This window comes from Neodiprion virginianus, chromosome 5, assembly GCF_021901495.1.
Source record: "Neodiprion virginianus isolate iyNeoVirg1 chromosome 5, iyNeoVirg1.1, whole genome shotgun sequence".
In the NCBI taxonomy this organism is placed as follows: Eukaryota; Metazoa; Arthropoda; class Insecta; order Hymenoptera; family Diprionidae; genus Neodiprion; species Neodiprion virginianus.
Genome location: NC_060881.1, coordinates 20,058,910 through 20,180,805, shown reverse-complemented (window position 1 = coordinate 20,180,805; position 121,896 = coordinate 20,058,910). Strand labels below are relative to the sequence as shown.

Below are 121,896 nucleotides of genomic sequence, written 5' to 3'. Positions count from 1 at the left end.
GCTTCAAGAAAGCGCAGGGGTGCTAAAAACGAATCACCCGGTGAGTTTTTATGCATTTTCAGTGCTAATTGATCGTTCTCGTTTTTTTTCTCTATTCGAACCTTGTGTTAAAGAATTCAAAATTTTAATTCGTTTGCCGGAACCGAAGATATCGATTCCGAATTTTTTTCTTTCGCACACTTTTTTCAGTGATGCCAATACGCAACTTTCCCGCGCGATACAATACGCGAAAATTGATCTTTTTCACTTCGCCCTAATGTGTACGTATGGCAATACATTTGTTTCTATGCCTTTCCTGTTTTTTTCGCAACAATTCGTCATATTCGGTATAACTGCAATTGCTTTACAATCTACGTATTTTTTGATCTAGCGTTATTTTTCGATAGATTTTTAATTTTGGAAATGTTTGAACTTTCATTTATCGATTGTTTGTTTGTTGTCAGGATACGTCATATTATTATAATTTTGATCTTGTATGTATATGTATACATATGTATATATATAATACATAATGTATAATTCACACGTGCTACGTGCTTATTCTTATTGTATATACAAATTGTTACATGTAATATTTATGTACACCAGTGCCACGTGTCTGGAGTGTCACCTGTGGCGGTAGATTTTCGTGTTTTTACTTCTATTTCGTTTTTTAATAGTTTTTTGTTTTCAATCGGTTCCGATCTCACTGAAACAAACGCAACAATCACAATATAACGTTAATTCGAGCCATTCGTATGAACAAAGAGGAAATAAAGAAAAGGTTCAAGAAAGAAAAAAAAAAAAAAAACAACAGCAACAGTAGTAAAAAAGTTCAAAAAAGTACTCAAATTTTTGTCAGCCAGCTGCCACGAATAAGAATAAATATAATAAATAAACAAATACATATTAGTCACATCAACAATAACGATGACAACAACAATAATAATAACAACAATATTATCACTGCATAGGAATAATTTTTTCAGTTCCGGATGCAGAGGAAAAAGCTTGTCGGACAGAGAAAAAAAATCGCATACATTATAAGTATCTTAAGAGACGAATTTGCAAATTAGCGTCTTTTTGGTTGCATTGTGCAAATTTTCCAAAACAGGAAAAAGATGAAAAAAAAAAAAAATAAAATATTGATAATAATAATTCGTAACGGTGGTTGCTAAAATATTTTTCCTGCTGCTCTGTATAAACATATAGAGATTTTGATTCCATGCGTGGGAAAAAGTCCAACCGAAAAAAAGGATAACGAATCGAAAAATATACGACAAAGATAATATTTTAATAATAATATGATAATATTTTTTTTTTCTTGGTTTCTATTCTTGATTGTGTACCGTCGCTATTTTTGTTTACTTTCTATCATCCATATGTATATGGGGCAGTCCATACTATTTCGACTTGGGTCTGAACCTTGACCTCTTTGATTTGACCCTCCATTTTGTATATGAATCTTCTCACTTTGAAAGGGACTCACTATTTTTTAAGATTTCTTCAACACGGTTTGAATTTTCTATAATTTTCCAAAACCATCTTATTGATCGACACAATTTAAAAAATTGTAAAATCGTGTATCAGATATCAACATTTTAACGCTTAGAGCTGGAGTGGGGAGATTTTTCCTTCTTCCTCTTTTCATGCCTTTTCCGAAAAAAAACGTGAAAAAATTTGGAAGCGGGATTCATTTTACTGTGGATGATTGCTGAAACATTTTCATATGTCACACCGGATTTTTGAAAATTTTCACACACGATGTTTTCGAATTTTGTTAAATTTTTAAATTTTGTCGATCAATAACATGGTCTTGAAAAATTGTAGAAAACTCCAACCGTATCAAACAAACCTAAAAGAACAATCGAGTATCTTTCAAAGTGAGATGATCATATCAAAAATCATGGGTCAAATCAGAAAGGTCAAAGTTCAGATCCAGTTCAAAATGGTACCGACTGCCCAATATCCATATATATATATATATATATATACATGACATATGAATATTCGATACGTTTTTGTGTATGTTATGATAAATTCTTTACTCGAAGATTTCGTGACGAAATATCAGTTATTATCATTATTACTATTATTACTATTATTATTATTATTACTATTATTATTATTATTATTATCATCATCATTATCATCATCATCATTATTATTATTATTATTACATATTTTCATTACTCAACGTTTGCTGCTCTATGTATACAGAGACCTTTTTTGTTTGTTCGTCTTTCACCTTCATCGTTCATATGTATTATCTCTATTTAATGGTACATTCACGGTATAATATAACATAATATTACAATATGCCTATAATGCATAAAAAATATTCTTTTGCGCGGCGCCTGGCTGATGACTTTTTTTCAAGTTTTGTTTTCTTTCGAAAGAAAACATTGATTCAACATATATTATACATGTATATATGTTATAATTATATATAGGTATTAGAATGTTTGAGAAATAAAATTCGCAATTTTTCAACGTGGTGCCCCCTAAAATGTTTGTTGAAAAGATGAGCATTTCATGTTGTGTAGATGATCGTCTCAATTTCTTTTTGAATTGATGAAGAAGAGTAACAAACAAAATTTTTCTTATTGCTTACGTCAACCGAAATACTAATTTACGTCTTAAGCAAGACCCGTACTTATAATATTCGGTCTTGTCTTAAATAAACTTTAAAGAGTGCCATGTTGAAAAATTATTATTTTTTCCCCTGAAACACGCTGATAGTTATATATACAGTGTTAAAAGAAATAAATTGACGAGAATAAAGAATAATATCTTGGAAGGAAATTATTTCTACTATTATTACACTTTACTTATATTCACTGCAGACCTACCCATAATACATAATATACATATGTGTACATATATGTATATATATATAAATATATATATACATAAACTTGTGGAATAAGACTCCGAATACGGTATGACGACTTACATTGGAAATTAAATTTTCAACGATAATTTGAAATCGATCCTATTGTAATCGTTATCGAAATCACTGTTATTCAGTTTTTCCACTCACTTTTTTCCGTTCTCTATCTGTTAAATCATACTGATAGCATAAAAAAAAAAAACAGTTCGAAGAAAAATGATTTCATTCTTGTTGAAATTTTTTCAACTTCTCTTTTACTGGTATAATCATTTTTTTTTTTTTTGTTAATTGTACAACAGTAACAAAGTAAATACTGAGTAAGTAAAGGAAATACAGAGGATTTATTAATTATTTTGAAGCATAAGATTATATCGTAGGTGATTTGTGCCTTTCTGCATGACATGGTTCACCGATATTTTCGACGTAGAACAAACAATGAGTTGATTTTAGACAAAAGAAAAGAAGGAACGAAAGACCAAAATATACTATGAAGAATATTCTCTTTCCGATGTACATACTTTCGAATTTTTATCAATGATAATCTTAACAGTAATAACAACTTTTTAATCTATCGTTCCCATTTCACGATTCAGCGCAGTTTTGGGAATATTAATGAATGTAGGTATAAAATGTGTAGAATTTTACGTTATTTGTTTATTTGTTCCATTCCTTTACAAACTTTTGTGTATAATTATAATTCTTGAGTCACATCGGGAGCGGTGCGATTGTTGGTACGTTTTGTCTCGAGCTCTTACATTGCGTAGAAAAAAGTTTTCGGTATTTTGGATATTGCTGATATCAGGTAAAGTAACCGCCTAACTTTTTCAAAGAAAAAAAAAAAAAACAAATATTCAGAATTTCCCCTGAGCGGATCAGGTGGAAAATTAACGCGCAGGAATAATTATCCAGCTAATTTTTTTGTGTATAACTAGAAAATCCGATTGTATTCACCGTATTCAGAGTCTGCATCAATGATCAATTTTTATTTTTCATTTTCGATGTATATATATGCGTATGTATGTACGAATAGGTGAATCTCGGTTATAAATGCATACGGGGATATATATAGTATAATGTGTGCATTTTCATATACAGGGAACCGGGTTTCATTTACAGCATGGGAGGGCAGGAAGAAAGATTGAGGGTATCAGGTTGCAGGGCGAGCATACACGTGGGATCAAACGATTTTTATTGCGCTTTTTGAAAAAATTTCATACTTTCGGCGTCGTTTATTTTTTTCATCATCCTCGGTTTTGCAATCCACTCAATGCATTTAATTTTCTTTGCACCTGGGATTTATTTTCACTCAATTATTCGATTACCTTGTTCACTCAATAGTTTGTTCGCTTCTTCATTTCTTTCATTAACGTTTCATATTCGCGAATTTTTACAACGATGTATTCATTATGAAATTATTCTATTTTTTTCGAATGAAATTACGAGTCTTTACGGTAGTTCGTTGGCCAGCAAGAAAATAAAGGGGAAGCAAGAAATTGAAAAGTAAGGAAAAAAAATTGAGAAAAAAATTATACTGCAACGACCTCACTAAATATTGGCATGAAATTACGTTTATAGATACATATGCATAAGATATTATATCGACGCTCATTTTAATTGTATGTATATATAGTTATGTATATATGTAATATATACCTTAAATCCTGAATACCCGTAACAGACTAATAATCCGCGTGTATTAATTATTTCACGCGTTGGTTTTAATACACTGCACATATAATTTTCCTCCAGTTTTTTTCGTTTTCACTTTTCATTCGATTTTTCTATACTTTATTTCCTATTATTATCAAATATTTCACGATTGTTTAATTCAACGTTCGTATTTTTCATTTTGTTTTTTTTTTTTTTTTTTTCAACGCGGACGATAATAATGATTATTACGATATTATTGTTTTTACCGCTACGTATACATTATATAATATAAGCTTCATAGCTGTTATATTATAAAATTTGAAAAAATGCCAAATCAATCTACGAATCAGCGCGATCGTTATTTTTCTCCTTATATTCTTCTCATCTGTTTTGTTAATGTGACATTGAAAGGGGTTACAGATGGAAAGAAAAATGAAGGAAAAAGCGTGTAAAATATTTGCAACAAAAATTATTCTTTTTCAAGTGTGTTGAACGTTGATCTTTCTTCCGTTCGAAAATTCCATAATCAATATCTATTTTAGTGTTTCTCAATTTTGTTATTCTTTTCATTTATCCGACGATAATAATTAATTTAGAGTTATAATTCAAATCAGTATAATGAACATTGTTGCTTTGTTGTTATGATTATGATCATCATCACCGTTAAGGATATTATATTATCATTACTATTATTATTATTATTATTATTATTATTATCATTATTATTATTATTGTTATTATCATCATCATCATCATCATCGTCATCATCATTATTATTAGTATTAGTATTGTTATTATTTTTGTTTTTATTATTAAGGTTTTGTAATTATTGTTGTTTACGGTGGTGGTGGTGGTGATGGTCGTGGTGTTAGTATCGTTTTTTTTTTTTTTTGTTACTGTGATAATCGTTATTTTTATTACATCGTAAATGGTCTACTTGAGAATGATAGTCGGTTTTATTGTAGCGAGGGACGCGTCGACCCCCAGAATAAGCTTCAGAGTTTTAAGGATTCAAGGGAAGCGGCGGATGAACGACGGGATAAACCGAGTGACGGAGGACCACTGACCAGGGACGTAGTTCCGAATAGTTTGTACCACCCGATCACAATGTTAGAGAGGTCAAGATCGTCCAACATGATCTGCGCCACACCCATGAACACTTTTTTACCCTCTATCCGGCCGTAATCGCCCCAGACGGTCACCTGCGCAAACACGAAAACAATATACAAAAGAAAACGGAATTGTTTTCGCGTTTTTCACGTTAAATATATTTTGATATTGCCTTTTTCGAATCTGCGATATTAAAAAAATTGATGGAAAATGTTCCATTTTTTTTCAACAACCTTTGCAATTTAACATTGACGGTGATGTTCCATCAATTCTTTTTTTCATTAACGTTTTTCTTGTGCGGTTACCTGGAGTATACAGCCTTGAAAATTCTCTCTGAAGGCAAGCTGCTGCTGGTAAAGGGGTTCCAGAGTTTTCCTCGCAGTCGCAGTCTTCATTTTAGCGATGCACTTCTTTCCGCTGACTAGGTACACCTTAACGTAGGGCGCTGAAACGAATTAGAGAAAGGGAATGAAACGGTTTCTCAAATTCCTATTACTCTGAGAATTAGTAAAATCCGAGTTCATTAATTTGAAATTTATTCGAATGGTGGAACCTGGCAAATCTCACCTGGTATGACCTTGTTACCCTGCCGACCTTGGAGGTACCTAGCCCGAATGACCTCGACTTCGAGGTAGCCCTTCGTGTAGCACATAGAGAGCTGGATTTCGCCGAGAGACGGCGCGCCGAGCACTTGTCGTCCGACTAGTTGTCCGGGACCAAGACCCCCGATAAAGTCACTCAGCTGACCTCCTTCACTTGCCATTCTGAGGCCAGGCGACCAGCTAAATTTCACACAGAACGTTAGTCAGACCTGACCCTGGCTGCTTTTGCATCGTTATTGTGGCACAACAGCAAGAGGAAGAACAGAAAAGGAAGAAAACAAACATACTGCGATGGTGGAACAGTCAACCTCAAACGTATTTTTGTTTTCAACAAAGTTATATGGTACCCAAATGCAAAGATGAAAAAAGCAGGGATAAAAATGTTCTCAAAATTTTTCTTCAAGCAAAAATCATATGGTGAATTCGAAAGTAAAACATGTAACATTTTACACACCATTAGTATCATATAATTTACTTTAGCAAAATTTATTATCCAATTGTTAATTAGCTACTTTGTGATGATATTCGCAATTCGCGTTCCTAGCTGCCAGGATTTGGGCCGTGTTATAAAAAACCACTGACTTTTCCAACTTGCGTGGCGCGGCGCAGCGCAGCGCTGAATATGGTAGACAGTAGCGGAGAGGGCCAGAGGTTCTCATCGTAAAATCATCGGCCTAAATCCAAGCATCGTAGATTTTACCACCCGATAAGCAAATCGCAGAATACAATAAATAAATAAATAAATATATACATATACATATGTGTAATAGAGTGTATAAATGCTAATTACATAGGTATTTTAAACACACTCATAAACATACAGAGTGAATTGCTAATGGCTGTATGGTTTGTCGGCTGCTAAAAATCCGAGAGCGATTGTTTCCCCGGGCGATCACCCGCCATAAATTTAGACGACAGTTTGCCGCGACGTATATAATCTCAAAAATTCTGATACTTGTTGGTTTTGAGCATAACTGCCAGCAACAACTGACTAAATTTTTAAGGATACGTTTAAAACGGTTTCGGTGCCGTGGAAAGCAGCCGTACTTAGATTCTTAACAGGTGACGGACCATGCAGTCGTTAGCAATTCGCTCTGTATAACATATAATAAAAATTTGACAGTAGGAGTGAAAGGGATAAATTTGTGATTGTAACTATATGACGCAATAGGTATAAAGTTCATATATATGTATAACTGGAGCCCAAAGAATTTCATAACGTTATGTTTTATACCGAAATGAAATACAGTAGACTTCATATAACAGGCCAATCGAACGACTTTCCCTTCACACGCACGATCATGCACACTAGCATGGCGTTCCCCACCACGACATTTCGTCGGGCCGCTGGCGCGTTTTGCGCACATGCAGTCGCGACTGATGCGCATTCGAAGCGTGCGGAGAGGGGGCGATCAGTTAGAGGCTACTTTAGAGAATTTTCCTCTCCTACAGCCCTGTCAGATGGCCTCTTATCTGAAGTCGACTGTATGAAGTTTGTGAAAATAGTAATATTAGTAGTAGCAGTAGTAGTAGTAGTAGTAGTAGTAGTAGTAGTAGTAGTAGTAGTAGTAGTAGTAGTAGTAGTAGTAGTAGTAGTAGTAGTAGTAGTAGTAGTAGTAGTAGTAGTAGTAGTAGTAGTAGTAGTAGTAGTAGTAGTAGTAGTAGTAGTAGTAGTAGTAGTAGTAGTAGTAGTAGTGGTAGTAGTAGTAGTAGTAGTGGTAGTAGTAGTAGTAGTAGTAGTAGTAGTGGAGGTGGTAGTAGTATGGTATATAGTGTGTACAATAAAACTGTCGGCTGAACTTAAGGCAAGAAGAACTTTCCACTGACTCGGGTCGAGCAAACTGTGTGTAAATGTGTAGACAGACAGATAGCAAGAAAGATAGAAAGATAAATAGATAGATAAATAGATAAATAGATAAATAGATGGATAGATAGTCGATCAATATATATATATATATATATGTGTGTGTGTGTGTGTGTATAATATCTATAAACATTAATTCAAAAGAGGCACACGCAGACGTAATATTTTATATGTAATAACCACATCAGGCGCATACCAAACGTCATGCATTAGGTATTCATAAACACATTCCGCGCATTCAAAACGAGCACCTAACATACATTGCATATTTTTTATAGACGTAGGTCTCTTGACCAGCTAGCTTAACAATAAAGTTCAGCTGCATCGCTATTTGCCAATTTGTATAATAATAATAAAGATACTGTATTGATAGATTTTTTTGCACAGCTGCGTCTTAAATGATCCGCATTCTTTTGATTCGATTTATTGAGAAATAAAATAAAACAAAACTCTTTAACAGCTGAACGAATATTGCCCCTTTTGAATACCTTAAAAGGAGTCGTATTTCAATTTTTGTGTTTTTTGATACTTCAAAGTTTGAAACAGTGATCGGGGTTATGCATCAAAACAGAAAAGAGAAGACAAGAAAGTGGCGAAATTTAGAAACGGATTCGAAGATTCGTCAACCTTCGATTTTCTCTTTTCTTCTTTCAGTTTTCTTCTATACGAATACTTTATTATAATAATACCTAGATGTTTTTCGCCTAACGAACCATTTTGGGTTTCTTCAGAATAATCCCGTTATTGTACGCATCAGGTTCTTACGTCCTGATTCTCAAGAGAGACTGAGCTGTTCGTAACAAGATTAAATACGAATTTTACTGCATACGTTTCAATACATAGTACTCTGACGCTCGCTGCAGAGGGCACTGTCACCCCGAGCTTTATTTTTTTCTATCGCATACGAAGTACATCTCACTTATTCGAATTTGGCATCATCCAGACTTACGGTACATTTGATGATTAAAAGTACGTGATGGTAGCACTGTGGATATACAGAGACAGAGATAAATAGTTACAAGGTTAATTGATGTCGAAAACGAAGATATTCATCAAATGTGCGGTAAATTAATTGCAGGGCGATAATTGGACTAACATACGTATTTCATAGGTCCGTGTATTATGTGTGTATATATATATATATATATATATATACACGCTTACTGGTAGTAAATACAGTGCGAAGAAGGTGCATGTACGATTTGCAATAATAGCCAAGCAGAAACGAAAAGACGAAGAATAAACGAAAAAGGAAAGAAATAAATGTAAGCAACATCAACAACATCGACAATCCGAAATTACACGACTTGGTACGTAAGATTGAGTGGGGCAGGAGGTTGAAGGTTATACACGAATGGAGAACCAGACGGAAAGTAATAACACACAATATACGCATATCTATATGTATAAAATATGTAAACAAAGAGCGAAAGAGATATTGGATAATTAGGAAAAGTATAACGGATCTGGAACACTGCTCTTTTTTTTTTAGGTCGGGGGGGGGGGAGGGGGACAGATAAATATTTTTTTTCATTACCGTGCATCGATGGACAGTATCAACCAATCATGTTGACATTCTTTCGATACTCAACTATCCTTGGAATTGCAGTTGTCGTTTGAAGAGTTAACCATACATAAGAGCTACCTAATTATGTACAGTGAGTGAACTTCGTTCAATGAATTGCCGATTTCTAAACAATCTCTGGATTTGAAAGCAACTTTTAACCTATTTCTCCCATTATTTTATCTAGCGTGAAATAGGTATCGATCAGTTTTAACTGTTGAAAATGATTGTAGATTTGAAATAAAACTACCAGCGAGTGAATCGTGGCCATGTTCATTGTGTCTATCTGGAAAGAGGAAGAAACGACAGACGATAAAGTCTGTCGTTATGCTGTCCTTATAATTTATTTATTTTTCTTTGTTGAAATGCCTGTATGGTTCACTGTTCAAAACGAGAAGAGTAAGACCAACAAAAGTTAAGTCGACATTTATACCGATGAAGCGAGCGTTTTCTTATCCTTTCTTTTTTCAGTTACCCTTCAACTTTGAGCAACCGGAGTGGCAACTGAGAATTCGAACTTTAATACTTGGACGGCTGGCGAGTATGAAATACAGTGGATTTTATAATACGGATAATGATTAAGGGAATTTATGTATAATGGTATGTACACATGATTCCATCGATACACTAACCACCCAGTGCTATAAAATTTGGGGGTAATGGTAGATTACCTCCAGTGTGCAGACATCGATAATTTTCAACATGTTCATATATATAATATAGTAAACAATATGTAATATAGATAAACATCGCATCAATATATACATATCCAGCATCGCGATTCGGGCTCGATATTTGGACTACGATTATTTTTCTTCTGGTTTTCAAGCAATTGTTTTTTTATTTCGCTTTTTTCATCACCCACGACTCGTTAATTTCTTGTTCTCAAGCCCGAGACACGTGCTTTACCTCCAATAAATAATAACTTTAACATAATATACATACATAAACGCACGCGTACTTATAGTATGAATCGTTAAACTTTTTCGTCGGTGAAATGAAACAGTCAAGTGAACGCAAACGGTCCAATCGACTGTCCCGTTTCACAAGAATAATTCGGGTATACTGTACGTATTATACGATTATGCGTGTACGTAGGTGTATATGGGGCATGTACATACATATGTACAATATTTGACCAAACACATCAACACATATTTCATAAGTATGGTAAGAAGAAATATTTCGGAATCCAGAAGAGTTACAAAAAAGCATTTAGGTAACGTTATTTTTCAGGAATTATACTGTAACAGCCATTTTTTTCAAATTGAAGAACCGACTTCTGTGCGTCTTATCTTACAGCCAACTTCGAGACGAAGTAAACAGAGCCCTAGATTGTCAATTTCGGACAATCCATTTGCAAGATATCGCTCTCTGCAGTTGGCAATAAGTGCGAGGCTCGCTTCGGCTGCTCAAATCGCAACTCAGGTCACGCGCGAATCAAAACTTCAAACTGAAATATTTCGCTAATGAATCATCCATAATAAACGAGATTGACTTGTTGTATTTGTCTCGACGACTGCTCTAATGTACAAATCTTAGGTGTCACGTTTCATCCGCAGTCAAAATACCCGCGACAAAATATCCGCCGGTCAAATCAAGTTCGTCCTTTGTTATACCTTTGCCAGAGTTTTGATAAATGATCGTATTCTATCACTATCCAAAACCACACACACACAAGAGATACGAACTGCGCTTTCGGTATTTTTATCGACGGGTATTTTGTCGCGGGTATTTTGACTGTGGCTGAATTGTTACGCAGCCAAAATCTTGATATCTTCATTTTTTGAAAATGGCTACTTTTCAAATATATTCCAAATTGCACTAAACACAATGTAATTAATGAGGTTATTTTTACCTCACTCAAAATCGTAAAGCTCTTACAACTGTGTTCAGTTTCCAAAATATTGACAACTCGTTTTATTTCAAATGGAGACACTTTGTACGTTGTATATTGTGTACTGTATAATGTATATAAATAATATCCTGACACCCTCTTCAAAATAAAAAATAAAGATTTCTGATGATTTGAAACTAGTTTCTTCGAAGTTCTTTTTATTTGTTACCTTCTTCTTCTTTCATATATAGGTACTTTCCCGATAATCCACCCTCGATTTTGGAGACGGATTCATAAATTTTTTACCCGTAATTTTTTTCTACAATTTGAAACACAAATTATGGAGATATATTTGTCACGTACAACGTTTTTAGAAAATGCATCACTGTACCAAGGAGAGAAAGGAGATTTTTATTTTTTAATCTATTTTGAACAATTAGTTTTTGTTTTTGTTCGGAGTAGCAAAAAAATCGAATTGCTTTCAAAATGTGTCATATCTCGTCAAACAATAATGTGGTGATCTATCGATTATCATTCCATAACATCTCGATCAAGATTCTACGTCGATGTTTTAGATTAGCTGTATAATTTTTTGTCTGAAAGTACATGACGAAAAACGCTGTCGCAGATTTTTTCAAAAATTTTCAACCGACCGTACCTGAAGTATAATTTAAAAACTTGAAAAGAAATTCCAATTTTCTAAAAACTGAAAAAATTTTGATACATCTTTTAGAATATAAAAAAAATGTTGACACCTATTAGAAGATGGAGATTTTATAACTCCCAAAGATAAATAAGAAAAATGAAAATAAAAAAAGTTATTACAAAAAAAAAAAATATAAATATAAACATTATATTAATATATTTGATTCCCTTCAACTCTCTAAATAGTCTAAATAGACATGTTTCCGTCCATATTATGATGTGCTTTTATGTTCATTCTTATGTCAAAAATGCAATCGAATAATAATAATTTTTTTTTTATTCATCTTCGAAAGTTATGAAATCTCCATCTTCTCACAAGTGTTAGAAATTTCCTTACGCTTTGTAAGATTTTTCAGAATTTTTTCAGATTTGAGAAACTTGGGATTTTTTTTTCAAGTTTTTGAATTATGGTTCAGATACGCTGGTTCGAAAAATTCTAAAAAAAATTGTGGCCGCGTTTTTCGTCGTGTACTTTCGTACAAAAAATGATAAACCCAATCTGAGACGTTGACGTAGAATCTTGATCGAGATGTCATGGAATACCCGATGTGTATGTTTTTTTGTTTCCGTTGCATGTAGATATAGGAAGAAAAAAGATAAATGACGTTACTAAGGATCCCCCCCCCCCATGCCCCCTTCTCCTGTCGCGAAAATTTGAGAGATAGAGAGAGAGAGAGAGAGAGAGACAAATAGAGTATATATCCGTAAAAGTAGAGAGACAGAGAATGAACTCCCGGGCCGATCGAGACACGTGGAATAAGGGAACACACCGCGAAGAGAACCGCCGATGAGAGATGCACACCTGGCGTGATTGGCCAGTACTTACGAGCTTCCTTCGGAACTAGAGATAGAGTTGAGGCTGCCTGCGATGTCGCTGGTAACAGATGAGGCCCCCTGAGGCCTCGACGAGCCTAATCTCTGGTAGGTGGGGACTACCTCCTGGGAGCGTTGAATGCTGCTCGGCGTACTGTTTCGTTTGCGACTTAATCCCCCGCCATGAGCACCGATGCAGCCGCCGCCGCTCTCTGCGCCGTAAAACGAAAAAGAAAAAATACGTACTAAACTATTTTTGCGTTTGATGGCAGGTGTTTTGTTGTTTTTGTTGTTGTTCTTGTTGCTGTTGTTGTTGTTGTTGTTGTTGTTGTTGTTGTTATTGTTGTTGTTGTTGTTGTTTCCTTCGCTTTAGTGTCCCTTGAAGAGAGAAAGATAGAAGTCTGCCAAAAAAGGTTTCGTTCCTTGAAATCAAATGGAGAAGAGAAAAGGGAATAAAATTCAGGACTTAACATTTGTCCGATATTCACAGCTGTAAGTGTCCCTTGGAGATTGGATACAGCGATACACTGTAAATCGGTCGTTCGTTCGCTTTCGATAACGGGAGCCAAGATATGGGTATGGTTATACAACATGGGGTCGTACATATAGTAATCAGCCTATCGTTTCGGCTTAATTTTACAAATATGAAGGTATAAAAAACCTAGTGGTGTATTGTTACGTTTCTATTTTATAGCACCTACTGAGTTTAATGTAAGAAAGAGGTAAATAAGACACTTGCAAAGTTGAATACAAATAGTTTTGTAATGGCATTTTCTACCACTAGGTGACGTGTTCCGATGTCCAAGACCCGATTTGGCAAGGAAAATTAATCTTCAAGGGACACTCATTATGCGCTGAACAGCTTGCGAAAACTTCACTATCATTACAAGCATTTTTATAATAATATATCAACAGTTGATAAAATGTATATGCACGACGCTGCCACCCGAAAGGATCTGCTATCACGATCTGCTGGATATATACATATATATTGGGCTGGATATTAAAGTATGCACATTCATTTTCATTAGAATCAAGTATTAGTCATAAGGTTCCCCAGGATGAGCAGTACTCGCTCGGGTTTGTACACTACAGTCTTTTCAGGGTTGAACAAGGGGAGAATCCTTTCAGTACGTATTTCAAGGAAACGCTCACCGAAGAACCCATCTGTAATTTTAATAATTATATATTCAGGATCAGGAGCTGGGAATTTTAATTTTGATAGAGGATCACATGTATTCATCTATGTATATTGCAAATGTATACTCGATCTTTTGTGCATGTATTCACCCTTATCATCAACTCTCACTATAATCTACATCGACAGCTAAAAGGACAGACAGTCCCGCCACCTGTGTTACCCAGTCGAAATTGACCACGCTGGTGCGTCTAATATGGCGTCCAAAGTCGTGATCAGCTGATTACTTTAGGTTACTTTTATGGTGAATCAAAACAACGGTCTTACATACAGGTCTTGTAACTCTGCCTAATTTTTATAGTCGAAGGTGACTCGAATGTTGAAGTAAATCGTAGTTTATGGCTTCGCCACTGCGTTTCACTGCAATCTAAACGGGTCAGTGATACACCTATACTATGTATACCTATACCTATAGTGAATATATAATATATGTATATGTATAGCAGTGCGTGCGGTTGATTGACACATCCTCGAAATTTTTGATTTTATTTTATCACATGCGCACGTGCTATTGGGCAAAAGAATTTGATGATCAACCCTCACAAAAAGTTTCCAAATTCTAACCAAAATGGGGAGATCAAGCTCCGGCTAGGGTTAAGTTAGACTGCGCTTGCGCTACAAAAACAAAAATACATTCCTATATCTGTCGCGCTAGATTACACCGACCCTGGTGGCCCGGCAGTAAACTATTAAGCACGGCATCAAGAAGTGAGTCACCCCCCACCACCGGAGTTTCCAAATCTGTATGAAAGACCGTGATCAAGACTCACAAAGGTGTTATATGAATTTTCCTTAAAGAAATTGTAGTTAATCTTATAAGCAGTTTGAAAATTTTCTTTTATTAAAAATCTAATATTTCGTTATTATTTTTTGATTATGTCTTTTAAAAACAACATAACTTGAGATAATAATGAGGTTATGTGTGATGATAAGGGGTACTGTTCACGAAGACTGTGGTAAAGCGAATAAGAAGAAATAGATAAAACAAAATAATTATCGTCAAAGGTTTTGCTCTATTTTTCCGGCATCCCAGTATCAAAAAAGATGACTATGGATTTTGATTTCGGATGTATACGTAGTGTGGGCGGTTTTTCATGGGGGAAGGAGGTGTCACTCAAAACAAATTATTAGTTTGCACATAATATATAAAATAAAAACAAACAGACAGACACACGCACACGTGCTGAAAATTATCGGCTGTCGATATAAGTACGACGTGGACATACAACTTTATATATATATATGGTAAGACAATTATTGGCAGTGTATATCATTGTCATTATTATACATATTAATGTATAATATGTGTAAAGCGAAAAAAAAAGAATGACGATCCGAAACAAGGAAATTATACATATAAAATCATATATATATGTAATAAATTAAAGTAAAACTATATGCCTGAGCGCTATGGTCAACTATATTCTATCTTGACGTCACACTACCCTATATATTGTATATTAGGATGGTCCTTACTTCAATAACTTTTTAAATTAATATCATACGCCCCCTGGATACCTTACAAATATGGAGAAATAAAATTCTGTAAAATTTGTGCCCCTAATTTTAAGATCAACACGTACCGCAAAGCTTCGAAAGTTTTAAACGCAAAATACATGTAATTTTACTAACCATTTAAATTTTTTTCATAACTTTGGTGAAAATTAAAGGGACGACTTGAAACTCGGCAGCGGTGTTGCTTATAATGATAGGAACAATCCCTGAAAATTAAAAGTTTCTGTAACAATTGCTGTAAAAATGTAATCTGCCGATATACATATATTACATTAGGGTGTTTCAGAGTGATTTCCAACTTGTCACCCCTCAAAAGGTCTGTTTAGGTTAAAAAAAAAAGAATTTGGGAAAAGACAAGCATTCTATGTTATCTGGAAGATCATCGTCATTTATTTTTTACTTAACATTTTTTTTTCTTGAATATATGAAGAATAGTGAACGAAAAAAATCTCTATTGCTTAGATCAATTACAATATTAATCCAAGTCGTAAAGACCGACACTGGTAATATTAATTATAAGTATAATTATTATTCGACAACTTTTTAATTCAATCTCATAAAATAATTATAATTTAATATGAAATTTTAAGTCATGGAAATAAATTCTCGTTCGATATATTGTTATATTGCGGATCGTGATTTTTGCGTTGAACATAAATGTTGGGAAAAAAATTATGATTAAAATGCTACAACATGTTTCTTCATAAATACAAAAAAAAAAAAGTGAAAAATCAAATGAGGACGAGTTTCCAAATAACATAGAACGCTTGTCTACTCTCAGAATTTTTCTTTTAACTTGAACAAATTTTTCACTGGGTGCTACTTTGCAAAATCGCTGATTATATTTTTCTGATATACCTTGATATTATATATATATATATATATATGTGAAACATTGATTATATATTACATACAAAGGAATAATTATTACCAAAATTAAGAATTTCCAGTCTGTTCCTAACATTATAAGCAACAACTCTGCCAAACGTCATTGGAATGAGGACCGCCCTGATATATATAATAGTTACTAAATAACTATGGTAACTAAATACTCAACAGCATCAAATATAAATTACGATACGTAACAAATGCTATTGTTTAACACTTTTTTTATGCACAGTGAAAATATTCGTATAAGCGGGTCAAATACAAAAAATAATTTTTTATCTCTACAACTAAGTATTTATATATTTTATCAAATGCGTGTATGTTTATACCGATTAAGAAAGTAATTGAAAGACGAAAACAAAGGAACTTCGACGATGACTGAAAAAGAAGCACAAGACCGTTATAGAGGCGGGAAAACACTTCTGTTTATCAAACCAGAAAAAATTAAAAGCTAACCAATCATCACCATCGACCGTTACTTCGCATGCGCTCGAAATCTGAATTCCAGCTGTAAAGACGCACGAAAACTGTAAAATTAACGGTTTTGCTGTTGCTCTTGTTTATTCATGTTAAACATATTGATCCGTCTATTCGATCAATATTATTATATGTAGATTCTTGTACTCAATAATCCATAATATAGGTCCAGCGAATAACAATAATTCTTAATTATCAATGCACAAATTAGCGAACAATGAGAGACACGTATCGTATCGATGTTATGTGTAAGGACATATATCGACACAGCTGCGGTATACTCAATAACAATACACCAACGAAAGCCCATAACACAATTTCACCTGTAGCATATACAGGGTGTTTATGTTAGCTCTGGACAGACTTCTAGGGTGTGTAGGGGTTGTCTAGGGAAACATTTTGCGGCAAGACAACCATGATCGGAAATTCATCCTAACGGTTGTGCAGGGCTTTGAAGGATTTGGTATTGCGTGCTTGTTCGCAGTGCAACGAATCAGATGTGATCACTTTCGACACAACGTTTGATTCAGCCATAGACAACAGTACAAAGTACTGGTGTGAAGGCTAGCATAGACGAGAAGGCTAATAAACGAATACCAATCAATTAATCATTCTTTCTCTTGCTCGCTGTCGGTTTGATTGTCTCACAGATTGTGTCTGTTTGACTGTCACTGTGATATTGATAAGTTGGCCGCGGTGCTGCATAGTCGCAATTCGCATTAGCGTTGTCATTAACAACGATCTCTTGAGAGAGGAAGAGGAAAAAGGAGAGGGATAGGGATGCTTGAGTTGACCACGCAATCTGTGACAAGATGCATAATTTTAAATCACCCGTTACGATGTCATCGGTAACCAAGTAACGTAAAAAAAAATTTTCCAACAAAAATTCTCTTTCTCATGGAAGCCAAAATGGCAGCGACAGTTTTATCGCAGGTACCGCCACATTCGCTCAATATTAATGATGGCTGCTAGTCCCAGTGAAGAGTGACACTTCCGGGATGAAACTGCTTGTCACTACACGTCAGACATGAAATGGTACAATGCGAACACTGATAACTTTGTCTACTAGCTTACAGCAACAGTCATTTCGTGCCCGTCATAGCTTTTGACTTTTACCTCGACCCTTTTTTCACATCACTTAATTTGGGAGAAACCCTGATGTGTAATTCAAATTGGGATACCCTCGTAGGAGTGGCATTTGATACCGACTCGACGAACCTCTCACCTTGGACATATTGGATGGAATTTGTACTTTTGTATTGTTCTGGTACTAAATACCATAACACTTGACTGTTTTTATTTTGAACCCTGGAGTTCGGAAAGTGTTAAATTCTTCAATTTAGAAAAAAAAAAAAAAATAACCGATCAGTATCAAGCTACTTAGAGCTGTGACAAGGATGCAAAAAATTATTACTCAAATCTGATGTCCTTAGGGGCAAAAGTCATCGAGTTGGGATGGCATTCCTCATACATGTATGTGCATGAATATCAAGCTGTACAACAAAGACATCATCCGTTACGCCACAACGATTAATATCATTTATTCGTACACCATCATTTCTTTCAACGGCACCTCATATTATTCTAGCGTTAGAGGCAACCGGATATCGTGTGAATATATATCCAGATTCGTCTCTGCATTATATTTTCCTTTGTTTATTTATTTTTGTGATATAATATACGCACTGCGGATTCACTGGTGCAGTTGTATAGTATACTCTACCTAAGAGAGCGACTAGGGGGATGAGAGACAAGATCAGCTGAATTGCTACATCAGAAAGAGCAAACCGTACTGTTGCTTCCGTAGACAGAGTATACCGTAGCACTCGAAGAACTTGAGTTCCCTCTTGATCATTCTCAATCACTTGTGTCAAGCGTTAGTATCGACTCGAATTTTTCTTTCTTCGTTTCAACAAGTGTACGAGTATATTCATAGGCATGACAGGACATGCAGACTACAGACGTTTATACGAGTAAATTTAGCAACGTGAATTCTCGATTCTTACAATTAGACAACTCGACGAGGATGTCACGATGACTGAACGATGCTTGCTGTAATTTTGTTTCGTGCTAGGTAACGTGTTATAAATATTGAGCAAAAAAAAAAAAACCGATCGCACAGATAAAGTAAAATCGCAAGTGGTGGGTTGTCAACGCGACAGCCATGTTGATTTTCAGATAAACCATGCAAAGTATTGATTCGCTTAGTCGAATACTCGTTTCTACGTTTCTTTCATTTGGCGTATTACATCTGTACCAATTCTCACTTTTGAAAACTTATTTTGGGGCGTTAATTCACTTGAATTCACTTTTATGCATGACGTGACACTGGTAAATTAGTACATACCAGTGATTCATAACAGTCGACTAATGAAAAAAAAAAGACGACAGTAAACCAGCTACGTAAAAACTATATGTATATAAATTCTAATACTGCATCGTAATTATATTGTATAGCGTCATATACATGTAAACATGACCTATTATATGTGGGTGATATCTGTACGTGTGTCTCGTTGTAACAGTGGTAGTTATTGTTATTGTTATTGTTATTGTTGTTGTTGTTGTTGTTGTTGTTATTATTATTGTAGAGGTAGATTTATTTGTTGTTGTTGCTGTTGTTCTTCTTGCTGAAAGTTCCCTGTCGAGCTTTTTTTTTGTTTATTGTACTCACGATTTGAAGACGGGCTTTTTTCCATCGATCGGGAGTTGGGGTTTAGGTGTCAAAAATTATAATGTTACAATAACTATAACAGTAAGAATAATAAAATACGATTGAAGTGTTGTGAGGACGCGGATTTGGAGAAAATCAAGACAAAGTTCGTAAATAAAATTAATTGGGATAATCTATTCAATCTAAATATGAGACGATAATTCTGGAATAAAATAATTTTAAGTCTTGGAGAAATTAATATCATTATTTCAAAATTCGTTTTGTACGTCAATAGCATAGTTCGGTTATTCGTGGCTGTGGAATAATCTGGTTACTAATTACCGGTACAATCGATAACTATATTACCGATGTTCATTCGTAAATACAGTTCTGCAGATATGTTGGGAATGTCGATAAAACAGAAAATTGATCGATATCCACGCGCGTAAATACCGCGCAGGCGTGTCGAAGGAAATAAAAAAAAAAAAAACGTCATTTGTTGATTCCACTTTAAAATAAGAGATATTGCAAAAAAGAAAAGCAAGAAAAACTTGAACAAATATAAAAAGAAAATAGCAGACGGACGTCCGCAAGGATAAAAATTGATGTGGTAAGTTGAGTAAACAGAAATTCTAGCTCATTATTTCGTATACCGCTATATGGAATAATAGAGGATTAAGCGAGATGGAAGTTGAAAGGACTTTAGGCATAAGACTAGAGACAAAAAGAGAAAGAGAGAGAAACAAAGAGAGAGACAGAGAGAGAGAGAGAGAGAGAGAGTAGCGTGAAGATAAAGAAAAAGAGGCGACTAAAGGTACTTTGATGATTGATATTCGGACCTGTCCCCGTCGGCACTCCCTTCGCCGTCACTGCTGGCGGAGCTGGGCTGCCTCCCGCTTCGCCCGCCCGCCGCGTCCTCTGGAAGGACTTCTTCGCTCCTGTGAACCGTGAACGAGGACTTCCCCTTCTTCCCAAATCCGAGCCGCCGCTTCCGCCCTTCCTCACCCACGCATGCACCATCAACACGTGTTTATGCGTTTACCGCACGTGCAGAGCGCGGTATGACGAGATTTGTTTTTGATTTTTGTAATTTTTTTTTTTTTTTTTTTTGTATCGTTCATCGTTATAACATTCACGGGCGTCGATGGGTCGCGAGTTGTTAAATTTCGTTTTGTTGTTTTTGTTCCAAAGATTTTTCAAATGGTAGATTTGTTTTTTGTTCGTTCGATTTAAAGATGTTTTGTATTTTTTTTTTTTTTTGTTCGTTTTGTATTTGATGTTTTTTCCGCCGACGGATGCACAGCGAATCCCAGTGACGACGACGACGACGGCGATGACGAAGGTGATGATAACACAACCACCGCGTTGTTATAGTTGTTGTTAATTTTGATGTTATGGTTGTTGAGGTATTGTGTTAGTGTGTTTTGTTCAAAGAGGCGGACAGAGATGAAGAATAGTGATAGAGAAAACAGAATATACAATTAGAATATACACACTGTGTACCCGATCGCAGTGTTCTTCCAGTGTGCTTTCATGTACAAATTACAATCGTATTACTTTTTTTTTTTTTTTGATTGTGCATTCTTTGTCATCAGGTAAATTTTTTAACTAAATTTTCATCTAATTTTGACAATCTTTTAAATGAAAAATGGTATAAAAAACATGCTTCGAGTTTTGAAATTTTACAATCCGAATGCACGATCTATTCCCGTTATGCAATTTGAGGTGACAGATACTGGATGAATTTAATTCAAGATATTTGATAGCAGGAAAAGTTAATCGGGTGATTGTTTTACCTTTTCTACAATTAAAGCCTTAGACTTAGGCTGTTTGCAGATAAGATACTAAGCGTTGTGGTAAATATTCCTATTTTAAAAACATTAGAGTTATTCAAAATTCAAAATTGAACAGTTCAAAATCGAAGTTCAAAGATTATGATTGAAAAATCTGTAGCATAGTGATTCCTGCATTATACCATTTGCTTTTACGTTTTTATATATGTATTGTAATGAAAGCACACGGAATTATTAAACGTGGGTATAAGTATATATCGTATCTATAAACTACTGCAGAAGAAAGTATCATAAATTTACGCTATTCTATAATATTGAATTTGACCAAAAGTAATTGTCTGCCGTGTATCGTGTATAGTGTCAATAATAACAGTTATAACGGAATAACGTATTGTTCATACGGACTCTGAGAAGTATATGTGTATAAGGCAGGCGTATAACGTGACTATACGACGCATAGTAGAAATAATTAATCAATTGATCAATTAATTGTTAAACAGAGGTGCGAAATATATCATCTATGTAAATATTTTGAATATATATATAAATTAGGGTGGTCCTCAGAAGGGTCATTCTTGGATTTCAACCGGCGCTCCCCCCAACATGGCTCCAAATAATGCAAAAATAATTCCCTAATTTTTTCTGATTTTTATATCAACTCTAACCCGTGCCCCAAAGAGGGTGGATTTCCACATTAAATCTACCGAACGGATTGAGATGAAATTTGGTATGGTGGGGTTTTTTGGGTCGCTGATTACGAATCTGAATTCAAAATTCAAAACGGTGGATCCAATATGTTGAACTGAAATCCGAAGACACTTCATATTGCAGTATTGGATCCACTGTTTTGAATTTACAAATTTTGAGTTCAGATTCTCAATCAGTGACCTCGAAAACCTCCGAGTACCAAGTTTTATCGAAATTAAATTTTTGGATATCGCTTCACCATATAGGGCCTGCTATTTCGAATTTTCAAATTTCGAGTTCAGATTCGTAATCAGCGACCCAACAAATCCCCTATACCAAATTTCATCTAAATTCGTTCCGTAGATTTGATGTGCTTCTGAAAGGGTTGAATGAAATCTACCCTCTTTGGGGCACGGGTTAGAGTCGAGATGAAGAATTGAAAAATGTACGCAATTATTTTTGAATTATCTGGAGCCGATTTCGGGGGTGCGCCGTTCGAAATTCAAAAATGAACTTTCTAGGGACCACCCTAAGGTATATGTCATTACTTGTCAATTAGTCCGATCATAATAGAACTCGAACGAAAACTGTGGGTTATATATCGTAATTATGTTAATCTACACACGACACGAACGAATGTCAATAAACAAATGTATATACATCCGATAGGCTTGGTTTTACGTGTCAGTTGGTTAAATGGTTAATAAATTGTTTGATATATGTTACCTGTCGCTGAAAGCTGGCTCGTACTGTTGCTCTTCTTTCCCAGACCGGAGGACTGGTATTGAACTGCACTTCCGCCACCGCTGCTACTTCCGCTGCCGCTCTTACTACCTGGCGAACTTTTTCTACCCCTTCTCGAAGTGTCTTCGACGTGTAAACTCACTGCCGTATCGCTCAGGCTACCGTCTGGTGACAGAAAATTAACTGAAACAGAGAGCGGAGTGACACCAACCTGACCAGACAATGTTTAACTCTGTTATCTGTCGTGTCGGTGTTGTTGTGGTGAAACCTGACGTAAGTTTTCACTGTCCTGTACCCAATTCTCTTTCAATTCCATTTCTTGCTTCGAGTTATCATCCGACTCTTCTCACATTAGGTGCGAAACTCTACCGAGTTTCTTGATATGGTCACGAAAATATGAGAAACCGATTTGAATGTGAAACGTTTCCATACTATAATCCATGCTGTAGATCGTTTGCCCCCCCTTTACAGGATTGTTTCAATCAACAACTCTTGAGTAAACGATTTGCTCTTTTACAGAGCAAAGTCAAGACCACTCGAAGAGACAAAGAGGCACTTTAAACGCTCCGGTGACGTTCTGAGAATACGTAGTGTGACTAGGGAGGAATTTTTTTAAAAAATCGTTTTATTTGGATAATTAAACTTGTAGCGACGACGCTTCTGAAAACGGACAGCAAGCCGATGATCGAGTTTTAAGCGATCACGCTTCTAAGAGCAATAAAAGATTTTAAAGCAAGCTTTAAAGCTGTTCTACGAATAGCGCACTACACATGACGAGGTGCAGCTAAAAATGATTTCTTTTTTTACGCTCTGTGAACATTTTACGTTGTTTCAAAACATCTTTTCCGAACCTTAACGTTATATTCTTTCGAAGATGGTGAATGTTCTACATTTAGCACCCTTCAAAGCACAGTAAAATAAAAATCTTGTAAGTAGGTACCACTTCAGATTAAATATGGGTAATTTTTATATTTTACACTTTTTACACTTTATAAAATGCTGTATTTGAACATTTTTTCAGATTATTCACGCACGTTGGCATTTTTGAATGATTGTTTACATGGACCAAAATAGATCAGACGAATCAACTACCGTATGTATAGCACGATAGTAAAATTAAAAATGAAAGACCGAATATGGTAGACTGAAATATCCAGAAGTGATCTAAAATTTGGAATCATGAGTACTTCAAGAGCTTTCAATGCTACATCTGAGATTAAAATGGATTAATTTTGGTTTATATTCCAAAAAATTCGAACGTGGAAGTTCAAAGAAAAAGTATGAAAAATTCCGTTAATCAATTTTTCCTACAAAATTGTCCGTATGACGTGTTTTTGACCAGTCAAAATTGGGATATGTTTGAAAGCGCAAGAAACTACATGAAATGAAAAAGTTGTTGCCTACGTTTAACAACTGCCTAGCAGTCTATCTAGATCGTGTGTGTTAGAACATAGTGCGGTATGCTTCAAGGTGTAACCACTCCTGAGTTTATTTGCACACCTGACTTCAGAATTTGAATTCTGATTGAGTGAGTTGGTGACTCACGTGACTTCGAGTGACTTCACAGGACTTTTTTTTATGGTATACAACTGACAGCAGGAGTGATATCCCTTCCGCTGTGCTTTAAGCGTTTACGGAATGAGTAAAAATAGAACTTACCAACTTTCTCATCCGGTGGTACATCAGCGTTGCTGAAGCTCCTCGTGAACTGTCCCCGTTTGCTGGAATGCCCGTTACCAGTGACCCCGTGTCTAGACGAGGCCTCGTAGGGATTGGAAGGTACGTAGTCTCTGCTCTCAGGTACAGAAGATGACCATCGATGGGGTTCGTTCCGTTCCGCGTCGGAATTGGTGTCAGCGCGGTGGGACGCGGATCGAGTTTCGGTCGGATTCGCGTCGTTGGCGGCCCGAGCGTTTTTAGCAGTGTCGGAGTTGGCGGAAAGGGAATCAAAGACAATTGAATTAGCAATACTGGGGGGGGTTGGGTCGGGGGCTTGGGGGCCGGAAGTGCCGGAGGCACGCGGGGACGCTCTACGAGGGTTGCCGGGATCAAATCCGCAGTTCTCGCTGCACTGGCTCTCGCTCTCCATTGAGTACTCGTAGTACTCGAGGGTGTCGCTTATCGCGACGTTCCGCTTCACGCTCCTATCGCCAAGGTCCCTAGTTTCCGGGCAGCTGCTGTTCCGCCGACGCGAATTGTAAGCGACCACAGTGTCCCTGGACCCGAACTCGTCCTCGTCAGAGTTACAAAACTCCGGGGCAGACCTGGAGCCCCGAGCATGGTTCGACTTCCTTCGCGGAGAAAGATGCACAACGGTTTCCGAGGACCCGAAATCATCGTCGGAGTAGAGCTGAGGCGAAGACTCGGCTCTTGCCGTGAGTCTTTTGCTCTCGCGAAGACTGGGCACCGAGAGGCTTTGCCTCCTGGTTTCGTAGACAGTCTTCGCCGCGAAGCCAGTCAGCCGTCGGTCCTCCTCATAGTCCTCAAAGCGGCACTGAGGCGGTCTAACAGTGTCGACATCCTCGATTCCAATAAGCTCAGGTAACTCTTCACTGCCTCGTACCTCGGACTCGGGAGAGCCGAAGTCGAACGGCTCATCGCTCCACCGCTCGCTCTTTTCGCATATGCGACATCTCTCGTAACGTTCGAAGTCGAGGTAGGAGTCGTTACTCTTGGTACGCGGTCGCCGCCGCTCTTCAAGTCGCTCATTCGAACCGAGCTCGTCATCAATGCTGCAGTAGATGTGTTCCCTGGACGAAGAGTCTTTGGACAGCCTCGAGTCCGAGCCCTTCGGCCGCTTTTCTAGGGTCCTCTGGGGTCCGGACCCGAAATATGCCTCGGAGTAGTCCGAGTCTCGGTATTTTCTCTTTCCGGCGTCGTCACTCCGCCCGGAATCATTGCCAAAGACCATCGACCCCAGGCTCTGTCTCTCGAAGCTCGAGGAAAGGTTTATCTCTGTTTCAGCGCCGCTCAGCTCACTGTCATATCCATAGTATGGCAGCGTCTGGTGCGACTTATTCTCGGTCGTCGGGTCGTAATACGGCTTGCTCTGGTCCTGGAGGGCCTCGATGGTCTCGTCGTAGCCCGAGTCGTTCAGAGATAGATTTCTCTTCAGCTTCCTGCGAGCCGTACGCAGACTGTCGTCGCTGAATATACTTTGCGGTAAAGACTCGTACTCGAAGCTTTTCGCCCTCTGAGACAGGAATTTCCTGGCGCCTGTCAACAGGTCGTCTGGAATGGTTTCATATTCACAGCTTTTCGTCCTCGGGATCGAAGGTCTTCCACTAAATCCACGAATGTTGTAGCTCGTAGGAAAGCTTCTGCTCATCTGCGGAAATCGCGACGAGAAGGTCGACGATACTCCAGCAGGTAGTTTTGCTCGAAATCTGCTCATAAGGTCGTTTCTAAAGTCGACCCTGAGGCAGTCCTCGACATATATTTCGGGTATTCGTCGCCGTGAGTTCACACCCAGGTTCTCAGGTCGCAGCATGTAGCCCGGAGTTATGCTGTACTCGCTCGTTTCCGGGCTGTAGTATCGCAGCAGGTTCTCGTCCACCGTTCGCGATCGTGTGAATGGCGTCTTCATTTTCTTGTATAGCGAGCGTACTACTGCGGATTTGCTCCGAACTAGGGGGTGCGGGGGAAAATGAATTTGGGGGTGGCTCGTCGGGAGCTGGGAGTATTTTGAAATCGGTCTAGATTTCGGAGGGTTGTTTGACAATGGGCAGTGGCATTCGCTACAGGGTACCCTAAGTCTGTGCCTGCGCCTATTGCGCCTAGGGGGCAACGGGGCGGCGGGAGATATGACACCAGGTATAAAAACGTTTTTAACTGTCGGGCTGGAAACAATTATTATATCACGTGTAAAAATTTTCAATCATATCGTAATAAGGTGATCACACACTCTTCGCGGTGGTTTATCGTTAGATACAATCTTCTATTGAAACTCACCCCATTCCCTGCAATTTTCGCCATTGATCGTTGCACGATTCATCAGTCAACAAAACCACCAACGTTTATTTGCCACATTTGCTATTTAAAAATGAGAATGTACGGGTTATTTGCAAAAGATTGGAACAGATTGCACAACGTTCCAGGGATTTGGAATCAAAGGTCTCGGAGGGACAAGCTCCGAAGCGTTGAAGGATAAATTTAATATCGTTGACCGATGAGTCGTGACGTACAGGATGATTGCACGTCATTGGGAACGGGGTATTAAATGGACATTGACTTGCGGTGTGGACAAGTGCGACTACCTTATCTACGCAGTGCGAGCAATCTACGTGAGTCTAGGATCCTCTAATTTCTATTTCAGGATTGGTAAAAGCGAGGAGTAAAGCGTTTACGCGTGCTTATCTAGTGGGATGATAATAAGCGGCCCATCGAGTCGTTATGTCCATTTAATAATGTTTGAAACAGTGCACGTTTCGAAAACAGGATTCATTTACAGTGTCTGTAAATTTGCTTCAAGGTACTTTTTGTCATTGAACAAGACGATTTTGCAACGGCTTCTTGATAGTAAAGTGAACGTTAAAGTCAATGTGATCAAACTCACATTCGTCCTCTCGACCCTCGTGGCCTCTCGGACTGGGTACTGAGAGCGCTGCTCGTCACCGAGCCGATGCTCTCCATATCAGAGTCCCCGAAATCGCCCAAGACGTCTTTGTCTGGACTCAGGTGGCGCCGAGGACGGTGATGGATTCTGTGAGGATGGACGTTACTTATCGTCAACGGGTCTTGCCGCATTGATGGTAAGTCCGAATCCGATAGTCCGCTATAGTGTCTTTCCCATCCTGAAAAACAAGTTTGGTCAGTCGCATGTTCTTCCATTCAGCACTTCAAGTGGTACACTAATCACCGCGTCGAAAGTTTCACTCAGACCTTGGTGAAAAGGAAAGTACTACACACCAATAGTTAAGTTGTCAGTTAACTCCAACTCACCTCCCATTCCCGTGCTCCTGTAGGTTGTGTGGAATTGTCTTGTCCTGTGCTTTATGAACTTCGTTCTCTCTTCCAAGTCCTGAGTGACTCTCTCTTTGAGTGCGGCATGCAGATTTGCCGGTATTTGGGGCAGTTGTCTCTTTTTCGGCGAACCGGTCGGCGTCGCCGTCGCTGACCTTGAGCCGAACCTGGAGAACAGGTAAAGGTTGTCCGGTTAACAATTGGAACGGAAATTTTTCGGGGAGAGTAAGCTATCCGGGATCGTCTCACCTGGACCCGTAGCCGTGCGAGTAGGGCACAGTTCGATGCTCGGGGGGCGATAATGACCTATGATGTCCTGTTGGACTTTGCGACCGACCTCGGTAGTGAACACTAGGCGAGTCCATGGGTGCTGCGCTGTGCGATCGATGGCCCATCGCACCCCTGTGCGTCGTGTCGTCCTGTGACGTAAAAGGTAAATTGCGTTCACGATCAAATTTTATTTACACTTTCAAAAGAAAATTAAACTCATAAATAAAAATTATAAAAATATATGCGTATCGTACTAACATATCACAAAAGTAAAATTCACTGCCGATCTAAAAATCTGAGGCGTTTGAAACGGTTTGTTTTATGCACCATTCTCATGACGTCACTGTTCGGTATACCTAAACTAACCTCGTCGTACCATTCTAATCTACGAAACATGGATTAAGACACGTTGACATGCTGAAATATTGAGTAATGCAATGACAGGAGACTGGTGTCAATTTAAAATGTGTTGCAGCTCTTGTCACTTTATAGCTAGTTCTGTTAATTTTTATTCATAAAATGATTCTGTGAAACGTTCATTTTACCAAAAAGATCGGTTCAAGTAGATAAAATTAGGTACGAAAGAAAAACTATGTTAATTTATTTTCTAACCCAATTTGAGCCAATTTGTGGATTATTTGACAAGTTATTTTACACAAGTACTATTGTGACACTGTTTCAAGATCGTTTGACCATGAAATTTTTCTGAGTCAGGTCAAATCTTTGAAAATGTACCATTTTTCGTCGAGGAATTGTTTAAGAAATACCTGCATAAGACATGAATATTGGAACTTTAATCTGCAATCCTGTATCCACTTTCAGAAAATATCAAAAATTATTCAATGCTTTGGATGGTGGTACGAGTTTCGGAAATATTTCGTATAAAATAACTTTATATTTGCTAGGTTGAATTGAAAACTTTTTTTCTGGTAATAAGAAAAACTCGATGATTTGGAAAATTTTGTGTGGAGAAAATGAAATAACAAACAATTCATTGTTGAGAATAAGATTCCATCAAAACGAATATAACAAAAAAAAAAAAAAAAGAAAGGATGGGATATTCTGACCTTGCGGTACTGGTGATAGTCGGAAATGGAGGCAGGCTGTTGATCCCTGGACAGCATGAGGGCAGCTCGTTTATGACCCTGAGGCGACATGTCTCTCCGGCTTCTGTGTTCTCCTTCGACGCTGAGTTCCCTCTCGGGTGGTGGGCTGGAATAGTGGCTGCTCCAGGGTGCGTTCATTTTTTAAAATTAGTGATCGGCGTGTCGCTTACTTTTCTAGATGGGGCGAGTGCTGTGATTTCACGTCTGATATATACGATCGGCCGATTACCGAGACACTCAGCGGATGGTGCAAAGCGCCACCTTGGTATCATGATCATTCTTAAGGGGGTACCCTGGTCGTTTTCGACATTGACGTATTATATATCTCCAAATATCAAATTCCATGCAACTTAAACACGAAAAAGAGCTTAACAGCCCCGTTCTATATGCAGTTTTGAATCCAAACACTCCAATGTATTTTCATTTGACGCAGAAATAGAGAAATGTCATGGTTTCTACACAATCGCAATTGTAAATTATTAGAATTCGTGCCATTTCTTTATTTCTGCATCGAACGAAAATGCGTTAAAGTATTTTTGTTCAGAATTACAGATAGAATGGGACTGTTAAGCCTTTTTTCGCGTTTGATATACGTGGACTTCGATATTTGCAGATATATATGACAACATCGAAATCGACCAGGGCATCCCCTTAACCTACCTCCATTATGGTTTATTTACTAAAGAATTTCGTTATTTTTTTCTAATTATACGAAGCGCCATCTGTTTGCATCTCGGACCGCCGATCGAACTACGGATAGTTATGTATATGTATTATATAAGCAGTAGCTGCGGGTTATTTTTGTCCCCCACCCTTTCATTCTATATGCTTGAGTATATTATATACGCCTAGCCTACGCGTTTTTATGACAAATCTATGAATACGTATGTAATTTATGTACTTGCAAAGTGATGAAGCGGTGAAATAACACCTATGCAATGTGTACGTGAGTTTTTCAACTCTTCAGGATTTCGACTCTTCAAGAATTGCGAATGAACTAACTGGTTGTATAACAAATTTTTTAGAAGGCTAGGCAGGGCGATATAGAGGAAAAATGTAACAAATAAGCGTTTTCAAAAACTATTTAAAGATTCGAAAATAGAACACAAAAAAAAAAAAAAAATACGTGTGCATACATTTATTTACAGACAAAGAACTACACCTTCTTATACGTTTAGGCGTGGATAAATTTTATTCGAGTTTGCAGATCTTAATTCAATTTTGAATTTTTATAGATTATTAGTTATAATGATAAAAAAGTAAACAAACGTAAGAACTTTGATTTGCGTTCAATTTTTTTCTTATATTCAATATCATGTTTTAAAAATAGTCTGTGTTGTTGTCACTACCTGACACATGACCCTACCGAGATCCTTTAGAAATTTTTTCTACAGAGCTAGAATATAGTGATTCGTTACAAGTGATTTCAATGTGAGATCATTCATCGCGTTGGCATCTAAACTTCTAGCGGTGAATAATACTGGTATAAGTTGCAGGGTAAATGAATAATGTGATTCATGATGATAATGAAGAGTATAAACTTGAAAATTCGTACCGCTTATAAACTGACGACATATTATGAAACCTAAAATAATAACAAAAACACAGAATTAAAATACTACCAATAATTATAGATAATCACACGAGAAAGAGAGCGATAGAGAGAAGGAAGGAGAGAAAGAGATAGAGAGAGAGGTAAAGAAAGACATTGAACAACGAATAAATTTTTTTTATGAAGCACGATTATGGCAAATACTTTAAACTTATTAATTATTATCCATCATATTTCGCACAATTCATGACTTGCGCAATAATAAATTGACGTTAATCAGTTATAGGCCGTAATATATAATCGAAACTTTTGCTCTCCGCCCTGCGCTGAATGGGGCATATATAAGGGGCATTCCATACCAATTTGACTCGTCTTCGATCGTGAATAACTCGAAGTGGATTCATGTTGTATTTTCATATTCTTGCTCCAACTTTTCTTTCTGTCTTTTCAGAACTATTCTTGTGATAAAAATATTTTTAACCTTATACAAACGTCAAACTGGTTTCTTTATCATTTGCGTTTCAGGAATTACGGTAAATTTATATCAATGAAGTGAAATTTTTTTCAGTAACGATACATTCTGTACTAATTGCAGACAAACAATATGCTGCTTTGGAAATGATCAGTTTCAAAAATTTAATTTGGAAGAAAAGAGGTAACGATTTTGTCAAATAATTACATGAAAAATAGTACTTATCAACGGATTGTTCATACATTAGGAAAATGATCAATGTGTTTACAGACTGAAATCTTACGAAATCAACGAAAGTTATTGTATACTTGAAAAAAATTGTAATATTTTAACCCGAAAGATAATTTGAATAAAATTTGATTGCGTTTGGAAACCGAAGTTATAGCGTAAAAATAAACATGTATCAAATTCGAGATGATTAAACATTGGTAAAGTTGGCATAGAATATCCTACACGTAACGTATGCATATATAGATATAGGTATATGTACATATGTACCTATAATGTGCAGAGTGATAATAAAGTAATGTACGTAACACACAACAACGTGTCACCTGAGGTTTATATAGTTATATGGGAATAGATGCAGAGCTGCGGTGAAACCTTTTAGGTAATCCAGTTAGGGAAATATTCAATACATACCGTTATATACATAACATTAAAACCGCGGTTTGGATATCCGTTATAGCTTAGCCACATATCACTTCCCATCTCGATCATCGCGGAATATAAGAAAACGGTGGGACGCAAACAAGGAGACGGGGGAATCCCGAAGAATTTTTTAAACTGGGTAGCCAATGAATGCGTGAACGGCACAATTAGATTTGCAGTGTTAAACGATTGTAACCCCTTTCAATTACTTATAATTTGGTCAACACTTTGACATCTCAAAATCCAAAATTCAAAATGCAGACAAATTCGCACGCGGAATTATTTCGTGGAAGTTTTTTGGATCTCTCATTTTGATATCAAAAACCGAAATTCGTAAAATACCTAACGACCATTTTTCATCTCCTACTTGAAATCAGATCCTCAATAAATCACTGTTAATTGAAATATATTCAAATCTGATCTTTTGCATTCAGGAATGATAAAATTCGATAGATAAAGATTTTCCAAATCATATCGCTCTCATGCATGTTTCCATTTATTTCCAGTTCGACGTTTGTTAAAGCTTGAAAAAAATTTGGGAGCAGTTTAGCTACACTTTTTTTTAACTCGATACTTTTCATGAATCGCTCGGAATTTTGGGATTAACTCGGTATCCATAGAGTAACGAAAACACTCAGACTGACGTTAGGAAATAAAAAAAAAAAAATTGTATTTTAACCAAAGAGAACGTGGTTTAAAGGTTTAAAAAGATCACGGACAAGAGTGGTTTGAGAAAAGACAGAGGAACGAGGGAGAGAGTATGAAGAGAAACGAAAATCGGGTCAACCACCGAGATCCGATAACACGGGCTACACGTGTCATGCGTTTAAACCATCGACTACATAATGAACGATGAGATGCTCGACTCGACTCACAAATAACGGTCGGGCGTCATGGTCGCAGGGTTTGAATTCCGACTACCGTTGGCCGCCGATGCGATCGACTGGGTCTTACATCCCGACAGGGTTCGTGGTCGCGGGCCAACTGGCATGTCAATTGGCTAGTTGCCCACTTTTATAACTCCTCTCTCTCTCTCACCCTCTCCCTTCGCCCTTGGGTCCGCGTTCCGTTCGCCACCCCGATCCACGACTCTGTCTAGCAGCTAGCTAAGCTAGATAGTCGGAATGACTGAACCACGTACATAATTTCGTGGGTTTGTGTATACACATGCGGAGACGTAGTGATCTGTACAGGGTGTCCCAGATTCGAACACGTTTCTCTGCCAACCATTTTCGAGGAAAACAAAAGAAGATCAGACACGACGGTTTTTTATCCACTCAGAATGAAAAGCTTCTACGATCTACAGACGTTTCGAACCCCGTCGGGAGTCTCTGCTTCTGTTTTCTTTTTTTTCGAAATTCAAATCGTATTGAAGTTTGGTGAAAATTGTTAAACGATCGCGTCTCTTTTTTTCCTCTCCGATTGGAAGATCGTGCGGAATTACGAAATTAGGATTAGTTTTTGAACCGAGATTCAAATACAGAGGTGATTTAACTTCAACCAAAAATTCCACTCGTCGATTCGAAACTACGCACCAAATATGAATCGTTCGAATTTGCATAACGGTCGTAACGGTACCGCCAAACATAGTCGCAGGTTGGCACATTAATGTCTTGCGCAAAACCAAGTTCAAATAGTTTTCATTGAAGAAAATTCATTGTCATTTCTACCAGTAAAGTCAATTCTCAAGTTTGAGTAAAAAATTTATGATAGTCAATCTTAGTATCAAGGAAGTTATTGTTAGGATTTTGATAGTGTTCAATCTTGAAAACAAGCCTCCTATATTTTTTGAACAATTTACAATGACTTTATGACACATTTCATTCGACGTATAAATTGTATAGGAAAATTTGTCACTACACCCATCTGCTAATACAGTAAAGTATTTTCAAATAACCCATTAGTCGACTTAATTTTGCTTCAATGAAAAACATTTGCTGAGATATCTTCCGGTTTTTGAGTACGTTTAAGTTTTCTTTTAGCCAGTCCAAGTTACTCTGAAAAATGTATTTTCGTGGCAATTAATTAAACCTTCTTGTAACGAAAGTTAGGAATTCCGTAAGTTAAAGTGCATAATTACTTGAATTAAAAAACTCCAATTATTATCGAGGACGTTGAGAGATTTTTCTTAGTAACAACGGAGCCCGATACTTATACGAAAAGGGCGACTAGCTGGCGTAGATATGAGTGGAAAAAAAGAAAGAAGTCGAAGGGAAATTCCGGGTGTATCGAGGGGGTAACGTTTTCTGGCAGGAAATGACGCCAGCGAGGCACCGGCGACTCACCACTTTTGCGGCAAAGAGGGGGGAATGACAGAGCGACGTGAAGGTAAAGGGAGGGGAGCGCGTCGCCCCGACGCCGAAACTGACTGGCGCCTAAATCTTGCCCACGGCGCGAAAAGCCCGCAGAGCAACCGGTATCGCGACTTTTGACGCAGCGCAGCCAGACGAACGACGCCGGTTTATCTCGGGGATTCCCTGATCACTGAACCCAATACCGAGAAAAATGCCCCTCCCACACACCAGGGAATATAATAATAAATACGAGAGGCAGATCGTAGTCTGTGTTCGAGGAGATGTAAAAGGACGTTCGCGCAGGTCGATAAAACAGGAACCTAGCGCGAGAGAATGACCGCCATAACGGAGGAGAACGAGCGCAGAATGAGTCGCCGCCAGTGTTGTACAAGATGATGAATATTATTATCTGGATGAAGGTAAGATTATTCGTGTAGAAATTCATGTGGTCAAGATGATAAATAATATTATACATATCAGATAATAAGAAAGCGAACGATAATAATGAAAGATTCTTAATATTACCGAGAAAATTGGTGGTTGAAACAAAATATTTCTATGCCGGTGGTGAATAAAATATCTTGTGTGTAAGAATAACTTTTAGTTTTTTATTCTTTAAACAAAGAAAGATTTAAGTAAGATCAAATAAAATTCAATTTAAGCCACAAAAGATGAACGACGAACTTGACTTTTAGTATCTCTGTAGGTTGAACAGCGAAGTAAATTTATCTACGATGATTTATTTAGGATATAACGTACATCACTGGTCGCCACTAATTCGCTTTCTATTTTCTGCATTCTGTTTATCGAATACTCATACAGGTACCAATTATCGGCAAGGCTGTAAAAAAAAGCCTTGGCTCACTCACCTCGATGAACTGCCGATGCTGCTTATGCTCGCACCATCTACCCCCCTCCTCTGCTCCCTGGATACGTCGTAGTCTGTGATGTCACACTCCGAGGTATCGGAATCACTCAATCTTGACGTCGTTGACGGCGGGCTTAGATGGCAGTCAACAGGCGTCGTCACCATCTCGTCGGCTGTGTCTTGATAATGTCTGCAAGAGCACGCGACACGGACAATCGTCAGTTCAGGTTTACGAATCTTTTCCCTCGCAAATACTTACCCTGTGTGCCTGTGCTCCTCGTGAGCAACCAGGTAGTGCCATTCCGGCTCTTGATCCAACGCAGAGACTTCCAACTCTAGGACAGCCTCACCTAGGAAGTCGTTCGCTCCATATCTGTGAGAGAAATATCAAAAAGTGGAGAACTGGGTTAGTTATTCACTGGACTCTTGTTTTGACCGTTGATCGGAAAAAACAGGTTCCGAACTTGACCAAATGAAGCTCAACCCCCCAGAGAGTACAAATTTTAAATTCGTCAGAGAGACGTTTGAAAGATTTCCTTTACTCAGTGTTTAGACATCTAAAGTTCACGAAAGACATGGACTAACCTGACGTAATCCCAAACGGTAACCTCAAGCGCCCTCTGCCGAAGCTCGGATCTTCTGACTCCGCTGTAAACGAAGGTCTGATTCCACTTGGGGTCGTTAGTGTTGGCCAAAGTCTTCGTTCTTCGTTTGGACTTCTCACTGAATGGTAGTAAAAGTGAAATAGATCACAGCCAATGAATTTTAAAAGCTAGTCCTCTCATTCACAGGTCGAATGATCACTCCAAGGACTTTCACTCTGGTGCAAATTAATTGATTTTTTATCGATTTGTTCAACCTGAGAGTGAGAGGATTGGACTCCTCGAATTGTTTACCTCTTGTCAGGCAGTAGGAATATCTTGGCGTAGGGATTCCTTGGCTGGCCGTTACCTCTGGGTGTCAATCCAGCGGCACATACCAAAGTCACAATGAGCTGAAGCCCGGTTGTGTCGAACCCAAGCTTAACTTGCAGTCTTCCACCGACATTCGCGTTTCCGCCGGAGTGTCTCGCGTGCCTGTTTCTACCCTGAGCATGGAGGTCGGGAGAACCAGGCGACGTTACAAGTACCGATGGTTTTTCTCCTCGAGTATCGTACAGTTCTGGAAAATATTTTCAATCCTCTACGTCGTTTATTGTATAAATCCTGTGGTCAATTAAATTTTGCACGCCTACATCTCGACCGATATATACTGTTTGGTACCACACATGAATCACATTATATTCTTTCGTTTTGGTAAATCAACAAAAAGGACAGTACTTATCATATCTGAAAAATTCAAATAGGGCAATAATACAGCACGACGACAAGAGCAGAGAATTTTGCTTGACAGAAAATAATAACCAAAATATTTGACGAAACATTTCGGCTTTAGTCGTGACGTTCCATTACTGAAGAGTACTACCAAAGCCGATTACTGATTCATAGACATAGGGAATAAGAAGATAAATCGCAAAGAATCAGAGTGACGTGATACGTAACGAAAATTATTATCTACTCTGAGAGATAAAAGCCGACAAAAGATTCGCCTGCTCTCATGCAGCAAGTAGGAAGTACATAAGATTGGTATGCAAATGTATGTTACTCAAAGTCAGAGTTAGGATACCACGATAATCAACAAGACAAAAATATCGATACTGTGAACAATATCCAAATTTGGCACAAGTAAAAATGTACAAGTAAATTAAATTATCCGATCGGTGTGAAATAGCGAAGACAAGCTGGCTAAGTTACGGCGAAGAAAAAAAAAAAACAAAAATAAAAAACCAAACAACATATTGCATGATTCTGGTTAGTCATTTAAACACTTGGGATTAAATTTCGTCTGTAAAATGATTACTAGCATATCTAGTAGCCGAGAACTACTTCACGATAAATAAAATTAGGGCAAGAATAATTTACTCGTACCTACTATTATCGGCACTAATCGACGATTGCATTATATGTAAACATTCACTTGATGCCGCGTATGGTTCACCCCTATAGGATAATAGTAACGTTTTGCGCAGGTAATTAGATGTTTCAGAGTATAAATTAGGTTAGGTTAGAGTTGGATATAAACCCTGAGAGATCATTTGTACAGTTATATACATACGCATGGATACGTATACGATGAAATATACGGTGAGATAGTTCGTATGTAAGTAGATAATTTACAATATACATGTATACGGTACGGTACGGCAGATAGTACAAAGAAACTATTATAATATAAATATGCGTAGAGGTAGGTTAGTTTAAGTTATACTTGTATATTATCAGAAAAAGTTGTTGCTCCCATAAAACTATATCGTAGTGTGTTAGTGTTAAAAGGGTGCAGTTTGTGTATTATTTCTACGCTACGAAACTACTGTATAATATACATACACACATATTATATTTGTGTATCTATATTATACAAAACAATCACAAGACACCAATTCTATGTAGATTAAAATTCCTCTAATAATGACATAAACGTATCACTCGGCGAAAGGTATATATATATATACACTAAAATAAAGAACCGAGAATTGACTCAGGCAACTTTTATCAATCTTGCACGTCCACCAGCTGGTATATTTAAAAATAAATAAAAAAATTAAAATATGCCAAATATCTCTGTTCACAGTGTTGTCTCAATTCGATTACACAGGTTTTACTCGAGGCGGGACTCTTATGCCGAGTCCCCTGTAATAATTCGAAAAATAATATAAAACATAGACACAAGCTCACGGCATATTTTTTCCCGTCGATATTCATTTTATGTACCCATACGACGAGAGAAATTCAGGCTTGCGTTATTTACCTCTTCATGAAAAATTTATAAATAATGGTAACCGAGAAGTAGACCGGTAAACAAAGAAATTCAAGTTTAAGGTTGCCGAGGTTCGGGAAGACGACAGGGAAATATATTCACCTTTGTGATAAGCCTGGCTTCCGGTTCCCACCAGGTCGTGCTTCTGCCTCCATTGCGCCTGCGTGGCTCCGCGCCTCGTCGTCGTTTTGGCGGGAAGCGATGCTGAAGTTGGGCCCGGCAAATTCGTCGGAGCCGTACCAAGGCTTCTTGAGACAATCAGTTCGACCTGTGGCTCTTGTCTGGACTCGGCTATGATGTCGTAGACCTCCTGATAGCTCTTTGCCTGTAGAGACCTTCCGTTCCACTCGATAACCTCGTCCCCTGCGGCGGAAACACTCACGTTAAGGATGCGTCAGCCGCAGAACGAATCGAGAAGCATTCAGGAATTTTTTAAATTGAAGGTTTCATTTTTTTAAAGACACATAATTTGGATATATGTTCTCGTTTTTCTTTTGAAAAAAAGTTTATAAGGATACGATAGGTTTGAAAAATGTGCAAAAGTATATCTCGAAGCCGGTGAAATTTAATTGCACGTAACTTTTACCATTATCGTTTTTAACAAAAATGAAACAATACAACTTAATTATTTTTAAATGGAAACTACTTTATGCGTTTTTTTTTCACATACAACTTCCATCCTGTGGTTCTCCAGTGGATGAATTTCTTTCCAGAATTTTACCATTTTCGTGTGAAATACTCGACAAATTTCTCGGAGCCTCAATACCGGAAACTTGAGGTTATGAGTAAAAAGTGTGAAACCAAAAACGTGATCACGCAAAGATACCAAAAATGTCGCTAGCTCAGAAATCAGTCTTTCAAGATATTTCTCTTCACTGCAGTAACGACCTTAATTAGTTGGACTCTGAAACTTTGTATATCATCACGTTTTTGATTGAATGTATTTTCGACGTCGAAGAGCTTGAAACTGAAGAGCTATATTCTGTGAATATGAATCAAAGCAGTCATCAGTTTCACTCGAGCAAAACACGCGTTCAGTTTAGTCTTCAAAAGTTTTGTTCCAGCGAGTTATTTATTGAACTCTGCATCTAATGAATTCAATTCCGAAGTCGACAAGCGGTTAACGGGACGCTTAAACCATTTAGAAAGGGTGGGATCGGTGCTTCTAGTCTGTCTTACCCGGTCTGAGCTGACCCTCTAGGTCCGCGGTGCTCCCCTTCTTGACCTTCTCGATTAGCGCACCCCTCGAACCGTTCTCGAGGAGCTTTCCGCCCACCACCTTCAACCCCAGGATACTGCTGCTACTGCCGGAACCTGCGCCCTGCGACTTCCTCAGGATCATGTGACCGATCATTTTCTGACCGTCGCTGCTTACCTGCCATAACAGCGGGTGCTGCGGATTCGAGAAAAGTAAAATAGACCCTTCGGATATCCGTTTAAATCCAGATTTGAACAGTTGTTGAGTTGAAAGAAGCCAACTCTTTGCTTGGGCATGTTTTTCCTCCCTTTCCTTCTCATTTTTGAGCAATCTAATGTCGTATGTTGAAGGAAAATCTTACACGCTCAAGCAAATGTGTGGTTACTGGTATATGTATAATGATGTACCGGGTCTAAAGGTGGAAGCAAGTCACCTCGGCGTTTACATATAGGCATCCGTGCGTTACAATTTCATTCGTGAGAAGGAAAATTGTAACTCCAGTTACCTATCTGTAGACACCAAGATGGATTGGTTCCGTGTTTAGGTCCGGTATGATTTTTGTGTAGCTTGAAGTTACAATTTACGACTCTGCCATTTTTGTTAATCTGTAAAAAAAATAAAAGAAAGCACACAAAATTGAAACAAGAATTTTCTTCTACTTTGTTCATCACTCTTTCGTCCGGTTTCTTTCTGTGAAAGTGTTTTAAATCATAGGATTTGGTTTTGTTATGGTATTTGTTTTTCTTTTTTGCAAAAGGTATTGCAATTACCGAAGTAAACTTATACAAAATAATCACTCGTAAATACTCACTTCACAGAATGGTAATTATATGCATATTTAAGCAGAGTCGTAAGGTGTTAAGAAAGTTTGAAAAAAAAAAATATTAATTTTTACTATTTGTTTTGTGTTCGCAATCTTTTGTTTCATTCTTTCATCTTTTGAGATTTGAAATTGTGTCATTCTATTTCTGTATTTTGTACACATCTTTGGTTTTTCTTGGCGTAGATCATGATGTCGAAATTGTCATGATTTTGTTGATTAGGTGGTACGTGTATAAGAAGAAAGTGAGAATAAAAATCACATTCACATCCGCACATGAAAATACACTAACAACAATATCTTATCCACACATGCAGTTAAAATCTCATGCGTAATGCATGCGTAGAATAGAATATCAGTAAGAGTTTATGTATGTATGTATGTTACACATATGTATAATATACAGTATGTACTTTATAGCGTGTGTATAAGCGTTGAAGCAATGTAATTACAGATGGAATTAAAGAAACATGGTATGTGGTATACAATATGCGTATATGTATAAGCAGCATGCGTAAAGCTAGGAGTAGGTGGGTATATATGAATTTTTGTAGGTTTTTCTAACGGGCGGTGTAACTGAGAGTGGATCTACTTTCGGGAAAGGGGTTAGCCCTCTCTTTTCGTCAAGTACTTTTCGCTTGCCACCTTCTGATACCACGTTATTGAAATTTTGTTTCGATTTCTTTTGTATAGAGTAGAATGTAACCGGAATCAATAGAATTTATATTCTCAATTATGAAATTGAATTATCGTTTTGGAACATCGCGTTTTTATTGATGGTAATTTGCCGTTTCTCGTATGCGATTTCATATACCTTGCCAAAACGATATACAGTAATATACAACTAAATGTTCTGCGGGGTTTTTGAGACAGTCTCATGGTAATGAATGAAAATACATATACATATATGTATATACAAATACATGAAACGTTAAAATATGAAAGGTATAACGTAGCTGTCGCTATAAGTCACTACTGAAACTTGCATGTAAATATATTATACCGATGTATACAAGGTACATATTTCACTGGCAACAACTACCGTCATTCGCGTAAATCAACTGCAGCTCCTATTCTATTCTATTCTATTCTATTCTATTCTATTCTGTTCTATTCTATTCCATTTACTTAGGTTTCCTATTTATATTTTTCATAATAAACGGGCCGTCGTCAAGCCTATGCTCTACCAGGTAAGCCGACGGAATTGACTATACATGTCAACTAATTACTCCACGAAGAAAACGAGAGAGATTGCTTATTGTGAAGAAGAAACTATTTTCGCTATATTCGATTTCCCTGGCTTTGAAATTTTGCAAAGAGTGGAACACAGGAACGACCAGCCCAACTTCTCCAGTCCAAGTTGCATCTCATAAAATTCAGTCACTAAATTTTATTCTTTATGTATATCAGTATCAATCTTCGTGTCAAGATGATGATAAATATCTCAGAACGGTTTACGAAGCAAGAGGAAAGTTGAACAGGTATATTTTTGTGTCCCTCTCCTTTTTGCAGTCATAAAAACCAAAAACTCATCTTATGTCCAAGGTACAGAATATACCATTTTGAACGAATTTTGAAAAATCTATCGGAAGCTAAGCGTGTTAAAGAGAAGGTAAATAGTGTCAAGATTTTGAGGCTATGATGGAAATGTTCCGCATCAATTGTTTTACTTCGACTTTTGGTTCCACACTTTTCAACTTACGGTAGGCGTCAAGACGATCTCAACGAGCCCTGGTTCGTCAATTTTGGTTCAAGCGTTCTCGAGATATGACACTTGGAAATCAGGGATTAGCGCGAGCCTCGCTTCGCACGCCCAATGTGCAACGCTATTCGCGTGCGAGTTGAAGTCTGAAGTGTGATACCTCGCGAACGAGTGGTCAGAAATCAACGAGCTTGAGCTCATTGAACTCGTCTCAAGGTCCGCTGTAATATGAAAACGTTGAAACCAAGTCGATCCGTCGGAAAAAGGGTATTTGATCGAGTTTATCGACAAACGGCTGAGGTCCTTCGGCCCTTCAACGTTCAAAATGGAACACTCGGCGCATTTTAAAATCGCAAGCATGTTTCACGCACGAAGACTAGTTATGGGGTATACAGAGAAGCTTCAAGGCAGAACTAATTTTTCTCGAATAGTCTTTTGCTTTCGATCTCTCGTTCACTCTGTCTCTTTCACTCTGTCCCTTTCACTCGTCGTTTTTCTTTCTCTAAATAATCTCTCGCCCTCGGCCACGTCCCGGCAACTCCAGCCCGTACCTTGGGCAGATCTCCTCTGTTGCTATCTTCGCTGCTGGTGAAGGTGCTCGAGGTATCGATACCCGAGTCCTTGGTGGCGCTGTCCTGACTTCCCTGACGGTCAGCCTCCCAGGACCAGTCCTCCTCGTGACCGACGACGTTTGTACCGCCGTCGAATCGCACCGTCTTTTTCCCCCTTCTTTCCGTAAACCTGAGAGAGACGATCACCAACCCAGTTTCAGAGATGGGTCAATACAAACTACCAGGCTATCTACAGCTCCCAAGAATCAAGACCGTCGCAAGACCACCACCTTGTCGAATATGTTCGTTGTATTACGCGGTTAAGGATTGGCCGAGGAAGATTTTAAACTCCCATCAATTCGTACATTCGACGTGTTCGAAATGTTAATTTTCTTAATTTTTTTTTCATTCGTTTCAATAATTGCTTCGATATGATCAGTCAAATTTTGTCTCGGAAGTATTGATTAAAATGCGCAAAAACGGTGTTAGATTATTTTATGAATGCAGTCGTATGAAACATGATATGCCGATGAAAATATCTTGATAAAATGATGGCTGAACATGATTTAGATCTAAAAGACAGTCTGGGTGTATTAAAATAAGAATTCAAGTATGACCGACATCTAAAAGATAACTCAAATGTAACGATATAAAAACAAAAAACCTTTCAAAGATGTCTTAAATACGATCAACGCCCGTAACTATATATAGTATATTTCATAAATTTAAAATAAGTAAAGATTTATGAGATACTTCGATAAATTTCAGACTGAAAGTAAACTTTAGCACTGCATTATTTGAACATGATTCGAGTTTAGGAGTTACCTTGAATAAAGAAGAATTATTCTGACGTAAATGCGATATGCGTATAATGAGATACAACTTGATACGACCGATATTCGAAACATTTCAACACGTCAAGGTTTTGAAATGCTTTTGATATACGACAAAAATACTCAATACGCGCGTTTCGAGAGCAGTTTAACCATTTTCTCTTGACCTCGAGCTTAAAATTCGACTTTTACGGAGTGAGAATGACATCGACCTCGAGCCAATCGCGAGCTACGATCTATTCTAGGTCGCCTGATCCCGAAGTGCGTAACGCACCTTCGACTATCCGCACTCCATTCGTCCCCGCTCCTCCTGAAGCTCCTTCTGACAAGGGTGCTCTCCTCTTTTCGTGGTTCCCGTGGGGGATGGTGGCCGTTGTGACCTATGACCGTAGACGTGGTTCGTGTGTGACCGTTGTGAGGCCCAAACCTCCGGACTCCGCTGGACAGCGAGGTCGGCCCTCCCGTCTCGTAGCTGTACCCCTTCCCTACAGTAGATCCAAATTTTTCGACTTCTGACAAACACTATTTTCCCTTACATTCTTATTACTTCGATGTGGAAAAAAATAATAAAACTTGAAAAAAAAAAAAAAATACATCTTTTTTTACTTCACTATTCAATGGATAAACACAAATGGATAAATTCTACAAAATTGACTATGATGCTGTAAAACCGTTGCTTTCACACTTATTCGTCGTGATAATATACTGTCTGGCTATCTTATATAATAATTATTATTTTTCTTGTCGCTGTTCAGCGCGTCCGTACAACAATGATCGTATTTTTTCGTTCCATTTTTGGTATTCCTATAGGTGAAAATATTTCAGTAGGTTGATCTGCAACCCTACAAGGAAGTGTCCATGTGGTTCTTGCAATTGCGCATGTGTAGAGGTACAGGTATACATTAATTCGATGTGGTATAATATTTTGCCTGCGGTGTTATTGGTGGTATCACACAACTATATACATATACATATATGTTGTATAGGAATAATGTATAATGTGCTCTGTGTGAAATAAAATTATAAATAAGTAATATGAATATATGAAACAGGTTTCTTCATCCCACTGCGAATAAGCTGCGTTTGTTTTTTAACCATTCAATTGTTCAGTTATATTTATTATTGCTTGTGTTGTTGGAAGAAACAGCGTGCAGACTCGATGTAGGATATGACGAATATGACTCGACAAGAATTGACAATGTATATAGTATATGCATAGAAAATAATAACACGGCAAATCGATGTACATAGATTATAGTATATGTGTATGTATGTATGTAGATTACAGGAAATATATGCAACACCAATTATAACAATACAAACAAAATGGTAAGTTTATACACGACAAGAATTTACCGCGTTGAAAAATGACGAGTATTTACTTGCAGTCGAATAAAATTTATAACCGTAATAATTAATACAATTATTCAAAAAAAAAAAAAAAAACATACGTTGAACACGATTTTATATATTACTAGCTGCTCGTCACGGCTTCGCACAGAAAGACAAATCTAAGTTAAATGTACACTTAATCACGAAAGTGTCTCTCCGCTTGAAGGTAGCACAAAAGACGGCTTTGTAACCCCGAAACGTAAATTTATCTATCACATCACACTAATGCCACATTTCATGTATATCCAACCATTTGATTAGCGCACGTCGATACAACGGTCAAGCAGTTCTTTTTCTTCCGACATAATTTACAAATATTGAGAATTCAAACTGACGATTTATTTTTTATCAAAATAAATTATAGCCTGCGTTACTCAGGGATAGTTTAGCTTTTTATTAGTGAAAGAATTTTCAAAATCGGTTGAAATGTTCCAGAAATTACCCCCTACGTACAAACATACAAACTTTATCACTTCGTAATATCAGAATAGATATAGATATAGATATAGATTACACGACTGTGACGCGAGAGAGACGGGAAGATTAAAAAAAAAAAAAAAAACCAATAATTAAATGTTAAGAAAAAACTTTACTCTGTTGACGGTAAAAAATTATGCACGTGTTAACACATTTATACGATATACACGTAGTATATACAGTATATAGACAGTAAAGAAGGAGAGATAAATTTATGTATGTGGCTTTTTAATGCAGCTGGAAGAATTGTTTCGCAAGTTTGTAAACTGTTTGCTAACGGGTCAGGCTTCGTTACTTATAACACGTATAAATTCGTAACACATATATGTCGTATAATCGTTTTCAAAAGAGAGTGAATTCAAGTTCTAAAGCATTATTTGAATTGCGTTCGCAAACAAATTTATTACGTGAATGTGATGCGCACGTGCTGAATGCAAATTGGTTCAAGCTGCATTCCGTTCTCTTTTGAAAACCCCGATATCCCGGAATGTCGCGGTGATACAAATTTCTATCGATTTTTCGCAAGACATACACAGATCCGCGAAAGAATGAATGATAACATTTTTATTCCACGAGAAAAAGAAACGAAGAAGTCGGTTCTAGAAAGAAGAGTAACCGGTCCACATGAGACACGCACGTGCATACACATTTAGATATTTTATACATCCGCATATACATATATTCACGTGTGTAAATATTTATGTATGTGTATGTATGTGGGGCATTCTACGTCATACTAACGGGTCATCGACCTCATCCCCCGGGATTCTGATTTCTAATGGATTGTTTGGTTTGTTTCCGACGGTGATGATACGTCTGATTTTTCGAAATTTTACCGCCATTTTGTAAAAGCGTGGTAACCCGAAATATCCTTGACTTGAAGATGGACATTTTTAAAATTGATGAAACTGTTTGTAAAACCAGGGACTCGAAAACATATCTTTTCGACATGATTCGAAAATGGGATGAAATTGCTGAATGTTTGTTTTTTTGAATTTCTGTTTTTCGAGAAAAAAATTTCTTCGAATTTATTTTTAATGAAGGTTTCTTGTAGTTAAAAATAATATCAAAAGCAACTCTTTTGCTAAAATTCGACTTTCTTTTATTTCAAGAGCAAAACAACGGAAACAATGATTAATTCGAAAAAAATAATCGTTTACTTCGTTTCACTTTTGAAAAAAAAAAAGAAAATCGAATTTTACCAGAACGGAGCTGCTTTTTATTTTTTCCCACTTACATCCGATTTTCAAATCATGACGAAAAGATGTGTTTTCGAGTCCCTGATTTTATAAAAAAGTTTCATCGATTTAAAAAATTTTCATCTTTATGACATTTTGGGTCGCCTCACTTTTACAAAATGGCGGCAAAATTTCGAAAAATTAGGGGCATCATTTTTGACCGAAAGAAACCAAAGAATCCATTTGACATCAGAATCCCAGGGTGGCAGGTCGATGACCCGTTGATTTGACGTGGAATGCCCCATGAATATATAATATATATGGGTGTGTAATTGCTTGTTTATGGTCGGTTATTTGTCAATATTTGCGTGTGTGCGTGTGTGTGGGTGTAGGCAGCTTAGATTGTGCAGCGTGAATGAGGACCACGGCTGGCGAAATATTTTTTTTATTTGTTATCGTTTTTGTTTTTAGTTGTAAATATTTATACCGCAAGGAACTTCTTTATCTTCTCGTCGAGCATCGCCTGGCGGTTGATTCGATCTCCTGCCTTGTCCCTGGGACTCCTGGGTCCCCCCACCACAATCGGTGGGGGTTTCCTTCCTAGAAGGTATTCGTTATAAGCCACAAATATCCAATCGGAAAGTGCGAATTATGGCAGCTCGTCCAACGGCTCTGGGACAACTGTTCGAACTATTTTTTTTCCCCCCAAAGATAGAGTGAGAATAATGAAAGAAAATTTAAAAGTGACAAGAATCTTCACCGAATTCTCCGTAATTTGGCATTTCATTTTTCTTCATATCCAAAACATCAGCTGTGCACATTATGTGCGTAAAAAATAGAAGGAGAAAAAAAGTATCAATGCAAAATCTACATATACCTGAATGTTGTACAGTAGCTGTGCAAGTAAAATGCGCGCGGGTAAAAATAGCATTGGGGTAGGATGAAGGAGGCGGTAACCAGTCGCTTGGGTCTTAATTTAAAAGTTAGATGACACCGGTAGAACCAGAGAGAAATAATTCACTACGGGCTTGTTTCCCAGTTCCAGCAGCAGGTCGTTCGCCGAAAGGCAATATGCAATTAAAAGGTGACGCAAGTAGTGTCTGGTCGATTTTCATCAGCGTCTGGTGCTGCAGCGTTGCTGAATATATCGTGAGACGTCTTTCACGTTGTGCAGTTTCATGAAATTTTTAGGAAAATCCTCAACGCGAAACATTATTGTGAGAATTGAACTGGCTGCCGAGGCGATTTAGCCATCGACAATTTATTGAACACAATTGACTCCGAAATTTCCTGAAAATCTCGCGGTATATATACAGATATTACTTTAGTTCAGTATTATCAATAATAGTAATAATAATATTAATGATGACTTACCTGGCTAATCTACATACTAATTATGTATACATAGGTATATAAATATCGTACTATTCTAGTTTTGTGCAACTACATGGGAGCAACAACGCCATCCTCTAACGCAGTTTTTTTGCGTCAAACTTCATGTATACTTATTCGTATTAAGATATGTGGTTAACTTTGCGAAATCCCTGACCCTTACTCTTCATACGATGTACCATCATCACTTATACAATAATATACTACAATGCTAATTCTCCGAGTAGCACATCATTTTCAATCAACGGCAACCAATCGATTGTCAGTCTCCGTTTTCTGCTTCCTCAATTCCTACGTTTATTTTAACAAGGATAGTGCAACCACAGCCTTATTAGTTCAAACCAGAAAACCGAGAGATCGTCAGATTTCACTTGTCAATCTTCAACTGTGATTCATGCAGTCTATTGGGATTACATGTGCGAGTAGTTAAGTCTGAAATGTTCGAATGCGGGAATAATCGGACCACAAATGATTGAATGTATGAATATTAAAAAACCTGTAGTGATCCAATGAATAAGCATCAGACCTTGGGACGGCCGGATAGGTGAGTACCAGTTCTGAAATCGAATGCGTGATACTATTTTCGCAAACGATTTAATTCACGAGTATTAGTTTTTGAAACGGTCGAATAAGTGAGTATTAGTTTTTGAAACGGTCGAATAAGTGAGTATTAGTTTTTGAAACGGTCGAATTCGTGAGTATTATTTTCTAAAACGGTCGAATAAGTGAGTATTAGTTTTTGAAACGGTCGAATTCGTGAGTATTATTTTCTAAAACGGTCGAATAAGTGAGTATAAGTTTTTGAAACGGTCGAATTCGTGAGTATTATTATCTGAAACGGTCGAATAAGTTACTTTTAATTTCTGAAACGGTCGAATCTGTGAGTATTAATTTCTAAACCGGTCAAATTTGTGAATATTAATTGTGAAAACGGATGAATGTGTGAGTATTACGTTCCACCACTGTCGAATACACAAGTGTTAGTTTTGAAAACAGTTAAATCTGTGAATATTGAAACCTGGCAGATCAAATGTGTGAGTAGCACAGCCTAAAATGGTCAAATACATGAGTAATGACAGCCTGAACGGTGAAATGGGTGAGACATAGCGGCTAAACCGGTCGAATGTGTGAGTAGTAAGATCTGATATATGGTCGACCCAGCGAGTAGTATATGTCAACCGTGTGGGCGGCGGGCACAAAATCGCGTTGGCGTTGACTGGAACCCTGATATCTTCTAATGGATTCCGGGCCAGTTATTCGCGCAATTATTAACGTTGCTTGCATCCGCAACACGAATATCGCATCGCGACGCAAAAATACTTAATGCAAGGAATATTTAAAATCGCGGTGTACGAAATGCCTACTTCGACCTCTTTTTCTCTAACTTTATCTTTCTTTTATTTTATCTTCGTCGTAGAGCAGAGATTGAAATTTGCATAGGAAAAATGTCTAATCGCAAGTAATCTGAGTACGTACTAGCAAAAAGTAAGCTTACTGGATATACAATGTAGTTAGGGCGGAAAGTGTGATGGCCTGTATACAAATCCATCCTACGAGCTATTATTAGCACCTTGACATAAAGAGAGATATAGGGAGAGTCGAGAGAGGGATGGGATAACAGAAATTCCTCGCATGATTCTGCAGATGAAACGCCGGCTTCCCGCATAGCTTCTGGTTTACAGAATGGTTCGCACAGTACAGTCTCCCGAATATGTCATATACACATACACGTATGTACGTACATACGTATATCATGTACGTGTATATGTACATGCATTTCGACAGACATGGCAATATCCTGCATAAAGTCGAATGTCCAATAAGTTAATCAAATGTCGAATGACAGGGTATGAATTCTATATCTCAGACCTCAAATATGTTTCACGATATTCTATGAGAACGAGGTTTTCATCCCACACAACTGACGCTACCGAATGATAAACAAACTGCATTTCCCGAAACCTTATCTTCGTGTCAATATTTGCCGAATAACATTGATAATGTCAGGGAGGGCGATATAACCACGATTAATGATTTATGTCGCATGAAAACGGTGCAGTAGATCCATAATCCCACCATCGTGTATACTTAGGGTATCACGCGTGTAAGGTTGAAGATGGATATATAGGACTGAAAGTAGCCTGCAGAATATCAGGTTACAAGCTCTGGACAATCGATAACAATAATGACAAGTCGTTTTTGGGTAAAGAGCAAACGTTCCCGCTGTTTCTGGAATATTAATTACCATCAGCGAGTGGACCGCTGCTTGGTACCGGGGTTTCGAAAGTCGAGGATGGTGCGTCATCGCAGACCGTGTGTATCGTCTTGGGTTTGTAACCACGAGAAGACGTCGTCGTCAAAGAGACTTACACGCGCACATAGTCGCATCTAGCCTCGAGTTGCGAAACGGTTTGGGTTGGCCAGGGTGCTGAATGGACCACACGGAGCCCGGCCGGGACAGAGAAGAGGTGTCGATTCGCCCACGTGCTGTCCTGTGACGTCATGCGGACGCGTAGGCGGTGTTTGCCACTGCGTGGGTGTCGGAGGACGAGGAAGTCGAGGGGCGAGAGGAGAAGAGGAGAGGAAGACGGATAGATAGAGTAGAGCCGGCGCGTGCCGGAGCGAGAGAGGTGGTCGACCGGGGGTGGAGCGAGGCCAGGGGGAGCGTAGGATCAATGCAACGGTGGGGCTGGAAGGGCAGAACCCGAGAATTCCCGCAGGACACATCTCGCGATATACCCGAGCTCTGGCCAAGATCATCGCTTCGTTTGTTCAAGATTTATTATTCAGAATTAAGTGTCGACGAATTACACCCAGCAACTTTTACCAGACTGACGATAGTCCGGGTTCTCGATTTTTCTGAGCTCTTTAGCGAACCGACCCTTGAATTTATGACCAAGTATCGAATAAAGTTCGAGTCCAAGTACTTGACATCTGTACAGGAGTTTTAGTTTGCTGATGTGAAAAATACACGAAACTGTATCGTCTTAGTAATGAAAGACGTGAGACAACTGGAACAATACCAGTTTTGTGGTTTCTGGATCAGCTCCATACTAAATTTTGGTATTTTTACATACCTGTCGTCTTGAAATGGACATCTTTATAAAAATTTCTTGTTTCCAACTCGAAAAATACACAAAAAAAGAATTTTGTGATGATCGAATACATTAGACTACTGAAACTGTACGAGTTTTATGATTTCTGGATGAGCTGGATGGGCGTTGTCATTTTGCTGTGCCCTTCGATCCTAATTGGACATCTCTGTAGAAATTATAACTTTCTGACTCAAAAATGACATGAAACTGAACTGCCGTAGTGATTAAATACACTAGGCAACTAAAACAGTAAGAGTTTTACGATTTCTGGATTAGTTCGTTACCAAATCGTATCATTTTGCCATATCTTTCGTTGGGACACTGAGGGCAGGTCGCTCACTGGTAAATTTTGTCATGGTGAGAAGAAAATTTTTCGCATGCTCTCTATAGAAACCTATGAACCTGTGCTCACTACGGTCATATCACAGTCTATAGAAAGCATGCGAAAATTTTTTTTTACCATCATGACAAAAGTCAGCAGTGAGCGGCTACGCTAAGTGACCAACTTTATTTGCTACAAAAAAACATTGCTGAAATAGACATTTCCTTGGCTTTGTGCTTTCTTTGACTAATCAGTTCTAGTTGTGACGAAACACACGCGTTTAGTTGATTAAAAATAGATCTGAATCTATCATTGATTGAGATTATTAACCATACGGAGCAAAGAAGGACAGACCGAGAGCTTACTTTTTTCCCGTCTATTTCCGTAATATCCTTTACCCTATATATCCAGCAACCCCTTACCTTATGCCCACATACCTGGTACACCTGAGTGATTCAGTTCACAGGTCACCGGCCAGGCGTCCAATCACCCATAAACTAGATATACCTGTATGTATGCTATATACACACGTATTATGTGCACGTTTGCCACGCCTAAGCTGCGTGAAACACCCGTTACACACGCGTGTATGCACCTGCTTTGTGGTGGAATAATTTTAAGAAAAGAATAAAAATAGCTGCGCTACGTGGTTATAATAGTAAAGGAGCCACGTGCCTTTGTTCTTGGTGTTGCGGAAAATTTTTCCGCATTATATATCCGAAGAGACATCGAGAGACTCGGGTAGGATCTCAAACCACAAAATTGGTACAATGAAACTTGCAAAAATCGGTCAAATCAAATTCCACGTATTTTCAAAGAGTTGAAAAATCACCGTTATGTAGAGGCATCTAATTTTTTTGCATCTGAAACCACTGTTCGCTACCTAACGAATTCGGCTGATTGAAATTAGTTTGACATCTATATGCACATTTCGGGCTACTGATTGATTGCACTATCCTTTGATTACTTGTCAATTTTCAGTTTTACTGATCATTCTGAGCTAAGAGTGTGTATTCAACTGCTGAATCTTGTAACACAAAGTGGTCGGTCAGCTTCTCTACGTTGTAGAAAAAAATGATCGTCCTTTTTCATTGAAGGAATGTTCTGTAAAATATTTTTTGTAATACCTGCACGGGAAGTTCGACTTCGCGCACCGAAAAGCACGCGCGAAGCATCTGACTCTCATACACTTCAAAAACCGTTAGGTAATGTTGAAAACTGTTAGGTAATGCTCATTACGATACAGTTTTCTGTTAAGTAATGTTCATTACCTAACAGTTTTCGACATTACCTAACAGTTTTACGATATGACCTAACAGTTTGGGAATTGTTGGGGAATCGGCCGCCTCGCGTTCCCTCTTCAGTGCACGGGATCGAACTTCCCGTTACAGGTGTTGAAAAAAATAGAATACGATACTATTATATACACAACGAATATGAAATCACGGTAGATCGGGCACTTCATGATCTACATTTCTTTCTTTGTAACTCAAACCAATCACCAGACCGATGGGTGACCCTGTCAATCGTAATAAGGGATGCACTCTTTGACCCCGGCAAAGGTTCGTCCCCTAATTCTTGCCGAGTATACGATCGGAGTACGCCCAGGCCTTGGTGATATCGTTTGCCGAACCGTCAAACCGCGTATAAACTAAACGGACACACAAAACGTCCCACAAAGAGGCCAAATAGCGTTTCTAACGACCACTAGGATATTCTTGGGTTGGTAGAAACAGTATGTAAGTGCGCAATCGATTCCGCTACGTTCAATCGCCACAACCAGATCATAAATGTGAGAATTCATTAGTTTCGCTAGCGCAAGAGAACAAGGATATAATACCTTGAACTGCTCTGAATTTTCGTGACTGCGTTTTACCCTAAAGCTCAAGCTGATGATTATCACGACTTAAAAGGGTCAGTTATTCACCGTTGACGATAGATTGGTAGAATATTACGTAACCATTCGCATGCCTGCTGTGTGGGACGTTTTCTTGACTTTCTTTCTCCACATCGGGTAATCGGCGATAAACAGCTTTCGTTATAGTTAATTAGATCGGGGCTAGATCAAGGAGTGACTCACCCTTCTCGGACTCGTCAGGTTCGTCACTGGCACACTCGGGTGTGCTTCGAAGCTCCTCTTCGCTGCTGCTGAAGCTCCTTTGCGGTTGAACACCGGGTTGAACACCAGAGGTGGGTCCCTGCCCGCCGGGGTGAGATCCGGGGACCTGGTGCTGAGGCATGTGATGCTGGGGATGCTGGGGATGTTGGGGATGCTGTTGGATTACCCGCGAAGGCTCGACCGCCTGGGGATGACCGTAGATCATGACCAGGTCAGAGTTTTGCTCCTTGAGGGCGATCAGCGAAGAAGAGTATTACAATATGTTTGGATTCGGTGACCACTTAACTCGCGATTCTCGTTCAAGCCGGATATTCTCACCTGGTAAATTTGTCTCTGTTTCTGATACGTCTGGGCTTGCTGTCTCATCAGACCGTCAAGCTCGCCTCTGTAGAGGCTCGGATCATCTTCGGGGAAGGCAGCCGGATGCCGAGGCGTCTGCTGCATCCCGTAGGAGCCCACAACCACGTGGGGGGTCGGTAACGACCTGGCGTGTGGGGATACCGACATCTCGACACCACTGTCACTCGTTGACATACGGCGACCAGGCACCTGAGCCAAAAGAAAACCGAAAAAAAGAAAAAACAGTCGCGTTATGAAACTCTCGTAATTTTCAAAAAGCTTGATAGGCTGCGTAAGAGTAGCATAAGTATCGAAACTTCGGGTGTATCGTCGAAATCAAGAAGAAGGATGGACGGAAGATTTGTTACATGCGAAACACTAGAAACTGGGAATCATGGGTTAATAACTTGGATCAATGCTTGGAAACTTATCCACTGGATGAAAAATTGAAGTCACAGAATGGAAACTTGAAGTGATCAACTAAAAACTTACTGGACTAGAACAATGGAGGTATCAGACTAAGAACTTTGGGTGATGGACAAACAACTTAGATTAACAGAAAGAGACTTGGCATAACTTACTAAAGATATCAAGAAACAAGATGACAAAGAATTGAAGTAACAGATTAAATCAATATTTTGAGAAATAGGAAAAGAACTTCAATTGACAGACTGAAATTCTGACAAAAAGAAGCTATTGACTTAAAACAAAACACTAAAAGCTTTAAGCGATGGACTAGAAACTTAAAGTAATTAAATAAAGACTTGAACAGACCGAAAATTTGGAATAATTGACTAAATATTTAAGAAATGAAACGGTAACATTTGAAAATTATATAAAAACTTGAAGGTACTAATTGAAAACTTGGAAATCACGATGAAAAACTTGAAATAACAGACTATTTTTTGTTTTCATTACGGGCTTGACTTGATAATTATGAGCTACAGCAGAACTCTTACCTGTTCCTGTTGAGAGTACTGCCTTCGTAGAAGACTTCCGCTCCGCTGTAGCAAAGGTAAGTTCTCCTTCTCAGCAGCACTATGTGCCTTCTCAAGTTTCGGTCTTTTATCTTGCGTTTGTTCGACGTGACTGGTTAGTCCAACACCCTGCATATCCTCTTGCATTCGTCTGAGCATCGCGGTGTCCGCTGCGCCTAATCCAGACTTCGTCATCCATTGCCCGGTCTTCGACAACAATTCCTGCTTTTTCCGGCACAGTATGCAGACCCATATCACCTATGAAATGAAGATTCTTTTAGTATCTTTTAGGTCAGAGTCTCGGTGGCCGGGAGTTCGTGTTCCCGGTGTTGACAAGTGACAGATCCATTCGATATAAGCCGTTAATGGCGGCCACTCACTAATTTTAAGCTTTGTTAAGAGTAAGACAGAGCTGAAAAGTTCCACGTATTAACGAAAGTTCGAGTCTTCTAGCGCTTGTCAAACATTTTATGTAAATCTGACAGAGTGAACACGTTTCGATTTTTTCATTCAGTGCAGTCTCATATTTTTAATATATTTTTCATCATGTCTGTGGATGATGAATCAATGGAGATTTTTTTATGTTAGTTACAAAATTCGCGGACGAGTTTGTTGACAGATATTTCGTAGCACTCACTGCAAACTTCGAGACTCACTTCTGGAATTTTTAACCTCGGATGCAGGACAATGAGCGGAAAACCTCGGAAGTGGTGAAGGATAGTTTTATGCGGGGTCGAAACAGTAAACGAAAGCACTTCGCCTCTTAATCGGTATCCAGGAATCACATTTTGGCTTGAGGTCGGACAGTAGGACACTCGGAGAATCGGGCCGCGTGGAATCAATTCCGGGAGAAGACTACACCAGGAGCCGAGTTAGGTGGGCAGGAAACGTTCGCCGAGGCCGCTGGTGCAGAGCCTACCGCGGCAAAACGAAGCCGAACGAGAAGCTGGCACGACCTGAAGGGTACTTGTACATACACTTGGAGTTGCCTGGCTAGCAATATGTCAAGTGTACAGGCCCCTCGCGCCCCCTTCACCCTATCCTTTACCCTGCGCCAACCGAGACCGGAGGAATTATTCAATTCCTGGTTGCACCTGGTGCAGCATTTTTCCCTTCCCATTGCTGGTTCAGTCGGTTGGTTCCATTTGTCGCACTGTGAAACGCTTCGGGTTTCTCACCAGTTACCACGATATTAATCTAAAGCGATGTGGGGTTGATCTTTAAAGTAGATTTGTTATTGAGAGTAGTTTCTTTTTCTATGCCGTTAATACTAAACAGAAACCTGAACGCGCGCGAGCCGATGTACTATCTTTTACCGCGATGAAAAGCCTTTGGCCTACCCGGCGAAAATATTATCACACATTACTCCCCTCTCATGACGAAATTCGACATTCGACAAGTTTCATACATTTATAGATTTTTAGAGCTTTCATGTCAGTTCGATCAACAATTTTCGTCGACATTAAGACTAGATATATGACATACGAATGTCATATTAGGCTAAAAATAGCTCCGAGCACGGCTTCGAGAAGCTTACGTAGATAGCACAAGAGAGCGCGTCACAATCGCTCGCGCTCGGTAAGCGCTCGATCGATAATAACGTATACGATTAAATATCGTAAATAATCCGTCAGCTGCGTGACATATGATGCGAATGAGCGAATGAAAAGAAAATCAAAGCCAGTGGTGAAAAGTTCGCAAATGTAAGAAATAAATCGGTGAACATCATTTACATCGATTTTTTTACCTATAACGATGTTGCGGCGTAAAAATTGGACCGAGTATGGCTTCACTTTCTTGAACAATGATGCTTTTACTTTCAGGGTTATGAGAGCATAGTTGTTGAAATATTCGAGATAATGAATAAAGATGCATTTGAACGTGTTCTGAAACGAACGTGTGAAAAATTTATAAGTTATATTTTACACGAAAGAAGACTTGTCAGTCAGATACTCACCAAAAAATTATCCTTCTAATGAGTCTGACCGCATGGCGATTATTTTGAGCTTGATATGAGAAAATTTGTATGACGCAGAACAGCATGCTTCGTGGGATGCATTTTCATTCCATCACTTAGGTAAGATTAGAGAGTACCAAAATATGAATTATTATTAGTTCTCATACGAACGACTCGACGAAGACTATGCTGACACACGTACGTAATAGAATAAAAGCTGCAGGGCTTTCTGCGGTAGCACAAATTTTTTTCCAAACAATTTAAACAGTACTTTTATCACATCGACGATGCGATCCGATTTGCTCGTAACGGAATGGGACCGACCAGCCGTGCACTTTTAGTGTAACGCAGTAATATTAATCGCAAGAAATCTTTGGTTTCATACAAGTGAAAGTTATAGCGGAATTAACTACATCGTTTTGCGCCTAACCGTCTTATAATACTGTGTTACACTAAAAGCAGCCGGTCGGACCCGGTCCGTTCGGAGCGGATCGGATTGCCTCGGATTGGATCGGATCGGAGCGGATCGGATTGCATCGGATCGGATCGGATCGGGTCGGATCGGATCGGATCGGATCGGGTCGGATCGGATCAGATCCGCAACAATGAGCGTTGGCCTTAACCCATTGATGAGAGTGCTGCTTGGAAGATAGTGTTTAATATAGACGAGAGATCGTACAATCGTATTTAACGTTCCGATCAGCTTTCAGACATACATGTACCTCGACCCGGCTCACCATCTGTCATGAACATTAAAACATTATTATAATATAAACGACCAAACGCCAGAATGGAGGGGCCATTTACTTCAGGAATTAGTTAAAAATCACTGGAAATCACTGGAATTTGAGCTGTACTTTTAAATTGAAAATCACTTGAAAATCAGCGATATGTCGAACATTTTCAAACGTTTAGGAACCAACTGGAGTTTAGTGGAATTCAAACTATTTCCTAATATTGGAAATCACCAGGAAATCACTTGTGAATCGTTGATGATTTCAAAGCGAGTGGCCCCCTCGAATATCATCCTCAAATCTGTCCACAGATTTCTTCATACAACGTTAGGGTGCATCAAAAGTAGTTTTATAATATCGCTTTAGAAACATGTGAAATTTTTACACATTCTGAATTTGAAGTCGAGTCTTTGGGCAAAAGTATAGTGATACCAATTTAAAAGCCAAGTTTCACGCGTGTTGAGTTTCATATGATTAAATGTTGGTCACTTCGAAGTAAAAGTTAACAAGATGCACCAGATAATTTTTACATGGTTACTTTTGATGTTGTGTAGCTTTTAACAATCGCGTCTTGTGCTATGTGAGGCTTACTAAATTTTGTATTCCATAGTGCCTGATACAGAAATGAGATTTGGAGTTTTGATCAATAAATTTTAATAAAAAACCGAATTCGGTGTTGTATCGAGATTCCATGATAAATATTTGAAGAATTACGGAAACTTGGGTAGTTTGAAACTCTGCAAATAAGCTCGATCGATCGAAACTTCAAGTATATGAAGCGAGATACGTTGCACTGAGTGCTCAGTGTATCGGACATAGTCAGGTGGATAAAGTCGAACTAGCAAAGTATATATTCCCAGTTGTAATTGATCTTCCGGGACACAAGGCACATAAAGCTTCGAAGAAGCGAAGTCAGCAATATGAATCTTAGCGCAAACTTATAAATTTCAAGAAGAGAATCGTTTTCATACAATATAAATAATATAACTGGTCATAGTGATACCGTCATTTTTTGCACACTGATTCAACTCGTGTAATATAAGGAACAAAAGTGATGTTCATGTGTTTCATAGTCATAGGTTTAGAACTGAATAAAAATATACAAATTAGTCATAATTATTAGACTCCATTAAATTTGTTTGATGAACAGCGGAGCTCTCGATGAGGCTAGTGCAGAGCCAGTAGTCTTGCAAAGCCCAAGTTTACGTTCACGTAATCGGGTAAACTTGGTTTGACAATCTATAGCACATTCGTTAGTGCAAATCCAGAAAACAAAAATTAAATTTGAAATAAATACCTTGAGAAATAAATCAAATTCTATCATATTCGTTTCATGCATGTATCATGCCTTGAAAGAGACCCACTAAGTTTCGCGTATTAATTCAATTTTTTTCTTCTGGATTTTCATAAACATATGAGTTATTTTTATTAATTACCATTTGTAGTTGGATAAGTTTGGTGGCAGCAGTGTGATTCCAGCGAGATGTGGTAGCTAAAGGTCAAGTTTCAATTATGCTTTTATTGTTGATAAACAGACATGTACTTGGTAGTAGCATATGATTTGAATCTTTTTTGATAAAGGATGAGAACACATTTTTAATGTACTTGGCATCTGTAACCGGGCATCTAGGGATACTTCGCCGGAGATTTACTCCACTAGATCACCCAGTCGCCTTAACGGCTTATCGTTAATTCTTCTTACCACCTTGTATCAGAATTCTTTGTTTTCGTGTGCTTTTTCTTATCACCAAAATATTTGAATTTAATTCCTCCGATGGCTTTAATCGTGAAGCATGTTTCCAAAATAAATAAAATGGTATGAGCGAAATCATTTTTAAAACCCTGAGGTGACCAAATGAGCTCGTGCATGAAAAAGTCGGTATCGCCAAGATATGTTTCGAGTGTTAGTTACGCTCTGTTAACACAGAATACCGAGATCAATATCGTTAAAGCGGTGAGGACGTAGAACTGGCACAGAATGTCTTTTACGTGTTCCATTTGTTCGGTGCGGAAGGAAATCTGAGTATCTGAAGATCCGTTGTACCTTGTCGACAACACGACACGTTTTAATCGAAATGCATTTCTTCAGGAATGAAGTTATGCTTCGTAACGCGTTAGTACGACAATAAGGAATCTGTGTTGAAAGCACAGGGGGTAATAATTCATTGATATGAAGCATGATTTACCTCTTTGTTCATATGTTCCGTGTTTCCGGATTCGGAAAGAGAGAATGCTCAGCGATTCGAATCACGGAGTGTGGAAGGTCAGATGCGATAGTTTGGGTGAAAATTGGGGTGGAAGGGGATGAGCGGGAACCCCGAATCCCGAGACCCGAAATCGAAAACTCTTGAACACTTCGACGAAACGAAAGCAACAAGTAAACAGCATAGGAGCCAGAGACCAGAGTGCATGGTCTGAAATTCGGGGACTGAGGTAAATGACGGTAGAGTACCTCGACTAACAAACAAGTACCCGAGGTGTAACTCACCGGTTTTCTTAATATGTCAGAAAACGTTACGCACATTTTTTTAAAGTGCTATCTCGGCCGTTTAAAGGATGAAAGTATACCCTTTCTTAAAAGGCATATAACGTAATAGCGTTTGTTGAAAGTGAGCAATGATCAGTTGGTTTTACTAAACTCTACGTCATTATCGAGAAATCTTAAAAAATTGACTTTCAGTAGTAAATTATAAGGTGGTTTTTAATTCTTAAACCGCCTACTCGTACGTCAAATAAAATACCTACATATCTCATGATTTCTCATGTTCGCCAACGTATCACAGAACGAAAAAAATCTGCGAGGTACACTTCGGGTATTTTTCATTCGAGTCTGTTACCGGAATAAAAAACTACCGGCAGTTGATTTTTTCGCGAAGGTTTCATAAAAGGTGCTCGAAAGGAGTTTCCGTGATGGGTGGAGCAGGTTTGCACTTAACCACCGCATCACGGAGCGTGTGCATGCATCGCCGTGCGACGACAGTCTTCTGATAATTTAAATTATGCGAGACTCCCCATACACTACCGGGGCAATAACAAGTGCCTGCCGTGCCTCTTGCGCGACGTCGATAATGCTGGGAGAAAATGAAAAATAGGAGAGGTAAGAGGAGCATTCAAGGCTGCACAACTCAACATCGAGCAAGCGGCGGAGTAGGCGTGTAATAAGGTTCGACGTCATTAGACTCCCGTCACTCTCAGACAACAACCACTATAGTTCTCCTCCCTTCACGAATGTGGCCTCACCTCGGATCCCGGAGAGGCGTCATCGGCACAATTCGAAAACGGCGAAGCATATTTATTCACGAATAGATAGTACCTTCTCGCACGAAGGCAATCTCCTATCCCAAGACGAGATAAAAAGAGCAGAAAAAAGGTGGGACAGTAATAACCGGTAACGCAGAGTCGATTTCGATTTTAATATTCGGAAAATATCTTTGAATACTGATTGCTTGTAAGGGAGTTCCGTGCCTGGTGATCAGGAGTAAATGTTATGACGATAGTTAAAAATGCGTATATTTGTGCAAGGCAAGGTGGTGCGTGATGAAAAATGAAAAAGAAGGAAAAATAAAATGAACTAAAAGGAATAACCGCTGTTATTTCGAAGTAGCGAAACAGTTTACCCAGCGTTCTATTTAAATGGTGATAACAATTCCACGTGTAATTAGCTCTTGACTCTAATTGCGCCGAAGAACATAGCGAGCCGTGTACCCGCATGCGAGCTGACTAACCAGCAAACCCGTGCCGAGCTTTCGAGACCACGAGGTCGGATGACCCAAAGAACGAAAACGAGGCTGACGTGGAGAGGGTGGAGAGAGAGAGGGAGAGAGAGAGAGAGGAGGAGTGAGGGCGGACAGCGAGGAAGGCAGAAAGGGCTGCCCGCCAAACTGAAATGACGCTCTTGTAATTAGTTTGTATTTTATTAGCCGTCATTCGGCACTGACGAAAAGGCAAAAGGGGGGGAAAACCAACCAGTAAGTAGTGCAGCACATCGGCGAATGCTGATTGTGCTGTCACGGTTAAACAAATAAAAGACTGCACAACCATTTAAGGGGTTACCCCAAGGTGAATAGCAGTGTTAAGCGTTTCTCTAATCAATTATATTCTAATTGCAAATTACAAATGTAATTGCGTGATTGTAATTTGTAATTAAAAGAATCAAAAATACTAATTACAGTTGTAATTTGTAATTAGAAAAATTTCAATCACAAATTACGAATATAAGTAATATCGATTTTTCTCCTAATCACAAATCTGAAGTGTAATTATGATGATTTTTTTCTTAATTACAAATTACAAATGTAATTAGAATCGATTTTTCTTCCGATTACAAATTACAAATTTCATTAAAATCATTTTTTTTTCTTTTGTATTTACAAACTACAAAATACAAATGTAATTAGAATCAGTTTTTCTTTCAATTACGAAAAGCAAATGTTATGAGAATCGAATTCCCCTGCAATTAAATTTACCGCATGTATTTAATATCATTTTTTAAACTAATTACAATCATACTTCAGGAATTTATGGCTCATTCTAAGGAAATATAAGTAACATCGAGAATGTACGGGTTATTACATGAAAATATCAATGAGTTCTGCTATTCATGAAACTTTCTAAAAATATATAACTAACTTCGAGTACACATGGGTCGTTCCGAAGGAGCATGACTGATTTCATGCACATATGGACTCTAACGAAATATCAATGATTTACAGTAATTATGGGTCATTCAATGTAAAAATAGATTCAAGGACTCGAAATTTATTGAGCTTAGAGCTTTTCGCAAAAGCTGAGTTTACATAATTTAAGATATCAGGCTTCAATTTTCTGCAAATTACATTACAGGATGACTGGCATTGTGAAATTTTGTACAAAACAAGAAAGAGCTTACGCGAAAGTTAGTGCAAGCCTGAAACAAGCTGCAAGTTGAAACTTGCAAATTGCCCCCTCTGCAAAAAAATCACAACCAATTACTCATTACATTGTGAATTCGTAATAATTACTTTAATTACTTTATACTTTGAGCATTTGTAATAAAACGTGATTTAATTATTTACTACTTTGAGCAATTATAATTGAAATTCATTCAATTACGAATTACTTTGAGCATTTGGTATTACAGTTGTGTAATTTAATTACATTCCCACAATATTTTTAAAACAATATTTAGTAAAATCAATTATTTTTCATTCTCAGCATCAAAGTCGGCTTAAAAGTCAGTCACTTTTCATTGGGATGACCCAAAAGTTATCGGAATTATTAATATATACAGGGAATGACCCTTATGTACCTGAAGTATGATTGTAATTATTTCTAAAAATGGTATCAATAACATTCGGAAAATATATTTACAGGGAAATTCGATCCTTGTTACTTATTTTTGTGACGCAAGTAAAAAAAAGATTCCAAGTACATTTGTAGTTTGTAATTAGAACAAAAACCGACTTAAATTACTTTTTTAATTTGTAATTAGAAGAAAGACCGACTGTAATTATATTTGTAGTTTGTAATTAGAAAAATATCATTCTAATTACATTTGTAATTTGTGAGAAGTCGATATTAATTAGATTTGTAATTTATAATTAGAATAAAAAGCTATGTTAATAACATTTGTAATTTATAATTAAAAGCAAAATCGATACTCATTACATTCCTAGGTCGTAAATGAAATTTTTATAGTTTCAAATTGCAATTATAATTAGTAAGTTTTTCTTTCGTAATTACAAATTGAAAATGGAAATAGTATTTTATTTTCTCTTAATTACAAATTACCAATGTAATTAATAATTTCGATGTAATTAATTACACAAAGTAATTAGTGGTGCCCAATACTGGTGAAGAGCGGCGAAATAGGTTGATTTTCAAACATGACTTGACGTCAAAAAATTATTAACCCTCAAACCGTACACTGGTGCGAATTGGTACCAGATAAAATTTCAACCCGCTGAAATTCCTCTTATTCAATTCAATTTTATTAAAACTGGATAAATATTTTGCTAATTTTTACCGCAAAAAAGTCTATTTTGAGAATGATTAACATATTACAATTTGTGAATAAAATCACCAAATCCTAATTGGGACCTGTGTACGACTTGAGGGTGCTGGAACCAAGTGCACAGTTTAAGGGTCAATACTGCATTAGTAGTTTTTCTGAAATTCATTTCTCAAAATTAACCTATTTCGACGCTGGTGACAGTAAGGTAACCCTTCAGCTTGGAACCAAGATCATGAAGAAAACGCTCCTAAAGAATGAAACTCGAACTCGCACTGCTACTCCATGAGCATAAGCAGAATAAAGGATCTCTTCTGGTGGTCCAGAGGCGGCTCAACGATCGCGAAACATTTTGTCTGGGGTACCTCGCGACGCCGTAAACTGATCGATATACCTGCACGCCCACGTAACCAAGACCGTGCTCATGATTTTCTACTGCAGGGTGGAAGAGAAAAATCGTACCGAGAACCGTGTATCGAATGTACATTGTCCGTATATTGTACAAAAGGTAGTACGGGATGGGGTGGAGAATCAGAGGAGTGAATCTCGGAGGTACAACTATACCACGACGGGATCAAAAAGGTGACTCAGAAATTATCCATCCACCCTATTCACCCCACGTCGTAACACGAACCTCCCATATACACACATGTCTGTTATTTAGTACTGAAACTGGCTGTCAGTGTTTTCCGAATCGAGGTGATTTCTGATCGTTTTCCTGCATGGTCTCCGATACTTCAAGGATTTTACACACTTCTCAATGACTAGATGCCTGATTTAAGAGGCCGTGAAAAAAAATCCAATCACGGTAACCGAACCCTTTGGTAGTCAGTATTTATTATTCCTTCGACCGGAACTCACAGACACCCTGTACTCTCTTTCCATCCCCCTCACTTTCCGTCCCTCGCCCTGCCGCAGTCTACACTTAGATCAATATGTTGCGTCACGTCCCTCCATCCCCTCTGCCCTCCAGCAACTCTCTCTCTTCCTCTCCTTCTCTTTCTTCTTCCCTCCCGCTTCCCGCTGTCCTCCGCGTACCGCACCATCGCCGTGACGTCACACAGGGACGCACCCATTCATGTGCTCCCACGCAAACCTGAGCCGAGTCCGGTGTATAAAATCCACGTAACGTTCCCGGCCAACACGCGGTCCATGGCTTTAGACGGGCCTCTGACGACTACCGAGAACCAAACAACCACTGACCGTTTACATTTCGTACGGAAGTGATCAGGTTTTTCGATTTCAAGGTCCAGGAATTCTCCGCATGAAACCTACATTTTCTGTATTGTACTCATTTGCAAATTTACGAATAAAGGACCGAAGATGATATTTGAGTAAATAATCTATGATAAGCATGAGTGGTGGGACTTTTAGTCGAAGGATTATGGCTCCGGCGTCCTAAAACCCGATAGACCATAATAATGCTGATAGCAAAAAATTACAAAATATGATGGATAATCTGTCGCCAATCCGTTCTTATGGTACCGTTAGTACTACCTGCAGCGAGTCACGACTATGACTCGCAAACTGGTGCCACCAGCGTAACTTTTTTCACTATCCCGACGAGAAAGTTTCAGTTGAGACTCAACTCAGCTCAGCTCAGCTCAGCTCAGCTCAGCTCAGCTCAGCTCAGCTCCCTAGTGTGTCCTAACTCCTCCCTGATCCTGCAGGATACGGAGGTAAAATTTCACCCGGACTTCCCTAGTCACATAGGAGCAAGATATCATGCTTCGATGAGACAGCTTCCAAAGGAAGTTCAGACTGAGGGTCTTTTCACTACTTGCTGCACCGTCTTTTCACTATTGCACAGTAGCATTTCTCCGAACTTGTTACAGCTTCGCGTAATTACACCCCCGGCTGACTTGTAGGACACCGAATCTAGATCCATTCACTCTTGGTTCTCCGTGATGGACCACAAGCGTATTCAACCGCACACCGACGCAAAGCATACACTTCAAGAGTCCAGTGAATGATCAGTGATTTCGTCGACTTTGATAAAGATAAGGTGCGTGTCTACGTTCTCCGGACTTATTTTCAAATGAGCGAAAAATGCCGATCAATTGAAAAAGCTTACCGAACTACCGGACATATCATTGGCAACTAACTCGCCGTGTTGAAAGCGTTTGTCTACACGTTTGCGACATTCTGATTTAAGAAATAGCAACTGAGTATAGAAGAACATTGGCAATCGAGGTCGGTAACCCGTGATCTTGCTGTGTTTTGTGGTTCGAGACGGCGATTGCAGATGTAACACAAGATGTCAAACGCAGTGCACTTATACCGAGGGGGAAAAACTGGTTGAAATTTTATCTGGCGATTGCGATATACGTTCTAGACAGAATGCTGGCAGTGGTACGGAGCGAGGAAAAGGAGCGCAGCAGTTATTCTTCGGCGGAAGTCGAGGTCCAGAAGAGTCGATCACAGGCGAACGGAAATAACCTCGGCCCTCACCGCAAATTTAATTCCCCGAAGCGAGCACCTGCAGTATTCTTTTCCCCTTCCAACTCTCTAATACGACAGTTTAAAAACGCTGTGGCCACGGGTGGTCTGGTCTCAGATCTAGTATTCTCCACACCTTGATCGCCAGCACGTAGCCCAAACCCTAGTATGTCGTCCAAACGTAGTCAAGACGCGATCCCGTTTCAGTCGATGCATCGTGTGGCTGCTAATCTGACTGGTATATAATGTTCTTTCGAAGTTATAACATACCTTTGTCGAACGAAGTGTAACTTTTCCACCGCATCTCGCGCAGCACCGGATGTTGCAGTAATTGCAGATGTGGCCAACACCGTCGGCGAACTTAGTCTTGAGACAGATGTGGCAGGTGGCATCAAGCTCCACCCCTGCCTTTTTGTGCTGCTCTGACCGCGCCCGAATCGTTTCCTCCAATACCTGAACTTCGTCTTGTTTTCGCCTGGAATCATATTAGTATACAATAATTCACAATCCGTAATACGATGCTTTCGCGTATCGGTTCAATTTTTAAATTCACCTTCGAACGAATGATAGAATGATCACGAACCTATGCTAGTGGTCGATAATGTATACGTGATATTGCCCTAGGCCTCGGACGTCATAGGGCAAAGGTAATCTAGGAACGTTTGCCTGCGGATATGAAAGCGGGAAAAATGAGGATATCAATAAAGTGGGGAAAAAAAAACTGCTCTTTCTTGCTATACACATGACCATAGAAGGTTTCCACGATATGCTACCTCGTGACCTGATGAGTGACTCAGCACCCTCGATTACGCAACCAAGTCGTGCGATTCACAGGCTGGCAAGTTGAAAAGAAGCATTGCATAATGTTGAGTGAATTTTCAATAGATAGAGACAGGGGTTTCTCTGACCCTTTTTTTATTTTTAAGTATGATTGAAATGTGAGGAAATACTGGTTGACGGTACAAAATTGGAGTCCAAATGACACGGCGAAGTTATCTATGTTTAAACTCACAGGAGCGTCGTCACTTCGGTATCTGGTTTTCGGGTATAGGTCGATATCAATCTACAGTATATAATGTATACCCATGGACAGTCTTCGGGAGATAAAGGATTTCTATTTTCGCGCTGCTGGCTTAAGGATCAGGGTCGAGCGGAGCAAAGCCCAGGGCCTGCGGCGAAGAGGAGAGGGAGAGGAGAGAGGAGAGGTAAAAGCATGGACTCTGGGCTGCGGTGGCGGTGGGGCGGACCAGCATTTACATGATAGAAATGTGACGGGTACAGAGGAAGCGGAGAAGACAGAGAGCGAAAAGAGGGCTCTCAGCACAATAGAAAACTCCGCAGTCCGATTATCTATACCTACACCCGAAAGTGAACGAGACAGAAAATTGGACCTTACTATTCGCGTGGCTGTTTGTCACGATTACAATCTTACCGACTATGGATTTCTGCCTGTCAGATTCTTTCCTTATGCTGCATACACCGACTTTCGGTATATACTTAGACAGTGTATGACAAAGAAACCCCAAAGAAAGCTATACTCAACAAGATATACCCGATAAAATCGATTGGAATTCAGTCAGCTCGGCTGCAACCGTTGCAACAAAAATAGGTTAGGACAGCCTATCTTCAACACATTCTTCGTTGCATTACCATGGATGGATACCCATCCCCCCAATATCTTTATGCAATACTTCACCAGTCCCAAATAATACTCTAGCCGACGCTCAATCGAACAACGATAATCGACCAAGTACTCCAAATGTGGACTCTATATTTATCACATAGTTTCTCGAACTAATGACACTAACAACAAAGTTGTTACGTATTGGGATCCCCAGTGTGTGCGTGGTTAGAGCAATATGGCGAAATTTGTAACAACTGATCGTTTCAGGCAAATTTAATAAATACTAAGCCCAGAAGATATCGTGCAGGTTGTTGGATTTTATTTTCGTGACTTTGAGTCAATTTGGAGTATAACGTACGGTAGAAAAAAACCTTTTCCTTAATTGAATGTGACCCTGCAGTCAGTGTAATTTGTATATTTAGTGCGATCAGATGCTTCGATAAATCTAAGGATTCCAATACAAATACATATTTAAAATAGACCCAGAAGCTAAGAATAGATCCGACTTCATTTAGCTTGACAAAACACCCTCGACGATACTGTAGCATCCCCTGAAAAGTGGTCTGAAAACTTCGATCCGTCGAGCAACAGCCATGTCTTGCGAAATTACTAATTCTCAAAAGACTGTGTCGTGCGACAAGCGGCCTATAGTTTCACGGACACTTTTTCATCACAAGAAATTCAGCCTAAATCTTTAGATTTCAAAGAAGGCAAAATAATCATCCGTCAACATTGCGTCAAGTCTATCCATCAGTTTTCACAACGTCCTCTTTCCAGCGGCAAAAACAATCGTGTAAGAACGTCTTTCAAACGGACAACAGGAAATGTCACCAAATACATTATTTTACATTACCAAAAAGGATCGGGCAACGATAAAAAAAACCTATATAAAAAATTGTCTTACTACAGCAATAGTCTGCAGAATTTCGTGTAGTGAACAGAAAGTTTTGGGCACTGCAGGCAAGTGTTAAAATTACAACGAAAAAGAAAAACACGTTCTCAACTGTATAACATTGTCCATAAAACATTCCAAAGCTATAGCATCTTGTTGCCTAGGTATAATTCACACTACGGGAACATGGAATGCAATTGGCTTTTAAAGTAACGGTGGAGAAATTAGCCGAAGCATCCCTTATGCAGTTATGACCTCGATCCAAGTTACATTGTTCATCTTTCGCAACGCACCACCACCCAGAGCATCGTCTCTGGTGCACCTAACGGGTATTGCCACTGGCTTGCAGAGTATGTGGATGTATGCGTTTCCACGCATTGAGTGGAAAGGGGTGGCATTACCGGGTGTAGGAGTGTGTTGGACGGAGTTGGAGCCAAACTGGTTCGCTCCATGCATTTATAGTCGAGGGCGAAGACGGGCTGCTGAGGAGCGCCCCGCCTGCATGTGTAAAGTAGAGAAGTTTCCCAGGGGTTGTTGGCACCTTGTCAACTGGTTAAGTTACGCTTACAACCAACTGAAAGCTGAAAAATACTCCGAACGTATTCCCAGGTCGCACTGAAGCATCGATTTTCACTGCTGTCGTAAATTAGGTATATCAATGGATCAGAACTTTGCTATATACCCTCTGCATGATGCAGTCTTATGCAATGACATCGATGCTTCTAGAGTGAGTTCCATGTGTCAGATCATGCATGAGAGCCCTAGGTATAACTATATAAAAGTCCTTTAACGACCTTTTACGGCTTAGTATCGTTACTCGATTGGTAATTAATCCTCCTCTGAATTACGGAAATAATTAATCAAGGTGTTGATCAGGGGGGCTTAAGAAAGAAGAATTGGAAAAAAAAGTGTCAAAATCAAAAACGTCAGGGTGAAAGGAGGAATAGCAAATCGAACGAACCTTGCCAATGCATATATATGTATATCCAATCTACTTTGTCAGTATTCAGAAAAAGGGGAGAATTGTGAAGGAGACGAGAAAGTTTTCAAGCCGGATCATTACCGATTACAAAGTGCAGTGCACGCGAATCAACGAATGACTTCAAGATGACGAGCGGTAACGAAAACTACAGGGAAGTAGCGCATTATATGCAAGTGATCAAACTCGTAACGCTGGAAAAGCAGCCCACGCTACCTACTGCAACCTCCCTTTCTCCTCCTCCGCTTCTACCGCCAACGCTTTTCCGCGATCGATAACTAAAACTGCAGAGGCGACTATGAGCATAGCGAAATCGAGGCTAAAGGGTAGTGCAATTCCTTTCTTTACTCAGTGCTCTTCTGATTCCTTCTTCGTTTTTATATTTTATTGCGCAACTACTCGACCCTTTGGTCTGGGGTTTCTTGTTGGCGTTGAGCACCTAGATGAAGAATAATCCAAGCCTAGAACACTCTTGGCGTTTGATATACATACGACAGACAGTCACCTGTATCAACTATATCCATTGGAAAACGCGTGCTGTGAAAAGAACATACGAGCATAATGACAACTGGGAATGCGAGAAGCTGTCAGCCGCGAGGTTGGAAATGTGAAATGTATGACCTGTGGGCCAGGTACCTACGGACAACGATGACCTTCGGCAGTACCGTCTTCGCCTCAGGATTCTACGGGTTAGGTGCTGCGGTCGTTGCGAAGCCGAAGAGATTTTATTCCCGTGGAAAACCCTTCCAGTGCCCGCGTGCAGAGAGTAACGGCCGATAAAATGTGCGAAAGGTATGTGTAAGGGTGTCAAAAACCTGATATATGCATGAACCTTAAACTTTTACGTCCTTTTGCGGAATGGGCTCTGCGGTATAGACGGATGCCAGTCTAATGGATCTATCGTCATTTTTCTCCCCCACGTTTATAAACATAACCCGTTATATACAGTGACATGTAGAGATGGATGAGCACTACCCTGCAGATTCGTATTACAAGCTTCCTCGATCAGCCGTTGAAAACTTTGCTTTTATTCCGAGGTCTGAAAAGATGTCCCTAAGAGTCATTCCGAACACAGGGTGGGTTTGCCCCATCTCTCGCCCCAGTAGTATTGCCTTCAGTTGCAAAAATTTAAAAAGACTCTGTGGGAAATCTATCTACAGAGTCAATACATAATCTTTCCTGACGGTGACTTTCCGCCACGTGACTTATGCAAGATTTCGAATAATGCAGATTCTGATGTCGACCCGCAGTCAAATGTGGAAAGTAGACACATCGTGTCCGCAGTTGCAGCCTGTAGGCAGACTTACCTCAGAATGCTATTCGGGCGTATACGCCCTCTCTCTCTCTCTCTCTCTCTGTCTCTGTCTCTCTATCTTTTTTTTTCCATAGTGAGAACTCAAAGGTTTCTTAAATTATTCTACTTTCAGTCCCACGGTGACGATTCAAAGAGCTAAGACTTGAAGGGAGGTCTATCAGAAGTCCTTGTTGTAGATGCGTGTTGATGGAGTGTTGGAAAAGTATCTTTCACTTCACATGGCATGCCTTGCATTTGTGATAAGGATATATCACCCCGCCAGTTGCCCAACTAAACTGATTTATCTCGGAGCTATATTGTTTTACTTTCTATCTGCGTACAATCGCCCAGCAGTCGCCACCTCAGAAATGGTCGTAACCGGCATTCTTCGACTTCTGACACCTTAAAGAAATCCGTCAACATTTTTCGTACAGATACAATTGGGGCGAAAAACACAGTGAATAATTGAAATGAAGCTTCAACTCCAATTTAAGTTGGATTTCCATGTTTGGAATAAACTAATACACTATTCGCTTGATTTTTTTTTTGTTCTAACAGTATGTTTTTTTACTTTACTCCACAAGAGTCTAATCATATATCCGTTCTCCTACATAATTTTTAGGCTCTCCTTACACTTCGTCACAAACATCAGCAAGTACCTCCAAAACGTGAATTGATTATCAATCGGCACGAGGTTCAAATTTTCCAAGTGAACAGATACAGATTTTGATACTTCAGGACGTGTTTTAATCTTAACTACCGCCATTCGTTGGTCATGTTTTAATATTGTTGTAAATAAACGTGAGTAAATTGTTAGGATGACTTGTCCCACTTTTGAAATATCAATTTCTTTCATTACATTGTGTTTTGTGCACCTTTAGAGAATGTTGCAAAAATGCTTTAGTACTTTCGTCAAATTTTATCCAATGTAATTATAATTCCGACAACATCGCTGAATTCAAGTATCTGTCGCCTATTTACGCATCAATCAACTGAAGTACACGCAATAATCATACACCGTTCAAGGAATCAAAATATAATTACACTATGAAAATATTTTATAGGGTAAAAAGTTCTCGGATCATGGTGATCTATGATGAATTTAGGCAGCACTTTGCTGGTATGATGAAAAAATTATATTCATTATCGTTGCGCGATACGTCTCTCTTGAGTTGCATTTGTATTGCCATCCATACATACATACATGATACACAGTGTTATTTAGATACTCAGTCAAGTTTTCGTAGCGAAGATAACATTCCCCTGAACCATTCATAATAGCCCATAACTTTCACCTTCCGTCAATGTATTTACGTGTCAGGCATTCATAGATAAAATCAATGCAATCAACTGCGAGCGATTGGGTTAGAAATTTGAAAAATCAACATTGCAATAGATGAACAGTTCAGAAAAATATACCGTAATACCTCCAGGGAATATTGTTCGTTGGATATTAAAAACCAGGTGCATTGCAAACATCGTTATGTCAAGTATAATTCCAACATTTTCTTTCAAGTTTGGTGATAAATAGCTCTAAATAAACACACCCATAGCATTTGAAAAAAAGTAATGAAATCTATTGACCACCCTTTGAAATATACCGGAAGCCATGTGAATAATCTGTTGCTTGTGGAAGGACGTAAGTTAGATCTGGATCGATTGGATTAGGTTAGATTGTTAAGTCACGTGACCAAAAAATTTGGTAAAAGTCATAGAATGGATAACTATTGATAAGTTGTCACATTCTGGGAGTATATGGTTGAAATGAATCTGAACGAATGAACCTTTCACAACAAGGATGAACGGTTTTCTGACTTTGTCATGTTTTGCTATTGGCACTTCGACATGCACCATTCTTGATAGTGCATCCTGCGATGTGTTGCAATGTTATGAACATTGAACGAAGTGTTTGGACGATTGACGGTGGGTGATGACATCTGGTGAATACTAACCTCATAATCTCGTTTTCCCGTTCTTCCTCCTGTTTTTGGCGCATCATGACGCTCTCGATGATGCGCCTTTCTTCTGGAGTTAGGTGCGACATGTCTGGGAGGTCCGCCATCACGGCCCGACTGATCCCGGGGGCGCAACCCTGTCCTCCACTTTTGTTTCCGTCTTAATAATTGATAAAGGTATAAAAAAATGCCGGCACGTTAGGGGCAACAGCTGGAGCTGTGGAACAAACCGCGGTCCGTAATGCCGGGATAGTGGGCGCCTGTTCTCCAGGAGGCTGATCGAGACACATGGGGCGTTGACTACAACTACGGGGCGACTCGTCGGCGGATTCATCCGCCACCGAGGAGCCAAACACGGCGAACAAGGCGTGAAAATGAGACAAGAAAAACCTCGGAAGACGACGAAAAAAAGCCGAGGAACGCCTCGATTATGATCGTTAATAGACAAATCACTATGAACTCATTAAGTCCACTGTTACAAATCCTCCACCAATAATTTGCACCCGTTACAACAAAGGGCGTCGATCTCTTCAAACAAACTCTTCTATGTAATAAACTGCACCGATTCAGTACTATCGTCACTGCAGCACTAAATATACAATAATTATTACTATTAATATTATTGTTGTTATTACTATTATTATTATTATAGTTGTTATTATTATTATCGTTACAATATCCGGAAGCACGCTGCAGTAGCTTGCAGAGGTTAAAAAATTCTACAACTGGCGGTCCAACAACTACACTGATCGTCGTCTCTGAAAGTGAATCGTCGATTTTGCGAATGTCCTTTGATTTGAGGTATCTTGCACTTGCGTCATTCGCATCGTTCGTATAACAAATCATGATCGCAGAATGTGAGGCGGTTTTACCATCATTTAACCGCGGCTTGAATAGGTGTATTATCAAGGCTAGATTAAACCTCCAGCCATGCACTCTCTCTCTCTGCCTCTCTCTTCATCTTCCAGTCTCGTCTTTCTTGTCACTATATATACCGTCGTAACGCGCTCCACACGTCACACTTGTATTGCTGCTGTCGTTGCTGCACCACTGCACTGACTAGGGGTGACGGGGGGTTGAGGTGGGATGGGGGGGAGGGGGATACAAATAAATCCTCCTTAACGGGTAAACGTAGTCAGGATCAATAGTCGGCAACGCGTTCTGAATGAATCCACGCCATGCACACAACCATCGTTATATAGCTGGCGGTAATTCTCTCTATATCTCTCTCCCTCTCTAATCGTGAAATAGGATTCACCTACAACCCTATAATTCACTTCCAGCGTATGACGGTTTTCACTTCTCAAACTGCAGATCACCTTGGAATGCACCTCTAAAGTTCTACGTTTTTTCTTCGTTTTACTACTTCAGCTTTCAGGTGACGATCCTTCGCCGGTCAAGGATCCAGGATTCTTCAACAGAGGACGAGATTCCACCAGCAGCACCAGGAGCATTGATTCCAAACGGGCAAACGGGTCAGGTCACAAGTCCACGATATGTGGAGCACCTCGAGTAGTAGGTATCTATGTACAGTTTCGAACGAAAAACAGGTCGCACGCACTTTCCTCGTGCATCGGTATAAATCCCGTCAAAATATAAGAAAAAAAGTAAGAAATAGATAGAGGAGAAAGAGAGACAGAGGGAGGGAACAAGAAAACCGTAGAGATAATTCAGCTCGAAAACGGAACAGTAACAGTTGGCGGCTTCGTCGTTATGATGCAGCACTATTTTTTTATTTTTTTTTTAGTGTACTTAGGGTTATCCTCTAGCTGTATTAAGTTGTCTTCAGACTGAAAAAATTATTGTTTCAGGATTATTTCAACAGGACGAACGTTCAATGCCACATACACGCTCACGGATCAGTACTCAAAGTCACCCAGTAAGTGCCGAAAGATTCGATTGACTAATAAAAAAATTTCCGCGCACTACGGTCTACCAACATCAGCAAACAACCCCACATCCAGGGTCCGCGGTTTCGGACCACAGTCCCGACAATTCGGTCTCCGCTTGTCTGGGTATTGAGGGGAGTCAATTCCGTCGAGGAGGGTCGCACCAGTCTCTGTTCACCGCTAGCGTCACTTTTGGACTAATATCGGGCCCACTGCTCACCCAACACGACATATTATCACCACGGTCTGCGCGTCCCACAGTCTGTCACCAGATAACACTCTTGCAGCAAGTATCCGAGGTTCAACTCCTCACCCGATCTTCATCTGCCTACCGCCAACCGACCGCTGTTTCCAACCGTGAAAATAAGCTCGAACAACACCGGGCAGCGGAACGAAGACTCAGCGCGATCCACACCCATAACCCCGTGAACGGCTATGCCTGGTTTTTCTTCAGTCCCGATCCGCTTTCGCAGTTCCGTTATCAGCTCTCCACTGGGTGGATATCACTGGTCTGTTTACCCGGCTGTTCAGCCTGGCTCTCTTCCGTGCACAATAACGTGTGATAACCGACGCGCGTTACGTTCGGTGGATTTTCTCGAAGCTGGGCCGACCGCGCGACCATCGACACGGCGTGGCCTCAACCCGGACCACCATTCTCCGGTGACGATTTGCGCGAACACTATTGCCGAGGGAGCTTTATTCGCGTTGACGTTGGCGCAGGTGGCGCCACCTGGGCCGCGGAAGCGGGGGCGGAAAGCTTCTTCTCCGCGCCGCCGCCCCCCGAGCATGTATCTCGGCTGGCTTCAAGCCGCTCCGGCTCTTCAGGGGCTGCAATGCCCGTGCCTTCGGAGGCCGATCTCTTCTGCGTAGGCGGCGGGCACCCGGACGCCAAATCACTCGTTCATGCGGTCTGAATAAATAATCGGATGCGGAGCGAACCTCGGGCCAATCCTCGGACCGGGACGCTGCTTACGTCACCCGACGCCCCGTATTGATCAACGCCAACGCCAATGGCGCTCGACATCGCGACGACTCCACTACCCCCGAATCAACCCCCAAAGAATTCTACCACGTCGATGCTCCCGCGACGCCGGAGAACCGCCAATTTTGACTCGACGCGTTCTCCGGAAGCCGCCGCACGGCCATGCACACTTCATGCCTCCCAAAGACCGGTGTTATCATGGCATTAATTAATAAAACAGGACTTTAAAACGGGTTTTACATAATTATTGGCGGTGTGCAAATCGTCGTCGAATCGAATTATTCGAATTAATACATACAAATATCGAATCACTATTAGATTTGTCTCAAGTTATATTTATGTCGGATCGAATTCTTCTATTTCATTGACAACAATAAAGCCAAAATAATCCCAAAATACGTCCAAGTGTGCCTAAAAATGAATAACTTTTCAATCGTTTTACAGATGACAATAAGCTCAGTTCTTCGGAGTTCTTTCAAAAACAGTTCGTATTACATTGTCAGCTGTAAGATAGTTTGCCTTGAAATGGTTTTTGATGTAAACTGTCAAGTCTAGAAGATGATCGAGTTGAAACAAAGCTCGAAGAGCGCCGAACGATGGCCATGTTGGTTTCACACTATAAATGTTTGAATCCGTCTGTCTGAAAATGTCTGGTCAATAACCGTTATTCCACAAAGATTTTTTGCGTAAAATGTTCGTGTAATTGCGCAATAATCTTTGTGTATGAGCGAATTTTTGGAAAAATTTGGCTAGCGTTGATTCGCCTTGATTACAACTATAGGTGTAGTTGAATAGTAACCTGCATTATCGTTGAAACTTGTGGGTCAATTACTTCAGAAATACTGAAAAACTGTAATTGCAATTGATGTAGTTATTTGCTGTTTCCTCTTTTTCAATTCAACCGATCAGTTGCAGAGATCATCTGCCGCGGTACTTGTTGCGCAACATTCAGAGAGGTTAAAAATGAAGGTATAAACTACTCGCATCCCAGGAATCAGGGCTCAATCCTCGAAATCAGCGTGAAACTTTCTGTGTGACCTTGTTTTTCCATCGCGAATTCGTAAACGAATTGCTGATCCGTATTTATTGAAACAGCTTACCTTTGGATCAACTTCTTTTACTCTCGAGTGTTCTTTTTTTTTTTATTTTTGGTGTTTGTTGTTACGAATGACAAATTTCCCAGCGTTTTCCTGTCAGTAAACATTCACTTGTGAAATAGTCGTGGAAATCAAAGTTCATGCGCTGATTTAAGGTAATTTCCAGTCATTTGAAGTATACGGGATTCATTGGAAATCGTCGATCCGTGAGTATAACTTATATTGCGAAATTGCATTGAATATAGAGACTACGCCGAAGCAAATTCAAGTCTCTTTGGAGGCGATTCGGATTCATTGGAGAAGCCGCTTTTCGCAAATGAGAAACCGATTCGAGGCATTCGGCTTTTCCCTGCTTTCCTCCATACTTGTGGAATCCTAAACGCCTTGGACAATTGATTCATCCGAGATGTATTTTTCTGCATCTTCATCTCCGTTTTTCCCCTTTTTTATTTTATGGATTTTTGTGGTAGGGGAGAGGCGTGCGGGATGGGCCCTAGCAGGGAAAATGGGTCCATTATACAAACAAATGACATTTTAACAAATGTCGATAAAGTTTGAAATCTATTTTTGGACCATAGGCAAAAAAAAATTGCTTTGTCGAAATTGGTCTAACGTTATTCCGCCCTTAAGATTCTCATTTTGCCCGCCTCTCCCATAAGCTATGACTTACAGCCGGGAAGCATGAGGCTGGATGGTTGAAAACTTCGTCTTTTTCTTCTTCTGCTTCTTCTTCTTTTATTTCACTTCGTCTTTTCCATTTTCTTCTGTTGTTCATTTTTCTGTGTCTTCGAAATTCTTTGACTTTTTCGGGATTCCTGGACTAACAACTCAATTTTCCATGCATTTTTAGAACTTGGGATATGCTGTAAAAGAAAATTATTCCAAAAATAAAAAATTTACTGCTTCCTTTACGAAGATATTCCAGAATTGAAATTCAATATTTCCCTTCACTATTCGTTAGATTTGAGTACGATTTTTAAGTACATTGAAGAAATTCTATGTTTCAAAAATCCAAAAACGTAACCTATCAATTTTATGCGCTACTTAAAAAATGCACAGAAATCAAGAATGCCCAACTTTTCTGAAGCATCGATGATTTACAAATGGGAGATCCATTGCAATAATTGTTTTAACATGAGAGATACATTTCACAATGCAAAGATATTTAACAAATATTTCGGTAAAACATGATTTCTTCGGTCAGAATGTCTGGTGTGAATTAACGTCAGACAATTATAGATTGGCATTATATTTTTTACGGTATTCGTAAACAGATTCGAACTATAGGCGCAAAATCAGAATGGCTGCTGTTAGACACACTGGGAATTTTATTTCAGCTCTATACTAATGTTTGGAGCTCGTTGGATATCAGATATTATTTCAAGACACAGAAAATTACAACATCGGATACTGAGGTATAATTTCACCTTCAGCCAATTTCTAGTAACCGAGAATTCAGCCTGCAAAAATCACTTGTACGTAAAAACGTGTGAGAAAGGAGTAGACATCAAACTGTAATAAGAGTAAAATGTGAACGACCGGATAAAGTCACGTTATCAATGGCATAAAATAATGTGCCTGAAATAAGAAAGAAGACTAAAACCGCGTGATGTATAATAGTAGGAAGGAACGGAGACTGCAGAGAGAAACCGATCAGAGAAACACGCTGTGAGGATTTCGGTGGGAATGGAGCATGCGAGGTTGCAAGACTGAGGTAGAAGTGGCGTGAGTTATCGTTATTATACGTACTTCTGCATCTCACGTGTCACAAATTGCAACTTTTCCTAGCCGGTAGAAGGGGGTAAAAGGAGGTACGGGAGGGTGGCTACCGGGGGGCATTGATTATGCGCTGTAGGAAATGGCGCCGACAGCAGTGTCGGCAGCATCTCTGGCACCGGTCCAACGCTCATCAATCAGATCTGTCCGCAACGCGGCGTAAGAAATGAGCGGAGACCGCAGACGACCGACCGACCGGCTCGAGGCGAGAGAACGAAGGTGCGGGATGACAAAAAGGAGGAAAGGGGGCAGAACAAGAGTGGCAAAGAACCGAATTCGGGGGGCGGGAATATCCGGGGGTGAAATTTTTAATAGAGTATTGACGAGGAGACACCTTATACACCGCATAATGTTACACTGCACCCAAAAAGGAAAGAGACGAAAATTAGTCTTTTTCACTCTACCAAATATGGCAGAAGAAGTCTTTTGTGAGTGCAAATAAACTTGGTGTTCATTTGATAATTCTATAAATCTTTCTACTGGTTACAACCGTTGAGTTAACGGAGGTTGGAAATGTTGAAGAATCTTGAGAATTCGTATCTCCAGTCTCGACAGCCAATTATTCAATTCGATTAGGATTTGTTTCGATATTTCTTCCTATTAATTGAATTAATAAAAAACAAGCAAGTAAAACTCGATCTACATATGAATATCTCCGACATAACTGAATAATTGGTTGTCGAGATGTAAATTCGCAAATTTAATCCACTTTTTCAGCCGTTTACTCTTTCTTGCGATACCTCTACACATGTACAGTAACGTACTCATTCATGCCTTCCCCTTCCGGCTAACTTGTTTTCAGTCCGAAACAAAATGAGAGTTCAATTCTATACGAAAAAAATGCGAGTTCGATTTTGTACGAATTATGTGACAATGACTGCTGTTGCAGCCGATGTAAAATATTGGGAATCATTGTCACATAATTCGTACAAAATCGAACTCGCATTTTTTTTGGACCGAAAACAAGGTAGTCGGAAGGGGAAATTAATGATGAACATTACTGTGCAACTGATTTGTTGCGCGCAGAATTCTCAATCATCAGAGCTTAGTTAAATGCGAAGTTACACTTCAGCTGCTCTTGCCGTCATAATCTTTGGCGTGAAATAATATTCGATGTCGAGCAAACTCCGTATGTAAGTGCTGAGCTGAAATAAGATTGCAAGTATTTCAACCGCGGCCATTTTCACGTTTTTCGCGATGATGTAAATTCAAAATATTTGGCCGTTATTTCACGGCAAACATTTTTACCGAAGGTATAATTTTTTGTCTTCAAACATCTAATAAACACTTTTTTGTGCCCAAAAAGTCAACCCTCGAAAATCACTCGTACGTGTGTGCAAGTATTGTAAGTCACAAAATAACGGCAATCGCATTTTCCTTGGTATGAGCAATATGGCGCCGAAGGTTTGTAACAGCTGATTCTTTCAGGTGATTCTAACGAATATCAAGCATTATGCAAGATGTCGGACTTTTATTTTACGACATTAAATCAGTGTAAGGTAAAATATGGCGTGAAAAATCGGTTTCATAATTAAATACGATGCAGTTAGAATGGTTAGTGAATATACATATAATTTACTGCCATCAGAGATCGAATTGCGAATTAAAAGATCTCAATACCGGTTCAACTTACGAAAGAAACAAACTGACGCAGTGGGGAAAAATTATGAAACTGAAACACGTCTTCTAACTACACGCGTATCGTTGGTCTGGATCAGTCTATTTTGAAACTGTTTCTTGATTTGAAAAGTTTTTGAAACAACGCGAAGTCATCACTACCAGGTACAATGATTTTTGTACCTATTTTGTTTCCTTCTACATTGCTTTCACAAAATTGAAAAAAAAAACATCACGATTTCATACACAGTGTGATCAAGAAATCAATCTGACATTGTGGTATAAAATAACAATCATAATCATAATTATAACGTTAATGAGTAGATCAGGAGCAACGGAATGAAAAAAATTCATAAATCTTTATGCGATACCTATTTTTAACGGTAGAAATAATTCTACTAATAAATAAGCGAACAATAGGTGGTACAGAAAAATGCTATTGTTAATTAGTAGATACAGATATTATTCATATAATTCGTATAATGGCAGATAGTATGAACAGTCAGGTATATATGTATATACATAATATATTCTTAAAAATTACTATGACACAACTCGAAATTACACCTAATATCATACAGTATAGTATGTATACTATATACATAAATTGGATCAGATATTTACAATAGTTGATTCGTTGCTTCCCGTGATCTCGCTTCTTTCTTTTTTATTTTTTCAACTTTTTTTCAACCCTTTCATTTTTAACACACAATTTTTCACACAAATACGTTTTTTCTTTTCATTTTCAACGTAACTTTGTTATTTCATGTCAAAAATTCTGCGATTAAAGAAACCAAAAACATCCTGGGAATGAAACAAAATAATGAAAAGAACAAGAATACCCTAAATCAGGTGTTAGAATGACTTGTTTAATTTTTTTCATTTTCTGCTATCGCGAAAATTGAGCACAAAAAAAAATTGTAATTACAAGTTAATGCATGAAAGGGCTGCCTCAAGTTATACACATATAAATTTGTATTATTCAAAAAAAAGAGAAAAAAAAAATGAAAAAACTAATAAAAAAAAATTACGGAATAATTGGAGGGCAGTATAAAATAACACTGAAAATCATATGGCATAAACCCACCTAATTCTATGTTACATATGTATAAAATAATAAGACATTTGTACGTTTCATTTTGTTTGTTTCATTTTTTATACATAGAGGAGAGGCGGGAAAAATAGATTTCTTGTATAATCAAGTAGGACTTCAAAAAACATCAATAATGCTTAAAATATAAAGATTCCTTCAAGGGGCCCATTTTGCTCGCTTCTTCCCGATGTATACCGAGTGAATTGCTAACGGTAGAATCGTCCGTCATCAGCTATAGTTTATTGCGCATGTGCTACAATCCGAGAGCTGATGTCTGCCAGGGCGACCAACCATCATGAACGTAACCTCGAACATTTTCAAGTTACGTTACATCGCGCCGAACTGCCGTCTAAATTTATGACGGTTGTTCACCCTGGCAAACAACTGCTTTCGAATTGTGGCGCATGCGCATTAAACTATAGCGGGCCACTGAGCATTTTATCATTAGTAATTCACTCTGTATACGTGTAACTGCTGATTGACCGCAAATCGTTATTAAAATGAAGATATGTAGAGATTAAAATCAATAAATATAATATACATAAAACTAATAAAATAATGCGATCACTGGTAGAAAATTCTCTGTCACGTTAAAATTGTCACGTTGTTAACGTTTAGATAGTTTAATAAATATGTATATCATTAGGTACCGGTAAAACGAAGATATTCAACCCTAATAGGTCACACCTCGGTAGAATCACACAACGGTTACACGGGGTAAAATTCACCCCAGTTCCAAAAAAATTATATTCTCCTTCAACAATGAGTTCTAAAAATGTAAAAAAAAAAATATCTAGTCACTGGTTAAGAATCGCAGAAAAGCTGTCGCAGCTAACCAAAGTTGATTGTTTAAATATTGTAAAGTGTCAGCAAAGTTAAGGTAAAGCGAAAAAAAGTACGGATTCTTTTTTTCTTTTTATTAATTTTGGACAAAAAATAACGATGAAAGTCTATTTTTGAACTTTACAAGGAGTTTGAAAGATGTCTGGCGTGAAATTCACTCCCAGGGACCGATTAGGGTTAATATGTACTGGAAAATGTCTGATTTGGGAAACGAGTAATAACGAATAACAAAAATTAAAAAAAAATCACAGCTACTTGCAACTACAGCGACGGTTAAAAATACATCATATGAGTTATACGTGAAAAGAATTAAAATGAAGTAAATTTACAGCAGGGCGAACAAACGATAATAAAACTTGATTATTTGATAAATTTTGCGCAATGGCCTTTGGGTGTGAAGAGTATTGCGTGAAAAACAAATGGTTTTAGTAAATTTATACCGTTTCTGTCGCTTTTTTGGCCATTAAGGTTAGATAACGTAGAGAAATGCCGACGCGGTGAGAATTCTTTCAATCACGGGCCTTATAATCAGTCGTAAAATATAATATTATTTTTGGCATTGAAAAATTACTTTTTGAATATTTGCATCCAACTCTGAACGAGGCTAGAGAAAATATCCAACGTGGTTGAATTTATGGTCGAATTTCTCCCCCTTGTGCAAAGTATGAATATCGTAATACGAATAATATTCGTGTTGTAAGTTATCTATATCATTATTTTTATAATCTTTTACGACGTGAATGTATAAAATATGTGTATATACCTTTTAAACCTATTCAAATCGAAGAAAAATTTCATTTTGATACCAAATTGTATCAATGTTGATTATGCGTCGTGATTTATTACGCGTGTATATTATGTAGGTCTTTGAAGTTTTCGTAATATTTTTTTCCGTGAATAATTGTTGAGTAAAGTAAAAAAAAACATTGTGTCAAAGATTCGAGCCAAAATGCATCGTATTCTAAGGACAAATGTACATTTCATGTGAGACAGAATCTAACTAACATGAAATTTACTGTTATTAACGCTAATAGTTCCCGTTTGATTTGATCATTAAATTAATCATTTTTTATGCTTTCTTATATGTATATACATATTAGGGCGGTGCTTATTTTGGTCATGCCTGAATTTCTTCGCATTCACCCCCCTCAAGTAATCAACATATACAGAAAATAATCTGACCAAGTCCCCAAAGTTTTCCGATAGCTCTAACGCGCCCCGCCAAGCAGTCAAATTTTTACATGGAAAAATGCATGTATTGAAGTTTTTTCAAGAAAACTGTTTATTGCTCCAAAGCTGTATATCATAGAAACAATTCGTTCATTTCAAGAACTGCCTTCATTTTTCCGCTAATAACGTGATAAATATTAGATTTACGAAAATTTTACAAGCGATTTTTTTTGCAGAGCCTTAAATCTCCTACAGAATAGCCAAAGGAAATTTTTTGATAACAATACATAGTTTTAAAGTAATAACCAGTTTTCTTAAAAAAATTTGATCCATGAATTTTTCAATACGAAAATTCGACTGCTTGGCGGAGCGTGTTAGTTACCGGAAAAATTCGGAGGCTTACAATTAGCCACATCTTTTTCTATAGATGTTGGTTACATTTAAGGAGGTGAGTGCGAAGAAATGCTAACATGACCAACATAAGAAGCACCCTAATACATATGTAAACTAGATGCCGATTATGATGAAATAGATTTATATTACCTTTTTCATCTTGAACTGTCCATTTTTATTATATAAATTTAAAACACTTTTGCTTGTCATGCGGTATTCTAGTCTTGAATAATATCGAGTCTGCTCTGTACTGAGTATTTAAAAGCGGCATGTATCCAAAAACCTGTAGCAAGAAAACCCAAATATAAAATTACATCCTGTTTCTTGTTTCCGATTTAAATTTTTCCTCGATATGGGGGAAAATAAAATCACAAGACGTTACTTCTTACCTGAGAAAAGAAGTTTATGCACTTATGACGCTCTTGGAAATGCGTGTCGTCTTCGGAGAGTGAAACCGGACATCCGGGACACCTGAACGTCCAACGTGAAGTAACCTGGTGATCAGAAAAGTAGAGAAACGGATTCATGAAAATTAGGAAGGATGAAAGAAATATAATTGTGCATTTTCATTCTAACGGTTCCAAACACAGTGTCAAAACCTTTAAAAGACACAAAGTATTACTTTCTCCAATTCCACTCTCAATTTTTTTCACTGTACACTATTTTATATTTCGTCAAGTCATTTGTGAGCAAGTGATATTGCGAAACTTCAAGATTTACACAGAAAAAAACTCGTTGTCATTCTCAACATTTTTTTCAACTGTTCCAGAATAGCATCTTTCAGATGAAAAAAATTCAAAAAATTTCTAGTGAATATTCTCGATTGCTAGGATGACGATTTCTGGGCTTTTCTCAAAGAAACAGCTATTCAAAGGCGTCAAAATTTACAAAACTCATTCCCAATGCTCAAAACTTTCTGTTATATTTACCGTATTCATAAATAATACTGACATGTTGCGAAATGATAGCAAGAATACACAATAAACGGTTAGAAAATCGGGGTTGGAGCAATGAAAGATGTTTCCAAGGATAACAAGGATGGAATCGTAATTTGGGGTGTTGTTACACTAAGTTATTATTGTTAGATAGAAATTAAATGTTTTCATTGAGTTGTTTTTTCCTTCTATTTGACTTTCACCTTGACGGGCGGTTTCCTCGTGATATGTGATACCAAAAAGTTCATCGCGATGTCTTCACAGTTCATATATTCGTCAACTTTATCCCTGATAGCTTGAGGCAACCAGTGAGTATAGAGGTAAGTGTAGTGTTTGTGGAAGAATGCGGCACCGGTCAAAACCATCGACAATTCGCAGGAGTAATTCGAATTGTAATTCCATGCGTTGTGATAATTCTGATCCCAGGCGTGAAAGCGACCCGGAAAACCAACGACTCTGTCACGATGCTCTCTCCAAACCCTAAAAACGCAATGGACGTTCAAAAAACGGATAAATAATGCGGATGAACGAGGAAAGAGAAGAATAAAATTCGAGCAAATCACCTGAAGCCGAACATTATTTCGTCATGTCGCAAATGAGCGTCGTCATCGATTGATAAAACCGCTTCAGTCTCGATCGCGTCAAATGGTAAAAATCTGTTGTTTAAACTGTTTCTGAGAGCCTTGATTACCTGATAGTTTGAAGGGAAAAGTATGTTGAGAATAAATAGTGAGAATCGTTCTTTAACCTTTAGAGGGCCGGCCTGGCTTCTTTTGGAGCCAGCAGGTAACTCGGAAACTCCACCGGACGTGTTGACTATTTATATACAAAAAATCGTACCTCTAATAAATATCGAATTTTATGGGAAAAATGCTGGCCCTCTAAAGGTTAAACTTCGACAAGTTGGGTGTAAATGGAGAAACAGACAGCGAAAAAATTAATTTTCTCTTAATTTCTCTCTTCTTCGTTATTGCCTTTTACTTAAAGGTCGGTTGATTTTGGGTATATACCAGCAATATGTCAGCAATGAATTATTCGAGAAACCATCTTACGTGAATCGGCACTCCGATTTCTGGCCACCTCAAATCCTCCATTGGCGGTTTTGGACTATTCCAAACGACGAGGACTTTGTTCAAATACGGCAAACCGTAAAGACGAGCCAGGGCGTTAATAAGCACCTGCTCTCTCTCGTATGTTAGCATAACAATTGTAAATTGTTCTCTAGGATGATTTCCACCCAGTGACTCGCTGAACTCCTTACCCGCTCCGCCTGCTCCTTTTCCAATCGGTCTAAAGCCGACCTCGGATCCTGCGCAAAATCAAACGCAATACTTTGATGTTTGAAATCGGGCACAAAAAATTAGAAAAAGAGAAGAACTAAACGGAAGATACAAATAAGTTTTTGGAGATTATTGTATTCGTAATTTATTCTAAGAGCATCGATTTTCAACAATAATATACGTTTAACCCTTTGAGTCACATATTATTATTCTAAGTTGACCTTTATGCAATTTAGTTCTAGTGTCGTTGGAGGTGTTGATTACGAATCTGAAACCAGATTTTGAAAATTCAAGATGGCAGATGCAATATGCCTGGCAAAGTTTCAAATTTGATTAAATCTGGACAAAATACTGTAAGGGTTTTTAGGTTTGATGATCACAAATCTAAAATCAGATTTTGAAAATTTCAGATTGTGAGTCCAATATGCACGCCAGTCATTAGAAAATTAATTAAATTCGGACAAAAATCTGCGCACCGGGTTTTTTTGGGGCGCGTATGACGAATTTGAAATCTAACTATCAAAATTGAAAATGGTGGATCCAAACAATTGACATGATTTTTTTAGATTTATCGACTATAAACAAAACGAATATAAAACTTTGTTGTAGATATTGGTCGATTGGATTCATCATTTAATTTGCTAAACCATGTTCCGAATTCATAATCAGTGACCCTGAAAACCCCTAAGTACAGTTTTCCAGTCAGCCATATTGAAACCGTAATAGTGAATATTGAAAACTGCTTTCAGATTTTATTCAGTGACCCCAAAAACATATAAGGTGTAATATATACATTCTTACAGGAGTAATTTGCTCGCAAATGAATTATTCCTTTTGTTTTGATGATTTATTTCAATCAATTTGTTCATAACAATAATGGTATATAACATATTGCAATAACTACTCGTGGGTTTTGCAGACATATAGACATATGTACTCTCAGAAATAGTAAAAAACTACACTAAAGTATTTTGAAAAGTGCTCTGAATATTTAAAGAAAAATGGATATGAAATAGGTAGTAAGAACACTTATCGTTGCGCCTACGCGGAAAGAGTTAAAAGGTAAATGTTTAAAGTGTAAATATTTCGAATGGCCGATGTACCGAAATTTTAAACATGCGAAAGTAAAATAACGAAACATGAATTGTTTGAAAACCTATCCAAGTTTTGTCCCTCACCCAATATTTATCCAAACTAGGTTTGCGCAACTACTCAATCTATCGTTGAGTTTATTAATTGTTTGTCCAATTGATCAATGCGTCGGTTGATAAAAAAACAATCAACCAAAAAATTCGATTCATCGATTAATCGAAAACACGGTCTATGCAAGGAGCGGATTAATCGGTGTATCGCCAAAACGAATCGAACATACATAAAATATATCGATGAGTCGTAAGCCCTTTCGATTAATGTTTTTTTTTTTTATCAATCATTCAATCTAACAACTAAAATTGCAACTAATCAAAGCTGTGATTTATAGATTAATCGAAAACATGATTGATGGAAACACAGTTAATCAAAGTCTACAATTAACCTATTACTCTCATATTGCAAATCCAAGTGAAGCAAACCATGAAATGAACAAAATATCAAACAACTCACCAATAAACTTGGCGTCACTGGGAAGCACCGTGTCGTAAGGCAGCTGAGGATAAAGATTGAATGGATCAGCCCAGTCGTTCCAAATCATATGCCCTTGAGTAAGGAAAGTGGAGTAATTCCTCCTGAAAGATGGGGAGGGATAGGGAGGTTCAAGAGGTCCAAGGCTCTCCTCAGCCTCGGGTTCAGCAACAATATTGTCAGCTCGGAGGGGAATGAAGCTCTCGTTGAAAACGCTGGGACTTGGCGTCTGCGGGGCAGGAAGGGGAGGAATTCCAAGTCTGTCCCTGACGACGGCGACGACGGTGTCGACGGCGCCCTGAGCTACGCCCAAATACCGTTCCCAGAGGGTTCTTCCCTGCCTTCGCATAGCAAGTAAGTCACTGTCCGGAATGGCGCGGAGCAAAAAATGCAGCTCCGTGACTCTAGCCTTGGGTAGAAATACAGCTGCCCTGCGCCAGGCGACGACTTCGCCGTAGCTTAGCAGGACCTGGTCTCCGCCCAGGATGACTGGAATCGCACCGGCTCTCAGCGCCTCGTATAGTCTGGCCTGCATCAAAGTTGTAGAAAGGAAGTCGGCGTCACTTGGCGCGAGGATGAGGGCAAAGGTCGAATCCTTGAGGATCGATTTTCTCGACGAGTCAGTTCCACACAACGACCAATCAGCAATTTCAACCGATTTTCGCTCGTCCGAGGCTGGAATACACTCGAATTGAATCAGGAATTTATCCAGGGTCATTCCGGTCGTCATTTCACGCAGGTGCTGGATTATGAACACGTCCAGGTTCAACTCGTTATCCGCATCAGCGTCATCTGAATGGCCCAACGGCGTCGTCGCGAATCGCGAAGCAGATTTCATCTCTCCCTGGAAGGACAACAGGTATTTTCGACGTGCTGGCAACATCAATGGGCACTCTTGCCACACGTCGCCACCTGGCGGCCCAAGGATCGGCGGAACAATCAGGTCGAAATTGTCCCGGAATTGGGAACGTCGGAACGTCGATTGGACGAGCATCGATCTTCCTGTGTCTAGCTCATCAAATATGTTACCTGGAATGGTGTGTTTAACCGCGGGGAACGGCGATTTTAAAGTAACATTGCCAAGGAGTAAGTTCTCGTAGAGAGAAATTGGCAAAAAAACAAGTATTCTGGGAGAAAACATGTGCAGGAGTACATTTTTCTCGAGAAAAAATATTAGCAAGAAGTAAGTTTAACAAGAAAAATGGTAAAAAGAAATAACTTTTTTGAGAAATATTAATGAACACTGATTGAAGGTAACGTGAATCCTGTAGACATAGTCTTCTGAATAAAATAATCCATTGTACAATAAAACCAAACGAACCTACCATGAGGTACCACACAAGTATGTATTTTCAACCACTATGAAGTCATTTGAAATGACGCAACGATATTTAACATATGTACTAAGCATGTCAATTTTTTTTCTTAATGCACAAAAATGAGTACGACTTGGGAAACGTAAAAATAATTCTTTTTGTACCTGAACCGACAGAAAGATCCCGTCGCGCGAGATTCAGCAAGATGTGATTCCTTCCATCGCCACCCCAATAGGGGAGAGAATGCAGCTTATCAATATCCAAAGGACTCGACTTAGTGCCATGAGCTTCTGTGGATAGAGCCTCACCGACTAGAACGATATAGACGCAAGCTTCTGCCGGATTCGATGTCAAGTGTGGATTGTAGCCTACAAATTCAATTGTTCAGTCATCATGAAATTTAAAAAAACGGCACTTGTAGTTGAAATTCCCGATTCGATCCAAGTAAAACGTTATTTCTTTATTCACATACCTAGTGTCTGCTTTATGGTAGTTTTGAGAAACCCGTCAACATCCCAAGCAGGATTAACAACAGAGTATAAATCAGGATCATAGAGGAAGACAGGAAAACCGCTGGTTAATGCACATCGGCTATGATCGAAACAATTGTGCATACGACACGAGTGAAAATGATGGCTGGGCGGAACTTTTGGTGGCAAACTGTCGACAAGCATTCTTTTTGGTGGTGCCAATTCTGGCGTGTTTCTCTCGACGGCTTCTCGCTGTGCGACTTGAGCCTGAACAACGCTGATTTTCAGCCTGTCAAGGTCAGTCTGTTGGTGAAGAAGCTCCTGCTTCAACTCGTCTATTCGCTGCGTAAAGCCACTGACTTCCATCTGAAGACGTTGACGCTTTGCCTCAAGATCTCGAAGCTCATTGCTGACCGATATTTTTATCCTCATCATCTCCTCAATCCGGGATTTAAGGTCTGATGCTTTCATCGATGTGAAATCCTCAAACGCTTCGAGTTTTGATCTCGTTCGATGGATGTCGATGTTCGGGGAATCTGACTCAACCTGAGCGCAAAAAAGAGGGCAAAACCATTGAGTGAAAAAACGCATTTGGTACAAATTTAATGATCGAAAAGATCTCGGACAGTCATCTAATGTTATGCTTTCATCGTTCATCGCTATGTTCACTTTCTGCATTAATATTCACAATCAAAAGGTTTAAATTGGTTTTCACCTTTTATACTTCTAAATTCAAACTCTGGTATGTGTTAAGTTCTTTACTACAATATCGATATTGATAGTAATTCAAAATTGCCATAAGATTTTCTTTAAATACATTAATTATTTATTATACTTCAGTTTATTATACAGCCAATCAACAAATTAATCGATCGAAGAGGCCAAATAATCGATGATTCGAGAAGCAAATACTTTAAAAGGATGATGAACTGATTAATCAAAAAACAATCGCTCAAAGCGTTGATTATTCGAATTATTGAAAAATAATTACTTCAAAGGACCAATTAATTGCCATAACCCTGCTAAATACTGACTACTAGAATTTCAAACCGTTAAAACACGATGGCATATGTTTATTTATTACTTTATTATTTTTGTGATAAACAATCCCTACAGCATGGACATCTCGATAAATTTCAAATTCCAGCAACCTGTCTTTTACGGGTCAAGAAAAAAATAAGCAATTTAAATATGCACGCAACCTTGGATAGATAATAATGCGTAAAGAGTGGCACAATGAAGAGAATGACTGGAACCAGAATGATTATTCTAGAGAGTTTGACGTGCGAGCGCCAGTGGAATGTCTCAATTCGTCCGCTGCCTACGGAATGATAAGTGGGACCTCCATCATACAATCCTCCGATCATATTTGCAAGCTTGAATCCAGCGAGGATTCGCCCCTAGTTATCAATAAGGGTCTAAAATCATTTTTCCCTTCAAAGTTGGCCAGATCTAATTTCTGAAAAAAAATTCATCAACACTTAGAAATAGGTTAATAGAGATCAAGTTTGGTTAAGTCTGTAATTGAGCTAAGCTGGCTGGAGGACGCTAATGACTTGTTGCTGATAATCTTTTTGAGCATTCTTTTTTTTTCCTCTGGTTTAGACATAACATTGTCGTAGAGTATGAAGAAAATTTCTCTTTGCAGGTTATGAGTTATGAATTTTCTGCAGAATAACAAGCTTCATATACTCTATTCGTTATTCACACTAATACGTATGTTGCTACTCACCTGTTTTTATAAGCAGAACCACCGGGATCAACTCATCTTCTATCAGTGGGTTGTGTTACTCTTCGAATTGATGTAATCAACTCTGAAGTGTGGTCTGTGGTTTCCGTGGTTTCATTCCATAGCGTTACTACCACCACAGGATAGACACGACACTTTGGTTCATGGCATGTATGTACATACATAATCCATGTACGGACACTTATCTATCTACACCTTCAATCACGTCATATCCCTAGAAATTTTATGACCCGATGGTGGATGAGCACCGTTTGCACCGCTCTCGCAGGCCGCGCGCCGTAATTCCGTTTTGTTTGCTGCTCAGCCAGGCCTATGGCTGTATTTTCACGTGTATTAAGACGTGTTGACACGGTGCTAGAAATCGGTCCGAATTCTCGGATACAGGTTTAGTAATTTAAATTTCACCATCATTTTGCGCTCGGAAGAATCCAGACAGCGCTGCGGTCGAAAACGTGAAGTTGAATGGTAGTTATTTACATGTTACCAACAGTGCAGAATCCTAAATAGATAAAGCGATTGAATCATAACCTCTATTGTGCTCGAAAAGGTAACTTGAATGTTTTCTATTTAATATTGTAATTTCTCATTCCTATATGTATATTAATTAATGCATTTCTTATAATAGAACATGCTGCATCCAGCTAAGATCCAGCTGTTGCTGCACGTCAGAATCTAGCCCACATCTAGTCTATGGCTGCTACCTGCCGCGCGGCATCTTGCCATTCTCTGATTGGTTAAACTATCATCACACTACATTCGAAGCGTTCCGAAACTAGTCGCAGAACGCCGCTTAAGAATCGAGTGCCGTGATTGGCTGAGAAGGTCTCGTTGGCTGCCGCCTAAATTCACATTTAAACCCGCCGTTGCGACACTGAATAACAGTTGGATGCAGCTATAGCGGTTTACCTCGTGATGGTCTCGCCATTCAGAATTTAGAAAGAAGTGTTTAACGTCGTTCAATTTCACCGCCGGTGGTAGAAAATATATGCCACAATCTTTCTTTGATTGATGTAATCGGTTTTAAACGCACGGCTTATCCTTACAACGATATTATTCGTTACTCTCTTTAGGTTGCATCGAATTCACCGTGAATTGCCGGTCACGCGATGCACATAAAACAGGTAAAAAGTGTGAAGAAAATATTGTTAGAACTGTGAACATTTCTCTAACGTCTGACTGTCTGATCGACTGATGCTTCAATTTCATTTTTAATCACGTGTCCAGGTTATAATACAGGGCTTCAGATCCTACAAGGAGCAAACTATCGTCGGTCCCTGTGACCCTGGACACAATGTCATTGGTGAGTCGAAATTTTGCAGTTCCTACTCTTCATTCAACCTTAGAATACAATGAACACTTACTCTTTGCACTCCTGAAAATCTTACTGTGTTCTATCAAAGTTTGCATGATATATTTTTGTCACAAGACCCATCAAGTTTTATGTTTACTATATATTCTTCCTGTCGACAACATACTACCAATATTTGAGCACAATTTAATCAACAGTCAATCCCTGGTCAATGTTTTCATTCATTGGTTAAAAATTGTATTGCCAAACTAGTCATCGTTCTGTACATGTCATCTCACATATGAAGGTCATTTTGTACGTACCAGTCATTAGGGCAAAAATCTACACTGATCATTGATTTTATCACAGAGATAATTGCACACCGAATATCTATTAATTTATTACTTCTGTCAGTTGCAAGGATGTATTTGAAAATATAAATGGTGAAAATATTGAAATTATGACCAACAGCTCAAATATTGATACTTTACTAGGTTGAGCATATATTTGTTGTACTTCACTTTATACAATGGCTTATTTTATTCAGAAAACCATTTTCTACAACTTCACTAAAACGACTGTTTCATCAGGTTGGTATCATTAAATATCTAATTACACAACATTAAATTGATATGACAATCTATTTTAATGAAGTTGTAGCAAATAGTCTGTTAAATAAAATGAACCATTGAAAAGCAAAATCGAATACATCTCTGAAACTCCAAATAATTTTCAAGCGATTTGAAACGAATCATTAATATTCAAGCTTTGATTCATATTTTCAGTGCTTTCTGTTATTATATTTCTAAATGGATCTACATAGAGAATTGAATGCAATAATTTGATAAATATTCAGCGTACGTCTAACTCATAATAAAATTGATCTTATTTTCTTCGAATCATCTAGTAGGAAATTATTATACGTTCGTTTCAACCCTGTTTTACAGTGGGCAGGAACGGATCAGGAAAGAGCAATTTCCTTCAAGCTATTCAGTTTGTTCTTAGTGACGAATATGCTCACCTGGGTTCCAACGCCCAATCTCTTCTTCACGAGAGTTTGGGCCCTCGAGTTATTTCAGCCTATGTTGAAATCATTTTTGACAATTCTGACAGACGGCTGCCGGTGAGTGAATCAGATCTATTGGGCAATTATTTATCAGATGTGAAAAATTGAAAATCAATGTCTGCTCAATTAAATAGAATTTCCCTTTCACTGTGCAAATGTGGAAGAACATGGGAGTTAATAGAATTGTTATGAATTGTTGAATAACAACTATCTGCTCTCAAATTTCATTGGATTGAATGCTGAAAATCCTGACCCCCTCGCGTCTCTATAGCGGCTTCCGGGCTGGGGCGCAAAATTCAAACCTGTATTATAATGTTTTCACTATTGTTGGTTATACAATAATTAATATCGTAAGAATATTTATCTAAATAAAAAATTAAGTTGATATTTCATAATCAGCATATGTGAAAACATTTTTACCATAATTTATGTGGTTAGAAGAAAAAAAATACTTCATTTGTTTTATATCAATTTATTTTACAAACACCAAGGTGAGTATTTGGAAAATGAAAAATAGTCAGCATACTTACGTGTCAATGCGTGGTTTTTTTCTTTTTTTTTTTTGTTTTGATTTTGATGTTCACTCAATAAAATATGATAACAATTTATTATATTATTGTAATAAAAACAACGTTGGTTTCGTTCCCACTTCCTCTAACCCCCACGCTCTAACTACTCACCGATACACGTACTGTCATGAAAAACATTCACTATAACATTTTCATGAAACAATTTAAAGCCATTAAAGTGGCTTCTGATCTTGTGAAATTTAAGAACAATCGTCGTCGGATTGTAATAAAAGAAATAAGAAATTCAAATGCGAGCAATTAACTATGCGACAAGTTTGAACTGACTTTTCGCCGCGAAAAAATAAAAAATTTTCTTCTACATTGATAAATTGATCGGTTCTCATACAACGGCTGATTATAAATTGATGTGAACAATACGTTTCGTAATTTCTGAATGGAATACGTCATTAAAATCAAATATTTGAGATTTGTGCCTCTTATCGCGCAGATTGAAAGGAACGAGGTTAGTTTAAGGAGAGTGATCGGCTCTAAAAAGGACCAGTATTTTCTGAGTGGGAAACTGGTGAACCGTAACGAAGTTATGAACTTGCTGGAATCCGCGGGATTCTCTAAATGCAATCCATACTACATAGTGAAACAGGGAAAGGTAAGTGAGTTTCGAATCGGTAGAACAACGCGTTTGCACAAACCGATTTTGTGATTAGAGGAATTTCAAACATACCAGAACAACATTAAAACGTATTTTTGACCTCATTTTCGTCAGATAAATGAAATGGCAATGGCGTCGGACTCTCGAAGATTGAAACTTCTTCAAGACATTGCTGGAACCCGAGTTTATGACTCCAAACGAAACGAGTCTAACTCTCTCCTCAAGGAGACGCAGGGAAAAATCGTAAAGATTGAGGATTTACTTATAACCTTAGGTGAGGCAAATTTTGACTGCTTCACTAAATCATCGAAAATTGTCTTTCGTACACTTGGCCAACATATTGAATTTAAATTAGCTCAAAATTGGTAATGCTAACAGAACGAAATATTCAAGAAAAATCACTAATTTGCAACTTTAAAATGACGATGAAGATGTCTAGTTTTTAGAATTCCAAATATGCTTTGCTTTATCACGTTTCACTGAATTTCAGCGCTGACCTGGCGTGTTATATATATTTTGTGACGTCACAAGCAGGGGCATTTCATCGCCGAACTGTGCGAGAATGGGGGTAAGAATCTGACTAGAAATTTTTTTAAATCGTAGCTCGAATAAAAGTCTGCGTCTCTAACTCAGTCATTGTTAATATAGATCCCTGATGATGTTTATTACGAATAATGATGATATAAACAAAAATGAATGAATATTCACCGCTTCTACGATTTTGGAATTTCTTTCACTTCCAACAGGGAGTTAGAGACGTATAAAAGCACACACGTAATCCGGCAAAACCTATTCCATTAGTTAGCTTTCCGAAAATGTAGCACGATTCGACAAGGATATTTTCAGGCGACAGGAGCCCGTTCGTGATGAACTTAAAAATTATATTCATAGGTTGGATCTAACGAAACAGATCAATGAAATCAGCGGCCTTAGTTCAACGTTGAACGTCCAGAAGCACTGACGTCACGAAATATATATTTGCAAACCAGGCCAGTGGCGTCTTAAAATTGCATGACAACGATTTTTGTATGAGCGTGTACATGGTTGAAAAAATGGGTGAATTTTCGAAATTTACATCTCCACAACCAATCATTTTATTCGATTGCGGTTTGTTTCATAAACAAGTATGTAGATCGAGTTTAACTTGCACAATTTTTTCAATTAAAATCAACCAACACGAAGCATTCTTATTGACAATAACGTAAATCATTGTGCTTGGTGACATGTTTTTCCGTGTCCATGATATCTCGAAAACGGCTTGACTGATTTACTTTTTATTTGAAGAGAGTATTCTTGGATAGTTCATATCTTTTTTTGCGTTGGAGCAAATTTTTCTTTCTTACTTTTTTAACCAATCGATGACCATTTGAAATTGAAATTCGATATTTTACTCGAATCTAGCCCCATTTTGAAATCTAATCAACAAGAAAATATGAAGATGGAATAAAAACGGGACGGTAGCAAAGAGGATAAACTATCCAACAATACCGTCGACCAATTTTACGCAATTCGGTTCAGTCGTTTTTGAAGTATCCAAAAAATGTACCGAGCGGAATGTTCAATACTATTGTCAATACTGCAATGCTTTGTATTGATTGATTCTTATGAAAAAATATGCAAGTAAAGCTTGATCTATACGTTTTTGGATAAAACAAAGCCTAATCGAATTATATTTTTAATGGTCGTGCTATAAATTCTAAAAATTCACCCATTTTTCAGTCATCTACCGACACCTCACTAATTTAATTTTAAAAAAACTTTAATTTTATCACCATCGCTTAGAGCCATCTTTTCCCATTTTCTCATTTTCTCATTTTAATTTAAAAATCTGAAATCACATAGCCGAGCAATTGAAGAATTTGGACGGAGAAAAAGAGGAGCTTAAAGAGTACAATCGTTTGGACAAGATTCGTAGATGTTTGGAGTATATTATTTACGATCGGGAGCTAAAATCGTTGAAGGAGAAACTAGAAGAGTTCGAAGAAACTCGCCACGCCTGTAACGTGGTACAAGCAGAACTTGAAGCTGACGCAAAAACAGCCGAGGAGGCTGCTCGCTCTGCCGCAAAGAAATTGAAGGAATTAAAGAGGGAAGCTAGAGCGGAAAAAGATCAACTCGACAGGCTGAAGTAATTTCCGAGATAATTGTTTCCCAAATTTAATGTTTATCTGTTGGTTATTTCTTGCTAACTTTTTAATTTCATAAATCATTCCAATTGGAGAGTTTTGGAACTCAGTGAAAATGTGACGAAAAAAAGCAGAGTCAACTCACACATTATGCCAAAATTCTGTTTTGAAAAATCGTCAAATTTTGCTGAAATTATTAATACAAGAGGTCAGAGATTCATCAGATTATTTCAATGTCTTGAACATTAAAATTTAATGGTTCTGTGACGCAAGTCGTTAATCTTGTGATAACGAATACAAGAAATCTGTTTTCTTCGTACAATTTAAAGACATACAGCGCTACTGTAAAATTACGAAAAATATTGCAATGTTGAAAAATATAATATTATACCTTGTTTTCCAAATTATTAGTGCTGATCATCAGCAACTGCTCAAAGAGAAAATGAAGTTGAGATTGACGATACAAGACTTGAAGATTGAAGTCAGTGGCGACTGCAAGGCCAAAGAAAAAGCCGAGGAAGAGTTGAATGCGCTTAGAGTAAAAATCAAGAAGTCTGAACAAGATATGGAGAAGATCAGACCTGAGGTAAAAAAAAGGGAGGATTTTTATGCACCAAAAATGAAAAATCGCTTTAAATTTTCCGATTTTCATCTGTTGAACTTGCCTGGAAAATTTGACAATACGGCTCTACTCAATTAGAAATGAACTATTGTCGATATCTCCGTTCAATACAACGGTTTTGTTCAACAACAAGGCAACTACGATTTTCGTTCATCACTTGAATGCGTATTTTCTGCGTATTTTTCAGTATGAGATTGTAAAACAACGCGAGCAGGAATACAGCAGGGAATTGGCAATGAATGAACGAAAGCGCAAGGAGCTTTACGTCAAAGCAGGCAGAGTGACCTTGTTTAAAACCAAGGTGAATAGAGCTAAGCTGGACTAGACTAGAAATTTTTTGAACTACTCCAAGCGACGTGAAAAAGCTTCTCACTTTCCCTCACATCTGTTTTACATGAAAATTGTTTTCTTATCTGAATTTTTTTCCCTCTTTACATCAAATTTATTGCGCATTTATAGAAGGATTTTTCGAAGCGTACGGAATCTGTACTCGTATGATGAAATTTTCTGTCATTTTTGGATAATTGTTGTTCGTCCTGATTGCAGTTTCGTTTCTGTTTGCAGAAGTTTATTTTGTCGCACTGACACAATTTTCAATTCTACAGTTGGTTTTAATTTGATATACGAAATTCATTTCGGTGCATGGATGATAAATATTGTCCCGTTTTCTCGTTACACATCACACGATGAGATGAATTATTCACTATTATAGGAAGAAAGAAATAACTGGATAAAATCTGAATTGGATCAGCTGAGAGGACACATCGTTGAGAAAGAAACTTATCGCGCAGCGATAGCTGAGGATTTAAAAGTAGATAACGATAAATACGCTGATCTTGAGAAAAAAATCGCAGAGCCCGCAAAAGACGTGAAAGATCATATGAAAAGTATCGAAGAGCGCAGTAAAAACTACAAAGAACTAATATTGCAGAAAAATCAGTGCCAAGCGAGAATCAAGGATCTGTAAGTTCGCTACCAATTGTTTTTTTACTATTTCTAATTTTCTTCTACTTTTCCTACGCAAGAGAACTCGATTCGGTTTATCTCTCAGTCTGAAAATAGTTTCCCGCTGAATTTTTACAGCAATTTTCCTCTTCTTTCGCTTCGAAATGTCGACTTTTATCTGCAGAAGCCTTTTTGGTTTACAGAATTTGTTTCGACTCTACAGGATTTTTCGAATACTTCTAACGATGCTCAGTATTATTTTTGCAATGCACTTTTATCCGAACAATTTATTTTTACCCGTATAAGAATCACCCAAAAAAAAAAAATTTCCGCGAATTTTGTGGGAAAATCACCGTGGAAATAAAATCGCGTATGAAAAGTTCGGGAAGATGGATAATACGTAAAATTTACCGGTTTCTAAAGTTATGATTAAGCCGTGCGAACAAATGCTATAATTAGTTATTGTCGTTAAGATACCGCCGATTCAGTGTGCTAGAGCAGAGGCAAAATGAATTAAAAGAAGATATGACAAAGCAAGATCAACTCTTGAGACGGGTCGTTGGTAAGTCGACGTTGAACGCAATAGACAGCGTTCGCAAAGTGCTGAACACGTTTCGGTGAGTAAAAAAAAAATTGAGATGCTCACCCCCTCCTTCTATTGCGTTGATTCTCAACATGCACCGTGCAACTTTTCCCTGATAATTGAGTATGCATTTTGCCAAAATCATTTTTTGCTTTTCCCCACAATTCCTTATTTTGAGTCTCAGAAGAAATACCTTTTTTTGGAACGCGCACTATTGCACCGACTTGTTCTTAAATTTTCGTCTCTACAAATTCCGTAGCTAAATTTTTCAACTTGCAATACCCAAAACTGTACGATATTACTTTTAGAGTAAAAATAGATAATTTTTCACATTTATTTTTTTACCCGAGTCAAAATCAAAGTGAAATTGCATGTAAGAAAACCAGCTGCGTCTTATAGATGGATGTTTCAAAGCTATTCTGTAATTTTCTCAAATAAGAAATTCAATCAAAACTGACAATTAGTCGTTTAATTGAAAAACCGGTGACTATTCGGAAAAACATTTAATTCATTAATAAAGAAAGCAGACCAAAGATTAATCGATCGATCGAAAACGTCGATTTGTCGATCAGTCGATTAATGATACGGTTCTCTGCATAATGCAAACTTCGTCACGTTATCGGTATTTCGTAACTTCTCGTTAACCCTTCATTAGGCGCGTCAGTTTTCGTAGCGCCAGTAATCGCGTTGGATTTTAGGATTTTAAGCCCGTTTTCTTAACGCACTATTTTCATATGGAATACAAATAAAAGGTTTTATCCTGAAAATTGTATTTGTCCATGCGTCTGGTAATAACAATTTACTGGTTGCAAATTTCAAATTCATTGCTAATCATATATAAACCTTATATCACCTCGGAAGTCGAAGACCCCGAAAATTTCACCCCTATGTACGTGTGACGTACAGAGAGACTATCGCGGGTTTTTTGCGAAGACGAACTCGTCCGATATCTGCTCTATTCGGAGCTCGCGACGCAACTGCCGCTCGCTTCTACATCGCTCAGCGCGCTTACTCGCCGCCGCGCATGCGCAGTAAAGACGGTCGCAATCCGCTACCCCTAGTATGGCGGGTAGAGGTAAGGAGAAGTATCTCGTATGGGTTATCAACTGACAAAGTGTCCGCCAAAAGCAGCAAATAGGGGTTCAAAGAGTGACCACAATGGCGCTCGTAAGCTGTAAGGGTACCGATCTGATTGGCGGTTTGTGGAACTTTTGCCGCAGCAACGCCATTTTAATTTGCCTCTACTTTACTATCTGATACTTACACTTGACCACTTGCGGCTTCGAAACGAATGATGAAAAGAACGCGCCAACATAGATAATGGGCTTGTTGGAAGATTCTTGGGAGGTACTGAAAATATCAGCTACAGAAAAATTTTATCTGTAGCAGCCGAGAAAAAATTCAAGGCCTGGGGTCTCTACAGCCCCCACACGCCTAATGAAGGGTTAATCGTATTCCATTTCTCCGTTTCGAAATTATTTTTCATCGTGTGTAAAACATGACTCGTATGTGAAATATTATTCTTGCACTTAGAAGTAAAACATTTTATTGTCAGAAATAATTCAAAGATGAGCAACGCTTTTCTTTCCGTTACCAACACAACGCTTTAAATAATCCATTAATGAGACAAAAATTTCGAATCAGCGAGCGCGGTGATTCGGAGGACGAATTGCAATCCTACTACGGACTCTTAGTGGATACTTTTCAATGCGGAGAAGCTCTTCACACGGCGGTCGAGGTGTCCGCAGGAAATAGACTGTTCTATCACGTCGTCGAATCCAACGTACTCGCTTCCAAAATTCTTAGCGAAATGAATAAACAGCGATTGCCCGGCGTTGCTGATTTCATGCCGTTAGATCGTCTTTTGGTACGACGCGTCGATTATCCCAAAAACAGCGACGCGATTGCACTGATCTCTCAACTAAATTATGATCCCAAATATGACAGAGCTATCAGGCGAGTAATTTTAATCTTAGTGTTTCATCATAGTCTTGAATCTTCATTTTTTTCTCCTCTCTTTGCTCTAATTTGTGCGAATAACAATGGTATATAGTTTTTTGTCATCACTTATAGAGTAGGTGTCAAGAAATTTTTCCTTTCAATCGTTTTGTGTTCGTGCAGTTGTTACGATACTTCTAGTCATAGGATTTTTATCAACCTACTTTGCTCAATTTTATCTTCGCACATTCGAGAAAATCTACTATTTTTCACTTATTTTCTTAAAGCTTATCTTACGCTCAAAATTTAGTTCTGAATTAGTAAATTAACGAAAATTTGAATAAAACCGTTTAATCATCCCGTGCAATTAAATCAATTCTCTTCAAAACAATGGCGAATCTCGTATTTGCAGATTCGTTTTTGGGCGAACTTTAATTGCCAGAAATTTAGGGACGGCCGTGGCTTTGGCTCGCTCTTCGGGATTAGACTGCGTCACTTTAGAAGGCGACCAGGTTTCCCCCAGGGGAATGATCACTGGAGGCCACTTTAACGCAAAGCACTCTCGTCTGAATATATACAAATTGAGAACCAAGCTCAAAACTGCCTCAGAGCTCAAAACTGTCACCGATGAAATCGCAAATGTCGAACAGGAGATCGAGGCCACCAACGAAAGTTTGAATTTTTGCATCGCGGGCGTACAGAAAATCGAACTGAAAGACAGAATCTCGAAGTTAGTAAATTTCGATAGATTTTACCCATTCAATTGCTAATTCTTCCAGGCTTGTTCCTTCTTTTTTTTTCAACCCAAAATTCAACCAACCAACTTTCTCCCCTGCATAAATGAATAAATTCTTCAGGGAATCACTTTCGAAATTTTCGTTACAATCTGATTAAGAAGCAATCTGATACTTGTTGATCTTGTTGGGTGCTCCGAAGTAATCATCGTCTGTAATCATTATCATATATCAATTGATATTTTAGAGACATAATAGACAATTCAACGGCCAATATAAGACTGCTGAGAGAGGAACTCGAGATTGTCGAAAAATCTCGTACGTCAAAAATGCAAATTTTGGCGCAATGCGCCAATGATCTCGAAGCGTTGAACGCGACTAAGGAGAGTCTAGAAAATGAATTCAACCAGGAACTGGCAATTGAGCTGTCCGAAGAAGACCAAAAGAAGGCAAGCAAAAAGGGATCGATTATTTTATAAATACATTTTACTATTTATTCCAACCTGGCGAAAAGACTTTTTTCTGAAAGTCGAATTACTAGAAAATATACTCTAATTTTGTATTCTTGAAAAATATTCAGTCTCCGGGTGAATTTTCTTTTACATCTTTTTCTTTCATTTTCAGATCAAGACACTTAACGAAGAAATAATGCGTTTGACAAGACTGAACAAAGAGGCTTTCACTAAGCGGGTACAGTTAGAGATGGAAAAAAACAAGCTCGAAATAGAATTGACTAATAATTACATGCGCCGTATGGAAGAGCTGATTCAAGCCCTGCAAGAAATGTCGATGGGCAATCGTGAGCGCCAGCTTGAATTGTCTGAGGCTCATCTTGAGGAGGTTAAAACCAACCTCGCCAAAATAAACTCAGATATAGCCCTGCAGAATCAAAAGATTACCGAGGCAGCGGAAAACGTGAGGCTCGTTTTATGCTCGGCGTTGAATTGTTAAGCCGTTTTTTTCTTTTATAATTGTTTCGGCGTTTAATTGTGCCCAACTTTTTCTCGTCTTGTTGATGAATGAAATGTCGAAAAAACCAGAAAAGAAAGAGAATTAAGCTTGTAACGTGTTTGTCGACTATTCTTGGCTCTTATTATCTGGAATCGTATTATTGATGAATTGTATTTTTACCGTGCAGCAAAAAGCGGCGATGTTGTATTTAGATAAGTACAAATTCGCGGAAAAACGAGCTAAAGAAAGGTTGGAGGAAGACTTGCAGAGTCTCGAGATGGTCGGGATCCGACTCAACACTATACACCGGAATATAGACGAGATTACTAGGAAGATAATGGAACTCGGTCCACTTCCGAATTCGGCATCGATTGCAAAATACGGCAAACTTTCAACGAAACAAATTCTCAACGAAATTGAGAAGATTCATAATCAACTTAAGGAATACAGGTAATGAAAAACATTATTTAAAAGAATACCGGGTCACTTTTTGATCGTAGAATGTTTTAATCAAAAATTGCATTCGATAATGCAGGTAGACTTTTTATTTTCATTCGAGTAGACGGTTGAAAAGTGACCGAATTTCGATATTTTACAAATGAAAGAAGCAATGATTTAATACGATGGAGGCTTATTTTGTTCAAAAGTATAGAGATCGAGCTTGGTTTACTTATTTTTTTTTATTGCTACTAGTATCTGTATAAGGTAATCACCCATTTTCTGTTCGCAGCGACGTAAATCAGAAAGCTTTGGATCAGTACTCGACGATGACCGATGAGGAAAAAAAATTGAGAGAACGAAAGTTGGAACTTGATCGCGGGTACGAAAAAATAAAAGAATTAATGACTGTTCTTGAACAGCACAAATACAACGCGATAGAATTCACTTATAAACAGGTGAGTGATTTTATTCGATCTAGAAGTCTTGCAGCTTAGGGTAATTAAACATTTTAGTGCGATTTAAAAGTATTGACGGACGAATGTCTGAGCGATAAAAAACGAAAAAGTTCTTGTAAATTGATTTTGAGGTGAAACCACGATAGAAAAACCGAATTCGCTATGATATGATCTTCACTGTGTTATGTCTGTGAAACTGTTTAGGTGAGCAAGTATTTCAGTGAAGTTTTTCAAAAACTCGTACCGTCTGGACGAGGTGAACTTGTAATGCAGACATCACATGACGAGGAAGAGAATGATAGAGCTGTCTCTGAGTCGGCGATCTGCGATAGTTTTGTCGGCGTCGGTAATAACTCGGGGTTTTTTTTTTTTTTCTAAACTCTTAAAATTGTTCCAGTCTTCTTACATTTATCACGGCGAATGTTTCTGTTTCCTCTTTTTTCTGCTGTTCTTTCACATTCTCAATTTCGCAGGCATTCGAGTTTCTTTCGGAAATTCGGAGAGCATGATGCAAGAGATGAAGCAGTTATCGGGGGGACAGAAATCGGTCGTAGCTCTTGCACTGATATTTGCAATACAAAAGTGTGACTTGGCACCGTTTTATATATTCGACGAAATTGATGCGGCGTTGGACGCCGAGCACAGGCGCGCCGTTGCCGGTGTGATTCACGAACTCAGTTCCACCGTGCAGTTTATCACTACGACCTTCAGGTGCGATTTTTTATTGTTATTATTAACAAATTAGAAAAGTTATTCCAGTATGGGATGTATTTTCATTGATTGATCAAACCGACGTTCATCGAGTGACTAATTCAACATAATCGAAGTGAATAGCAACTAAATTAAAAAAAAAAAACCGTCTAAAGAATATAATTTTGTAGAAATTATATACATTTTTTTTTTGTAAAGATATAATGAATTTTCATTTCCAGGCCAGAGTTAATTGAACATGCTCATAAACACTACGGAGTTACCGTTCGAAATAAGGTTTCGTACATAGAGTGCGTGACGCGGAAACGAGCGCTTGAATTTGTCGAAGATGCGGCAGAAGATTCCGAAAACTGAGTTCATTATTTCTCATAATCGAGCTTTGACCAAGACGAAAAAAAAAAAAATACAATAAATATTTTTCTGTCGCAATAATTCCATAGATAGTTATAATATCTATAAGAATACTATTTTAGTTTGTGTTTGATTTTTTACTTTTTAATGCTAATTGTATCTAGTATAAGATATTGATAATCTCTAGTGTTTCGATTTTAGTCAACAGCTACGTATTTACCTGCAAATACCTAGAAAATTACTACCAGTTTGTTGAATAGTATTTCATACTTTTCAAATCATACTGACGGTATATTCTGGTATTTTTATTATTCGTATTCCTATTTGCATTCTTGTAAGGTATTAATTGGTAGCTTCTTGGTTTTAATTCTCATCGCATATCCTACGATGTATTTTATACGTTTTTCTAGCTGTGATATTGTTACCTGAATACCGGAATTCAATTTATCGAATATTTAGTTTATAATTAACACGTATAGTATTTTAGTTTTGCCAAGTAATAAATGTGCAATACTATTTTTGTTTTATTTCTGCTCGATAATTACTCGACAATTGACTGTAATGAGTACAAATGTAAGTTATCGATGACTTTAATGGTACTTGATAACTTTTGAAATATGTATTATTCGAGGTTGCCTGGAAACAGGTAAAATGACTATGAGTAAAATGTTACTGAACATCGCTTAATGCGATATAAAACAAAATAAATATTTTCTCAACAATATCTCGATGAACACCCGTCCCTAATTAATCCCTCTGTCAAAAGTCACGTCTCCGACTTCTCTTCGTCGTTTTCATAAACTATTAAACATCTGTCGGATTCTTCGGCACATGGACCATCCTCTGTACGCAGATGACCTCCAAATCTATCTACAGTCCCCGAAAAAAAATCGAAAATGCTTGGATGAGAAAGCAATTCATTTTGATTTACTATTTCGGAAGATTTTGAGTGATTTTGTCACTCAAAATTCACTCTTTCTATTTAAATAATATGATTCGCAATACAATTTCCTTGACTCAGATCCAGAATTTTGGAAAGAAAATAAGTCTTTCGTTGAATGCATGGTGCAAGTAGTGGAACATCACCGAAAGGAGTATCCTTCTTGCCAGAAAAGAAAATTGGCCTCAATGTTAGATGAAATCGTATAAGAACTCTCACATTGATAGATAGTTTGGAAATAAAAATTATTTTAAATATAGATCTAGCTCTGCGTGCAAATGAGAAAATATTAATTTCTCATTTTATGTGGTTTTTTTTTCCATAAGTATCGAAAAAAAATCGTGAAATTTTTTTGACTTCAAGTTCGCTTGTGACTGTTTCTTAGAAACGAGTCTGAAATTAACATATTCAAGCACCAATAAATATTTTCCTACAATACAGAGATGATAATATATCGATTTTTTACTTTTTTTTCATAAAAACAATTTTTGGAACACAGAGTTGTTTTTTCTTTTTAAGGCTTTTGTTATAATCTGCAACATGAGTTATTATAATTCATGTATGTACATGCAACGGTAAATATAACCATCGCTCAATGGTTACATGTATAATAAATCATTTGCAGATAAATTCTTATATTTCCCATGCCCTATTCTTACATTACATCACTTATCGTCCACGTCTTTTTTGACGAATTTAATTATTACTTGTTAATGTCGGATATTGTTAACAGGTCGGTAAAGGTGTAAATCGGCGAGTACACTCGGGGATAATTCTTCAACCATGGACTTCAGGTTACCATTCGGCAGACCAGATGACTCAGACGGTAACACAACCCGAATTATGCTCACTTTGGTAACCTTCCGATGTTCTGCAGTTGGTTTTTAACTCTAGCATCGCGGCATCGTAATTACTCAGAGAGCGCCAGCGTGTTACGAATTTTTCTTGGTACACCAAGATCCGTAAAGTATTATTCACAACTGACTTATCGTTAGTGCAATGGTGTTGCAGCTGTGCAAAAGTTTGCAGAATTTTGGAAATACGTATACCATGCGAGCGTTTATAATCGATTATTACAAACGCTCGCATGGTATTCGTATTTCCAAACTTCCGCACTGCACTAATTGTAAGTCAATTGTGAATAATACTTAAGGGTCTGTATATTCTTAAGTCAACGGTCAATAGTTGGTCGAATTGATACGCAAAATTCAAAAGCAATACTTCAATCAACTTAAAAATTTTGTACGGTACACGCCAGAATAAAAGAGTCAACAGATTGAAGTTAAAAAATAGTATACGAGTAGGTACTAGCAAAGACTTGAGCTAATGAAATTGTAATAAAAATCAACACTCCGATATTGCGAATCGAAAGAATATCGAACACTTCTCTTTTCGCTGAATGTCACAGACAATTGTGCAAAATTTTTGACAATCTGTTGATCGAGAAATTTTCACAGTAAAATCTTTAATGAATTATTTTAGTTTGCCGATTCGATTGGGTGAAGAAAAAGTCTGTGCGACAGTCGAGTGTAGAGGTAAAAAGAATTTATGAACTAGCATTATCATATCCATGACAGGTACGTGTATATTACATAAAAATACGAATATATAGCGACATGGGGTCTTCAAACATATCCAAGTCGTGTGGAATCAGGTAGATAACGAGGATGTCATGTGACTTTGGTGCAGTTACATGCATATAATACGATCGAGTATAAACGTTGTTTGTCCGCCTCGCACGGCTACGATTGGTTCAGAATTTATATACAGTATACACTGAGTCGTAATAGCTGAGTAGGTCGATAAAGTACATAAGTATCTACATATATATATATATACAGTGTCCCTCGATAGGATTTTATATATATCAACCTTTTTATTAGCTTAATATGGCGGCGTTAACAAGTATTTTCTCGTCACACTATCGGCTTATGGTTAATTTATATGCAAGAAGGCTGTAATAAAAATCGACTCAACCGTTTTACCTATGTATTATGTACCGTATAACACGGGCATTCACTAACACACACCTGCGCAGCTGTCCGTGCACAAAAACGAGGAAACACATATATCAATGGTTTCGTATCGGCAACCGCCCTTTTAGATGTCGGCGTGTCGCTAAAAGTTTAATCAAAGTCAGATTAGCTCGGGGTTGGGTGTGCGGCCTGTAGGGGCAATCCGAGTTTTATTAAACGCAAGTTGATTAGGGGGATGGAACATCTATTCATAGTCTTTGTACTATGTGAATTATTTCAAAATACGGTATCTTTTTATTAACATTATTATTAGACAAAGTCCGTTGCTTTTACCTCGTGTTCTCATGCATCGGTTTTTCTGTGAAGCTACATTTTGAATATGTTGTAATATCCAAAAGTCGACTTTGAAGATCGGCGAACCTTGAAGCATCTTTGATTTCGATGAAAGGATCCCATTATCAGAACATCAGATACACAGCGGAATAGAATGAAAAAAAAAAACATTAAAAACGAAAATTAATGTTTTTTTTTTATAGAACAGTTCGAGAATAGAAGATGCCATTGTGAACGGGAACAAGAATCTTTCGGAGTAAAAACGGAAAATACTGTGTAAAAATTTATGTGCAACAATACTTCGTCTCAAGATTGAAGGGTGTCAAAGCTTTTCAAAATATTTTATAGGATTTTACGGTTTCCATGGGATTTAAGCGATTTCAGAAATTTCAAATAACATGATTTGAAGATCTCACAGTATCATGTAGGATTTTAGAATAATTCCAAAAATTTATCAGAATTTCAAAGATTCCATAGGTTTTCAGATGATCTCACGACATTTTATAAAATTTTCCAAGATTTCACATGAGTTTCGAAGAGTTCAGAAGATTCTAAGAAATTTCAAATGATCTCATAAGAATACAAGATATTTCAAGGGTGGTCAACTCCTCGGCAAAGATCAACTTTTCGTAACGGGAGGTTGTAGGCAGGATATAGATGGGTGCATGGGGACTGTTAGTGTTGAACTACCTTCTGGTAAAGACACGATGATTAAGGGAGAGAAGCATTTAGACATCCGCAGTCGGGGGTGGACCCAGAAGTGATTCAATCTCTGTGTAATCCCTGTAATCCCAGGGGAATCACCGCCCTTCCTTTTCCCTCCCGATCGCCCCTCATTCTCTCTTCGTCTCTTTCTCTCTCTCTCTTTCTCACTCGTACTCCCTCTGTCCCCCTCTCTCTTCGAATCACCCCGACTTCTGCTCCCGCACAACCGTCTCCCAAAGGACCCATTGGCGAGATCATATTCACTTATGACCTTCAGTGTACTCACTGTCATTGCCATCCGTGGAAGGCTCGGAAATTAATTCTGTGTTCACTTGTTACTGTCTGTGATCTGATTCCAGTTGATCTGTTGATAATTTCGTCAACTCAATGAAGCTGCATTTCGTAATTTACTATGAATCGATAATTGAGAATCTTTTGATCTCTGTTATTCTTGGGTGGGGGTGAAAATGCTGAAGAATCATAAAATATAAGAATCGGAATATTGAACTTTAAAAAACGGGAAACCACGTTTCCTGGAATCTCATTAAAAAGATTCTACGAGTATATTTCGATTTTCTGTACTTTACCTTCCTGTATTTTGATTTTTCCGTATTCTTACATTCTACGTATTGTAAAATTTTGTAAAATAGATTTTCGGGTTCTTGAAAATTTGGTCATCCCTTTTATTAGCTAATCTTTCTATTTTTTTCAACGAAATTCTGGTGGATCATTCAGTGCCTGGTAAGCAAATAAATGCGTCATAAAGCCCGTGAGATATCGTTAATTTGACAAACTTGAAAAGCTTTCGAAAGACTGATAAAAATGACTGTCAGTTCGATAAATTTATCACCAAGCTAAATAACCTCACCTGACTTGAATTGTAATGATTAATTTCTCGTTTTGGTTCCAAATACATAATTTATCACTTCTATTCATCACACACTGTTTTTTTTTCAATGTTTGTTCGTCACCATGGGCTGATTGATGCATGGACACAACATTTTTTTACATCTGATACTTTGTTTTCGCCGGACAGTTATCCAACTCGCGTTGTTAATCTCGTTTGGCTAATCATTCGGGTTGGATATGCATCGTACGAATAGCCAGAGGTGTATTGGTGAGGATAAATTATTCGTCGGGGTTGGCTGATCTGCGATCAGCAAGGATCAGATGCAAATCAGATTCATTAGCGCTGAGCCTACTGCCTTCGCACGGAGGGACGGTGAGAGAGAAAGAGAGAGAGAGAGATAGAGAAAGAGCGCGAAGGGGGCGAAGGATCAGGATCGCGGCGTCCCTTCGACGCCATACAAGCGGGGGCGGTCGTCCTGCGTATGTCAACCCCTGGTGGAGTTGTTATTGCGCGGTTAGGCCACCCCCGACACCCTGCCTTCGCCTATAATTTCGAGCCTCCCCTTCTCTCGCATCTATACCCTCGTGCTGCGTTGATCTGATCTCCTTCCCTGATTTCTCCGAAAAGATAAAGTGAATAATAATAACATAGAGATGAAGAAGCTGAATTGAATCGAAAAAATATTGAAGGTAAAGAGCAAGAAGTTTTTGCACAACAAAATCGAAAGAAGGAAAAGATCGGGCAGAAGAAGATAACCCTACAGAATTTATCAACGAACCGAGAAAAAAGAGTAAAATAATAACAATATACCTACAAACTTGAAAAAGAGGTTGAAAAGCTTTTGCAAAAAATATTAACTACATAAATTACGTACGAGCAATTTATGCAAGAGAGACGAAAAAAAAGCAGAAGAGCATCTTCTCAGACATTGATGCACGTGGATGAAGGTTGATAATCTGAAGATTGTTCGGAGTAATGAATCGAGATCATCGCTCAGGTCTCGTCCGGAGCTGATGGACTCGCCGATAAAGCCTTTCTTGCTGTTCATTACTAATTAGGAGCTGCAGTTAAGTCGTTGATGACGACTCCATCGGTGTAATAGAGTACGAAAGTGCAATCAGCCCATCGTGCAGTCCTCTTGTCATCACCGTACATGCATCTCAATTCGTCCTTGCATTCCCTGGAGAAGAACTTGGACAAAAGCATCTTATAATTTCAAGTTCTTGGGTGGTCAAATTTTGAGTTCTGCACCTTTATCGACAAGTATGAACCAGGAATTTTATTTTGAAGGCTCCCCGTCTTCATAAGAGTCTGTGACAAGTCAAATTTGCAAGCTTCACAATCGGTGGGAATTGTTTTTCTATTCTCTGAAAAAAAGAGTCGAGCAGCAGAGATTTACAGATGAAGAGAAATGGAGTACGGTTCTCACATTTAGGGCTCAAGGAAGTGCCAATATGCTGGAAGGATAATCCGAGGTCTGCGTTGGTGGCCCTTCCGGTGCGAACGTAGAAGGTCGACAAATCGCTACGCTTTGTACGGATTTGCAGTGGGTTACGAAAGGAACGGACGGTCAGGTAAACCACTCGTTTTATTGATAAAAATGTCCAATGCGTCCCCCCCGGCGCGTTTGTTTTTCTCTGATTCAGCGATCACCTTATCTCCCCTTCTCTCTTCTACTCCATCTTATTCCACCTATTGAACAAGCGCATACGACACGGTATCACTCACCCATTTCCGCAATTCCGCCTAGAGGATTTTTCCCCCTCTTTTTCTTCTACTTCTTTTTCGAGCAAGTTCGGAACAAGATCTGAATCCCTCTTGCTCATCCTCATCTTCTTCTTATTCTTCTTGTTGTTCTGTCGAGTCCCGGTGAGAAGAGATGATAGTTGCTATGTGTACCTAACAATTTATACGTACATTGGTCGTTTTTCTTTCAGCATCAAAAGAAGAAGAAGTAACAAAAAAGTGATGGTCGAATTTTCACCACCGCTCAAACTGCTTACATCGTATATTTATAAGGGCAGGGGGATGCATTTTATGTGAGTAGGTACTCCAGGCGTTGGTCAGCCGCGTGACAAAAACAGAAAAGAAAAAACAGCGCCGAAGAATGAAAAAAGGGAAAGTAAAGAAAGAAAGATAGCACGAAAGGTCGTGGAGGCGGGGCTGTCAAGAGGATCGGAGGGTCTGAGAGACTCGAGTATCCCGCCCACCAAACACTGGAGTCGTCTAGTATGAGTATAAATTGATCCTCATACACAACCGTCACAACCGAGTAAATGACACTCGCTTGAAAGACCGTGCGATAAAGGATGAAGCTCCAGAAAAAACTATCAGGCACAACTGACGTAACGAGAACGACACGACGGTTTCTCGAGATTTTAACAACGAATTGGCACCGGAGACGATACTACGGCTTACATATAAGTAGTCACGCTTTTGAATGACACAAGCTTGAACCGTCTGCATGATTGGCTTCAGGATTGGGTCAACAAAAATTGGTTTTCACAGTTTGGCGGCGTTTGATCCGTGACTGAATAAGCTTTTCGCTTCTCCCTTTCCTCTCCTCGGAATAAAACGGTGATTTGAAACTCGGTGGAAGCGCGGCGGCAGCCTAGCCTCCACCAATCATTCATAATCCAATTAAAAACCAGCGTCAACCCCGGGTTTATATATATTACCGGCGTGCGCCCGCCGCCACCCATCACGGCTCGGCAACGGCCACCTCACCGACTATAGTTTTAATATTAAACCGCAATATCGGCTGGGTTCGCTGGCCACGTGCGACACACTGACGTCAACCCTCCGATGGTGGTGAAATCGGGGGCTATAAACACGCGCTCGGTACGTTCAGACACCATCAAACGGCGCCTGTTTACTCGCAGATTTAAAGACTGGGGTGAGCTGTCGCGCTCCGCGTGTTTGAACTGTAATTTAGAACGGTTCACTGTGTTTGCTTGGGATCTATTCTACCCCCGAGATCATAGCTGGTGCTCCGACGCTACTGCCAGAGATTAAATCTGGGACCATATTCCTTCCTGAAAATGCAAAAGTCAGAATGGCAACTAGTATGAGCAGATCATGCGTGTGATCCAGATGCCTGGTGGCCTCAAAATCACATTACTCAGCAAATATACAGTGAACAGCATGCGATACTCTTTAGTCCTGAAGAATTACTTCTAAGGCTATCATTTGCGTGATTTGTAAGATCGAAAATAAATTATTTCCGGGTCATCCCAAAGAGCAGGAATATGCTATGTTCTCAATTGGCATTGCCAAAGCCGGAATCGATCGCAGGGTTCAAGTTCTGATAGTATTAACGAGTAATTTGATCCAGAATACTAGAAACAGGACACTTCAGTATGTAGATTAAACTGCTCGCTCATCAAAAAGAGCAAAAGATTATTCCGGAGGAAGCGTGGTTCGAAGATATGTAGTAAAATTAGCTTCAGAGTTCAGTCCCTGACTTGATCGGAGAGTGTCTGGTGTACGAACATAGGATAGCTGATAGTTGCATACTTACATTATGAGAATGGTGAAGAGGTAAGCTTAGAAGTCGTATTGGGACGGGGTTTGGTGCGTCTTCTACACGTTGAGCGTTGTAACGATCAAGTTGTCACGTATATATGGCGGGCGCCAGCCTTTCCATTTTCGTTTCCAGTTCATAAACTCGAGCTCGCACAATGCAGGCTAACTAGGCGTGGTGGTGGCGCGATTTGAAGAGGGTCACCAGGTACACGAACACTTAGCAACACACACCGTATGGACACCATATAATATACCCAAGTTATACGTGGGTACCCACAAACTCCGATGAATCCTCACACCCCGCAGCCGCTGTCTCCTGACAGGTTGATGCCCACTCTCAAAAACACCGTGCGTCAAAACCGTCAGGACTACCTCCTCCTCTTTCTCCTCTGCCTCCTTGACCCAATCCACGTTCTTTCGTTTTATTTTCTTCTTCTCTCTTGACTCGTCCATTTTTTTTTCAATCTTGTTTTCTTTCTATCATGCCTATCCAACATTTACTTCAGTAACCTTTCGGTCATTGTCACTAACGTTCCAGCGAACGAAGTTATCCTGTAACGCCAGGTGATTCTGGTGCAGTGGCATTCACCTATGTGACGAGTTTCTGTTTACACACACAATGTTGTTAATGTATCACAGCAATTGAAAAATTGATGTAAAAATTAAAGAGTATCAAAAATCAGTTTAATAATCAATGAATTTCCATAATAAGAGAAAAAAGCGAAACTCGTACAGGATGATGCGTAAAAAGAACCAGAGGGACCAAGAAAAGGGGATAGAAAAATAGAGTCGAGGAGATGGAAAGAGAGAAGAAAGAGGACCGCCTTTATATTTGTTCTTGACCCGGGAATCGTTGTTTTCTCGCATATATAGCGTCTCGGGACCGACAAAGTGACAAGCGGTATCGTCGCGCGCGATCTCTCGTCCTCTCGAGGGTGATGTATGCGTGGGCGGAGCTCTAGAGGTCCCTCTATAAGGACCAAATTACAGCCGAGAGCAGAAGGACCAGGACCGGGTCCAGGACTAGAAATCCAGAATCCGTTCTCTGGATCCCCGTCATCCCCTCAGTCATCCTCGAGGGTCATTGGGGCTGGTTATTGTTCGGTTGAAGACAGGTGAGCTTGTTCCAGGAAACAACGGACGATCGCTCACAGTGTTCAAACTCGAAATTGCTTTCCTTACACATTTCAGAATTTGATTTATGGTGAATATTGGTGACCATCTTTCGCTCAGTTTCACTGAGCTCCTTCGGCTACATTCAGAGGTGCATCGAATCTTCTCGAGTATCTTTCCACCTACTATAAGCAGATTATCTTTTCGCACGAATAAGCCTTCGACTACGAATTTGGATTATACCCTCAGGCATGATATTCAGAGCTTTCACAGATCGATGAGCAAGAGTTGTAGGTCCGGCTTGTGAATACATCTTATACCTACACCTATTTCAATCCCTAACCAAACAACTATATCTCTCTTCACTTGGAATTTGTTTACCAGTTTCGAAGGCCAAGAGGTGTTCCTGAAACGTCCACTTCACCCTTGAGCTTTGTTAAATAAAGCTGGAGTACAAGCCAATCTGTGATTTGATCCATGACACGCAGAATGTTGGACAAGATCATCGGGAACTCATGCTCGATCGTGATGAGAGCTGATGAAGCTGGGGACAAAAGACACTGTGTAGTAATTCACGTTCCCTGGATGTGATCGAAGCATATAGGCTCCTTTGAATGACAACTCCGAGAACAAGGAACTGTTTTATGTAACAAGAAATGGACACGTGTTTACGAAGTTCAGAGCCACTCATCGTGTTTTCCATGGAGGACCACCCCTGCACGTACCTACCATAGTAGCGGATACAACGTTTATCTTCACAGGATCTCTATGTTTTACGTGCCAGCTGGGCATTGTTGCCTCTTTGTGTTCCTCTCTTTAACGGGCGAGTGGTTTCGGCTTGACTTCGTTGTTTGTCCGGGCGGCTTACTAACAGATCTTGGAAGGATCTATACCCGGCTTAGCTTTCCAGGATTAGGGTAAAGGAGCCGGGATCCGTCTCTCCGAGATCTTTGGACCGTTTCTTCGAGTCCTGTTCGATACTCGTTTGCTCTTTGCCGCCTCTGATTTTTCTTTTATTCACATTATTTGAACAAGAAAAAACAACCGACTTCGTACAAATTCATAAACAACAGTGAGTACCAGGGGATGGATTGATGTATAGCCAGCCGCTTCTGGTGCTGCTCGAGCTCCTGTGAAGAATCGAAAGTAAATAATGAGCATCGCTTAATACATGCCAACACTTTCGGAGCTCGAATAACTGACACACTGTTTGTCAAACGTCTCGAGTAATTTTCAATTTGGGAAAAAAAGATCGAGAAAACGATTCATTCATCCGTGGCTAACAATGGATCGAACCAGCTTGAGTATAATGGATAACTAATGAGACTAATCCACCTTGTCACTGAAGCTGTCTCAGGACTTTTATCATGTTCGGTATACATCGAGGGTAACGAATTCCGTTATTGATGGGAACACTCCCAGCGTCAATTTTCCCAATCAATTTGAGCGCGAAAATTTTGTCAGATCAACGAAGCCACAGTATTGGTTTTGGCTAAATCCTGTAACGAATGATCTGTTCATGTACTGCGAATAATTCGATTCGGAATATAAATTTTGATTTACGATTTTTTCTGTTTTGGTAAAATTTTTGAAGGGGTTAAAAGGGTGTTTAAATACTTCCAAGAAACACGAACGCGACTGAGTCTTTATCGAAAAAAAATATCAAACCGTTGATGCTCATTTTCACGAAAAACTGATATCCAAGTACAGACAACTAGGAAGAGAATGATTGCAATGCACTCAGTGCTAAGCGATGAAACGAGTGAAGGATACGGACAGAAGTGTCGAAAGATCCCGTATAGTCATTGACCAAGTGCAGCGGCAAGAAGAACTGTAGACGGGTTTCTACGTGTAGGCGAGTGTCCGAGCGGGGCGGAAGGTGTTAAAACGAGAAAGGCCCATAGAACGAAGGACAGGCGTGAATGAAACAATGGCGGCTTGCTCCCGTCGACCAATGGGATGAGAGACGAATGCCTTGGTGAGGTAGGCTGATATAGGTGTGGCTCTTCGGCACCACGCGAGGCACACGAGCCACCGTATCCCACGTATATTTCAATTCCGAGGGTAAAGGGCAAAGAGCGAAGCCTCCAGAGCGAGCAGCGAGCCCTCAGACTAGCTACTAGACTACCAGCGGACAGCTGTTGCTGCACGTCGCGTTATTTACACCACCCCTTCTCCACGCCATGCCGTTCACCGTTCACGCCATGCGATGCATTTATCATAATACGGCAATTACGGAATGTATCTTCACCCGAGTAGCGCAGAATATATTGGGAATGGTGCGGGAATGTTCGATGACAGGAATTTTTTATTTATACCGGCGGCAAGTCCCAGACCAATGCTCTTTACACTGTCTTAAAATATTCCATTTGAAATTTGGACTCTGGTAGGGATATTTGAAATCGATTCTTCCAACGCGTTAGCCAGATATTTTGTTATAGCAGCCATTATGAATGGAACATTCTCGATCAAGATTTTCACATAATCTTACGAACATTCCACCTGCTGATTTGGAGTATGAGAGGCTTATATCACAGCAGTGGTTTTGTGTTTTAAGAATGCTCTATTCGAAGTTTTGGAAACTGAAAGAAATATTCCAGATCTACACTTCAATATCACTCCAAGAATTGCATCATTTACCTATTTCAAGTACGGCCGGAATATTGTAGATCTATTCTTCAAGTATTGTTCTAAGAATGTTTTACATCTTCAGCATTTGGAAACGTGAGAGAATTATTCCAAATCAAAGCTTCACGCATGTATTCCAGAAATATTCTATTTCAAATGATGTAAATATAGTCGGAATACTCTCACGGTTTAGGAATATTCCACTCAGAAATTTGGTAGAAATAGTCCAGATCAATGGGTCCACGTTCCATAAGAATAATCTACTTGAAATAATAAATAAAATGAAATATTGAAGGGATATTTCAAATCTTGGTTATTCGACCATGAAATGTGGCTCATCAGTGAAAATCACGGCACGTTTTTCCGTGAAGTATCCAAAATCAGACATTAAGGCGATTGGAAATGAAACATGACGAGGGCATAGAGCGCGTTGTACTGGGTTCGGGCCAATTTAATCCTATCGACAATTTCACACCATAGAACGAAAACCCTTTCACGGATTATGGCCAATTTCGTTTATCCTTACCCGGGATCAGCCCTATTTTTAAAATAGAGTTTCGCCTCGTTAACGCAGGCTCGCCCGATTCTATGCACACACTTCATACTCACAAGAATTGAGGCTAAAGCCTGCTACCATTATTAGATCCCTCTCACCACTAAAAGCCTCAAACTAACGATTTCAAAATTGTTATTACTCCAACATCCGCTTTTGAACGTCACATCTGGTATCGGCTTTTGTTAGTGTTGTCGATTTCGGTGATCGTAGAATATTTACACGATTTTTTAAACGCCCAAATCAATCGTATATTGAATATCGATCTTCTAGCAACTATGATGATTTTCTTTCGCAGCCTGTAGATTCTTCTATTTCTTATTTCTGAGGAATGAAATGCTCTGATTCCGTTATCTTATACTAGCAGTTTACTAAGATTATTTAGCAATACCTGAGCTCACCGATTCGTTGCCGGTTTTCAGTAATTGTAACCTCGATCATGTGCAGAAAATTTCGTTTCATCACCGCTTACTTTGAAATTGATTATCTAACTTTTTTTTATCGGATTTCAATGACTTTAGTAAAGTTCTGACAAATCCATCAGCAATATCGATCAGTTTTTAACAATTTGCTATTGGTTTCCAGCAATTTCACTTTAATTACTTGCAACGTACGGTTATTTTTCTTTGCAAGTGATTCACAGATAATTATTCGAAATGGGCATCGATTTCTCAACGAAGTTTATTATCATTTTGCAGCGACGTTTCAATGATTGATCCCATCAGACTGCCGATTTTTAAGATAGTACAGAAGAATGTGACAGTAGACTTCTAAATTTAATATTTTGGAAGTCTTTTTACATTCCAAGGTCGAGAGTTATTCGCTGATCTCACGGAGAATTGTGCGAAGTTCAGCTAGGAAAATAATTTCTCGAAAATATTGACTCGACTCTACAAAGCCGAAGCAAAAAAGAAGACTTTTGAAAAGCAGTAACCGAGCTACTAGCTGCTAGGCAGTTATTATAATACGATGCAGGGATATAAAAGCGAGGTTTATGCTCGAGCAACTCTCGGGAAGATGATGATGGTGGCGTGAGGTTGAACTCACAAATTTTTATGCAGGATTTCTCGACAGGCGTCTGTCTGGTTATAGTGGATTGCGATGGACAGAGCTGGAGCTGGAGCTGGAGCTGGAGGACCTTCAAGCCGTCTCTACGCTGCTATGGAGGAAAAGAGAGAGAGATGCGAAGAGAGAGAGAGAGAGAGAGAGAGCTCTGGGTTTTGGGCTGCTACGAAAAATCATCCATCAAGCCCCGCTCGCTCGTATAGTCAGGTTCGACGCTCGTGATGGACGCTCAGTGTTTTAGACCCGCACACTGCAGTGCAGGTTTCAAAAAGGATAACCAGATCCCACTTCGCTCGTTCAATACGGATAAAGGAAGGTGCAGGGGAACGAGGGACCATCACATGAAATTGATGAACGTCTTTCACTAATTTATTGGATCCCGTAAACAAAAAGAAAAAAAAAAGAAGAAATTAACAAGAAAGAAAAACAAAGAACGGAGAAAAAATCGGTAACGATCGGTATAAGTCCAATTATAATATCCGTGATTCCTCTCTCTATTTTGTATCTCAGATTTGTAATATTATACCATCATGAACAAATCAATACAAGTCCGTCGGTCCTGCAGGAATAATGTAATAGCATGTCTACCGAATAATTAGCAAAAAATTGACCCGGAACTTACCAGAGAGTTGAGCCTGCACGTTTTTCACTTTGTTATGGGAGTCTTGGCGTGTGATAGTACCTATTTTCTGCTATCGTTCACACGATCGAAATTATTTCTCGGAGTCTGTAAAAGCTTCGGAGAGAGAAAACAGCGTGTGCGGAAGAAAGAGTGGGAGAAAGGGACGAAGAGAGACGCAGGTTAGGTGCCCGGTGTTTCAGCGTGGTCTTGACGTGTCAGGGAGACAAAGATGATCTGGGTACGTAGGAGGACCGGGAATGGGCGAAGGATGATAAATGGTCGTGTGAGGAGATGCGCGGATAACATAATGAGATGTATTGTGTTGTGGGGGTCCGGGGCCCGCAGTTGCAGGCCCAAGCTAGACTCTGGACCTCGGCTAGTCGTGAGACTCGGTCCCGAGTTCCGACCTGCGCTCCTCCTCGTACTCTGGCCAAAGTTTCACTTCTGCGCGGAGCTTGGTTTTCCCGGAATTTTCAGAAAAATGTATGGGACGATCGAAGGAGGGGAGGAGGAATGAAAAGATAGAAACAAGAGATTCACTAGACCACGAATTACACGCTCCCTTGTCGGAAACCTATACTATTATCTTTCCTTACACCGTAGCATACGGAAAATTTTCAGCGAGGAAAATATAGCGTCATTCATCGACTCATTTTGCGCTCGAGACGATGTTTTTCAAACTCATTCCAACCTTCAATTATCAAGGATCATTTTTATCATACCTTCTTAATCTTTCTGCTCTGCTCCATCATGGATGAACAATGAATTCGCCATATTCGGACTACGCAAGAGTTACGACCAATCCATATGGATCACTTGATCCTCCGGTAGTTACTAGATCACGATTCACATCGATGGTCATGGCGTGGAATGACAGTCCATTTTCATTCCCACTAAAAATGTGATCTCACAATCATATGGGAATGGATCTTAAATTCTGATTGGGTCCGTGCAATTTGAAAGTTTCAAATCGAGATGATCCACACGACCAGAAATCGTCGGCGCCAAGTCAGCCCAATTTCCAATTTGGATTCAGCAAGCGGATTCGGGCCGATGTGAAAGGGCAGGGGCGCGTCACGTGTGGAGACGCTTTGTATCTGGTGTCTGTCACCTCGGCCTTGTTCGGAGCGAGGACAGCCGGTGGCAGGCCGATGTAAGGTGGCCTGGATTTTCCTGCAGGATCACGCAGGGAGAAAGCTACGGGGTTAGGGGTTAGATAGTACGAGGGTCGGGGGTGTCGTCATGGCTACGCAGCGGGAGGCGGGGCAATCGATACACCTTCGCGCCCACGCACTAAACGCATTCGATCTTGATGCATTCAGGACACGGAAGACCGGGACATCGACGAATCTGGATGGAAATCATGAATCAAATTGAACGCCAATAAAATAGAGGCCACAAACATCAAAGTGCTTATCAAAATCACACAACTCGTAGTGTACCTTAGTCAGAACATTTACCTTCGCTTTACGCTTCAGAAGATCAATGATTTAAGTATTCATCGATCCAAAGAAGATTTGGAATCTAGGTAGAAGATTCGAAGTTGCATGCACAAGAACGAAAGAAGTTTTATAAATTGTAACGAAAATTCGTGAAATTCCAAGATCGCGTGAATGCTTCTATTATTCATTGCTCATGAATATCCATAGAATATATGAAGTGTCATTAAATCCTTTGCACTTTTTTTTGTAAATTCTCGACTCTATAATTTTTTTTTGTCCCTGAAGTCACTTTGAAACTCTGCATGCAGTCACCTATAATTCGTCAAAGTTGCGCTGATTTCTGCAAGCTCTTTGAGGCGGTGAAAAATTTATGATGTTGAATAACGAAGTCTCTGATAAAATCCCATGATGTTTCAAAATCCGCCGGTCTTTTTTCGATCCGATTTACAGAATCGAATGCGCAACTTTGAAGAATAACAAGAGAAAGGTGATCGGAGGCGTTTCTTTTTGGAGACTTGTGAGGTGTGAGTTTGGGGGTTGGTTTCACCCGTTTCGCTTGATTCCACACTGATTTCACCGCACACTTCAGAGAGAAGGTCGGTTGTGAGCCGACAATGGGAACCGCCGAGTGGGACAATGACCATCGGAGTGTATCATTCCCTCGTTTATGAGTTTCTGACTATTTATCATTTGACTGTAAGATATTTTTCACTCCAGCCCACAACTTATAAACTCACGAGTCTCAGGCCGCACCCCACTGGCAAGACCGAATCCTCTTCCCTTCGCAATTCTTTTTCACAACACTTGGTGCCGCAACATGCGAATCGAACCGGTAACCATACCCTGGAACAGTTTGATCGAGAGCACTTGGTAGTTTCAACGATTTCAAGGTTGAAATCAGTTTTTCGTCTCATACTGGTTATCAGGATGGTCTTCACTTTGAACTGTGTTTCTAAAAGTAGATGAATTCTTCGAGTACGATTTTCCGTCTCTCTTTCTTTTAGTTGTCTTCATCTTCTTCTTCTTCTTCTTTTTTTTCGATTATCGATTCGTGTCGAACACGTGCATGGCCTGTTTCACATAAGGTACTACGTTGCTTACAGAGATTCCTCGAGCCCGACAACGTTACACCATTAATATAAGATTTTAGAAATGCCATATTTCATGCGTCAGGGGTATCTATTCGTCTGCAGCAGGGTGCGGTTAGGGTGTGCTGCACCTGTCCAGGTAGACGAAGCTGGAAGTGCGTTGGTATGCGTGTGACTGTGTGAGACACTAAACCGAGCCGTGGAACTTTTCCAAGAATTTGCGGCTCGGACGGCTCCAGCCTGTCTGCCAAATCGCGTTTTGTTTACAGGCCTGAAAGACGATCCCGCTGGTCTCACCCGGCCACATCTTCTCCTCCTAATGAGTTTCGCTCGGGCCTCCGAAAGTCTCCGGACAAAAGGGCCAACTGTTTGCTGATATTGGGTAACTAATTTGCTCTGTTACTCAAAATTCGGATTAATCGACCCGCACAGCGGCAAAGAAGCAGCATTCGAAGCGCGACAACGACACATTCACAGGACCCGGCGATTAGTCCCTCTGCTGCCACGCCATTATCCATCCTTCGTGACCGGTGCAGGACGTCAAAGTAGTCTGGACTCTGAAGACGGATCCCAGCTAGCCATCAGAGGCCGTCCCACATATTTAACAGATTCGCAACACGGAACCCCTCTGCCTCACCTTTCTCCTCCTCGGCCTTGTCGACGATCTGTTGAACAGGTGGGCTCGAATCCGGGTAATCGTATGCAGCACCGTCTCTCACTTCTCCAATCAAACCCTGACCAGTATGCTCATCTCTTTAGAAAAAACTTATTACGCTTGATGTGTGTATTATATTATTCTCATCCCACAACCGGACTCTTCGTCAAGAATTTCTTCATCCGATCGTCCGCCGTTCTTAAAGATACTGCAAGTGGCTGCTATAATGTCTTTCACATACGAATTTGGACATCGTGTGTACATTTTGTTATATCGTTGTGCTGCAGGAGTCTGTACCTTAAGTAAGACTTGCCAACTGCGAAAATGATCCAAGAACTTTACGAATCATTGTGTTTAGTAGAACAACGGTTTTCCTCATCACTGAGGCCGCTTTTTTTTATGCGAAATCTATAAAAATCATTTGAATCGCAGGTTCGATTTCACGCTCAATCTTTTCAAGCACTTGCAACTGAAAACATTTTTACTCCGATAGATTTCGAACTTTGTAGACTCATTGAC

At 38.9% G+C, this 121,896-nt stretch overlaps 4 protein-coding genes across 19 annotated transcripts; 2 read left to right on the top strand and 2 right to left on the bottom strand.

Annotated features, from left to right (window-relative positions):
• Window positions 1-316: 316 nt before the first annotated feature.
• Window positions 317-75,001, bottom strand: LOC124304712 (regulating synaptic membrane exocytosis protein 2). 15 transcript variants are annotated; one of them, XM_046763274.1, is made up of 25 exons: window positions 72,259-75,001; window positions 65,788-65,992; window positions 54,381-54,656; window positions 53,401-53,631; window positions 53,044-53,308; window positions 43,382-43,592; window positions 42,275-42,464; window positions 39,183-39,396; window positions 38,106-38,366; window positions 36,044-36,308; window positions 35,733-35,870; window positions 35,407-35,520; window positions 35,149-35,337; window positions 30,866-30,895; window positions 29,272-29,428; window positions 28,184-28,353; window positions 27,914-28,101; window positions 27,528-27,765; window positions 24,632-26,811; window positions 22,955-23,155; window positions 13,031-13,229; window positions 6,200-6,414; window positions 5,938-6,077; window positions 5,590-5,724; window positions 317-688 (listed from the first exon to the last, which is right to left on the bottom strand). In XM_046763274.1, exons 1-25 carry the CDS (start codon window positions 72,366-72,368, stop codon window positions 686-688), a joined length of 6,525 nt encoding a protein of 2,174 aa, XP_046619230.1. In that variant the 5' UTR covers window positions 72,369-75,001; the 3' UTR covers window positions 317-685. The 15 variants fall into 15 exon arrangements, 14 of the variants coding, with proteins under 14 accessions (XP_046619230.1, XP_046619223.1, XP_046619225.1 ...); XM_046763267.1 differs by lacking the exons at window positions 317-688; window positions 13,031-13,229 and adding an exon at window positions 20,588-20,768 and having other exon boundaries at window positions 5,345-5,724; XM_046763269.1 differs by lacking the exons at window positions 317-688; window positions 13,031-13,229 and adding an exon at window positions 20,588-20,744 and having other exon boundaries at window positions 5,345-5,724.
• Window positions 75,002-79,784: 4,783 nt separating this feature from the next.
• LOC124304715 (exostosin-3) lies at window positions 79,785-90,747 on the bottom strand. Of its 2 annotated transcripts, none has more exons than XM_046763282.1 (10): window positions 90,475-90,747; window positions 89,945-90,201; window positions 88,745-89,288; window positions 88,437-88,640; window positions 86,939-87,985; window positions 85,109-85,365; window positions 84,620-84,747; window positions 84,260-84,536; window positions 83,511-83,615; window positions 79,785-83,404 (listed from the first exon to the last, which is right to left on the bottom strand). In XM_046763282.1, the coding sequence occupies exons 2-10, from the start codon at window positions 90,107-90,109 to the stop codon at window positions 83,300-83,302; spliced, it is 2,832 nt and encodes a 943-aa protein (XP_046619238.1). In that variant the 5' UTR covers window positions 90,110-90,201; window positions 90,475-90,747; the 3' UTR covers window positions 79,785-83,299. The 2 variants fall into 2 exon arrangements, with proteins under 2 accessions (XP_046619238.1, XP_046619239.1); XM_046763283.1 differs by lacking the exon at window positions 90,475-90,747 and adding an exon at window positions 90,313-90,435.
• LOC124305594 (structural maintenance of chromosomes protein 3-like) lies at window positions 90,733-101,452 on the top strand. Its single transcript, XM_046765173.1, has 14 exons — window positions 90,733-91,039; window positions 91,118-91,613; window positions 91,717-91,792; window positions 92,728-92,903; window positions 93,864-94,022; window positions 94,140-94,299; window positions 95,868-96,153; window positions 96,563-96,737; window positions 96,961-97,074; window positions 97,486-97,736; window positions 98,192-98,335; window positions 99,946-100,257; window positions 100,652-100,969; window positions 101,221-101,452. The coding sequence occupies exons 2-14, from the start codon at window positions 91,599-91,601 to the stop codon at window positions 101,450-101,452; spliced, it is 2,418 nt and encodes an 805-aa protein (XP_046621129.1). The 5' UTR covers window positions 90,733-91,039; window positions 91,118-91,598.
• Window positions 101,453-101,740: 288 nt separating this feature from the next.
• LOC124305593 (structural maintenance of chromosomes protein 3-like) lies at window positions 101,741-103,885 on the top strand. Its single transcript, XM_046765172.1, has 6 exons — window positions 101,741-101,888; window positions 102,112-102,374; window positions 102,655-102,820; window positions 103,025-103,166; window positions 103,294-103,531; window positions 103,753-103,885. Exons 1-6 carry the CDS (start codon window positions 101,757-101,759, stop codon window positions 103,883-103,885), a joined length of 1,074 nt encoding a protein of 357 aa, XP_046621128.1. The 5' UTR covers window positions 101,741-101,756.
• Window positions 103,886-121,896: the final 18,011 nt, after the last annotated feature.

What these genes read in the sequence shown, in the direction of transcription:
- LOC124304712 (XM_046763264.1), bottom strand. Translation starts at nt 72,368, where the DNA reads ATGGCGGACCTCCCAGACATGTCGCACCTAACTCCAGAAGAAAGGCGC. An exon ending in AGAGGGTCAGCTCAGACCGG is followed by an intron (nt 38,367 to 39,182) that starts GTAAGACAGACT and finishes TTTCCGCCGCAG; the next exon opens with GGGACGAGGTTATCGAGTGG. An exon ending in ACCGTTTGGGATTACGTCAG is followed by an intron (nt 35,521 to 35,732) that starts GTTAGTCCATGT and finishes TTTCTCTCACAG; the next exon opens with ATATGGAGCGAACGACTTCC.
- LOC124304715 (XM_046763282.1), bottom strand. Translation starts at nt 90,109, where the DNA reads ATGATCGGAGGATTGTATGATGGAGGTCCCACTTATCATTCCGTAGGC. An exon ending in TACCATAAAGCAGACACTAG is followed by an intron (nt 88,641 to 88,744) that starts GTATGTGAATAA and finishes TTGAATTTGTAG; the next exon opens with GCTACAATCCACACTTGACA. An exon ending in CAGTGACGCCAAGTTTATTG is followed by an intron (nt 85,366 to 86,938) that starts GTGAGTTGTTTG and finishes GATTTTGCGCAG; the next exon opens with GATCCGAGGTCGGCTTTAGA.
- LOC124305594 (XM_046765173.1), top strand. An exon ending in GGATTTACTTATAACCTTAG is followed by an intron (nt 94,300 to 95,867) that starts GTGAGGCAAATT and finishes GAAATCACATAG; the next exon opens with CCGAGCAATTGAAGAATTTG. An exon ending in TGGAGAAGATCAGACCTGAG is followed by an intron (nt 96,738 to 96,960) that starts GTAAAAAAAAGG and finishes CGTATTTTTCAG; the next exon opens with TATGAGATTGTAAAACAACG.
- LOC124305593 (XM_046765172.1), top strand. Translation starts at nt 101,757, where the DNA reads ATGTCGATGGGCAATCGTGAGCGCCAGCTTGAATTGTCTGAGGCTCAT. An exon ending in AATCAACTTAAGGAATACAG is followed by an intron (nt 102,375 to 102,654) that starts GTAATGAAAAAC and finishes TTCTGTTCGCAG; the next exon opens with CGACGTAAATCAGAAAGCTT. An exon ending in CGATAGTTTTGTCGGCGTCG is followed by an intron (nt 103,167 to 103,293) that starts GTAATAACTCGG and finishes TCAATTTCGCAG; the next exon opens with GCATTCGAGTTTCTTTCGGA.